Source organism: Molossus molossus, unplaced genomic scaffold (genome assembly GCF_014108415.1).
Source record: "Molossus molossus isolate mMolMol1 unplaced genomic scaffold, mMolMol1.p scaffold_m16_p_11, whole genome shotgun sequence".
NCBI lineage: Eukaryota > Metazoa > Chordata > Mammalia > Chiroptera > Molossidae > Molossus > Molossus molossus.
Window position 1 is genome coordinate 56,635,985 of NW_023425346.1, and position 144,179 is coordinate 56,780,163.

At 39.5% G+C, this 144,179-nt stretch overlaps 2 protein-coding genes across 2 annotated transcripts; both read right to left on the reverse strand.

Moving 5' to 3' along the window:
* Positions 1-17,226: 17,226 nt before the first annotated feature.
* Positions 17,227-41,785, reverse strand: CCDC150 (coiled-coil domain containing 150). Its single transcript, XM_036254292.1, has 11 exons — positions 41,646-41,785; positions 36,857-36,985; positions 35,788-35,957; positions 34,058-34,151; positions 33,073-33,242; positions 31,282-31,408; positions 21,337-21,405; positions 21,093-21,254; positions 20,099-20,185; positions 18,124-18,243; positions 17,227-17,571 (listed from the first exon to the last, which is right to left on the reverse strand). The coding sequence occupies exons 1-11, from the start codon at positions 41,733-41,735 to the stop codon at positions 17,455-17,457; spliced, it is 1,335 nt and encodes a 444-aa protein (XP_036110185.1). The 5' UTR covers positions 41,736-41,785; the 3' UTR covers positions 17,227-17,454.
* Positions 41,786-43,126: 1,341 nt separating this feature from the next.
* On the reverse strand, positions 43,127-94,171 carry LOC118625364 (coiled-coil domain-containing protein 150-like). Its single transcript, XM_036254291.1, has 15 exons — positions 94,144-94,171; positions 89,600-89,763; positions 87,839-88,059; positions 87,550-87,728; positions 84,684-84,752; positions 76,494-76,610; positions 75,272-75,401; positions 71,987-72,030; positions 64,053-64,145; positions 59,068-59,192; positions 58,211-58,388; positions 57,586-57,654; positions 47,253-47,380; positions 45,136-45,219; positions 43,127-43,233 (listed from the first exon to the last, which is right to left on the reverse strand). Exons 1-15 carry the CDS (start codon positions 94,153-94,155, stop codon positions 43,230-43,232), a joined length of 1,617 nt encoding a protein of 538 aa, XP_036110184.1. The 5' UTR covers positions 94,156-94,171; the 3' UTR covers positions 43,127-43,229.
* Positions 94,172-144,179: the final 50,008 nt, after the last annotated feature.

Here is a 144,179-nt window from a genome sequence, read left to right on the forward strand (position 1 = left end):
AAAATTAAGCTAAATTTTGGGAGGGATTAACTTTATTTGGATTCATGTGGATGAGGCATGATATTGTATCCCAGGTGCTCCTCTTATCTGACCAAGGAAGGAAGAGAAAGGTATCGACTCTGACCACTTCTGTTTGTGGTGCTGGTATTGTTTAAAATAAGCAACACAGAAGCCCTGGCCAGGTAGCTCAGTTGGTTAGGGCACTGTCCCAATACTCCAAGGTCTCAGGTTCTTCCTCAGTCAAGGAACATATACGAGTCAACCAATGAATGCATAGATAAATGAAACAAAAAATTGTGTCTCTTTCTCTCTCTCTCCCATCCTCTCTCTAAAATCAATCAAAAATTAAGCAAAACAATAAGAAATGGGGCTCAGAAGAGGGTAGCAAATGCAGACCACATGTGACCTCAGGGCTCTGTGAACACAACGTCAAGCTCAGGGCAGGTGTCACCTATATCCATTTCCATTTGGATAGAAAAACATCTCAGAAACACTCCATGCGTCAGCAATCATAAAAAACTGTCCCTTTGTATTGATCTCCATCAGCATTGAGAGAAGGGCAGCTGGACCCCTAATGTGTGTTTCTTGCCCAGTGTTTGGACCTGGCGAAACAATGTTAGCAGGTATCGAGGTAACCACATCACGCACGAAAGGTTTCCAGTCACACCCTGAAGATTATACCTAAAGTTTACCCCGTTTGCGGACTCAAGGCAAGCAAGCTAAGATTAGGGTAAGAATAAGCAGGACCACTTGGTATTTTAATAAAGACAGTCATGAATTCAGATTTAGAAAAGGGAGCTCAAGCAAGCAAAGAGAGGAAAGAGCCAATAAACAGGTACTTCTGGCTGGGCGGCTACCAGCTGTGTAGAGAGACGGGCCGGTGGATCCTGACAGCCAGTGCTGTGGATGGCAGTTCTCGGCTAAAGCTTAGCAGCACAGGTTCTGATTCAGGTTCTAGTTTCAGAGGGGTTTGAATGCAGCAAAATGGAGATGTCTTATTTAAGCCACCTACATACCTAAAGACAGTCGAAAGAAGTACTTTTCTAGGAACACGCTTTACAGTATTAGTTCTGTCTCATTTGGACACAGATTCTTGGGAAGTCCGTGCTGTGGGTTTGAGGCATGCATGATACTGCATCTCCATTTCAGGTGTTCTCTTCCCTGGCCCAAGGAAGAGAGGTAGCGACTCACCAGAAAGGGAGCATGACATGCCCAGAAGGTCCCAGGCGAAGGCATCCAGCTGGGTGTAGCGATCATCTCTGCACCCTCCCCACCCCCCTCACCCCTACCCTCCGGAGCCAGTGAACCCTAGAGCCGCCTCTGTGCCCTACAAACCGTGGTTTCATCCCTGTGCCTCAGTGCAAAGGGTTGGAGAGCTCTACCTTCCAGTGGTTTTCCAGGCAGAAACCGGCGTTGGGCTGAAAAAAAAACAAGTCACGGTTGGCTCTGTGTTTCCAGGAGAACGTCAAAGCCTAAAAATATCCTGATGACTTCAGCGGTATTAACAGGGTGTGTTTCCCCCTCTCCTTCGTCCTTTTCTTTCCCTTCTCCACTCTTTCCCCAGATGGTCTTCGGTAAGCTTGAGAAAATAGACACGGTTACCATGTTGACACACTGAAGTTCTGTTCTATAGCCAATAGGAACAACGTTAAGGTCTGTTTGTCTTGCATGACTCATGGGGAAAGTTCTAGTTTTCCTCTGAGGATGCATAGGACCTGTCGGAACTGATCTAGCCCAACAGGGAAAAAAGAAAAGAACTGTCTCTGCATATAGTTGCAATTGGTAGAGTGTAGGCTACCTGCGTTTTCCTAGTTGCCCTCCCACGGCTGGGCCCACTGTGAGGACACCTGCTTCCCTGCCCGCGTCAAACCCGATGGGTTTTTTTCCATCTGACAGATGGAAAATGCTTGTTGCCTTCGCATACTAGTAAGGTTGAAATCTATCTCGTTTGTTTACAAACATTTTGGAATTTTTTCTTCTCTGAATTGCTTTTGTCATATCCTTTGCCCTTCATTTTTTAAGTTTGTCCTATTTTTCTTATTTAATTGTACGCATTCTTTTTTTTTTTTTTTTTGTAATCCTCACCTGAAGACATTTTTGCATTCATCTTCAAATAGAGCGAGAGGGAGGAAGAGAGAGAGAAACATCGATGTGAGAGAGACACACTGGCTGCCACCCACACACCCCAACCGGGGCCAGGGACAAACTGCAACCGAGGTATGTGTCCTTAGTGGGAACCGAACCCGGGACTCCCTAGATTGCAGGTCGACGCTCCAACCACTGAGCCAAACCGGCCAGGGTATAATTGTAGGCATTCTTTATTTAATCTGGATTTAGTCTTTGAACACTTTTTTTTTTTTTTTACCTTATGTTGTCTTTTTATAAAACTCAAGAATTTTAATATAATCAAAATTTATATTTTCCCCCCTTTTATGGCCAATGTGGAACCTCAAAAGAATGACAGATTGTGCCCAGCCGCTGTGGCTCAGTGGTTGAGCATCGACCCATGCACCAAGAGGTCGCTGGTTCGATTCCCGGTCAGGACTCCCCAGGTTGTGGGCCTGCTCCCCAGTGGGAGGCATGCAGGAGGCGGCCAACTGATGTTCTCTCTCATCAATATTTCTATTTCTCTCCCTCTCCCTTCCTCTCTAAAAAAAATCAATAAAGAAAAAAAAATTGTTTTTAAAAGAAAGATGGATTGTGTTTAGAAAAGTGAGGAAGATCCTGGGAAATCAAGTGGAGTTCTTAGGAAGATCCCAGTAGAAGGCAGACAAGCCCCATCGCCACCAGGACTGATAGAAAGGGGAGCAAACATCGGCCCTTGAACCGGCCTGGGCGGAGAGCTCGCTCCGGGAAGCAGGACGTGGGTGTAGCGGAGGGGAAGGATGAGCCTTCTCGGAGACCAGAGGCAGAGGTGCGTTCTGGAGGATTTACAAGGCCCTCCTTTGAGGTGTAAGGATTGAAACACAGGGTCCGTGGCCGTGTGCGTGACTGCTGCGGGCTTGCGGTGAGCTCCGCCTTTGCACACGCTCCAGGCCCTGGGCAAGTCAGAGGCCGTGTCCGGACGAGCCCGAGCTCGCGCGTGTACGTCTTGAAGGCGGCGGAGACGAGGGTCGGGTGCTGCTCTGCAGGCCCCACTTCAGGAACTGGAGGCAAAACACCGGATGTTCTCATGACTTCTGGCAGCAGGAGGGGGACGGCTGTACTCAGGGCAGATAACGCAGGGTGGTAGCCCAGCCCCCGGGGCAGGTGAGCGACGGGGCCTGGGAGGCTGGGAAGAGGCGTCGACACCCGACACCCGCGGGGAGTGTCAGGCAGCAGAAGTCACAAACTGCCACCCTCGCCTGTCCGGATCCCCACGCTCCTTTGGCACGACCTGTATCGTTGGTGGAGGCTCTAACTGCCCAACGGCACCCTCCCTGGTACTGGGAAGGGACACGGGTGCTGAGAGCTCAGGAAATGGACCTGGGTCAGGCCAAGCCGGGCCGACTCCACCCAGCCTTCACCTCCACCCTCAGGGGCTCGGCTGTGAGACCCGGGCTTGTTCTAGCTGCAGGGTGGGCGCGGGTGCGAGAGCCGTGCCAGGTCCTGGTCCCTGGTGACCACACCGTGTTAGTGCTTCTGTGAGTTCATCTTTATACGGTCGCTGTGGTTTGAAGACAGACAGTTGCTTACAGTCGGGATCCCGGGAGGAGCCGGTGCACCCGGCTGTGCCGTCGGGTGGCAGTGGTGTCGCCCGCAGCTCCTGGACCGCAGGCAGCCGCTGCAGCAGGCGTCGCGCACGCGCCCAGGTGCCTTTTGCGTGACCAGCCCTCCGCGGCCCCAGGCTCGCGTGGGGCGGGGGCCAGGCCTTGAGCACAGGACAGTGCGCTGCACTCCCAGCGGCCGGCCTGGCGCCGGAAGAACGGTCACCCCGGGCCGGGCCGGGGCGGAAGGTCGCCTCGTCTGCACCCGGGGACAGTGTCCGAGCGCAGACCTGAGCGGCTGCTGCGGGCACCTGGTCGGGCCGCGCCTGAGGCCGTGCTGCTGCCGGTGGGACGGGCCGGCGCGGGTTCTGCGCTGCGATCTCCAGTCCGCTGGGGCCGAGCCGCGGGGGCCACCCAGCCCTTGCAGTGCGGCCCATGTGACGGAGAAACTGAATTTTAAATTATAATTAATTTTAATTAAAATGGAAAGAGCCATGTTAGCTGCCAGATTGGACTATACAAATGTGAGGGACCCTGTTGGGAATTCGTAATTAATAGCTTTCTATATTTGAATTTTAAAGTCCGTGTGCGTTTTCAATAGGCGCCAAGAGGCAGAGGCGTGTGCGCTACAGGTCACAGGAAGCGGCTCGGCCGGTGGGCTCCTGGTGCCGGTTCGGGAGGCGCTGGGGCCCGCGGAACCGTGTGAGAAACAGGTCTTGCGGCCGCTCGTGGTGAGGACCGACGGCAGCTACACCGGCCGCCGAGGCTCGGAGACCGGAGACCGCCGCCCCCGCTGCTGGGCGGTAGCAGACGACGAGCTGCGGTTCTGCGCCGACCACAAGGCAGTGTGCGGGGGGCCGACCACAAGGCAGTGTGCGGGGGGCCGACCACAAGGCAGTGTGCGGGGGGCCGACCACAAGCCAGTGTGCGGGGGACCGACCACAAGGCAGTGTGCGGGGGACCGACCACAAGGCAGTGTGCGGGGGGCCGACCACAAGCCAGTGTGCGGGGGGCCGACCACAAGCCAGTGTGCGGGGGGCCGACCACAAGCCAGTGTGCGGGGGGCCGACCACAAGCCAGTGTGCGGGGGGCCGACCACAAGCCAGTGTGCGGGGGGCCGACCACAAGCCAGTGTGCGGGGGGCCGACACAAGCCAAGTGTGCGGGGGCCGACCACAAGCCAGTGTGCGGGGACGACCACAAGGCAGTGTGCGGGGGGTGGCCGACCACAGCCAGTGCGAGGGGGCCGACCACAGCCAGTGTGCGGGGGGCCGACCACAAGCCAGTGTGCGGGGGGCCGACCACAAGCCAGTGTGCGGGGGGCCGACCACAAGCCAGTGTGCGGGGGGCCGACCACAAGCCAGTGTGCGGGGGGCCGACCACAAGGCAGTGTGCGGGGGGCCGACCACAAGGCAGTGTGCGGGGGGCCGACCACAAGGCAGTGTGCGGGGGGCCGACCACAAGCCAGTGTGCGGGGGGCCGATCCAAAAGGTCAGTGTGTGGGGGACCGACCACAAGCCAGTGTGCGGGGGGCCGACCACAAGCCAGTGTGTGGGGGGGGGGCGACCACAAGTCAGTGTGTGTGTGTGGGGGGGCGTGCGAAGCGGGCCCCGAGGGAAGAAATCTGTCACCTGACTGTCACTTCTGTTGCACTTCAGAGGAGGCTGGGAAACACGTCATTTTAACATAAGCGTTGAGCCCTGGCCAGTTTGCTCAGCGGTGAGAGCCTCAGCCTGAGGACCGAAGAGGTGCAGGTTCGATTCCAGTCAAGGCCAGTACCTTGGTTGTGGTTTGATCCCGGCCCCTGGTTGGGGTGCCGGCCCTGGTTGGGGTGCCGGCCCTGGTTGGGGTGCCATGGGAGGCAGCCAATCGATGTCACTCTCTCACATCGCTGTCTCCCTCCCTCCCTCCCTCCCTCTTTATCTGAAAATCAATGGAAAAATATTCCTGGGTGAGGATTAAAAAATAATAATAAAATAAAACAAACATTGAATTCAAATAGATTTTTTCCCCCAGGTCCATTAAATTCTGAGAACGAAGGCCGTGTTTTGAGTTCAATGGGTATTATAGGTGGTTTGGCGGAGACGGTCCTGAAGTCACCATTTCCCCAATTCCACTCCAGAGCCCACAGTGCGGGGACCTGTCCTGGGACAGAGAGAGGGCAGAAAGCCTGCCTGTGGATGAGCGGCAGGCCCGGTGCTACTGAGGCTTTGAACCCCCACCCCCACCCTCATCCCCCACCCCTACCCCAAGGTCTTGCTTACTGCACATTTTTCCTTCAGGAGGATTTTAGGGACAGAGACCTGTGCTGTTTGCTGATGGCTGCTCATCTGACTGGAAGCCAGACCCTCAGGCAGAAGCTTTTAAAGTTCACAAATATACACATTCTTGTGGGATCACAGTGTGAGCCCTGCAGCCACCAGACCAGCTGATCTGGAGGTTTCTCCTGGGTAACAGTTGCAGAAATAGGAGTTCCAGTCAAGTGTACAAGCTTTTTCTGGAAGACTTGCACTCTAGCGAGTCAGAGGGAGAGCAGAAAGAGGGCACCCCCCACCCTCCTTCCCTGAGGGCACCTCCTTAGGCTTCTGGGTGGATGCCAGACCTAAAGCATGTCCCTGAGGCTGAAGCTCCAGAACAAATAGGTTCTTTCCGAGAGACTGGGGCATTGTCTGTGCAGTGCTCTGAGGGAAGCAGTCTGCCAAACTGTCTCTCAGCTGTTAGTCCCAGGGGATTCAGGAATGAAAGCCCCTCCCCGACCCCCAGAGCATGTCTGAAAGCCCCCTCCATGCATTGATGGCACTGTGTAATGTGGCAGAGGGAGAGTGTGAAGATGGCACCCACCAAGGGGGTAAAAGTTCTAGAGGGAAAAAAAAGGCACCCGCTGGCTTTAGCAAGAGGGAGTGAGCGCCTGCTGGGGGGAAGAACACCTAGAGTTAAAAAAAACCACAAAACCCAAGGTATGCTGGTTTTAGCAAGGTAGAGTGAGGGCACGGAGGTGGCACCCAGCAGTACCATCATTTCTGGAGTGTACCCCGGCAGGCCTGCTCCTCTGCCAACGCTTTAAGATTAGCACATAGTCTGGGCACTTTTCAAATGGCTGCATCAGTGCTGGGCCCTGTGGCAGAATAATGTGTAACAGAAACCAGATATGGCCCTCAAAGCCTGTAATATTTAGTATTTGAGCCTTTACAGAAAACCTTTGCTGACCTCTGCTCTTGTAGATTCCTCAAGAAGGGGTATATGGTGCAGAATTCTCTGACTTCTTATATGTTTATAACCAATTTTCTATAGTCTTGATATATGAGGGACATCTTAGCTGGATATAAAATCCCTGGATTACACATATTCCCTGAGTTGAAAGAAAAATGTTAGTTGTATTAACTTTTTTTTGCCGCTGCCACTACCTTGGTGGCTTAAAATAATACAAACTAATCTCACAGTTTCTGCAGGTCTTGAACCCAGACACAGTGGTGCTGGAGTCTCAGGGTTTCACAGGATAAGATAAAGCTGTCAGCAGGGCTGTGCTCTTTGCTGGGGGTCTGGGAAGAGTCTGCTGCCAAGCCCTTCTGGTTGTTGGCAGACATTTTAGACTGTGGGCTCCGTTTCCTGCTGGCTTTCAGCCAGGGACTGCTGAGTTCCCAGAGGCCCTCTGCACACCCTGCTGCTTGGCCTCCTCCACCTTCAAGCCAGGAAGGGTACACAAAATCTCCGCATGCTTCACATCTCTCCCTTCCCCTTCTGCAGCCAACGGGCGGAAACGGCTTTTAAAGGACTTGTGATTAGGTCAGGTTCACCAGGATAATCCCCCTTTCTTAGATTCAACCATGATATATAATCTAACCATGGGAGTGAAATCCACCATTTCTCCCAGTCCCAGGGACGGACGAGGCAGATGTACACCAGAAGGGGGGAAACCTTGGGGCTCACCTTAGAATTCGCCTACCACATTGTCACCTTGCTTAGCACTGGTTTTTTAATTGAATATTTGACACGTTAAGTGTAAATTTAATGTGTTTTAATTTAATACATTTATATATTGTAATATGATTGCAATTGTAGTGATATTTATCACCATATCATCTTGCATAATTATCCTCTTTTTAGCGGTTGGAATCGTTTTTAGTCTCTAAGCCAGTTTCATGACTGCAGTACAGTATCATTGTCAATATTCATTATACAGTGCCTTGTATTTCTATGGCTTATTTACTAGTCGCGAATTTGTACCCTTAGGTAACATCAATCTCATCCCAGTTCCTGGTGGTGTGTGTGGGCCTTTAAATGGCTTGTGTCAGTCTCTGCTGCCTTAGGAAGTTATTTGATCTTTTTGCCTGTAGACCTTGAGAATACAGGGTGGGGCAAAAGGTGTACAGTTGTTCATATGGAAAATAATACAATAAAAAATAACACAAGAAGAATAAACTGTTTTGCTACTCACAGCTGTAAACCTTTCATTCCATTCTACAGTTTTTTCTTTAAAATCTCATAGTTTTATTAGACTATGTCTCAAAGTTGATCGTTGGCTTTTCCCAGGGACCTGGTGAATCCTTTCCACATGTAGATTCAGGTACCTATTTTTGGAAAGTGTACCTGGAATAGTTTTAAATGTTATCTCTATTTTTTCTTCCTCAGGGGTCCCAGTAACATGATTATTATTCCTTCTTTGCCTACCTTCCCTTACTTTTTCTCTGATCTTTTTTACTTCTTTGTCATTTTTATTGTCTTAGTTGTTTTACTGCCTTTCTCCAGTGACCCTGACATTCCACTGGCATCTGTTCTCCCTGGGGCACCTGTGCATCCCTGTCGCGGAGACTGGTCCACTAGCTTGTCTGTGTCCCCTGCGTCCTGGGGAGTGGGGCCTTTGTCTGCTGCAGCGCCTTTTGGGGGGGGGGGAGCTGAGGGAGAAGTGTGAGGATTGGGACCTGGTGATCGGTCTCCTTACTTATTTCGGAGATTTGACACCGGCTGCCTTCCGGTTGTGCTGAGTATGTGGTTTTGTGTAAAATTTCCTTTCACCTTCTCGATTCATACTGCCTGTGACAGAAAAATTGAAAGACAGCTATGCAGTTACCACTGTCTTTAGCTACTGGAAGTCCCTATATATAGATGATTAAATAATCCACTTTTAAAGCTTTCGGAAGAACTTGACAGCTTGTGGCTGTGTTATGTAAATGCTCCGGAGGAAAGAGGCCATCTAGGAGAGGGGCCCAGCACCCCTCATTCTCTGGCTGCAGGGTTAGTTAATGAGGTCTAGTTAGTGGCCACCCACTGTGGTGTAGTTTCTCTACTGATAATGTTTTGACTGATGTGATGGACAGCAGCGATTTTGATCTGAAACTACCTCGTCTTCCTTTGGGGAACCACCCTCAGTTTCAGAGACGGTCACATCTCACGTCTAGACCTAACTAATTAGTGTAATATCCATCTTTCAAGTTACAGTGGTTCGCCGAGGGTGGTATGTGACCGGTCAATCCAAGGAGACTCAATCCTGGATCTCTTACTAGAACTAGTATCAGAAGAGAAGAGCCCTCTTCTTTTCCCTGGGGTTGGTAAGCAGAAAATATTCAGTCGTCTGCTCTAGACTTGTGTATGTTGTGTTTTGTTTCTGATCATTTATACAGGAGCTAACATTTGCAAATGGCTGAGTCTTTCTGTCCAGGAAGTCCAAGGTAGGAGACACCTGACGATACAGAGGCACGTAAAGCCGTTTTGCTCAATGAAATGAGGTTGATCACTAGATAAGAGCCCATAATCAATGATCTTGAGAAGACAGAAGTCAAATACTAGCAAATAGTCTATTTTTATATTTTTCTTTATTTCCATCACCATTTATTACCTCTACACCCTCTTCCACCCCCCCACCCCCCATCACCACACTGCTGAATTTTGGTCTGAAGGGTCTGCTGTTTCAGACGGTGGGACTGATCGTAGAGAACATGCTTACCAACAAGAATGCTGCACTGTTCCACTTGGGAGTTTAGAGGAGGGACAAGGAATTGCCCTTATTTAACAATTGAAAGCCTGGAGACAGTAAAGAAACCAGGAGACAGTAAAAGCAAGGGTTGTTGAAATAACAGGTGTCCAATACTGGCTGAGAAAGCTGTCTCGTGATGCCACGGTGAGGAAGACGTTATCCCACAGTTCCTGTGTCCCCCCCCCAACCCTCACGGGGGCAGCTCAGCGGTTAGAGCGTTGGCCTGCGGACCAGAGAGACCCAGGTTTGGTCCCCACTAAGAGCACATACCTCGGTTGCAGTTTGTCCCTGGCCCCGGTTGGGGTCATGTGGGTGGTAACTAGTCTCTCTCTTTCTCTCTCTCTCCCTCCCTTTCTCCTTCCTGCTCTATCTGAAGATAAATGCAAAAAAAGAAAATGTATGATAGTTACAGAAGCCTGAGAGTAAATAAACTTTATTTGCTTTGGTTTACTAAAACCACTCTAAAAAAAAAAAGAGAAGTTAGAACAATTCTAGGTCCTTTCCTAAGTCTCAACCCCTACCTGATGCTTGATCACTGTCTGAAAAGTACTTTTTTTTTTTTTTTTTTGACACCAACAGATTTAGTAGGTAGAATCTGCTCCCAGATGAAGTACACTGCAGCCCTGACCAGAGAATAGCTGATGTGACACATCAGAACACCTATGCTAGCGTCAAGAAATGAGTCACAAATAGCAAAGGCACTTATATGTGGAATCTAAACAAAAGGTCAATGCCATAGAAACAGGGTGTAGACATTGGTTGCCAGGGGCTGGGGGGTGTGGGAAATAGGGAGAGGTTGGTAAAAGGTACAAGCATTCAGTTATAAGATGAATACGATCCGAGGACCGAACGTGTAACTGGTTGACTATGGCTGTAACACTGTATAGTACAATTGAAATTTGCTTAGAGAGTAGAAGTGAAATATTCTCACCAAATATATATATATATACAGGGGTGGGCAGAAGTAGGTTTACAGTTGCAATCTAAATGAATAATATAATAAATAATAATACAAGATAAATTGTTTCATGTACTCACAACTGTAAACCTACTTTTGCTAATCCCGTACAGTGACGGACGTGTTCATTAACTAGACAGAAGGAATCCTTTTACAACGTATACAGCAAACCATTACGATGTACTCTGTATATATCTTACAATTTTGTCAATTATACCTCAACAGAGCTGGAAAAAATAAATATCACAGAAATAGCTATGGTCTCAGAATCCCCAAGGGCAAAGGACTCCATAGACAGATTAACTGGAGCCAAGTCAGAATCCAGATTGATTCCACCTGGGTTTTCATAAATCTTTTCGTACTGACATGAAAAGGTTCGGCCATACTCAACAACACAGGGCACACCGGAGAATCACTGCCTATTTATTCCTTCATCCAGTAGCCATGGCTTAGCCTTCTTGCTTCAGAACAGTTATAGTCCTCAAAAAAATTAAAGCATCTTCAGATTTTTAAAAAAATGTTTTATTGATTTTTTTAGAGAGATAGGAAGGATAGAAATATAGATGTGAGAAACATCAATAGGCTGCCTCCTGCACTCCCCCTACTGGGGATCAAGCCCGAAACCCAGGCATGTGCCCTGACCTGGAGTCAACCGGGACCTCTCAGTCCATGGGTCGACGTTCAGTCCACTGAGCCACACTGGTCGAGCGCATCTTCAGATCTTTGATGGTTATACATGTGGTAAATCTCTGTTGCTAAAAGAACCAACCACTCATCATTGTTAATGAAATAATTATGAATTATTGCCACTTTCTCTTTCCCATACTGTCATCCGCTGGTATAATGCTATGAACATATATACTTACAACTGTTTTAACGTCCTTGTCTGTCAATTCTAGTATTTGTTAGTTCTGGGTCAATTTTGATTAATTTCTCCACTATGGATTATATTTTCCTGCTTCTTTTCATGCCTGATAAATTTGGATTGGATGCCAGACATTGCGATTTTACCTTGATGGGGGCCATATATTTTTCTATTCCTCTAAATATTCTTAAGCTGCTTTGGAACATAGTTACTTGGAAACTAATCACCTGGGGTCTTGCCTTGAAGATTTGTTAGGTAGATCCAGAGCCATCTTCACTATAGGGCTGTTTTCTACCAAGACGAGACCTGTTTGTATAAACTACCCACTGCCCTGTAAACCCTGGTTTCCCGCGCTGGCTGGTGAGAGCTAGTACTGTGCACGTGTCCTGGTACAGTTTCCCCTAACCCCTTTGGATGGTTTTTCTCCAGCTATAGGTAGTTTCCTTACAGGTATGTGCTGACCAGTACTCAGCTGACTGCTGAGGATTCTCCATCTCAGGACTTCTCTCCTCCGGCAGCTGCTCCATCTGGCACTTGAGCAGCCTTGTCTCCCTGGACTCTAAGTTCTGGCTCCTTAACTCGGGGAACCTGCCAGCTCCACCCTGATCTCCCCTCTGCATGGCAGCCTGGACTGTCCCCAGGCTGTAAGCTGGGGCAACAGTGGGGCTCTCCTCATCTGTCCCTTCCCGAAGGCAGTGGCTCTCAGCCTTCCTAATGCCGCAACCCTTGAATACAGTTCATGTTGTGGCGACCTCCAACCATAAAATTATTTTCGTTGCTACTTCATAACTGTAATTTTGCTACTGTTATAAATCGTAATGTAAATATCTGATATGCAGGATGTATTTTCATTGTTACAAATTGAACAGAATTAAAGCATAATGATTAATCACGAAAACAATATGTAATTATATGTTGTGAAATATTTATTTCTAATTACAAATAAATGAAATTTTGTCTTGAAGCATGGTGTAGCATGGGTAATAGTCTTAATATAACAGTAAACTACATTTTGCGACATTATGCGTGAAAAAGGCAACGTCAGTGTGAAGGTTGAGACTGCTTCTTTCTCACCAGATCAGGAATTCTCGGGGCAGTCTCTGCAAGAGCACAACGAAGATCATCTTTCACAACAAGTCTACTTCTGTATTTAGACTTGATAACCAACAAGCTGGAAAACCCTGTTTCACAAAAGTATGTTGTTGGAAATGGAAGAAGAAAGAAGGCGCAACACGGTCTCAGACAGAACTGGATTATTGACTGCAAACACTTGATCCAGAATTTTGTAACTGGCATTATAGAGAAATCAGTTCTCACTGCATCACTGTTACTGAGTTCAATGAACTCCTCTTGTGCGTTCTCAGGAACATCTTCAACTTTGACTGTGAATGGGCTTCTGGCAGGTGCAAATGAGGTGTCAGGTAGATTTGAAAAGTACAATGAAATTTCGTCTGCAAGCATGTGCAAGTGTTCTTTCACAGAAATTATCATAATCCTTTTGTCTGGTTCAATGTCATGTTCCTCAAAGAAAGCAGGTAAGGTAGGCAACATGTAAATTTTATTTTCATCCAATTTTTTTTTGCCAAAGCTGAAGTTTCATTTGGAACGATTGGATCTTTTCAGACAAATTGAAGCATGCTGCATTTGGTCCTTGCAGTGATAAATTTAACTCATTCAAGATGGCAAAGATGTCAACCAAGTAAGCTATTTTCTGCAGTTCACTTTTATCGCTGAAAAGTGCTTTGAACCGCATGCGGTCTTGCTTTCTGATTAAAAAATGTTTTGAGTTCATCATGAAGCTCAAAAACATGTTTTATAACTTTTCCTGTTGACAACCATCTCACTTCAGTGTGAAATAGCAGAGCGTTGTTTGGCGCATCCAACTCGTTGCACAGTTGTGAAAAGTCAACTGTTTAAAGTTCTTGCCTTTACAAAATTGACAGAACTTATGACTCTTTTCATTACTTCTTGTAACTCTTATGGCAGTGTCTTTGTTGCTAATATTTGCTGATAAATCATATAGTGAGTTCTGACGACTTTTGGTGACTCATTCAGTACCAAACGTTGAAATCCAGATTGACATCCTAGCATAGCTGAAGCACCATCTGTGCAAACACCACACACCTTTCCCCAAGAGACCTTATGCTCTTTCAGAAATGAACTGTGTCAAATACATCATGTGCAGTGGTTGTCATTTTAAGAGGTTTGCAAAAAAGAAACTCATCTTTAAAGTCACAATCATTAATATACCTCACGTAAACCAGTAATTGTGAACAGTTTGCAACGTCTGTAGATTCATCAAGCTGGATGCTAAATAGTGGAAGTGAAGCAGATTTAATTTCCTAGATTACCTGATCAAGAATATCAGCAGACATATCATCTATTCTTCTGCGGACAGTGTCATTAGATAAGGAAATTGCACTCAATTTCTTAACAAATTTGTCTCCAATTATAACTCGAACAGTGTCTTTGGCCACTGGCAACAGTAAATCCTCAGCAATGGTGTGAGGTTTCATAGCTCTGGTGATTTGGAGTGCCACCAAATATGAAGCTTCAACGGCTGCTACGTTTTGTTTGTGGTACTTGCCACCAGTGTCAAGTCTGGCTTTCTTGAGTCCATCAGCTTTGCTTCTAAAATAGTTGGTATCCTTGCCAGCAAAGCTCGGATGCTTGCTATCAAAATGGCGTTTTAGTTTGTTTGGCTTCATAGATTTGGCTGATAGAACTTCACAACAAATAACACATTGTTGTTTCTCAATTCCTGCTGTAATTATTAAGGTAAAACCATACTGTAAAAAATCCTCACTATATTTTCCTTTTTTAACAGTCTTTTCTACACGATCCATTATCATGAGATGGTTTGCTAATGAAAATAATATATAACAATAGCTTTAATAATACAAAAGATGATACATGGCATAGTTCAGTCAAAACAGTTCATTAAAGTTTCCTATGATTTACTATTCTGTGTTTTTTTTACATACCTGTTACTATTACAAGGGGGCAGTATTCACATCAACCACAGCTGAATATAAAAAGACCGATCAGCATCCAGATTAAGTTCCCATGGTACAGATATTTTTTTTTGCAGTAGTTGATGATTTTACAGTACGATTTTACATTTACCCAGTAATTATAATTCATGAAGTGTAATTTTACCTCCAATACTGCTTTCAACACAGTAGCTGCTTTCTATACAGTAGCTGCTTTCTATACAGTTGCTGCTTTCTATACAGTAGCTGCTTTCTACACATGTGTGACTGGTCTGCATAAGTACATTATGGCACCAACCCTGTCACATACACCTGTATTTGTATGGGGTGTATGTGATGGGGTTGGTACAATGATGTCATCACATCAGGTACTTGTATGTGGGCATATCTGCATGTGGGTAGACCCACCTGGAGATGGATCGAGGAGCGGTGTCTCAGTTCCTAAGACCATGGGAAATATGTGTTTTCCCATGGTCTTAGGCGACTCCTGTGAAAGGGTTGTTCGACTCCCAAAGGGATCGCGGCACACAGGTTGAGAACCGCTGCTCTAAGGTATCCTCGCTCTTTGTGTCATGATGTCCAGTCTCTAAAAACCACTGTTTCATGTTTTGTGTGTTTGTTTCAGGTTAAAATAGAAGCCCACAATAGAAGCTAGTATCCTACACAATAGACAGTATAAAAATACTACAGAAACACCTTTAAAATAGCATAGAAATAAGTTAGCAAATCAGCACACTAATAAATATGCTGTTCTAACTATAAGCTTTACTAGAAATGATCACCAATCTAACTCTATAATTCATTTCTCCCAAGCTAATGTTTAGTACTATAGCCAATCTAAAAAATGATATAAAGGTATGCTACATTAACTGGATCAATAATGATACGCTCTGAGGACAATACGTAGTGAAGAAACATGTCCCTGTTCTGGAGGCCCAGGATATAAATATTCTTGGCATGTAACCGTGACTGTCATGACTGCACTGGGGAACGCTATATTTACAACCCATTAGGGTTGATCATCTCTCTTGTGTTGACTGGGATACTTTTTCCTATTCAGAGTTCAAGACCATGGTTTTCAATGTGAAACCAGGACCAAGGGTTAATTGTTCTGTGGGGCTTGTAGTTAGGCTCCCCCAAACCTTCAATTGACTATACCTCCTTATAAAAAGTCTGAAGGGATAAATCCCATAGGAGTTAGACAACCTCAGATCATCAAAAATGTGTTCCCTCATTCTGGGAGACCCGTCAATGATAGCCCCAGTCTTAGAGATACAACAAGGAAGTTTAAGTTCTTTAGCCAAATTAACAAAATAGCTATAAATTCTTGTTCTAACCTGAGAGGTGTCTACGCCAGTGCTAACACTTAATATTGTACATGGATTAACTAAGTAGTTGTTCAGTGTCTGTTCATTCTTAAATAATGTTTCTTTTTTTTTTTATCCTTACCCGAGGACAATTTTGCATTTATCTTCACGTAGAGTGGGAGGGAAAGAAGGAGGAAGAGAAAGAGAGAAACATCAATGTGAGAGACACATAGAGTGGTTGCCACCCACATGACCCCAACCAGGGCCGGGGACAAACTGCAATCGAGGTACGTGCCCTTAGCGGGAACCGAACCCAGGTCTCTCTGGTCTGCAGGCTGATGCTCTTACCACTGAGCCAAACCGGCCAGGGCAATGTCTGTTCATTCTTAAATGCTTCTCCAGAGCCACTGTCCTAATGGTATGAGGACAAAGGGGCACAGAGAGGACACAGAGAGTAAACTGCTCCCACCTCCCCAACACACAGGACAACAGATCGACTATTCTGAAGGTGTGGAAACTAACAGTCATCGGAGCCCATTTTAAACTTCTCCACTGAGCATTGAGAACTATTTTAGTGTATGTGCTCTTACTATCCTGCCAATCATGGAGTCCCCACTTCTGAAAGTTCAACACCCAGGAATGGATGCACCCCAATAAACCTGCCTCTGACAGTCAATTAATTCTCACCCAAGTACCACACTTCTAAAGATGATGTCAATCCACTTAAACATTTCTCTGAAAGTCTTCTAACCCTTAGATGCATGCTTCCCCCACACCCTGCATGAGACCAGCAGGCTGCTCTAATGACGGCCGACTCTGGCCGACCAGCATAGCTCTCCCTACTGCAATAAATTTGGCTGTTTTATATCAGATATAAAAAGGTGACTGGTGGGCTCATCAAGCTCTGACAGTCTTATATTTAATATTCTCTGTAATTCATAATTGCTCACTTGATTTAGGTCCCAATAGTATCAGCAGCAGCTACCATTAGCTGAACATCAATTAAGCCTGGTATTATACCATCTATTTACATTCATTTAGTCTGGGTTACCTAATCTGCCGTTCAATATCAGAAATAAAAAGATAAAGCTGAATTTATGTCTTACTGTATTAAGGGCAAGCTGTGTTGTTCAGGCAGAGTCTCCTGGAGAAGAACAGACTGCCCTGTTTAATCATCTTTGTATTTATAGCTTCCTTGGACATTCCCAGTCTCTCAGAAGTACAGAGATACTAGTCTCATTAAAGGTGCACTGCTAACTACCCAGCACGGGCATATGTTTACAACACAGTGGAAGAGTTTTTACCATTTTCCACATGATTCTATTTCCAAAGATTAGCTACTGGGGGTTGTACTGGGACAGTTCACTGAAATGAAGTATCATAAAGTATCTCACTACATGCTTTTTGATAAAATGTCTTAGAAAAATAGCCAAGTATCACAGAACAGCATCTATTATCATACAACAAATTAATATAAATTTATTGGGTGGAAAATGGGGAAAGAAAAAGATGGGGTGGTTTTCTAGTGATATCAGAGTCCATAAAAGGATAAACTCAGGTCCAAAATCTTGAGCCCACATGGAAGACTTCAGGTTCTGACGACTGTGGAACAGGCCAGCCCAGCTGCTGGGCTCAGGGAGTCACGTGGTGCAGCAGCCCTCCTCTGCCAAGGACGTCACTTTCTCTCTAGCTCAGAATGGTAGTTCTTGGGCACAAGTCTAAAACTCTGTTTGTTCTCCCACCGATGCAGAACAGATTGGTTGCACATGGCATCGTGCCTTTTATCTTGGTCCTGTGGGAAAGAAATCACACCTAACATTGCTCAAAACTAACTGAAGAGCTGAGACCTATTTTGTCTTTACTGTATATCATTCATTCATCAAGGTAGGTGGTGCTCATCTAGGCAGTTTGGGAGAGGTGGAACTTTTAATTTTTTAAATTTAATTTTACTTTTTATCCTTACCGCAGGACACTTTTGCATTCATCCTCAGATAGAGCAGGAGGGAGAGAGGGAGGAAGAGAGAGAAACATCGATGTGAGAGACACAGATCGACTGGTTGCCACTCACATGACCCCAACCAGGGCCAGGGACAAACTGCAACCAAGGTACATGCCCTTAGCGGGATCTGAACCCAGGACTCTCAGGTCCAAGGGCTGGCGCTCTAACCACTGAGCCAAACTGGCCAGGGCAGAGGTGGAACTTTTAAGAAAAAAATTTAGTTCATTGCTTTCCTTGCAGTAGTTTAAATAAATCTAAGATCAGTTAAGCGAATAGCTGATGAAGAGAGAACTTCTGTAATTAGAAATCTAAGACCTGCATACGACAGTCAGGTCTATGCCCTACCTCTTCCCGCCACCTGTTTTCCCGGGGCAGCCTTTGCAACCGGTTTTTGGTCAGCTCATGTTGTAGGCCGTCGAACCTGCACTTAAACCAGCGATGAGCTTCTTCCAGGTTAGCTGTTATCTGAACATATAAATGTTATCATTAAAAGTTACAACAAACATAAGTTTTCTTGTATTAGTTCAAGAGCCTTTTCACCTAGATATTAAAAGACCCAAATTCTGATGGGAAGGTCCTTGCAACCTATTTGCACAATGCACATCCTATGGATGAGACGCCATGCTGCACGCGGAGTTAAGAAGGCACGCAGGCCTGCGGCTTGCTATGCCTTTCCTAGCATTTCCTGAATGTAAACTAAGAATCCACAGTACAAGACGGCACTGAAGGAGAAAATGGTAGCTCAAACCATACTTCTCCTAGGTCTCTAAGCTGTAAAGGCTGGATTTTTCTGTTTTACTTTATGAAAGTAATAGAATTACTAAATAACTGGACCAGCTTACTGTAAGTTGTATTCATTTTATTCCCTTTATCATAAAAATATACTTTAGCTCATAAGCACACACTTTGAAATTGTCTTTGTGAGACTTAAACAGTCCCTCTGCTAATCTGTCTTTGAAGATGATGAATTGGAATCAGTATTTATTTATTTGATACATATTTACTGCGTGCTTATAGGTGCCTGGCACTTTTACAAGTATTTGGGATACTTTGGTATTTTGAAGGCAGAGCCAACAGATGTTTATTTTATATAAAGGTTGCTTCAAAACAGGTCTAGAATAAAAAGTAAAATGACTGGTTTTCCCCCTTTGATTACTTGTTTCATTGACAGATTTTATTTTACTGATTCTGAGGCCCGGGAGAGGGCGAGCACCACGAAAGCAAGGGCTCTGTCTGGCTGGTGGGTCCTGGCTCTCCCTCCCCTGGCGCCGGCCACAGCAGGTCCTCGATAAATGTACTGCTATGTATCTGCCCTACACTAGCCAGGTCGCAGTGTAGGTATAACATAGTGAGATAGGACAGTAGAGCTCCCCTTGTTATTAGACTTTAGACAGCTACAAAGCAAAGATACTTTCCAGGTCTGTTTGTGCATCCTGATGACAGTGACACTCCCACTCCCCAAACCGAACCGAACCCCACCTTTCTCCAGCACTTTTACCAGGAGTGGAGGAAAAGATGCTTGAAATGGCATTGTACATCATGTCTCCTCCTGCGTGGCGAAGGAGAAGGCAGCTAACATTTATTGAAACTTACTCTGAGCTACCTATCAGAATAACAGTCTCGTAGGTATTCACTTCCTGACATGGCAACTGGCGAGTTAAGGGCACAGTAGGTGTCCCAGTTGGCATTCAAACTCAGGGTTGTTACAGTCCATATTCTTTCTAATATACCATTTTGACAGTCTTATTGTCATGTAATTTAATAGCTATAAAAGGGAAAAATCATGACCAACTGATGGCAACTTCACTGTAATACCTGTAGCTTAAGAATCGGTTTTCTTATCTGGAAAACGAGGGTGGTAGTAGTAAACTAATGATCTCAAAGATCCTTTCCAGCTCTAAAAATATATGATTTTAAATACCTTCCAAAAGTCAATTTAAAATATTAGAACAGAAAGCAAATTCACAAATTAGTAGGGCCCACTTCCCACGTCTAGCTATTGACTGAGCAGAGCTCCCCTTCCACCAGTTCACGTCAATCCGTGCGCTGAAAGCCGCACTTGCCGGGCTTCCTTCCAGTAGGGAGGGGCTTGGACTTCAGGTTTTGTCAATATTTCAGCATTCCAGTATCTCTCATCAGGACACAAAATCTTAATCTAAAAATGATTTCTTCGTTATACAGAGCCTATACTTAGTGAGGTACTGGTCTTGCCTGCTGCACTCTGACAGCTATGTTAATGAAGGTTTTGCACTGACGTGAGCGTCTCAAGGCTGTTGTGCCTGAGGAAGTAACTGTCTAAGTCTCCATGCCCATGGCTTACCTGTTCTGATTCCACACTGGCTTCTTTCAGTTTATTCTCTGTTGCCTCTTTACACTTCCTGAGGTGTCTTATAGTTTCTTCCAATCCCTGAAAACATGATACAAGATTTTTACAAAGTCCCAATGTAGCCCGGCCAGTGTGGCTCAGTGGTTGAGTGTCGGCCCATGCACCAAGAGGTCGCCAGTTTGATTCCCGGTCAGGGCACATGCCAGGTTGTGGGCCCGATCCCCAGTGTGGGGCATGCGGGAGGTGGCCAATCAATGTTCTCTCTCATCAATGTCTCTCTCTCTCTCCCCCTCTCTCTTCCTCTCTAAAAATCAATTAAAAGAAAAAAAAAATTAAAACAAAGTCCCAATGTACCATACCAAACAAAAAGCTTCAATATCTGTAATAAGCAAGTAACCGAATTATGAAACTATGACTGGATAATTCTAACTTTAGGTGCTACCCAAATATAAGATAAAAGCTGTTATTTTGAGTGTAACCTACAGTATACATATGTATATATGATTACATATTTTGATTTATGGATTCTCCTGAGAAGAATGATTAACATCTCTTTCTCGAATTGGAGGGATGTTATTCACAGCACAGAGCCTCTGCTGGAAGACAAGAGCTTGATGGCCTCGTCCAGCCCCTCTTCAGTGACATCATGTTATGCTTTCCATTAGGGTAGGAGGAGCTCCAGGGAAGAACCCAGGGGTGTAAAGTTCCTGATAACCATGAAATTCAGTTCAGAAATCTTACTTACTAACTAGTATTTTGCACATGTAAGTTTTAGCTATTCTTTAAAAAAATGACTCATTTTTATTAGGTTGAAAATGGAGAACTGGGCCGTATTGGAAGCTGCAGTCTTCCTCCTAGACATGATTCCAAGAACTTAGTGCAGAGCAACTGTAACTGTTTCCGTCTACAGAGTCTGGACACAGAGGTGCTCTAATGCTGGGTGGTCGGCACAAGCTCTTCTTGCAGAGGACTCTTCGGAACCTCTCACCTGGCACCGGCTCTCTAGTTCCTGCCGTATTTTCCGCTCTGCCTCCAGCCGCAACTCTTGCTGCTTGTTCCGAGCCGAGGTATCATACTGGCTCCTGGCCAACAGCTGCATCTCCTTCTGTAGGTTAGTCATTTCAGATACAAATTTCTGGATACTCAATGACTGGTAGGGCACAAAGAGGGGGACAGTTGGTGTTCGGGATTGTATGGGAATGGTAAACACAGAGTTTGTAGAAATCATCTACCTGTTCATAGTTTTTTTTCTGATATTGATCCTTAATTAGCTCCATTTGCCTCAGTTCTGTTTCTATTTGCTGAAAGTAAAGGTGAAAATAACAGAAAGATCAGTGAAATAGCTGGTGCGCTCTTTTTGCCGCTAGGATGACAGAACTGTGAAGTTTTCTCCGTTCCTACTGGGTTCTCCTTCCCATCCAGCCCACTGACCCCGAAAGGGCAGAGTCCCATACAGTCCCCATGAAGAGACAAATGGGGAGCTAGAACATGACACTGGCAGCTAATGAGAAAGCAAACATTTATAAGCAGCATCTTAGCTGGAAAAGGGACTGCCTGGGGGACTATCTGCCCACTCCAGGTACAGCTGTAACTCGGAGACTCGGGTCTGCCAGTGTCTGAAACCATCCTCCCAGCACTGCCTGCCCGGGTCTGCCTCAGGTACTAAGGAAGTGAGGGAGACATCGAGTTTCTCATACAACCTTCATCCTCTCTAAATTCTGAGCATTATTCGCCTTAGCCGACAAGTGGAGCTTAATTTGGGCCTTTTGATTCTTTATTTTCTCCTTGCTGCTGTTCAGTAGCTTCTCTAACTCGGTAAGTTTCTGCCGCAGCTCTCGGTTGGTACGGGATACTTCCACTGATCTGAAGTTGGCTTCATCAAGGGCTTTCTTCAGCTGTGGAACACAAGGGAAATTTAGAACATTTTTGCCTTCCATTTAGTAAGAAAAGTGTATGTTTATCTCCGTCTTTTGTTCTCTTTAAACCTTTCTTTTGAAAAGGAGGGTAAGTGAGGCAATTATAATGTCTGATTAAATAGATTAGTGGAGGAACACTCTAAGTGATTTTCATACTTTTTAACACTAGAGAACAATCTTTCTTGGGACAGATAAATAATGTAAATGTTTAAGTTCAACATTTGCTCTTTTAAGAGTGTGGCTTTAGCCCTAGCTGGTTTGGCTCAGTGGTTAGAGCATCGGCCTGCGGTCCAGAGAGACCCAGGTTCAGTTCCCGCTAAGGTTGCAGTTTGTCCCCGGCCCTGGTTGGGTTGTGCGGGTGGCAACCACTCGATGTGTCCCTTTCTCGTCGATGTTTCTTTCTTTCTCTCTCTCTCTCTCTCTCTCTCTCTCTCTCTCTCTCCCTCCCACTCTATCTGAACAAAATATCAAAAAATGTCCTCGGGTGAGGATAAAAAAACACACAAAACAAAACAAACAAACAAAAAAAAGAGTGTGGCTTTAGAGTCAGACCAAAGTTCAAATCTCAGCTCACCGCTTATCAACCACATGATTTTGGATAATTAACGTCCCTAAGACTTGGGTTCATCACTGGAAATGTGTGAACAGCCTACCTCACAGGATTAATGTAACAGTTAAATGAGATGCAGTACAGAAAGAACGCAGAGCCTGCCACATCTTAACTGCTCAGTAATCATTACCATACTTTAAGTTTTTCTCTCACTTGTGACCCCATGTCTGGAAAAGTGAAAATAAATTAAAATGGTAGTTTATATCAATATGTCAGTTATTGACTATCACTGCATGTATTTTTATAATATTGCCTTTTGTTTTTCAATATTTTAATAAATTTGTCTAGTAGAAAAATAGCATAGTGATCACTGTTATAAACAAGACAAAAGGCCCAAAATGGAGTCACTTATGTGATGTCACCAAAGTGAAACTTGGTTTGGCGCTCTCTGAAACGGACTGCTGAAACAATCAATCAGAAGCACCTGATCAACATTAGTTGGGTAATCTTCCTAACAGAGCCCTACTATGCCCTAAGGGATAATAACTGCTGTAACCACCCTGTTTTTTGTCTAGTATAACTTCCTTTTCCTGCTCTTTCCTTCTCATTTTATGCAGCTCTTCTATCTGCTAGATTGGATGCTGCCTGACTCGAATTGAGTTTTGCTCAAGTCAACTCTTAAAAATTTTAATATGCCTTAGTTTATCTTTGAACAGTTCTGGTGTCAGAAGAGGGAACTGAAGACCCCTGCTAGCCCCCAGGAGCAATGAGCAACCAGGGAAAGGTACCCAACTGAGCCCTTTGAGCTCCCTGTCTTCTCAGTGCATCTGGAGGTCACAGGCAAAGGTGAGTCCAGCTCTGCAGCTTTTGCACTGTGAGCTTTCAGACATCATTTGAACATTTCCTATTTCCAGACTGGGTCCAACTAAAAACCAGATTGGATCAGACTTTGTGCAACTTATGCTGGACTTTGACCCAGTGTGAGACCTTGGGTGAATAAAACTTTTGTTTTAAGGCTGAACATGCAGGTTAACCTTACTAAAGATAATCTTGAATTACAGTGGCCACAGCGGAGAACTTTTAACCTAAATAAGTGTATCCATTTACAAGGTGCCCCAAAGAAAAAGGGGTCTCCGCCTAGCGCTCACCATAAAGGGAAGAGGGAAAATTATTTTTTCTCTCCAGTTTCTAGTGACTAGGATGAGACCCACTGGGACACCCACTCACTTCAGAGTCTACAGACAGGATCCTGGGAAAACAGGCAGAAGCCAGAAATGGGTAAGAATTCTTACCAAAGTTAGCTATCTCAGATCTCTATCTGTGGTACCTGGTTGGAGAGAAGGTAAAATTTCATATTGTCCCTTCCTTTCCAAATTCAGATTGGCAGGCAAAAAACATCTGTAAGAATTAGATCTATGAATCTGCCTTCAGGTACCCGCTGGATGTTAACTCTCTCACCCAGAGACATCTATTGCCTCCAGTTGTCTCGTTTTGTGTCCTGAGAACTGACAGTCACGTTAGGTTGGGGGCCTCTAAAACATGGATGCACAGAAATGTGGGTGGTACTCCATCTGCTGCTAGGGTCTTACTGACTTGTCAAATCCCAGAGGAATCCTACTCTTTCTTCCTTTGGTTCGGGTATCTTTGGGAGGGCAGTCTCTTTTGCACCCCCTCTGGGGATACCTCCTGTGTCCATGGGGTTGTTCCGCTGTCAGGAATATTACTGTTCGTCCTGGCTGAAATCTGGCAAAATATTTGGATGGATTTTTTTTAAGTATCTCTATGGTTAGAATTGGAACCTGATATTCAGAACCTGAGAGAACTGTTTTTTTTAGGCCCCTAAGCTAAAAACAAAACTATGTAACCAGAGGGAAAGAAAAACATTCTGAAGACTTTGTGGGAGGATTTACAAAAACATAGGAATCTTTTGATTCCCATTTTAGTTGAAGATATTCTTCCTCATATGAAAAAACAACAACAAACAAACTGAAAATAATGCGGTTGGATGAGTGGTCAGCCTCCATCTCTTTCAGAAGTTAAAACAACTGCACTTGTCTTACAAATGGAATCTTTTAAGAACAGAAGTGCAGCTCTATACACAATTCAAAGCCCACCAATCTCAATACCTCCCTGTTCATCTCGAAAGGCTTGCAGATACTGTAAAAGAAAGATCTGGACTTAGGAAACAAAAGTCCTTCTTAGTGGAATTCGTGTTCTTTCTCTGTGCCCTTGGAGATGTAAATATTCTACCTGGTCTTCTCCAGGAACCAAGGGAATTCTTATCAGAAGGAGAAAAAAGTTAACCAAAAAACCCTGAAGCCTTTTGAAAACCAGGCCCAAGAAAAAATTTAAAAGTCTCTTTTACAGTAACAAGCTCTAGCCATCTGAGCAGGTAACCACAACTTACTCCATCTGCCAGAAACACAGCTTGGATCCAACTGTTCCTTTATAAACTAGTGAGTTTTCTATTATTGTACCTGTCTCATGGTTAAAACTTTAAATATCTCCATTTGTGTCTGCCTGTTGTTTATGTATGTTATAAATGTGTGGGTTTTTTTTTCTTTCTACCTCTGGATGGTATTGCCAAAATCAATTTGCGAGCTTTATTTAATTGGCTTAAATAAATTAAGCACTTATATAAATCAAGTATAATTTGAGAAATATAGAAACTAACATGACCTGGGATAATCTTTGGTAAATAAAAGCTAGTTTCATTATAATAGGCATGTCTTCAGAGTTATCAGAATTAAATATAATAATTTTTATTCTACCTAGGTTTACTAAAACTCAAATAAGCTCATTATCTCTCACAAAATTTGTCAGTAAGAAAGAGAGGATGAGATTAGCTGTTTACTATTTCATGAGTAATCTAAAAATTAAGAACAAGTGAATTAAATGGGTATACCATAAAAGTTTCCAAAATTTTTTCTGGTGCCTTAAAATTACACTGAGGTAGTTTAAATGATGGATATTCATTGAATCTCTAGATTCTTTCCAAATAAGATAAAACACTGAAACATTAGTGAACACAAGTTTATCCATCTTGGCTTATTTTTACAGAGAAACTGAAGATATTTAGGTATATTAGTTAAATATTTTGTACACATTGAAAAATTTACTGTGAGGAAGAAGCCAGAAACTATAAAATGTATTTGCCAATTCACAGAATGACAGTGTTAACGGACCACAATTGCTTACTTCTCACTAGAAATTAAGGACTCTAAGGGTTGGGAATTCTAATCAATATATGTAATGAAAGCTATTTAGAAATAATGAGGGTGAGAGGAAGAAAGTGAAGGAAAAGTGATTGTTCCAGAATGAGAAAGAAGACTAGCACAGGACAAAGTCTGAATGAGTATTTTAAAAAGTTGTGGGTTTGTGGAAAAAGAATCTTGGGAAAGAAATGTTGTGTGTTTCAGGTTGGCTAAGGTTGAAATAGAATTTTTCTTTTCTTTCTGTTATAAGTACAAAGTTTTCTTAAACTATTAATTTGTTCCTAATAAGAGATTGTGACAGATTTTTTTTAAAACCTTTTGGCTAATCTACCTAGAAAGCAAAGATTTGTATCATACCAAAATAATATACTGTGCTTCCCACTGTCTTTATCAGGTCTTTGCATACTTAGGGAAACCCAGTCTTCTCAATATTATGAGTTACATTTTGTTCACAACTATGTAACCTTCTGTATTTGCCTTTAACAATCAATTTTTTGGAGTGACATCAGCATCATGGCAAAGTAGGAAAAACCCTTTTGATCTCCCCTTAAATCTACAACTAGACGAACATCTATGTTTGTCTGCTCAACACACTGGCATACCTGAGAGAGCCATGCATCAGTACATATAAAGGTGGTGTATTAGTTTGCACAGGTGAGGCAGGACGGGGAAAGAACAGGGATGGTGTCCACAGACAGGGTCCCTGGCTGCTATAGCTGAGCCTGTGGCCCCCACACTATGACCCAAAAGAGGGTACAAGGGGCAGAAGCAGCGTTGGCACCTGAGAATCCAGCTTCTTCCCCTGATTGATATGATCATCTCAGTAGATACAGAAAAAGCATTTGACAGGACACAACATACAGGTATGGAAAGAATGTACCTCAATTTAATAAGGGCCAGATATGACAAACCCTTAGCTAATATCATACTCAAGAGTGAAAAAACGGAAAGCTTTCTCAGGAATAGTAAGGCAAGGAGGCCCCCTCTCGCCACTGTTACCCGACACAGTACTGGAAGTCCTAGCCAGAGCAACAGGGCAAGAAGTAAAAGGCATCCAAATGGAAAGGAAGAAGTATAACTGTCAATATTTGTGAGCAACTTCATTTTATATATAGAAAATGCTAATCCTAAACACTCCACCAAAAAACTATTAGGAAAAAATACAGTAAAGTTACAAGATATAAAAATCAATATACAAATACCCATTAAGTTTCTATATACTAATAACAAAATATCACATTTACAGTCACAACAGAAAGAAAAAAATACCTAAGAATAAACATAATATACACTGAAGATCACAAGGTGTTGTTGAAAGAAATTGAAGACACACAAAAAATGGAAAGATATTCCCTGTTCATGGGTTGGAAAAATAATCACTATTAAAGTCCACATTACCTAAAGCAATCTACATATTCAATACAATCCCAATGGCATTTTTCACAGAAATAAAATAAAAATCCTCTAATTTGTATAGAAGCACAAAATACCTCTAATTGCCAAAGCAATCTGAGAGAAAATAACAAATGGGGTACCAAACTCTGATTTCAAACTATACTACAACCTCCAGCAATTAAAACAGTATGGCCCTGGCAGAAAAACAGACCCACAAACCAATGGAACAGAATCGAGCGCCCAGGGAAAAAACCTACACATATTTAGGCAACTAATTTATGACAAAAGGAGCCCAGAATATACAACTGAGAAAGAAAAGTCTCTTCAATAAGTGGTATTGGGAAAACTGGGCAGCCACATGCAAAAGAATGAAACTAGACCACTATCTTACATCAAACACAGAAATGAACTCAAATGGCTTAAAAACTTGAATGTAAGGCCTGAAAAAATAAAATACATAGAAGAAAACATAGACACTAAGTTTCTGGACATTGGTGTTGGTGTTTTGTGATTTTGACTCCAAAGGCAAGAAGAAAATAAATAAATCAAACTAAAAAGCTTCTGGGTATTTATCCAAAGAAAATGAAAACACTAAATCTAAAGATAAATATATTCCTACTTTCACTGCAGCATTATTTACAATAGCCAAGATATGGAAACAACCTATGTATCCACCAATGGATGGATAAAGAAGATGTAGTACACATGGACAATGGAATACTAATCTACCATAAAAAAGGTGAAATACTGCCATTTGTGACAAGATGGATAGATCTTGAGGTTATTATGCTAAGTGAAATAAATCAGACTGGAAAAGAAACAACTATGATAAAACAAAATAACAAACCAAAAAAACTAAACTCATGAATCCAGAAAACAGAATGGTGGTTACCAGAGGGGAAGGGCAAAGGGGGTCAAATATATGGTAATGGAAGGAAACTAGGCTTTTTGTGGTCAGCATGCAATAGAGTATACTGGTATCAAATTATAAGGTGGTATACCTGAAATTTATAATATAATGTTATTACCCAATATTACATCAATAAAATTGTCACTTTAAATAATTATTGTTTCATAATGATTTGTAATACTATTTGGTCAAATGTTCAAACCTTATGAAATTTAGACAACTTCCCAAAAATCAAATTCTAAATAGAGTAGTTTTTTTTACCTCAAAGTGACTTTGAGATTTCCCAGGGTCCCTGAAAAATCTCAATGCAACTGCCTCTTATTTTGTAAAAGAGAGATGTTAAATTAGGTTTATTTGGTATATTAAATTACCTGAGAAGTATTGTCAAATAATTGATGATAAATCTTCTTAGGTTTTATTTGTACAGATACACTTTTTTTACATAAGTGTTCTAGATTGTATGAAATTACTAAAAATCTAATGTCTTAGCATAATGTTATCAGTAATAATTCCAGTTATTATCTTAAAATTTTGTATGTCATAGAAATTACCACTTTCCTTATCAGTTGTATTATAATGAACTCTTTTTTTTTATTTTTTTATTTTTTTTATTATTATTTTTTTAATCCTCACCCGAGGACATTTTTCCATTTTTTGTACAGATAGAGTGGGAGGGAGAGAGAGAGAGAGAAACATCGACGTGAAAGGGACACATCGAGTGGCTGCCACCCGCACGACCAACCAGGGCCGGGGACAAACTGCAACCGAGGTACATGCCCTTAGCGGGAACCGAACTAGGGTCTCTCCAGACCGCAGGCCGACGCTCTAACCGCTGAGCCAAACCGGCTAGGGCATAATGAACTCTTATTAGATCTTCATCCATGGACATTTTTAAGTCTCCTGTCCTTTACAGTTATTCTTTTACTCTGATGCTTTTGCAAAAGTGAGATTCATGGAAAGGTCCCTAAAGTACTCTTATCCACTGACACCCCTGCCAAATTACATGATGTTGAAGAACCTTGGGTGCACATTTCACAAATGAAGAGGACTCCACTTGATGTCTGGTCCTGTGCAAACACCGGAGATTTTAAAATTAAACTGACTAGAAGGTATACCGACATTGAGGTACACTGCTTCCTCCCAAGATCCTTTCTTTCCATTCCTCTCTCTGACCATCCTTTTCCTAATTCTTATGACATGAAGGTCTTTATAACTCTCCTGTCCACTTTTGCCTTGCTCTGGCTGGCCAAGAAGTGCTGCTGTTCACATATCTCAGGCCACTGCAAAGTGGGTTAACTCTACATCCAAACAACTGTTGGATTTGCCACAATGCTGGTGACCCTGCAGTTCTGCTCATCACATACTTCTCCCTGATTTACAAATCCTCTTTCTCCGGAACAAACTCATTCCTCTCTCCATTGTGTCAGACTCCCTAACCATGGGGATCCTTTTCCAAACCCCATGTCAAAAATTCAAACCTGAGAAACTTACATCAGACCCTGTACAAAAAAAAGGACACAAGGCAAAGGTAACCAGAATAATAAAGCCACTTATGTGGTCTATAGACCCTTAAATCTTACTGGTCTCCATGGCTGTCACCTTTCCAGTCCTGAGCCACAGGCTCAAGTGAAAATTATCTGGAACCATTCATAATTCAAAACTGGCAGATCCCTAGGGCCTTGTCTAGGAGTAGATGCAAAGGAGGCTGGGATCTGGAACCATTCCTTAACTCTTTTTTTTATTTTTATTTTTTTTTATCCTAACCTGAGGACATTTTTGCATTTATCTTCAGATAGAGCAGGAGAGAGAGAGGGAGGAAGAGAGAGAGAGAGAGAGAGAGAGAGCGCGCGCGAGAGAAACATCTATGTGAGAGAGACACATTGACTGGCTGCCACCCACACGACCCCAACCAGGGCCAGGGATAAACTGCAACTGAGGTATGTGCTCTTAGCAGGAACCAAACCTGGGACTCTCTGGTCCATAGGCTGATGCTCTAACCGCTGAGCCAAACTGGCCAGGGCCTTGCCTTAACTCTTATAAAGATATTGTAGGATCTGCTGCTAAAGCAATGCTCTCCAACAAAAATTCCTAGACTCTCTGGCCAATGTTGTTCTTGATCACAGGATAGCCCTTGATTACCTTTTAGATGAGCAAGGAGGTGTTTGTGCTATGGCCCACACCACTTGCTGTATTTGGATGGACACTTCTGGGAAAACTGAGGCTTAGCAATATAAGATCACAGAACAAACCCGTTGGCTTTAGAAAGTGACTCCTTCAATGGGGTCTTTCTTTGACTTATCAATTCTGACTGGTTTGGGTTCTGAGGATCATGGCTCAGAAATACACTCCAGACATCAGGAATTATCCTCCTTATAATAATCATAGTAAGTCTCCCCGGTGCACTGAATTCTCTCAAAAGCTTTACATGTATGTTCGCAGTTGCTAACCTCCAAGAAAATGATCTTTCTGAGACTAGAACACATTCTGGTAGTCCAGACCATTGCTGGGCCCATCCAAGCTAGCTGCTCTTTCTGACATTTCCCAGTCTGTGCTCTGATCAAGGCAGACATGTCCTGTTCGTGTTACTAAGCTTTGCTCATCCTCTTACACTGGCTGTCTGTGAGCTCGGCCCGTCTCAAGCCAACTTCCCTTCTTTTATCACCCAACCAGCCTATAAAACAAACGTGCTCTAACTTTAAATTCCTTCAGAACTAGACACAGCCCCTAGTTATCCAAGGAAAGTCCTCTGATGGTTTCCCTATTTGTCTCATGTGGAGTGGACACCACAATTAAACGAGGACACCCCAGAGCACGGACCATGGATCTGCCTCTGCTTTTACACGGGCCTCTCAGGAAGGTCACTGCCTGATGGGTGCCGGTGAGGCAGACTGAGGAGACACGTGACCTGACATGCCTCTCTGGTGAGTCTCCTTACCTCCCTTACCCCCGCCCCACTCAGTTACTGCTCTCCAGTGGAAAAACTCTCATGGAGGCTTCCTTCACTGACAGAGAACTGTGTTGAGAAACAGTTTTTTTTTGGTGTGTCAGTTTACAAACGCACAGAGATGGCTTGATTGCATCTGGCTGGCTGGTCAGGGGGGTTAAAAGAGGCAAAGAATAACTGCATCCAATAGTTAGTTCTCTTAAAAGGCATGCAGCTAGAGAAACATTTTTGTCCCTTGACTCCACACCTCAGCTATTTCCCGCTGGTTCATTTTCTTTGCAGTGTCCCTCTCCGTTTGAAACTGCTTTTTCAGCGCTTCTATGCGCTCAGCATGCACTTCTGCTTCCATTTTAGATTCTTCGGTCATCCGTTCCCTGTTTTGAAAAGACAGATGATAGATCACCTTTAGAAATCGTCTTAGGCCCTGGCCGGTTTGGCTCAGTGGTTAGAGCTTCAGCCTGCGGTCCTGAGAGACCCGGGTTCGGTTCCCGCTAGGGGCGTGTACCTCGGTTGCAGTTTGTCCCTGGTCGGTCGTGCGGGTGGCAGCCACTCGATGTGTTCCTTTCACATCGATGTTTCTCTCTCTCCGTTCCTCTCTCTCCCTCCCACTCTATCTGAACAAAAAATGGAAAAGTGTCCTCCGGTGAGGATTAAAAAAAAACAAAAAACATAGAAATCGTCTTAGGAGGTAAGAAAGATCTGGAGGGAAATGTGCAACCTTCCAAAAGGCGAGTGATTAATAAATGAGAAGCAGATCATTCACTAGGTGAACCTCACTGATCTGGAGCTCATTAAAAGAAGAAAAAAGGCATTACCTGCAGTGTTAAACAAAATAGCCCTTCCATATAGAGACCCAACCAAAAGAATGAAACATACTCTTGTTTCAACCAATGAATAGTCTTTAGCTAGTAACATTACATCAGAATATAAAATTTGCACATATCACCCGACCGGTGTGGCTCAGTGGTTGAGCATCGACCCATGCGCCAAGAGGTCGCAGGTTCAATTCCCGTCAGGGCACACGCCCAGGTTGTGGGCCCAATCCCCAGTGGGGGGGCATGCGGGAGGTGGCCAACTGATGTTCCTTCTCTCCCTCTCCTATCCTCTCTCTCTGAAATCAATAAAGAAGAAAAAGAAAAAATTTTCACAGATCACAGATAAAAAAAATACCTTCTCTGCTTTAGCTTATACCTGTCCCCTATGTCAATATGTTCACTACTAGAAAGGAATGAAGACCTATGTGCACACTGCATTTCCCTTGGGTATACATTTTCATTACTGATATCTATTTTTTTTATTTATTTTTTTATCCTCACCCGAGGATATTTTTCCATTTTTTGTACAGATAGAGTGGGAGGAAGGGAGAGTGAGAGAGAAACATCGATGTGAAGGGACACATCGAGTGGCTGCCACCCGCACGACCAACCAGGGCCGGGGACAAACTGCAACCGAGGTACGTGCCCTTAGCGGGAACCAAACCCGGGTCTCTCCGGACCGCAGGCCGACGCTCTAACCGCTGAGTCAAACTGGCCAGGGCTCATTACTGATATCTAAATCGTATTTACCTAGATACAGTTTAAGACAAAACCAGAGTGGCTTGACCTGAACTTGATGGGTTTGACCTAACTAATCTCAGGCCCAAACTGAAAACAATGGTTTAGCATCTGCCTCGATGGAGTCATCCCACTCCTGGATGGGAATAACCCTTCCAGGCTCTGGTTATTTCTTTTCCAAATCATGCTTTTAAAGGACATAAGCTTTTGAAAGAAAGGTCTGGCAGAAACATTCAACTGTCCCTTCTAACCAGTATTTGCTAAACTTTGGTTTCATCTTTGTGTATAGAAGCAGCTTGACACTAGACTAGGGAAGAGTTGAAAACAGGCCCCCCAGGCAGCAGGTATCTGCTGCTGCTCAGCTGGCCTGCTGGCTGGGAGTGCTAGTTCAAAGTAGGGAAAACACTGAAATAGGTGATGTGTCTGAGCCAACGCACTCTCCCAGAGGCTCTCCCCTAATCTCATTGTGCCTGTACCGCCCTTACTTGAAGGTTTCCAAATTCTGTCGCTCAAGTTCTTTGTTTTCCAGTTTCTCTTGGATATGGTCAAGCTTTGTTTGCAGATGGTTATTCGTCTGGAGAGCTTGCTCCAGGCTCATAGCCAGTTTCCTGTTGTCTTCTCTAGTTACATCTAGAGCTTTCTGCAGAGGCTCAATCTGAAAGAGAGAAGAGGGTTTTTAATTCCATTATAACAGACACACAAAGTCCATAACACTCTGTAGTCACTCCTTACCTACTTTACTTCATCAAGAGCCACTGAAACTATAAGTAGTTGGAATCAGAACCAGAGATTCCACATGCCTGGAATTATATGTGAGAATTTATTATGGATGTTGCTTTGGAGACTCTGAGAAGGCCATAGGAAGGGTATGCTCCATGGGTCATTAGAGAGCTTTGGAAAATAGAGCCAACTTAATTTATCCTAATTTTTGAATGTTTAAAGTAGTTAAATTACCCTTCCTGATCCTATGACCTTTGGTCTCACTGTCTAGAGAGATAAGAACTAGCAACTGTTCCTTGTATATCCTTCCAGAAAAAAACCTTATTTATTTAAAATATCCATGTGTATTTTATATAAATGCATTATGAGTAGATATGCTTTTATGTATACAAACACCTGTGGGCACACATGAATATGTGTGTCCTTCTAATAGTGAAATTTCTCTAGCTACTTCTGACGTAGGATATAGTTTATTCTCCAAGTCCTTTAACTTCTGTAATCACTTATGCATTAATAAATGAAAAGAATGTGAACCATATAAGGCAAAAAGAATATATAATTTTGGTCCTGGTTCCCCAATAAATGACTTACTGTAAGATTGCAGGCCCATATCCTATTAGTAGTCACTGTCCAAAACTCAGACTTGAATGAAAAGGAAATCAACCTGTTTTACTCAATTTCCCCAAAATAGCAATATCCCAATTAAACCAAAAATTTCAGCATTATCATGAATAACAACCTGGCCTCTACCTCACTGTTGTGCTGGGCATCCACGACCAGCATTCTGGCCTGCCACTGGTCCACTTCTGCTTCCAGCTTCTGCACCCTCTGTTGATTTAAAGCCCTAAAAATGAAAGCACAGGAAGAGTGACTATAGAAAAGAACCATCTAGGAATGATACCACTGAGAGTTACAGGGCACTTTTCTTCCAAGAAGTTCAAACAGCATATGTAGCAGGCTATGAATGCTCAGAATATCTGCGAGTTGGCAGGTGACAATTAGTAGCCTCAGCTTCAGGTTAAGAAATGAAGGCTACTATGGATTAAAAACTCATCCCAGCTATGGGACATTTGTTTGGCTTGATATATTAAGCCAGTGATTTTCAACCAGGGCGCGGCAAGAATTTTAAAACATGCAATAGCTGACCAGTCAGGGGCACTGACCTCTTTTCCCTTAGATCGTCAAATTAAAAAAATGACAACAGCCAACACAATAATTGCAGTCTGGTGTAAATGAATCAAAATTATACCTGTTTTTTTGGTGTGCTGCAGAACTTTAGTAATTAGTTTATGTGTGCCACGAGATAAAAAAGGTTGAAAATTGCTGCATTAAGTTATCAATACATGTAAATAACTAACTTTCAGGCTGGTAATTTTATAATCTATATATAATATATAAATTACAAATACAGTTGTCCCTCGTTTATCGCAGTTAATCCGTTCCAGACTCTGTGGTTGCGCCTGGCGTTGAAGGATTCCGGGGGTGCTCAAATACATAGGCCTACAGTCCATACGTGCAGTAATTTTCATTTTAATTTTAATACAGGAGTGTATAATTGACTCAGGCAACCGAGTGTGCACTTTATCATTTTCACTGTCTTGATGAACTTTTTAATGAATATATTTGAAAAAAATGCCACAGAGTGAAGCCGCGAAAGTCGAAGCGTTAAGTGGTGAGGGAATATATTCACTAGTACAAAAATGCATCACCTCTACATGGATTAGCTTGATGTTGAGATTTCTGCTTCTAAATACAACAGCTACCTAGAATTTTTTTGTGAATACTAAACAGTATTTTTAATAGCCTTGGATTTTCTTTTTAAGTGCAGAAGTAATAATACACATTCATAATATGTAAAAAATAAAGATAAGCACAATGAAGAATATTAAACTCACTAGTTCTCCCATATCAGAGGCAATATGCACCACTAATATACACATTATAATCTACTTTAGAGGCTTGTTAAACTCAAACCATTTGTTCACTTATCTAAAAATGAAATTTTTATGTTTTCCTTGAAATATTCAAAAGAGTTTACTTATAAAACATGGCTAGAAGTAGTTCTCAGAATGATTCATCTAAAATAATTATTAATGTTTAAAGAGGACACTAATAAATGGATAATTCAAACTAAAGTAGGCACTTAGCTTCAATTGTCTTGACAATTACAATTCTGTAGATCCAAGGGCAAGTTTAAGGGTATAGAAAACAGCAAGGGTAAATGTAGTATATAATATAAATTTCTAAAATGTAAAAGTCTCCTTTACATCACTACAAAAATATAAGAATTTTGAATTTCTGAAATCATGGTAATTTCTGACTCCAGATTTTCCCTAACTTTAAATTAGTTATTTTAAACATCACTAGTTTTTTGCAAAGGAAGTGATATAAAGTGACTTGGTTTCTTGACTTCACTCTGCTCCTCACTACAGTACAGCAGGAAAATACAAGTGAAAACACAAACAATTCATCTCTGGTACCTTTCCTTCTTGAGGCCGGCGATCTCCGAGTCCCTCCGCCCGAGCTCGATCTGCACTTTCTCCAGAGCACCTTGCATCTTACTGTGAGAAGCCAGCACGTTCTCCAACATGATTGTAACTTTGCAGTTGTCTTCTTTAGCTTCTGCCAGCTGTCGCTGAAAGTTTCCCACCTAAAAGAAAATGAAACCAGACAAAGATACTTGATTCTTTCTGATTATTCTGCTGCTGCTGCTGAGTCCCATTACTTCTAGGAAGACAGTATGGAAACTGGCCAGGCATGGTAGAATGCCAAGAGGAATAATTAAAGTATATTTTACTTTTATTTTGTTTCTTAAGTTATATGACTTTGAGAAAAAGGAAACTAGACCCCAGACCCTATGGAGCCTACAGAGAACTCCGAGGTGAATCCCAACTGTTGGCATGTCACACACAGCACATTTATTATAGAGACATTGGGACCAACAACTTCTTGGATCTAGAGGTGGTTCCAGACTGGCCTGCTCTGGCCCTGGTCAGCTATCTTATGACAGGAACAGAAAACACATCTGAAGTCCAAGAGAATGATCTCAGGATTAAAGACCATCACAGAAAGTGGAAGTTGCTGAAAAATGCTGTCACTCACAGCTCTCTTCGGCGAGGCAAAATCTAGCAACTGCTGTCAAGGAGTCTGGGATGTGACCTCTGTTTTCAATAAGCACACACATCATTTAAGTGGAAAGCATTTAGTCATTTAATTTAACATGAAATAGCAGCAGTTACTATCATGTTAATAAAGTATAAGTAGGCAGGTTATTACCAAGATCAGATATGTTTCAACAAAAAAAATTAAGACTTTTTCTTTTGATTATTTTAAGACAGAAAGATGAAAAAATTGGGAGTTAAATTATACATCTTTAAGGAAAACATTTTAAAACAGTTCTAAAGTTTTATTTAGAAAACAAAATCCTCCTCTGATCAATCCTCATTGTTTCTTCCTAAAGGTAACAGGAAGTGAAGGAATATGGCTTGTGAGAGATTTCACAAGCGCCCCATCCCAGTGGCAGATGCTCAGAAAGGACCGATGCCTGACCTTCTTGTTCTCCCTGTCCTCCAAAGCCTCGAGGTCCCCTTTCAACTTCTGACTCTCCGTCAGTGCGGCATCACGACACTTCACTGCTTGTGTGAGCTCCTCTTCATTCTTCTCAAGAATGGACTTTACCTTAGAATGAAAAGAACAACTGACTTTTCCAAAGCACAATAAATGGGCAGTTAGAGTAAGACATAGCAATTTAGAAACCAAACTTAAACTATTTAATTAAATCTGCTTACTATTATAAATAAAATCAGCTTTATTAGCTGTTTTTCTCTTTAAAGAAAACCCCAAAGCAAAAATAAATTTGTGGGAATAAACATGAGCAAACCTAATACATGACAATCTCCACGAAAGTACAGAATAAGGGATAAGGGAGATAAAACTATGAAGGTAACATGTACAATGGGGGAGAAATTGATTTTCATGGACTTTGAAAATGTAACATAATGCACAAATTAACATAATAAAAGCAAAGATAAATAAGTAGTAAATAGTGTCACAGAAGAATGAATCCTAATCAGAAGTATATTTTATATCCCTGCAACACTTTTAGGATATCTACACAATCACTTCAGATTATCTTCATAGAGTACTCCTCTAAAAAATACTTTATTTTGAAATAATTATAGACTCACAGGATGTTGCAAAAATAGTACAAATAGTCCCATGTACTCTTCACCCTGTTTCTAATGGTGATATATATTGTTGTAGAGGTCAACATCAAAATCAGGAAGTTGACTTTGGTACATTACTGTTAACTAGATTAACTAGACTACAGAACTCACTCAGTTTTCACCATTATTAAAACCTGCATGGCTCCGGCCGGTTTGGTTCAGTGGTTAGAGCATTGGCCCGCGGACCAGAGAGGCCTGGGTTCGGTTCCCACTAAGGACACGTACCTCGGTTGCAGTTTGTCCCTGCCCCGGCTGGGGTCACGTGGGTGGCAACCACTCGGTGTGTCTTTCTCACATCAATGTTTCTCTCCCCCCTCCCCCTCCTGCTCTATCTGAAGATAAAAATGCAAAGATGTCCTTGGGTGAGGATAAAAATAAAAAAACCCTGCATGCATCTGTGTGTGTGCACACACATCTATGCAATTTGATCCCATGCACATTATTTGTGATCACTGCCACTATCAAGATATGGAACTATTCCATCACCACAAAACAATTCTCGTGTTACTTCCTTATATTCACTCCCTTCCCCAAACCCATCCACTGCTCCGACAAGCACTCATTTGTTCTCTGTCTCCATAGTTTTGTCATTTCAAGAATGTTATTTTAAACATTATAATATATAACTTTTGTATAAGTAATATTCACATTATTCTTTTTAATAGCTTTACTGAGGTGTAACTGATATACAATAAACTGTGTATACTTTAAATGTACAAGTTTGACACATATATAAATTCCTGAAACAGTAATCAAGATAATGAATATGTCCATCATCGCAAAACTTCCTGTATGCCTCTTAATAAACTCCCTCCCTTCTGTCTCTCCCCGTTCCTACACCTCCACCCAAAGCAACCACTGATCTGTTTTCTGTCACAATAGTTTTCATTTTCTAGACTTTTATGTAAGTGGAAACATATTGTATATACTTTTTTAAATAGCTTCTTTCAGCATAATTGAGATTCAATATTTTGCATGTATCAACAGTTCATTTGTTTCTGTTGCTGAACAGTATTCTATCATATGGCTATACCACAATTATCCATTCAACTGTGGGACACCTGAGTTATTTCCAGCTCTTAGCTATTACAAACAGAGCTGCTGTGAACTGTGTACAAGTCTGTGTGTATACATGTTTTCATTTATCTTTGGTAGATACTTAGGAATGCAATGGCTGGGTCATATGGTAGTAGTATGTTTCACTTTGAAATAAACTATCAAATTATTTTCCAAAGTGGTTATACCATTTTACCCTCTCTTCAGCAGTGTATGAATTTTCCAGCTGTTCTACATCCTCACTAACACCTGGTAGGATCAGCTTTTCCATTTTAGACATTCTAGTAGGTGTGTGGTAGTAATTCATTGTGGTTTCAATTTGCACTTCCCTAATGACTGATGTTTAACATCTTTTTAAGCGCTTATATACCACCATACATATTTTTTGGTGAACTATCTGTTCAGATACTTTTCCCATTGGTTTTCCTTCTTAATGAGTTTTTAGTTTTTAATACATTCTGCAGACAAGGCCTTTATCAGACATGTGACTTGCAAATATTTTCTGCAGTTCATAGCTTATCTCTTCATTCTCTTAACAATGTCTTTGAAGGACAGAAGCCGTCAAGTTATCATTTTTTCCCTTCATGGATTATGCTTTTGATGTCAAATCTAAGAAATCTTTCTGTAATCCAAGATCACAAAAATTTTCACCTATGTTTTCTTCCAGAAGGTTTTATAGTTTTAAGTTTTACAATTAGGGCTCTGATCTATTGTGAGTTGATTTTTATATATGGTGTCAGGTAGGGCTCAAAAGTGTTTGTTTTTGAATGTGGATATCAGATTGATCCATCACCATTTGTTTAAAAAAAAAACCATCCTTTTTCTTTCACTTTTGTTGAAAATAAAAAATTAATTATTTTGAATTATTTTATTCTTTTTTTAATCTTAAATCCTCACCCAAGAATATTTTTCTATTTATCTTCAGATAGAGTTGGGGCGGGGGGTGGAGAGAAAGAGGGAAACATCGATGTGAGAGAGATACATCAACTGGTTGCCTCCTGCACGACCCCAACCAGGGCCCGGGATGAACCACAACAGAGGTATGTGCCCTTGACCACAATCGAACCCGAGACTCTTTGGTCTGTGAGCCAATGCTCTAACTGATGAGCCAAAATGGCCAGGGTGCACATTTACTTTATTCTTAAGGTACAAAAGGAAAAAGTGAAATCTCCCAGCCACCCAGTCTGCTTCCTCAAAAATAATATTGGCGCCCTGGCCTGTCTGGCTCAGCGGTTAGAGCGTCAGCCTATGGTCCAGAGAGACCCAGGTTCGGTTCCTGCTAAGGGCATGTACCTCAGTTGCAGTTTGTCCTCGGCCTTGGTTGGGTCATGTGTGTGGCAGCCACTCGATGTGTCCCTTTCATGTTGATGTTTCTCTCTCTCTCTCTTTCTTCCTCTCTCTCCGTCCCGCTCTGTCTGAACAAAAAATAAAAAAATGTCCTCGGGTGAGGATAAAAAAAATAAAAAAATAATATTGCCAATTTATTATGATTCATCTTGAGACATTCTATGCATTACAAGTGAGTACATTATATATATACAGTTGCTCCATGAACAACACGGGTTTAAACTGCACAGGTTATATAATTTATATATTTTTCTACAAGCAGTATTCCAAACCTTGGATATACCATGATTTGCTTAGCCAGTCTCTTGCTAATAGAATTTTGGTTGCTTCCAGTCTTTTGCTATTAACAAATAATACTTCAGTAAGTAACAAGTTAGTATATTTACAGAAAAAAATCCTAGAAGTACACACACTGCCAAATTGCCTTCCATATGAGCTATACTATTTTATACTCCCAACAGCAACAAAGAAGAACGTCTGTTTGCCACATCTTCAACATTACACTTTCTTAAAATTTTTCACCTGCAACATTTAAAATACTTCAACTTTTTGTCCAGCTGGTGTGGCTCAGTGGTTGAGCATCGACCCATGCACCAAGAGGTCTCCGGTTCGATCCCGGTCAGTACACATGCCCAGGTTGTGGGTCCAATCCCCAGTGGGGGGCATGCAGGAGTCAGGCAATCGATGTTCTCTCTCATCTATGTTTCTATTTCTCTCTCCCTCTCCCTTCCTGTCTCTCTAAAATCAATAAAGAAAAAATAAAATTTAAAATACTTTAACTTTTTATGTAAGGATACAAAAATAGTACAAAGGATACCAACTTCTAGGTTCTGAAAACCTTTTGTTCTAGAGAAGAAATAATACAATTAACCTTTAAAAAACACATGTTTGAACTGCACAGGTTCACTAATATGTAAATTGTTTTCAGTAAGTGCCTGTACTGTTTTCAATGCAGGAGTCCGAGAATGCAGAGGGCTGACTATATGTGCAGATCTATGCCAATTTTATAGGAGACTTGAGCATCTATGGATTTTTGGTATCTGTGGGGGATCCTGGAACCAATGCCCATGGACAGTATACCAAGGGGCAATTTAAGATTTGGGAAAGCCAAAAGTTATATTCAGACTTTTGATTGTGCAGGGAGTTGACATCCCTAACTCACATGTTGTTCAAGGGTCAACTGTATAGTTTTTATAATTTTAATAGTGTTTATAAGATATATATATGAAAAGGTGACTAGCAAAAATGTTTGCAAAAAGTATCCAAATAGTAGTCAACTCTAAAAGACAAGCTATAGCAAAGATGGATGCTCTAAAATGTTTTCTTTGAAAAATATTTCTGATGTTAAAGTTCCTAGGGCTTCTATTAATGTATTTCTATTTTAAAATTAAGCTTTGCCCAAACATCTTAATTCAAACATTAAGGTTAGGCAGGCATTTTAAATTAAAAAATACATCAAAATTAGATTTTAGAAATCTCAATGGTAACTGTTAAGCCAAGTCTGATATTTTCTATGTCCAAAAACAAAAATTATGTGATAGCCAAAATGGTTTTGATCTGCATCATCTGTTTTCCCTATCTGTAAAGAATGGAATTTCCTGTTGTTACTCATACCTCCAAATATTATCTTTCTGGATTTGTTACTACTATTCTTCATTGGTGTATAAATTTGAAATTTCCTGATGATTTAATTTGTGGTCTTCACTTACCGAATCCCGTTTAAGAAAATTTGATGACTCATAATTTTTATATGGTCTTGAGGCAAGAATGTCTATTTTACCTTCCAGTCTTCCCTCCATGGTTTTAATAGCATTCAAAAGAGTCTTTAGAGAGATTCTAGAGTCTCCAGTCTCCTGAGAAGATCTCGCAGAAGTCAGGGTAGATGCAAAGGTCACATGGCGTGCAGAGTTTGGAATGACGCTGGGTAAACCAACTGATGTTCTTTCCTTTATAATGGGTCTACAGCTTTCAAGGAATTTCGAAGATGGAGGCCTCTCTGGAGATTTCCTTTTTCTTGGAGGCATTACCAATTAAAAACAACTAAATCTAGAGTTATTTTTCAAAGAGTGTCCTCTCTACTAGGAGGTATACGAATGTTCTGGATGAAGCCACGATGGAAAATATAATGTGAAAATGTGTTTTGTTGCTTTCAGAATGAAGAAATCACACTGCAAAGTGTGTCCTAGTGAAGAAGCAGACCGCAAATAAAATTCCCTGTAGGACAGCGTATCCAATGAGGTCCCGTTGACCAGTATGTCAGATAGTTAGAACCCTAACAGAATTCTATTCACACACATTCCAGTTCCTTGGTTACCAAAGGTATACATATACAAATGACACATGCTTATATAGTGTCAATAATTTTTTAAGAACTTTTATACATGGCAAATTTGTAAATCATTGAAATGAACCACTTTTTTTTTTTCAGTAACAAATTACTGGATTATTTTCCTCATAAAATATTTTATATATCTTATTTATCTAACTTTCTCTATTTATTTGTTAAAATGTTATCAATCTTGCCCTGGCCAGGTGGCTCAGCTGGTTGGAGTGTTGTCCCATATACCTAAAGGTTGAGGGTTTGATTCCTGGTCAAGGCACATGCCTAGGTTGTGGGTTCAAACTCCGCTCAGGATGCATATGGGAGGTAACCAATGTTTCTCTCTCTCTCTAAAAACAAATGAATAAATAAATAAATGAAAAGTTATCAATCTCAATAGTTACCATGCTGACAAATAAGCACCTGCTTTACTAATACCTCTTTCAAGTAAGCAGTCTTGTTGCCTATAATTCAAAAACCAAAGATATTTGTTCCTCACGTCTGCTGAAAGTTATAAGGCTCAAATTAAAAAACCGCTTCCTCTATGAAAACTCATAATAAAATCTATTTTGTTTCTAAAACACATACTTACTATTCTATAATAAAGTTTAATGAGCACACTTCTAAGCCTCAAATTACAGCATAAGCAAGTTGAATGTCCCAATCCTGCTTCAGGCATCTTTATGAATTGCTCTGTGGCTTAGCAGAACCTTATACTTAACTGGGTGTTTAAAAAATGCATGTTGAATTGAGTTAAGTGAGAGAATATTCATCTTTCTGAGATTATATGGTTATGTAGGGAAAAAGGCATCAATTTCTTAAAGACTAAAACAATTTAAGAGCAATCTGTTTGTAGCTATTAATCACACCTGAGCATATTTGACCTCTAGCGCTTTATTCAACTTGCGTAGATGGTCATTCTGTGAATGGGTTTCAGTAAAAGCCTGTAGCTGTTCTTCTAGCTGCTTAACTTTTATCTAGGGAAAAAACAAAAGAATAATAAACATAAACTGCATTAATTATATATATATATGTTTATATACTCCAAAAGGAAAAAAGATTTCACGAGTTTTGCAAAAAAAATTAGAGAATCCTTAAAACTTGTAAAAAGCAATCTTTAATTTTTCTAATCATGCTGTATCAACTGAAATACATAGCTATTTCAACAGCTCAAAGTAAGCTATATTCTTTTACATGTACAGAGATCATTCATTTTGTTTCTACTGCTTATGGAAACTCTAAAAGATAACATCAGAATCATTAATAAAATGTAAAATATATTCCATTTGCAGCCAAATTTTAATAAAATTTAAATGTATTCCATTTGTAGCCCAAAACATGAGCTTTTGGGATTTTTCTTACATACATAAAAATATACTTCATTTCTCTTGAGAAAGCTAAAAGAAGGTCAAAATCATGAATTATAGCTTCTATAGGATCATTAGTTTCACAAAGAAAGTTATTCTACACTGTAGTAATCTACTTAACCATTCTGTAATGTTGATTATCTGTCCCAGTGAGAATTAGATAACAGAGGTGTGCTCAATGCCTCGTTTTATAGGTTGGGGTCATGCGGGTGGCAACCAGTGATGTGTCTCTCTCACGTCGATGTGTCTCTCTCTCTCTTCCCCCTCTCTCCCTCCCGCTCTACCTGAAGATAAATTCAAAAATGTCCTTGGGTGAGGATAAAAAAAAAAGCTCACATATAGTGGCCAAATAGCTTTCTCTTTTTGGTGGACAACATACTGTTTCACAAGCCTGGTTTCTCAACTGCCCTTCACATAGGCTGCCATTTCTGGCCCAATCTTGTCTGCTAGCCCTAGAGTAAGCCCCTTGAGCAGATGAAATGAGGTTAACACTGAAGTGTTTGGCAAGCTTCTAGTGAGATTACTGATCAAATCAGCTCCACAGGTGCCAAGCCTATCTGGACTTCACTTCATACCATCTAGTCTAGTAGTCCTCAGCTATGGTACCCTATTGCCATAGCTGTCCCTGTTGGGGAAACTGAAAAAAGTACTGAAGCCTAGGACCTACTCCCTGAGATTCTAATTTAATAGTTCTGGGGTGTAAGCCTTGTCATAGGAATTTCCTTCTTACATTTTATTACACTTAAAAATTTAAAATTTAAATATACAGAAAAACTGGAAGAATTTTACTGTGAACAAGCATACACCCACCAACCAAATTCTACCATTAACAGTTTTTATATTTGCTTATCACATAGCTATCCATCTTTTACTTCCTCTATCCATCCATCAGATTCTTCTTTTTTTAAAGGTTTAGTTCAAAGTAAGAGAAGACATACACTTCCCAGCATGAGTTTTTAAAACTCCTCAGATGAGTCTACTGTGTAGCTAGGGCTAGGAACCAATGATTCTAAGAACCACTACTGGACTTGGTTTAAGGCAGGATTATCTCTATCAGTGGCAAGCTTTCTGCTCTGTGGGTATTCGAGGGACAGAACTCAGAGGCAGAAAAATAAGTAGTACCATCCCACTCACTCGAATCTATTCTATTGCCTCAGTACTAATTTCCAGGGCTCTTTTCAGGAATGTTACAAAAATTCAGCAAAAAAATAGAACATAAGCTCTCTACATTCTTGGTAAATGACCTTGCATTAAACAATTATAATAAAGCTTCAGACAGTCACAGGATGGACTTGGGCCTCAAAATTTTAGGTTCAGCATTATAGTGCAGGTATGTGAAGAGAAGTCACCTAGATTCTAATGTGGTAACAAAGTTAGGGAGGTTCAAAGGCTAGTCCAAAGTTACAGAATTAGTAAATGACAGTCTAGGTCTTCTCAAAATTCAGCAGTATTTAGTTTGACAATCGACATTAAAAAGATAGACAACAAAAATCAGAAAATGAAATCTCATACCTGGAGTTTTCCCTTTTCATAGGCCAGTTTGTTTTTACTCTCAGTGATTTTCCCCAAAACCTTTTCCACCTGCTGTCGGGCAAGCTGATAATGCAAACACAGACATCAATCAGTACCTCTTGGCATAGAAGGGAATAATCATTTTCCTTTTAAACAAGTATTTATACCCTTACTATTTCTCTAAGAATGAAACCCGGATTCTTCGTTATTGGCTACTGCTGCCTCTCATCTTTCCCTAGACAGCCAAGATAGTGCTGATATGCAACACGCAGGGAGACAGCTAAGCAAAGTGGGTGCCTCAAGAGGCCCAGAGTTTATTCTTTGTTTATTAATTCTATTTCTGTTACATTAACTATTTCTTTGTAGTTGCGATTCAACCCCAATGTGGGATGGCTGTATCAGTGGTTACAGATACACAGTTTGAGGATCATATAGTTTTTGAAGAAAACAGGATCTGTAAATGATCACAACCACTTCGGCTGTGATGCTTCGGTTATCATGGTTAAAGGCAGAATCTCAAAACACTGTTTTGATCAAACACTGAACACAGTATTATCTGAGACAAACATTACCAAAAGCTCTATAATTCATGAAATTACATATTTTCAATCATTCAAACAGCTTTTAATAATGACATTCTTTCCATGTCTTTTTCCTCAAACTTTGTCAGAGAAATAAGTATAGAGTTTTCTTCTCATTAAATTTTTGGCCTTGTTGGTAATTCAGGAACATATTAGTGATTAAATATAAAAAATTTCACCCTCCATAATCAATTTTAGTGTTAAATTTTAATAATAGGAAACACTGATATTTGCCAGATGTCAAAAGTATCTTCACAAATCAACTGTGGGGATAATACAGACACAAGCAAATGTGACTGAGAACACAAAGCCTTAGTCACTTAGGCCGACTAGCTGCACTATGGATCATCTGCAGTGAATCTGGAGTTTAAGGTCTTGGTAAATATTGACATAATTCACAATTTCTGGCTTACATTTGCTTCATTTGTGAATAATAAAACAGGGAGCCTTTTAAGCATTTAAAGTCAAAGAATTTAGACTTCTGTGTTATATTCAACTTTGGGCAAGCTGATCAAGATGAACCCGCATATGTAGAAATATTAATTTACAAAGACTTCCACACCATCTCTGACACACTTATAGCTATTCTTTAGCCATCACTTTGTACTGCATTTTATTTCAAGTATCGTGAATCCAACACACTTATTTCCAATTTAAAAAGAAAGACACATTCCAAAATAGATTACTCTATCACATGTAATTCATATTTTCCTCTGTTCAAAATAGTTTCATGATAGTATATGCTTTACAAGGGGGCACACTAGTCTGGATTTTGTTTTCTCCTTGGTAGTTGCCTTGACTAGAAGAATTAGGCCATTTTAGACAGTCTAGATTTGATTAAAAAAAGAAAAAACTAATGGAAAGCCATGAAGAGTCATCAGTCCTTATATACCATCTAGTCTAAAATATATACATTCATATATATTCATACATTCATGTACATTCATACATTCATATAAAGATGTATACTGAATATTAGGTGTCAGTGGGTTAGGTTATTAAACTATTATGACCATCTAAGTATTTGTCTTATCAAAGCAGTATTTACTTCATGTGTAATGTACATATTCATATATTGTTTCTTACAGTTATTATTATTATTATTATTTTTTATCCTCACCTGAGGACATTTTTGCATTTATCTTCAGATAGAGCAGGAGGGAAAGAGGGCGGGAAGAGAGAGAAAGAGAAACATTGATGTGAGAGAGACACATCAAGTGGCTGCCACCCACACGACCCAAACTGGGGCCGGGGACAAACTGCAACCGAGGTACGTGCCCTTAGCAGGAACTGAACCCGGGACTCTCTGGTCTGCGGGCCGATGCTCTAACCACTAAGCTAAACTGGCCAGGGTAAATTCCTGTTTTCTTAAATCCTCTGTTGTTTGAATGCTGTAAGGATTTATGCCACATTTAGCCTGAGTTATTCAGGACTTATGATAATTATTAACACACAAACAAATGAAGAAAACCCATCTCCTGACTTCTGATCTCTTTTTAAAAACTCGTTAGTCATTAATTTCTACGTCAGACTGACCTTTTTATACCCACCCCATGGTAATCAGATGTGTCTTGCTGAAGTTCTAGGCAAGCCAATTGATCTGCCAGGTGCTTATTCTTTTCCTCTAGAGCCTGCAGGTTGTGGGTTAATGCATTTATGTCTTCCTTTGAAAAACAAAAGGAGAAATAGGTAAGTATATCTTATCTTTAGATGTAGATAAATATATCTATTTATGCCAGATCTGAAAATATCAAATTATTTTAAAATGACATTTGCAAACTATAAAATACAAGGCATCTTATGAACATGTCTTCCAACCTTTACATTTGGGGATTTTCAATCTAATAGCTCTATGATGATTTTAAACATGTTTTTTATTCTTTTACATTTTTTCATCTTTTCTAGTTGTCTTCAGCAGAAGGGTTATTACAAATATACATGGTTCATATTTACTAGAAGTGGAAGTCCTTCTGGTATTTGGTATTTATTTAAATATTAATAACTACACAAGCCCATGAAATAATTAGCTACAAATCTTAAAGAATATGTCCAATATTTGATATGCTGAAAATTACAAAATACTGATGAAAGAAAATTAAAAAACCTAAATAAAATAGAGAAATAATTCACATTCACCTATTAGAAGATTCAACATTGCTAATTCTCTCTAATCCCAACCACCACTGTGGGGTAATTTACTGGCACCCTTCCTTTGGCAGGGTCTGAACTGGGGGGAGGGGGGGTGTTAGAAAATGTGCCTTATAAGAAATATTAAAGGGCATTCTTCAGGCTGAAATAAAAGGGCACTATAATAACTGGAATCCACATGATGGAATAAAGAGTATCAGTAAAAGTTACAATAACAGGTACACATAAAAGATATATAAAAATTGTATTTTTATTTGTAACTCATTTGGTTACCCATAAATAAAAATTATGTAGTAAAAGAAAGGACAAGGGAATTAAAATGGTGCACTAGAAGTATCTATTTAACACAAAAGAAGGCAGTAATGGGGAAACAGGGGGACAGAAAGCATATGACACACATAAAAGAAGCAAGTTGTCAAGTGGCAGATGTAAATCCCACCTATTAGTAATTAAACATTCCAACTAAAGCAGAGGTACACAGAATACATTTTTTAAAAAGACCCAACTATATGTGTTTATAAGAGACACATTTCAAATGAGCTTAAAGTAAATGGATAGAAAAAGATGTACTATGCAAATAGCAACCTGAAAAGAGTTGGAGTGGCTACATTAATAATAGACAAAATAGACATTAAGACAAAAATCTGTGAAATAAAGACAGGCATTATATATTGAAAAAGGGGTCAATTCATCAAGAGGATATAACATTTATAAATATACACGCATCTAACAAGAGAGCCCAAAAGTACATGAAGCAAAAACTGGAAGAACTGAAAGGAGAAATAAACAATTCAACAATAATATTTGGAGATTTCAATATCCCATTTTCAATAATGGATAGAACAAGCAGACAGAAGCTCAGTGAGGAAATAATTGGCTTGAATGTCACTATAAAGCAATTACACCTAACAGACATCTATAGAACAGTCCTCCAACCAATAGCAGAATATACATTTCTCTCTAGTGCCTATGCAACATTCTCCAGGATATGTCATATGTTAGGCCATAAGATACTTTTAAATAAAAAAGAACTGAAATGACACTAAGTATGTTCTCCAACTACAATGGAATAAAATTGGAAAGCAATAAAGAAGGAAATTTTGGAAATTCACATATATGGGAAAATTAACACTCTTTTAAATAACCAATGGGTCAAGAAGGCAATTATAAGGAAAATTAAAGAATATGTTGAGATGAATAAGATGAAAACACATGACAAAACTTATAGTATTAAGCTAATACAGTGCTTAAAATAAGTTTTATAGGTGTAGACACCTATATTATAAAAGAATATCTCAAATAAAAACCTAAGCTTCTATCTTAAGAAATCAGAAAAAAAATAAGATCAAATTAGATCCAAAACAAGCAGAAGGAACTACATAATAAATATTAGAACAGCCCTGGCTGGTTTGGTTCAGTGGTTGGACAGAAGGGTTTCGGGTTCAATATCCGGTCAAGGGCATGTATCTGAGTTGCAGATTCCATCCGTGGCCCTGCTACGGGTAGTGTTGGAGGCAACCACTCATTGTCTTTCTCACATTGATGTTTTTTCTTTCTCCCCCTCTCTTCCACCCTTATCTTAAAAAGAAAAATCAATGGAAAAATATTCTCAGGTGAGAATTAACAAAACAAACAAACAAAAAAACGAATTAGAGCAGATATAGACTAGAGAATAGAAAAAAATCAGCAAAACCATGTTGGTTCTTGAAAAGATCAGCAAAATTGACAAACCTTTAGCTGTACTAGCCAAGAAAAATAAAGTGAGAAGACACAAGTTACTAACATTAGGAATGAAAGAAGGGACAATACTACTGAACTTACAGAAATAAAGATAAGGGGCTACAACGAACAAAAGTATCCCAACAAATTAGATAACAGATGAAATGAATAAATTCATAGAAACACCCAAATACTGAAATTTTTTTTAAAAGTAGAAAACCTGAATAGACCTATAATAAGAAAAGAGATTGAATCAATAAGTTAAAAATAAGACAAAATAAAAAATTTCCCACAAAGAAAAACCAGATAGCTTCACTGGTGAATTCTACAAAACACTGAAAGAAAAATGATCACCAATCCATCACAAATTCTTCCCAAAAATATAAGGGGAGGGAAAACTTACAACATCATTTTAGTAGGCCAATATTACCTTGACACCAAAACCAGACAAAGACAGCACAAGAAAACTACAGAATAATACCTATTTATACAGATACAAAAATCCTCTACAAAATACCAGCAAGCTAAATTCAACAACATATAAAAATTATGTACCTGAGCAAGAGAAATTTATGCCCAGAATTAAAGCTTGACTTAATATTTGAAATCAATTAATGCAATATACCATAGTAATAGAATAAAGGACAAAATCCATAATATTATTTAACAGAAACAGAAAAAGCATTTGACAAAATTCAACACACTTGAATAATAAAACTTCTAAACAAACTAGGAATATAAGGTAATTTCCTCATCCTGCTAAAGGGCATTTACATAAAGCCCTCAGCTAACATCATATTAATGCTGACAAACTGAAACCTTCCCCCTATGATAACACAAGGGTGTCTGCTCTCACCACTTCAACACTGTATTGAAGTGTACTGAAGGTTCTAGCCAAGGCAATTACACAAGATAAATAAATAAAAAGCAGTAAAATTGGAATAGTGTTATCTCTATTTGCAAATGACACAATATTATATAGAGGAAATACATCAAAGATTGTATTAAGATTACAATACTCCCCAAATTGACCTACAGATTCAATACCTATGAAAATTCCAACTGCCTTTTTTTTTTTTTTCAGAAATAGAAAAGCTAATTTGAAACAATCTTGAAAAAAAAGTTGGAAGACTTGCACATCTAGATTTCAAACTTACCACAAAGCTATAGTAATCAAAACTGTGTGATACTGGCATAAGAAGGGACATATAGGTCAATGTAATAGAACTCAAAGTCTAGAAATAAGCCCACACAGCTATAGTTCATTTATTTTCTATAGTTAATTGATTTTTGACAATTGATGAATTGACTGGTTTTTTTCTTTCTTTTTTTTTTCTTTTATTTTTTTTATTTATTTATTTTTAAATGAATTTTTTACTTATTTTTTTGTTACAGATATTTTACCTTTTTACCCCATTGGCACCCCCCACCCCACCCTACCTCCGCCCCGTCCCCAGCTTAGTTGTCCATGTCCATTGGTCATGCATACATGCATATAAGTTCTGTGGTTTATCTCTTCCCACCCCCCACCCCCCCCACCCCCTCTTCTGAGGGATGTCAGTCTGTGCCCTACTTCCATGTTTCTGGGTCTACTGTATTCCTCAGACTGTTATGTTCATTATATTCCGTATATAAGTGAGATCATGTGGTATTTGTCTTTTTCTGCTTGACTTCTTTCACTTAGGATAATACTTTCCAGGTCCCTCCATGTCGTCTCAAAGGATAAGAGATCTTTCTTTCTTACCGCTGCATAGTACTCCATTGTGTATATGTACCACTGCTTTTTTATCCATTCGTCTACTGATGGACACTTGGGCTGTTTCCAGATCTTAGCTATTGTAAATAGTGCTGCTATGAACATGGGGGTACATATATTCTTCCTGATTGGTGTTTCAGGCTTCTTAGGGTATATTCCCAGCACTGGGATCACTGGGTCAAATGGAAGTTCAATTTTTAATTTTTTGAGGTAGCACCATATTGTTTTCCATAGCGGCTGCACCAGTCTGCATTCCCACGAGCAGTGTATTAGAATCCCCTTTTCTCCACACCCTCGCCAACACTTGTTGTTTGATGATTTGTTGATGGCGGCCATTCTGACAGGTGTGAGGTGATACCTCATTGTTGTTTTAATTTGCATCTCTCTGATGATTAGTGATGTTGAGCATTTCTTCATATGTCTCTTGGCCATTTGTATGTCCTGTTTGGAGAGGTGTCTATTCTGACTGATTTTTTTCAATGGGAAGAATAGTTTGTTCAAAAACGAGTGCTGGGACACTGGATATCCATAGTCAAAATAATGAAATTAACCTCTATCTCATGCCATACATAAAATTAACTCAAAATGAACCTAAATATAATATGTAAAACTATAAAATTCTTAAAATAAAAAGCAGGTATAAATCTTTGTGACTTGGGTTAGGCAACAGTTCTCAGATGTGATATCTAAAGTATAAGCAACCAAAGAAAAAATAAATTAAACTTTATAAAAATCTAAAACTTTAAAAAGACAACCCATAAAATGAGAGAAAATATCTGCAAATCACTTCTGATAAGGGTCTACCCTACTCAAAATATATAAAAAACTCTTACAACATAACATTTAAAATACAAAACACCCAATTTAAAAACAGGCAAAGGATCTAAATAGACATTTATCCAAAGAAGATATACAAGTGGCCAATAAGCACACACACGTGCGCACACACACAGATCAGTATTAACATTTAAGAAATGCAAATCAAAACCACAATGAGAAATCACTTTTGCACACACTAAGATAGCTATAATAAAAAAAAATAACTAACAGGTGTTGATAAGGATGTGGAGAAACTGGAATCCTTGTACATTGCTGATGAGAATATAAAATGGTTTAGCACCATGGAAAACAGTCTAGAAAGTAAAACCTTACATTAACTTTCCATATGACTCAGTAATTCCACTTCTAGGAATATAACCTAAAAAACTGAAAACAGGTACTCAAACAAATACACGTATACATGTTTATAGCAGCACTAATCACCACAGCTAAAAGGTGGAACACCACAAATGTCCACTAACAGATGAACAAATAAATTGTGGTATACATGTGGGAGGCAGAAGCACAAACCGCCCTTGCCCCTGTGTAGCTGAAAATCCACGTATAATTTTGACTCCCCCCAAACTTAAGTTGTCCCTTGGTATTCACAAGGAATTGGTTCTAGGACCCCTGTGGATACCAAACTCCACAGATGCTCAAGTCCCCTGTGTTAAATGGCTTAGATCAATGCACACAGTCGGCCCTCCACATCTGTGGACTCCCAACCATAGGTCAAAAACAGTACAGGTATTTAATGAAAAAGATCCATGTCTAAGTGGACCCATGCAGTTCAAACCCGTGTTGTTCAAGAGTCAACTATCTGCCCTGGCCGGTTTGGCTCAGCGGTTAGAGCGTTGGCCTGCGGTCCAGAGAGACCCGGGTTCGGTTCCCACTAAGAGCATGTACCTCGGTTGCAGTTTGTCCCCGGCCCTGGTTGGTCGTGCAGGTGGCAGCCACTCGATGTGTCCCTTTCACATCGATGTTTCTCTCTCTCTCTCTCACTTCCTCTCTCTCCCTCCCACTCTATCTGTACAAAAAATGGAAAAATGTCCTCAGGTGAGGATGAAAAAAAAAAAAATCAAGAGTCAACTGTCTGAGGAACGGGGTAGTCCCAGAGACGTGGAAGTGGGGTACAGACTGACAATCCCCAGAAGAAGGGGAACAATGGACATGGACAACAAGCTGGGGACAGGGCGGGGAGGGAGGGGGAATCAGTGGGGGGAAAACGAGAAACATCTGTAACAAAAATTAATTAGTTAAAAAAATTTAAAAATTTAAAAAAAGAGTCAACTCTATATATACACAATAAATATTACTCAGCCATTAAAAGAAAAGAAGTACTGATACCTATAACAATGTGAACGAACCTAAAAGACATTATGCTAAGTGAAAGAAGCCAGACAAAAAATATCACATATTGCATGAATATATTTATATGTAAAACACAGAATAGGTAAATCTAGAGTAAGAATGAAGATTGGTGGTTGTCAGAGGCAGGAGGAAGGAAGGAATAAGATATGATTGCTTAAAAGGAGTGGTTTCGTTTCCAGGTGATGAAAACATTTTGGAACTAGACAGAATGTTGTGGTGGTTGCACAATACTGTGGATGTACTAAATGCCATGAACAGTTCCCTTTAAAATGATTGATTTTATATTATGTGAATTTCACCTCAATTTAAGAAACAAAAAATGAGATACTTCACATCCTCTAAGATGGATAGAATAAAGTTTTATTTTTTTAATATTCAAGTAAAAATTTATTGACCTTAGTGAGAAAGAATTCTTAAGTATTTAATATTGCTTCTAATTTATCATAGGAGTTACTTCCCAAAACTGTTAATCAAAGCTGGACTGAAACATATTTGGGAAATATGGCAATGTTATTTATATAAGTAGACCACACTATAAGTCTACTGGAGATCTAAAGGAATTTGTTTTGTGGAATTTGAAACAAAAGAACAAGTATCAAAAGCTTTTGAGGTGGGTCCAAAATATTTTTAGTTTCAAAGCAAGTACATCCACATTTAAGCATCAGGGAGCCCAGTCTTGAAAAATCTTGGAATCATGGCCATCCTTTAACGCTTTGCTGAAACAAAACTGAGTTATGAGGATGGTGACTGCTGTTTGGGTGATATATTTTTTTTAAAGCAGACAATAACAAGTATAAGTGAGGATGTGGAGCTATTGGAATCCTCATACACTGCAGGTGGGTTTATAAAATAGTACTCACTTTACGAAGGTTTGGTAGTTTCTCAAAATGATAAACAGACTTACCACACAACCCAGTAGTTTCACTCCTAGGTATATACCAAAGAAAATTAAAAACATATGCTCACCAAAAAACTGTGCACATTCATTGCATTATTCTTAGTAGCTAAAAAGTGGAAACAGCCTGAATGTCTTTCAGTTGAGGAATGGATAAACAAAATGTGGTATATTCATACACCAAATATTATTCAACTAAAAATAGAATGAAGTACTGACATATGCTACAATATGGATAAACCTTGAAAGCATGATGCTTAGTGAAAGAAGCCACACCCAAAAGGCTATATACTGTTTGATTCTGTTGATATGAAATGCCCAGAACAGATAAATCCAGATACAAAAGAATACAGTAGATACCAGGGGCTGGGTGCAGGGGCAAAGAGAGTGACTGCTAATGGGTACTGGACTTCGTTCTGGAGTGATAGAAAGATTCTAGAATTAGATAGTGGTGACATTTGCACAGTCTTGTGAATACGCTAAAAAACACTGAATTGTATTATTTTAAGAAGGTGAATTTTACAGTATAATTATATCTCAATAATAAAAGGTACTAGAATAACCAGACATCCACCTGACAATAACATGAACCTTGAACTGTACCTTGAATAATATACAAAAATTAACTTGAATAGGATCATAGACCTCACGTAAAACCGAAGACTATAAAGCTTCTAGAGAAGAACAAAGGAGAAAATCTTTGTGAACTTACGTAAATGCGTCTTTGTTATGACACAAAAAAGTATGATCCATAGAATTTTAAAACCTGATAATCTAAACATCAAAATATAAAACTTCTGCTCTTTGAGAGAGCACGAAAAGACAAGGCATAAAATGAAAGAAAGTATATGTAACACATATACCTGACAAAAGATTTGTATATCCATATATAAAATTTTTCTTAAGAATTAATGAGACCATATTTTAAAATCTCTGAAAAATCAATAGTAAGAAAGTAAATAATTGAATTAAAAATGGTTAAAAGATTTGAAGAGACAATTGTGGATGGCAAATAAGTAGATGAAAAGATACTCAATATTATTAGTCATTGAAGAAATGCAATTACAGCCACAATGATATACCACTACACAACAGTTACAATGGCTAAACTGAAAAGCACTGACAATACCAAAGGTTGGTGAGAATGCAGAAACTACAACTCATATATTACTGGCAGGAATGCAAGATGATACACATCCTTTGCAAAACAGTTGAGTAGTTTCTTATTCAAACAAATCTTCACCATAGGATCCAGAAATCAAACTCATGATATTTACTCAAGGGAAATAAAAATATATGTTCATATGTGAATATTCATACAGGAAACAACCCAAATGTCCTCATTTGGCAAATGGGAAAAGAAACTGTGACACGTTGTATGTTGGAACACAAACGATGACACAACAACGTGGATGGACATCAAATGCTTTATGCTAAATAAAAGAAGCCAGACTTAAAATGTACCAATTATATTATTCCATTTACATGATATTCTGTCTGGAAAAGATAACTACAGGGAGAGAAAAACAGATTAGTGGCTACAAGGGGATGTTGCCAGTATGGAGAAAGAGGTTGATTACAAAGGGACAGAAGGGAATTTTCCGGGATGAGAGAAATGTTCTATATTTTGATTGTGGTGGTAACTGTATGCTTGCATGTGTTTACCAAAACTCATACAGCCAAACACACAAAAAAGGGTGAATTTCACTATGTAAATTATAACGCAATAAATCAGATTTCAAAAATAACAAAAACAAAAAAGAACCCTCTAAGAAGCTCATATCTTTCAGTCCCATCACCTTACACTTACCCTGCATTAAGACAACTGAAATCAGACAAATAATGTTGTGTTTAAACCACAGACATACAACATTTGCCTTAGCCTAACATTCACTAACATTTAAAAAAATTTATTTATCTTTGTTACAGATGTTTCTCCTTTTTCCCCACTGACATCCTCCATATTCACTAACACTTGTAAGAAAAAGCATTAATGAGCCCAGCTGGTTGGCTCAGTGGTTGAGCCTCGACCCATGCACCAAGAGGCCACAGATTCAATTCCCAGTCAGGGCACATGCCCAGGTTGTGGCCCGATCCCCAGTGGGGGGCATGCAGGAGGCAGCTGATCGATGTGCTCTCTTATGGATGTTTCTATCTCTCTCTCCCTCTCCCTTCCTCTCTCTAAAAAAATCAATAGAGAAAAAAAAACAACAACAACAGGATTCTGTGGTCTGAACAGAATATTTAAAAACAAAACCCAAAAATTATTTTAAAAAAGCATTAATGAATTTAATAGTAGCTATCAATTTTCTAAAATTTAAAAAGCAGATTTGAGGCCAAATTGACACCAACAAAGTCCTTACCATTAGAAGTTAGTTTCATTTAACGATTTTTGACAGTGGACTATTTTCAATTTACTCAATATGAGTGACTAACCCACAGGTGGCACCTGCCAGCTTGGTGAATGGTATTTGAGCTTGGGCTAAGAATTTAGCTTTTCTCTTGTTCCCAATTTTTAAATTAAAAGTTAATATATGGTGATACAAGTGCTATTTAGTTCAGCCAGAAGCCAAGGAACAGTCAAGGCCTGATGTCTATATTGACACCTGTTGCTGGACTGTTTGGGATAGGCTAATTTTTGATGCTCTAGATATATTTTCTAGCTAACGGTGATACATAATCCTAACTCTCTTCAAATTTTGAAATGTAAGCGGTAATGTTTAAATATTATTTTTTGTTTTACTTTAATAAGAATTGTATTTGTTTCTCTGGCCATGCTAAGGGTACCCAGCAGATAAAGTGGCAGGTGCTAAAGGTACTTAGGAAGCCTAAGTCAGGTTTAAAAAAACAAACAAAAAAACAGCATTGTCAGCAATGGTCCCTTTGCTGCCCACATGCCCATTAGCTCACTCTCAGGGGACTTCCTGGCTAAACAGAAGGGCCAGAGGCATGATGATTCACTGGCAAACACCAGATCCTTCCCCATAAGCAGGCTTATGCTGCAGACTGGAGTGCTCTGAGTTGCATCCAGCTTCTTGGCTTCTCTATTCCCCCACACCTTGGTATGCAACAAAATAACCCATCTCGTCACTAAGATAGGCTGATACAGAAGACAATGACACAGAAGAAAATGAAATATAGTGCAGTAAAATGTGGAATACCTTGTTTTTAGCTAATTCTTTTTCCAAATTGCACTTTTCTTGTGCTATTTCTTTCTCTGCTTTATTAACCTGCCCAAAGGGGAAAAGAAAGAAATGGGTCAATGTTAAAGCAGCTGACAAGCTCTACTATAGCAGACATACCCTGCATGTCAATTAATACCTACACTGCAGAGATAGCACATCCTCTCAGAAAAGGGGCCACTCAGGGAGTCTCTGAAGCAAAGCAGACTTCACAAATAGCCCTGAAATTAGAAAGACACGTCTGCATGTCAGACTCTGCTAAGTTCCTTCCTAACTAGGAAGACTGGGCCATTCTCCCTTAACCTACATTATTTCACTCTTTCAGGGGAAATCAATTTTGTAAATCAAGCCCCTATATTAACACGAGGATGTGTGTGAACTATTAGCTAACATTCACTAATGCTGTATAAATATGGGTGTACACTATTTGGCACAGACTATTTCACGTGCTAAAAGACATAGATTAGCTACCTAAAGTTTTCTTTAATGGGCAACTCTGACATACTGTATCTGAATTTATTTCTTGGCTTTTGCACTTAAAATACAATTTTAAAACAAGACGACCACCATAATCAGGAGCAAACATAAAACTGCCTGTACCTACCTCTTTCTGAAGTCTTTCTTTCTCTTCTAGCAGTGATGTCTTCTCTTGCAATGATGCTTCCAGTTCACCTCGCAATCTTGCAATGGTTGATTCTAGCAGCTCTTTTTGCACTGCTGTCCTCTTCTCGGCATCCTGTGCCTTCTGGACACACTGATTATGCTCAAGGATTAAATGATCCCTACAGGAAATGACCAAGGAGATACAAAAGCTACGTGGGAGTTCTTTAACAGAAAGATGAAATGATCTTATAGAACATATCTCTTGCCTGAGAGCAGTTATCACAATGTTCTACCAAAACAAGTTCCTTGAGGACAGTCTTTTTATTTTTTCAAATTAATTAATTTATTTATTTTTGTTATAGATGTTTCTCCTTTTCCCCCCACTGATTCACCCCTCTCCCTCCCTTCCCACCCTGTCCCCAGCTTTGTTGTCCATGTCCATTGTTCATGCATACATGCATATAAGTTCTGTGGTTTATCCCCCCCTACCCCCACCCCTTCTGACGAATGTCAGTCTGTACACCACTTCCATGTCTCTGGGACTACCCCATTACTCAGACTGTTACACTCATTATATTCCACAAATAAGTGAGATCATATGATATTTGTCTTTCTCTGTTTGGCTTGTTTCGCTTAGGGTAATAGTTTCCAGGTCCCTCCATGTCATCTCAAAGAATAAGAGATCTTTCTTTCTTACAGCTGCATAGTACTCCATTGTGTATATGTACCACAGCTTTTTTAGTTGAGGGCAGTTTTTTTGTGGCTGGCCCAGAAAATGCAGAATTAATTTTCACTAAAGATAAGAAATACAAATGCAAGAACACAAGATGCATAAGAAGTTGCCCATAATTTACTTACAGATGTGTTTGGAGTTGAATTTTCTCATTTTGAACATTCTGCAGCTCACTTGTGATACTGGCATGGGCTGCATCCAGTAGTAAGTTTTGTTCTTGAAATGTCTGTGTCATCCTTTTCTGCTCTACCTGAGTGTTAGACGTAATATTAAAAGCTGAGATTCCAGCCTGGCTGATGTGGTTCAGTGGTTGAGCATCGACCCATGCACCAAGAGGTCACTGGTTCGATTCCCAATTAGGGCACATGCCCAGATTGTGGGCCAAACCCCTGGTGGGGGGCATGCAGGAGGCAGCCAATCAATGTTCTCTCTCATCAATGTTTCTCTCTCTCCTCCCTTCCTCTCTCTCTAAAATCAATAAGGAAAAATTTCAAATTATATTAAAAAATAAAAGCTGAGATTCCAGCCCTGGCCAGTATGGCTCAGCAGTTAGAGCATTGGTCCTCAGACTGAAGGTCTTGGGTTCGATTCCATCAAGGGTTTCATTCATAACTGATCAAAGATACTGAATTAGCTTAGAAAGAAATTATACACACACACACACATATATATGCATATATATAAATCCTCTTTAAAAGTTTTTTTAATGCCCTTCTTTGTTCCCACCCTAACTTGATCCAATTCTATCATTTTATAGCTCTACTAACCAAAAATAAAGACTCATTATTTACCAGCTGGTTGCAAAATTCATAAAACTTCTAAAAGGAACATATTTTTAGATGTAACATTTATATTAAGAATAATTTTGGTACTTTAAAATTTCAATATAAGCCCTGCCGGTTTGGCTCAGTGGTTAGAGTGTTGGCCCGCAGACCAGAGTCCCAGGTTCGAATCTGGCCAAGGGCACATACCTTGGCTGCAGTTTGTCCCCGGCCCCAGTTAGGGTCATGCAGGTGGCAACCAATTGATGTGTCTCTCTCACATCGATGTTTCTCTGTCTCCCCCTCCCCCTCCCACTCTGTCTAAAGATAAATGTAAAAATATTCTTGGGTGAGGATCAAAAAAAAAATTTCAAATAATACATACTTTATTTTTTAAAGTAAAACTGTATCAATTACATAAAGTGAAAAGCCACTCCATGGCTATCACATCCCCTAACTCTCTAGGAACAATCACGTTTAATAGTTTGATGTGAATTATTTTGAGAATATCTAACATTGCACTCAGACACTGTTACTATAATTGTTTTTGCACAGTTTATCTTCTCCGGCTCACCACTTTGGAATGATCAAAACATAACATTTTTACATATACCCTCTCTACATATAATTTATAAAGCTTTTGCAAATACAGTACATATTAACAATTACTTTTATAACAATTACTTTTGAAAACACATTTTAAAACACCTATTTGATTGCAAAGCAAAACTTCATACCTTCACACTTGGTAAAATAGAATCCCACTTGTGTAATGTTCCAGAGTTTTAAAATGTTTGTGACAGTGTTACGTACATATGTGACATTATTCAGTCTTCTAAATTTTAAGTTCCATGAAAGTAGGGATTTTGTCTTGTTCACCACTATAATCCTATCTAGACCCAGCACGGTAACTATACAGAGTAAACACCAGATGTTTGTTGAATTAATGAAAATAATTTGAGTACCTATTGTGTACAAAATATGCTTAGCACTGTGGGAAATAATAAAGACATGTAAGACAATGTCCTTTCTTCTATAAAACAATGTTATACAGAAAATGAGCTATGCATGTAAATCACTACTATGAAATGCAGAAACAGAGGAAGCATAGTATTAAAGGAGGTAATATATGTGAAATCTTTAGCACAATGCTTGGTATGTGGTTAGTATACTCCAAAAAGATTAGAGCTATTATTACTAGTCTATTTGGTGTCCCAGGAGTACAAGTTGTAAGAGAAAACTGATCCCTGCTGATTGATCAAGGTTCCTGATGAAAGTGAATCTTAAAGAATGAATATTATTCAGAGTCGAAGATGATATCAAGTCCATTTTCAGCTGAAGGAACAGCATAAGCACAGTGGAAAAGCACAGGTGTTTGAGGAAAGGTAAGTAATTTAGGGTCATTCACAAGTGTTCTCCATGATTCTATAAATAATGGGGCAAGTAATTACTTTTCATGAGGTAATGATATTTGAAAGAAATAATTATGAAAGCACTGAGTATAAGGCCAAGTGACCCCCTCTGGTGAAAACTGAAAACCACTAAAAAAAAAAAAAAAAAAAAAAATTCAGTAAATTTCTTGGAATTATTGTTAAAATATTTTATTCATCCAGTTGGCCATGTACATTTCCTGATCTCTTAGCAAGGAGGTTTCCTACTGACTCTATCAGAAATTGCTTGGTGTTAATAAAAACAAAACAAAACAAAACACTGCAGAATGGCTTAATGGTCAGCAATAATTTTGGCATTTTCCCTACTACTAGTCTGAAACATGCTGTTCAGCTCTGACCACATTCTAGTCAGTTGGCCACTCAAACCCTAAGATAACATACACAGCAAGTCATAGACCTCTCCAACAAATAATTCTTTTTACTATGTATCATTATTTTTTATGATTGCAAGTATTTCACTAAATATATAAACTGAAGTTATTTAACCTATTCCCAATTGATATTTCATTAGATTATAAAATACTTTCAAATATTAGGCATCAACATCTTAAATAATTCTAAATTAAAGGAGAAATTTGTTGATCTGGTGGAGCAACTGAAGCATTTGATAGTTTACTGATCTATTTTTTACAATTTTGAACACAGGTCAAATAGAGCAAGGCATGTAAAAAATGGAATTTATAAGGTAGAAGCCTGGCCAATGTTACAGAAATTCATTCACAAAACTGGATGAGCATTCAGAATTGTTTAGCTAATAACATATAATATTTAAGCTCCTTCATCACCAGTTATGTATTCAGAAAAATACAGATGACTGTGTCATTCCACAAGATTAATCCTCCAAAATAAAACAAAAATCTTCTGTGCAAAAGATCTACCAGACATGTAGTTAGTTTATACTTCTCTTGTGCTTTTGCCATTTTGAAATTTGTACTCCTGTGGAAAATATTTATCTTAATTATGAGTTATTTTTGCAAAGTATATTTGGCAAATAATTGTTTTAATGAACAAGTTCTTCAAGGATGGGGCAAATAACTGAAGGATCAATAGGAAAAAACACACAAAAATGGTAACAAAAAAGGAAAGATAAATGAAAGACTACCTGAAAAGTATTATAAGCGGTATGTTAGGAACACATTCAGGGGCATTTTATTTTATTATTTATTTATTTATCCTCACCTGAGGACATTTTTGTATTTATCTTCAGATAGACCGGGAGGGAGAGAGGGGGGAAGAGAGAGAGAGAGAGAAAAAATATCGGTGTGAGAGAGACACATCAACTGGTTGCCACCCACACAACCCAACCAGGGCCGGGGACAAACTGCAACCGAAGTACGTGCCCTTAGCAGGAACTGAACCCGGGTCTCTCTGGTCCGTGGGCTGACGCTCTAAACTCTGAGCCAAACTGATCAGGGCTATTTATTTATTTTTAATAATTTTTCTTTACTGATTTTGAGAGAGGAAGGCAGAGGGAGAGAGACAGAGACATTGATGAGAGAGAACACTGATTGGTTGCCTCCTGCATGCCCCTACACTGGAAATCAGGCCCATAAACTGGGCATGTGCCCTCACTAGGAATTGAACCAGCGACCTCTTGGTGCATGGGTTGATGCTCAACCACTGAGCCACTCCAGCCGGGCATATTCAGGGGCATTTTTAAGTTATAATCAGATGTACAGACTATTCACCATGGAACACTGGGGGGTGAGACATAAGAGAACTCTTGCTCCTTGACAAAGAAGAGCTAATTTTCTTTGGAGCCAGACTGCCTGAGCTCAAATTCCAACTCTGTCTGTCATTTATTAGCTGTTATTAAACCTCCCTCTGTATCAACTTTCTTATCTTTAAAATGAGAATAATATTAGTTTCTATAATAGTGCTATCGTGAGGATTACAATTTGTTAGTATCATAAGGTACTAAGAATTGTGGCTGGAATATAGAATGGGTTCAGTAAATGTTACTATTAGTAATAGCAATAGTATTAGTTATTGTTATTATTTTATAAAAGAACACATTTTTGTATTTTTCATAAATAGAGCACATGAGCCCTGGCCAGTTTGGCTCAGCGGTTAGATCATCGGCCTGTGGTCCGGAGAGACCCAGGTTCAGTTCCAGCTAAGGGCATGTACCTCGGTTGCAGTTTGTCCCCGGCCCTGGTTGGGTCATGTGGGTGGCAGCCACTCGATGTGTCCCTTTCACATCGATGTTTCTCTCTCTCTCTCTTCCTCCCACTCTATCTCAACAAAATGTTGAAAAATGTCCTCGGGTGAGGATTAAAAAAAAGAGAGCACATGACCCTAACGCTATGATCCTAACATTAAAGTAACCAAATTGTCCTAATAAAAAGTTCTTTTAAGTGACTCGCTCACAGAGCCCTACGAGAAATAACTTGTTTGCCTGTATATTTGGTGACTCTTCTCCATATACATGTATATATATAAAGCACCAGTTAAATCTGGGAACTACTATCCCACAGAAAATGGTTATATACAACTCTAAAATCCAGCAGGTATTTATTAGGTGCCTACTGTGCTATTTGCTATAGAACATACAAATAAAGTATAAAAAAATGAAGCCCTTGATACTGAACTGTTCGTAAGTTTATGAGGAAAGAAAGGTATATACTATTTAAGGAGTAAATTAGAAAGCAAACATAGACAAAGTGCAAAATAGTGCACGATTTAGCCATATATCTCATATACTTATGTGACAAAGGAATTCAAAAAGTGAAATGAGAAATGTAGCCAGTTTGATAATATTTCATAGATGAAGTAGATCTTATGAAAATTAAAATTTGGATGATGCAAATGGTATTAGTTTATATAATCAGGATTAATCTTGGTTCCTTAAACAAAATTAAATAACATCTAAAAAACTAGAGAAATGAGAAGACTTACCTGTACTTTTTCTGATGCTTCATGAAGAGATATTATTTCAGACCTCAAATATGCATTTTTTTCATGTTCCTTGTTGAAAGACATCTGCGCATTCTATAGAAAAAAAATTGTTCTCTCTCTTTTTTTACATATAATATTACATGCTTCTCTATTTAAATATCTGTTCTGCCCCAGACAAGAAAAACTAAGCGACTTTACCAGCATTAAGCCAGCTTCACAAGGGTCTTTCTTGAGAAGAAAAGGAAAGGCCATAACCAGAAATAAAAATACCTGAGAAAGAAAAACCTCAAAGGTAAAGCTAAATATTTAATAAACACAGCAAATCAAACATTTGAAAAGCTACTAAGAAGGTTACAAGAAAAAGTTTCAAACTCAACTCAAACTATAATAAGTACTTAGGAGATACACAATACAAAAAGATTTAAATATGATGTCAAAAAAATAAATCACGGAGGGGGGAGTAAAAACGTAGTCCTTATAGAATACATTTGAACTTAAAATACCTATCCGATTAAAATAGACTGCTATAGGTAACAAATGATATACATAAATCTCACAGTAACCACAAACCAAAAACCTTCAAAAAATATACAAAGAACAAAGACGAAGGAACCTAAACAAAACACTAAACAAAGGCAGCAAATTACATGGAAGAGATCAAGAGAAGAAAGGAACAGAGGAAAACTATTAAAAAAATCTTAAAACAGTTAACAAAATGGCAATAGATACATACTTATCAATAATTACTCTAGCCCTGGCCAGTGTTGCTCAATGGTTAGAGACTCGGTCCACTGACCAAAAGGCTGTGGGTTCGATTCCCGGTCAAGAGCAAATACTTGGGTTGCAGGTTCGATCTCTTAGCCCCAGTTAGATCAAGTGTGGGAGGCAACCAATCAAGGTGTCTCTCTCACATTGATGTTTCTCTCTCTCTTCCCCTCACTTCCTTTCCACTCTCTCTAAAAATCAATGAAAAATATATCCTCAGCTGAGGATTAACAACAATAATAATAATTACTCTAAATGTAAACTGACAAACCTCAGAGGAGGTGGACGTGGGGGTAAGAGATAAACCAAAAAACTTAAATGCATAACCAATGGACATCAACAACAATGCTGGGGGTGGGGGTGGGGAGGCGGGATCAGGAAGAGGGTGTCAATGGCGGAAAAAGGAGAAACATCTGTAACAAAAATTAATTAATTAAAAATGTAAATGAATTATTTGCTATAACAAAAAGACATAGGATAGCTGAATGGATTAAAAAACATGATCCACCTATATGCTGCTTACAAGAGATTCACTTCAAATGGAAAGACATATACAGACTGAAAGTGAAGAGATGGAAAAAGACATTCCATGTTGACAGAAATGAAAAGAAAGCTGAAATAGCATTAATTACAACAGAAAATATAGACTTTAAAACAAAAATGTAAAACAAGTCAAAGAAGGACATTATATGACTATAAAGGGGTCAATCCAAGAAGAAGTTATAATAATTGTAAATATCTATGCACCCAACATAGTAAAACCTAAATATATAAAGCAATTAGTGGATGTAAAGGGAGAAATCCATAGTAATAGGATAATGGTAGGGGATTTTAATACCCCACTCACATCAATGGATAGATCATTCAGACAAAAAAATTAGTAAGAAAATAATGGCCTTAAATATTACATTAGATGAGATAAACTTAACAGACAATTACAGAACATTTCATCTAAAAACGGCAGATACACATTTTTTTCAAGTGCACATAGAACATCTCCAGGATAGATCACATATTATTAGGCCTCAGTAAATAAAAAAAAACAAAACAGAAGTCATATCAAGCATGTTTTCTGACCCTAGTAGCATAAACCACAGAAAGAAAACTTAAAACACACACACACACACACACACACACACACACACACACACGTAGAAACTAAACAACTAATGAATCAAAGAGAAAATTAAACAAGAGATAAATGAAACAAATGAAAATGAAAACACAACTTTCCAAAATTTATGGGATGCAGCAAAAGCAGTTCAAAGAGGGAAGTTCATAACTGAACAGGCCTACCTCAAGAAACAAGAAAAACCTCAATTAGAAAAATATAATGCTACAGCTAAAGTTACTAGAAAAAGAACAAACAAACCCACAGTGAACAGAAGAAAGGAAATAGTTAAGATCAGAGCAGAGATAAATGAAATAGAAATTTTAAAAACTAGAAAAGACCAATAAAACTAAGAACAGTTTATTTGAAAGAATAAAATGGACAAACCTTCAGCCAAACTGACCAAGAAAAAGACAAAGCCCAAATAAACAAAATCATAAATAAAAGTTACAATTGACATCACAGAAATACAAAGAATCATTAAAGAATATGAACAATTAAGTGCCAAACAAATTTGACAATCTAAAATAAATGGATAAATGTCTAGAAGTATATAACCTTCCAAGACTGAACCAAGAAGAAATACAAAGTCTACAGCTCGATTACTAGCAATGAAATTGAAGCAGTAATAAAAATAAAAAAAAAATCCCAACAGGTCCAGGACCAGATGGCTTCACAGGTGAAGTCTACTAAACATTCAAAGAAGAATTAATACCTATCCTTCTCAAACTAGTTCCAAAAATGAAGAGGAAGAAACTCTTCCAAACTCAATTTATGAAGCCAGCATTACTCTGATACAAAAAACAGACTGACAACAAAAGAAAACTACAGGCCAATAGCCTTGAGGAACAAAGATGCAAAAAATCTCAACAAAATATTAGCCAACCAGACTCAGCAATACATGATAAGGATTATATACCATGACCAAGTGGAATTAACACCAGGGGTACAAAGATGGTCCAACATCCAAAAATCAATTAATGCAATACATCACATTAACAAAATAAAGGATAAAAATAGTGAGATTACCTGAATAGATGCAGGAAAAGCATATGACAGAATTCAACATCCTATTATGATAAAAATAAAAACACCAAAACTCTCAACAAATTGAGTATAGAAGGAATATACCTCAACATAATAAAGGCCATATATGATAAACTCACAGCTAATATCATACTCAGTGATGAAAAGCTTAAAGCCTTTCCTCTAAGATCAGGAACAAGGCAAGGATGCCCACTATCACTACTCCTACTCAACAAAGTACTGGAAGTATAGCCACAGTAGTCAGACAAGAAAAAGAAATAAAAGGCATCCAAATTGGAAAGGAAGAAGTAAAAGTTTCATTATTTGCAGATGGCATGATACTATACACAGAAAACCCTAAAGATTCCACCAAAACACTACTAGAAATAATAAAAGACTCCAGTATACAGAATCAATATACAGAAATCTGTTGCTTTTCTATACACCAAAAACAAATGATCAAAAGAAATTAAGAAAACAATCCTATTTAATATTGCATCAAAAGTATAAAATACCAAGAATAAACTTAACCAAAGAGGTGAAACACCTGTATTCTGAAAAGTATAAGACATTGAAGAAAGAAACTGAAGATACAACTATATGCTAGGATATACCTTACTCATAAATTAGAAGAATTAATATTGTTAAAAGTCCTTACTACCTAAAATAATATACAGATTTAATGCAACCCTATTAAAGTACCAATGGTATTCTTCTCAAAATTAGAACTAATTCTAAAATTCATATGGAACCACAAAAGACCCTGAATAGCCACAAAAATCTTGAGGAAAAACAAAGTGGGCAGTATCATGTTCCCTGGTATCAAACTATATTACAAAGCTACAATAATCAAAATGGTATGGTACTAGCTAAGAACAGATATATAAATCAATGAAATAGAGAGCCCAGAAATAAATCCTCACTTATATGGTCAATTAATCTATGACAGAAGGTAAGGATATAAGATGGGTAAGGACAGTCTCTTCAATAGGTGGTGTTGGTAAAACTGAACAGATACATGCAAAATAAGTGAAATTGGACCACTTTCTCACACCAAATACAAACATAAACTCAAAATAGGTTAAAGACTTAAATGTTAGATCTGAAACCATAAAACTCCTAGAGAAAAATATAGGCAGTAAACTCTTTGAGATTGCTACTAGTAATATCTTTTTGTAAAAATCTCAAAGAAGGGAAACAAAGAAAAGAAAATATCAAATTAAAAAGTTTTTGCACAGCATAGAAAACCAATGTCCTGAATGGAGAAGATATTGGCAAATGACAACCAATAACGGGTTAATATCCAAAATATAATATTTAGAGAGCTCCTACAGTCCGGCCGATGTGGCTCAGTGGTGAGCATCAACCCATGCACCAAGAGGTTGCCGGTTCAATTCCCGGTCAAGACACATGCCCAGGTTGTGGGCTTGATCCCCAGTTGGGGGCATGCAGGAGGTGGCTGGTCAATGTTCTCTCTCATCGATGTTTCTATTTCTCTCTCCCTCTCACTTCCTCTCTAAAATCAATAAAGGAAACAAAACAAAACAAAACTCCTACAATACCCCAAAAAAACCCCAATCCTATTTTATTTTATTTTATTTTTTATCCTTACCCGAGGACATTTTTCCATTTTTATTTTTTTGTTCAGATAGAGTGGGAAGGAGAGAGAGAGAGAGAGAAACAGTGATGTGAAAGGGACACATCGAGTGGTTGCCACCCACACGACCCAACCAGGGCCGGGGACAAACTGCAACCGAGGTACGTGCTTAGCGGTAACCGAACCCAGGTCTCTCTGGACTGCAGGCCGACGCTCCAACCGCTAAGCCAAACCAGCCAGGGCAAACAATCCAATTTTAAAAATGGGCAGAGAACATGAATAGACATTTCTTTCAAATAGGACATACAGATGGCTGACAGACATATGGAAATATGTTCAACATCACTAATCAGAGAAATGCAAATTAAGATCACAATAAAATATCACCTCACTCCTGTCAGAATGGCTATCATCAACAAATCAACAAATAACCAGTGTTGTCAAGGATGTGCAGAAAAGGGAAGCCTCGTGTACTGTTGGTGGGAATGCAAATTGTTGCAGCCACTATGGAAAACAGTATGGAGGCTCCTTAAAAAAATAAAAAAAATGAGCCCTGGCTGGTTTGGCTCAGCAGTTGGAGCATGGGCCTGCAGTCCAGAGAGACCCGGATTTGGTTCCCTCTAAGGGCGTGTATCTCGGGTGCAGTTTGTCCCCAGCCCTGGTTGGACGTGTGGGTGGCAGCCACTCGATGTATCCCTTTCACGTCAATGTTTCTCTCTCTCTCTTTTCCTCTCTCTCCCTCCCTCCCACTCTATCTGAACAAAAAATGGAAAAAAAAGTCCTCAGGTGAGGATTAAAACAAAAAAAAAAATGAACTGCCGTATGATCCAGCAATTCCACTTCTGGGAATTTATCTGAAGTAAACAAAAATACTAATTAGAAAACATATATGCACTACTCTGTTCATTGCAGCATTATCAGTAATAATCAAGATAGAGAAGCAAACTAGATGTCCATCAATAGATGGACAATGATATGGTACACACACACACTGAAATATTATTCAGCTATTTTTAAAAAAAAGAATGAAATCTTCTTTGCAACAATGTGGATGGACCTAGAGCGTATTATGCTAAGTGATAAAGGTCAGAAAGAGAATGACAAATACCATATGATCTCACTTACATGTGGAATAAAAAAACAAAACAAACATGCAAACAAAAAAACCCCACACAAAATAAATGAATAAACAAAACAGAATCATACCCATAGATATAGAAAACAAGCTGCTGGGTGCCAAAGGGTAGGGGTTTGGCGGCAGATAATTATTTAAATATATTTTAAAAAAAAAAAACATAGCCAACGGAATTATGCTTCCTAATTTCAGACTTTACTACAAAACTATAGTATTCAAAAGAGTACAGAACTGGCATTAAAATTAGGCATACATACCAACAGAACAGAAAAAAAAAGTTCTGTATTTTGGCAAGTACCAGTTCATGTTCTAATGATATACATAGATAAATATCTTATAATTTAAAAAAATCTTCATATCTTCAATTCTCAAACTTCTCTTGTATCAAAACTGTTTATTAAAAATATTTTCATGCTTTGGACATTTTGGCTCATGGATCAAAGAGTTGCAGGTTTGATTCCGGTCAAGGGCACGTAACTCAGTTGCAATTTGGTTTTTGGTCCCTGGCTCTGGTTGGGGTTGTGTGGGAGGCAACCAAACAGTGTGTCTCTCTCACATCAATGTTTCTCTCTCTCCGTTCTCTCCTCGTCCCTTCCTCCCTCCCACTCTATCTGAAAATCAATGGAAAATTATCCTCAGGCGAGGATTAATAAAATAACAACAAATATATTTTCAGATTGGAATTCTACCTAGAAAGAATTTGCTTAAAACTATATTTACCTAGTTTCTGTATATCAAGAAAATTCTACTCTCTAAGATATTTGCTAATTTATATTACATATACATTTTCCCATTTTTTGTTTGTTTGTTTAGATAGAGTGGGAGGGAGAGAGAGGGAGAGAGAGAGAGAGAGAGAGAGAGAAAGAGAGAGAGAGAGAGAGAGAGAGACATCGACGTGAAAGGGACACATCGAGTGGTTGCCACCCACACAACCCAACCAGTGCCAGGGACAAACTGCAACCTATTAGCAGTAAGATCTTGTGATTTCAAAGAAATTTCAAGGACCTTTTAAAGTTGTAAGTATGTGAAGTATTTTCATCAAAGAGCACCTCAGGGTGGAGAAGAAAGCACCTCTGCTCTGTGGAAAAAACAGCTAGTTCTCTTTGAGATGAGAGAAAAGTGATAGGGATGAGAGTTATGGGTTTGGTTTCCCTAACAGGTACTAAGTCAAACCGGGAAGGACATTTGAAGCCCTCCCTCTACAGAGAGAGAACCACTGTTCTTTTTTTCCAGGAAAAGCACCTCAAAAGAAGTAAACATTACATAACACAGGATGAGATAAGAATCCAAAAAAAACTGCAAACAGTATCTACACATTAAGATCGATTTAGAAATGTATTGCCCTGGCCTGGTAGCTTAGTTGGTTAGAGTGTTGTCCCTGTACACCAAGGTTGTGGGTTCAAGCCCCAGTTGGGACACATACACCAACCAACCAATGAATGCATAAATAAGTGAAACAACAAATCAAAGTTTCTTTCTCTCTCTCTCCCTCTCTCTCGAATATCAATAAATAAATCTAAAAACTATTTTTTAAAAAAGAAATATATTAAGATATAAAAGTAGTGATATTTCATTTTTCCATTTTTTAAATTGTGGTAAATATATTTAACATAAAATTGACCATCTTAACCATGTTTAAGTGTACAGGTCATTTAAAATATTTAAGTTTACATTTAAGTGTTAAGTTCAGTGGTATTAAGTCCATTCACATTGCTGTGCAACCATCACCACCAAAATCAGTAGTTACTATTTCTAACATTTCATGAAAAAGTTTCTTTATAATAACTAGTTTGCAATAGGCATAAAATGCAAACAAGTCTCATTATTTTTGCCAGTTCACCTTTTTCAAACAAAAACTGCATGAATTAATTTCTTTCCTAATACCTGGTTGACAACAGTTCTGAATACACAACTCACTTACACAAACTTTTTTTAAATCCTCACCTGAGGATATTTTTTTCCATTTATCTTCAGACAGAGTGGGGGGAGGAGAGGGTGAGAAAGAGAGAGAAACATTGATGTGAGAGAGACACATCGATTGGTTCCCTCCCGCACGACCCAACCAGGGCTGGGGACCGAATTGCAACCAAGGCACGTGTCCTTGACCAGAATCGAACCCGTGACTCTCTGGTCCTTAGGCCAACACTCTAACCACTGAGCCAAACCAGCCAGGGCCACAAACTTTTTTTTAATGAAGATTTTAGAAGAATCAGAAGGACTATAAACCAATATGAGTGAGAAAATATCACTTGGTGAAGATAGGAAAGACCACCTCTGTATTCTTGAACCTCAAAACTTACCTTATTTTCTTCAGCCAACTTGGAAATGAGGTCATCTCTAGAAACTAAAAACAAAAAGTCCTCATAACTATGGTAACAGTAACTTAGTACAACTACAATGAAATCACATGGTATGTTTTCCCTGAGAAGCTTTGATTTTCTTTTTTTCTTTTTTCTTCCGTCTGCATTTTGTAGAAATAAGTAGAACCCAAGTATCTCTATCACATTTTTATTGAAACTAAGTCAGGGAATTATCAAGAAACTAGTCCAAGGCCATATGTTACGGTAAATGAGGTCACACCTTACACATGATGAGAAATCTCTGAGAGGTTTTAAGCCAGAGGAGCACACAATCAGAAGTTTTTGTCAGAGAGATCGCTGTACCAGGCTCAGTAAAGACAGGGAGATCAGTTTAGTGGCTGTGGCAGTAACCGAAGTATAAAACAATGAGACCTGGCTCTAAGGTGATGACAATGGGGGTGCAGAGGAAAAGTCATGAAATAAGCAGGGGAACTGTCAGAACCTGGTGGATGACTGGTGGGACAAAAGCAACAGATGAATCAATGAAAACATCTAGTGTTCAGACTTGGGCAGCAGGGTAGACTCTTTGACTACATAGGGAATACAGGGCAAGGGACAGTTTGAGGAGATAGAATGAGCAAGAATAATTGTAATACTTGAAGTTTTCACCGTGTTTTGAGGTACTTACAAGGCATCCATACATAGATGTTTAGTTGGCAGTAACAGTCCATTTTGAGCTCAGAAGGATGATTTTGTGTGGAGAAAAAAGACTTGAAACTACACAGAGTATGTACAGTGAAAATTAAACCAAGGACAGAAATGGGGGAATAGTTTGGCATTGTGCATTAGTAACCAAAAAATGTAAACTTTTTTGAGTAATGTTTTGGCTTCATATAAAATTCATAGGAATCTATTAGTTTTGTTCAACTTAAATATTCTAAAACCAGATAATTATAAAATACATAAAAACTAACATTTTATGTAGGATACACACAGAAAACTTCTACTTCTTGAACATGAATCCAAACTCATTTCAAATGAGTAAAGTCTAATTTAAAATATGTGAGGGATCAAAAAGATGAACTATAAGATCTACTTTGGAAATTTTATAAATCAAAATAAGAATGAAAGGAAAGTGTTTATTTTACTTGTGAGAACAAGTTAATCACTTTAATTAGTGTGTGTGTTGGGGGAGGATATATGTTTATTGTTAATAAACAATTATATTTTTAAATTAATTGAAGCAAATATCTAAAGGCATTCATTTTATTAATCTAGCATAACTATTTATACCTTAAAGTAATAAAATTACACGCATGTAAAGAATATGAAGCATATAGTTGGTATTTGGACAGGCTTCCTTTTCCTTATGTTTAAATTACTGTTGTTTTAATCTTCATTTTTTTAATGGTCTTCCATATATTCTTTACAAAACTCAAAAATAAAGTATTAATCTAATGAGAACGTAACATTTTCAAAAATCACTTAATCAGAAGGACAACTAATATCATAGAAAGATCTGTGTTTTAGTCCCAGATATCCTTCTTTACTGTGGGCCCTCAGATGCAGATCTTTTTATTCTTCTTTAGAATGGCTTATATTTTATCTTTCTCACAAGGTTGCTGTAAGGCTCAAATGAGATGATATGGTAGCACCATAAAATGTAACATAGTAAGACAAAATTATCTTGGGGCATTATCAGTGAGAACAACAATAAGGAAAAAGAGTCCTTTCTGATAAAAACAGTAAGTCCGAATACTGAATGGATAGCTCTTTTTTCTATGTGGTTTTTTGTTTTGTTTGTTTTTTGGTATGCGCCCCTAGCGGAAACCGAACCCAGGACTCTCTTTTCCACAGGCCGATGCTCTAACCGCTGAGCCAAACCGGCCAGGGCTCTCTATGTTTTTTATAATTTTCATTTCCCTTTTGGTATTCCCTGTCCCTACACAGCCAGAGAGCAGAGAAGGCACACTTAAGCACAGAGTAAAAAGATCCAGGTTCAGGCCTCATTTCAACATTTATTCCTTCTATAACTTTGGGAAGCATAAATAATTTTGCATATCACACAAGATTGTCACTGTAAAAGCTGTGTGTAAACCATGAAGTGTATTCATATGTGAGGCACTGTACTGTAACTCTTTGTGATCTCTATAACTGGGACTACTTAAAACTGCTTTAAACTACTACATATTAAGAATAGTGCCCTGGCCGGTTTGGCTCAGCGGTTGGAGCATCGGCCTGCGGTCTGGAGAGACCCGGGTTCGGTTCCCGCTAAGGGCACGTACCTCGGTTGCAGTTTGTCCCCGGCCCTGGTTGGTCGTGCGGGTGGCAGCCACTCCATGTGTCCCTTCACATCGATGTTTCTCTCTCTCTCTCTCTTCCTCTCTCTCCCTCCCGCTCTAGCTGAACAAAAAATGGAAAAATGTTCTCGGGTGAGGATAAAAAAAAAAAGAATAGTAATATAAGGGCTGATGGGTTGAAAGAAGCCTGACTCTAAGCAACCAGGGATCAAGTCTAGACTTCCATTTCCTAGCTCTGTCACCTCTAAGGACTCTGTTTATGCATCTGTAAGATAAGAAGATTAATCTAAGCTCTAAGGTACCTTACATTCATTTTTATACTTATAGGTTAATCAAAATAACTTGAAGAATGGTGACTATGACATAGTAAACAGGAGAATCAGTAGGTTAGCAAGGACTAGTGGCCTTATTTCCTTATTAACATTCTAATATTCAATATTCAATCTAGATTTTTAGAAACCAAATGTTTCCAGGTCCACAAACACTTAAGTAAACCTGAAAAATATGTATATAAAGAATAGTTTACGCCCTGGCCAGTTTGGCTCAGCGGTTAGAGCGTCGGCCTGCGGTCCGGAGAGACCCGGGTTCGGTTCCCGCTGAGGGCACGTACTTCGGTTGCAGTTTGTCCCCGGCCCTGGTTGGTCGTGTGGGTGGCAGCCACTCGATGTGTCCCTTCACGTCGATGTTTCTCTCTCTCTCTCCCTCCCACTCTATCTGTACAAAAAATGGAAAAATGTCCTCAGGTGAGGATTAAAACAAACAAACAAACAAACAAAAAAAAGAATAGTTTACAATTAAGAGGGTCACCAACATTCTCATTTCTCAGTGCCACAGACAGAGAGGAAGGAAATCAGCAATTTTTTACATTCAGGCCCACGGAAATACTGGTAACACTGGCCACTTCAAGAATTTGGGATCCTAAGAGTTTTTGCGCAAAATCTCAAAACACTAACAAAAGTGAAGTTTCTAGCATCTATTGTCATACTTAGATCAGACTTGAGCTGTGAGATAGCAGTCGCCAACTCTCCTTTTTGTCGTTGCTCCTGTGCCAGTAGTTCTTGGGTGTTCTGTATAGAACTGCGTAGGGACAGGCAGTTTTGCTGCAAAATTTGCACCTGAAATTGTATAAGAAAAACTCCTTTTCTGTAAGGTCAAGATTTCTAATAAACTACCTTATAGCACATGTGTGAGGCAGATTTTCCGACTTAACATCCCCAGAGGAAGACGGGAGTTTGTCTTTGACGTGGCAGTTAAAGACCCCAACAGAGGGCAGCGTCTTACAGCAGTGCGTCCAACAGAGCTTGCTGTGCTCTCTCCCACACGGCAGTCACTAGTCACAGTGCCTGCTGAGCTCTTGAAAGGTGGCCAGAGTGAGTGAGAAATGGAATTTTAAATTTTATTTAATTTTAACTAATTTAAATAGCCATATGTGAGCAGTGGCTACTATATTGGCAGTGTAAGTTATAGCAATAAAGGATCACTTACAAACTCCTTAAGAATCCTTTGTATAATTCTATTGTAAAGGACAGCCATTAAAATAATGGGTTAAATAATTAAGTTATTAATTAAATAAGTTAAAATAAAATTAGGTTAAAATAAAGATTATGAATTCCAATGATAAGTATTAGGATTTGAAATTACTAATCACCTTGGGTACTTAGAATCGAATATATTCTAAATTACAGGTAGGTACTCCAAATAACAACTATGATAAAGTAAAAAATATTATATTAAAAGAAATAATGAGAATTGAAAACGGCCATGTAAACATACGCCTGATTATTTTACTTATTGGTCTTCTTTGCTTTAAGTATTAGCTCAGTTTAATCCTTACTTTCTACCCACATCCCATACATATAGTATGAGACCAGGGTAATGCCTTCTAAGATCAATCTCTGTAACAGAGATTATATAGTGTGGGAAGGCATGGTTCCAGGAGCTAAGCATTCACCTCCCCAAAGCCTGAGGCAAATGAACCTCTCTGGTCCTGAGCTCCCTCATTCATAAATTGAGTGTCAGACTGAATGACATCGGATCCTTTCTTACTTTGCACTAAAATATTTTAAATTGTGGTAATATAAAGAAAGTTAATAATTTAATAAATCTAGAGGAACTTATCAAAACTATAGGTTTATAGGAAAAATTATCAGCTTTCCTCTTTTGGTTTCACTTCCCTAACATAAATTACAACAGAAAAATCTCTCTACCTGTTTTCGTTCCGCCTCCACTGTTGACCCCATTTCTTGTATTTTGAGTAGCATGGCTGATCCAGATTCCTCAAGAGACTCCCTTAGGTACTTTTCCTGAGACAGCTGTTTCCTTAGCTACAGAGCAACACTGCAGTTAGGCAAGACCAAGGGAACATCATAGCAGTTTAACAAAGATCAAAGTCACTGTGGAGAGTTTGCCAGACATACCATCTCACCCCTAAACATTCTTCATTAGTTTATGACTACTCAGAAACATGCTTTTGTTCTTCCCTAATGGGTAACCTTGTAAGAAATACAGTCAAATTTGTTGCCCTTGTCCTATAGTGTAAGTCTGTTTCCCAAATTGCAGGTAAGACTCATTAGTAAGTTGCAAGTAGCACTTGCAAAAGGAAAAACAAAGAACAGAAAGCAAATATCAGGGCACACAGTAAGAAACAGTGCTGCTTCATAAATGTCTGTATATATACACATGTATACAGGGTTGCAGTATAAATATATGTCTTACAATGGATTGTTGTGAAAAAAAAGTTTGAAAAATACGAATATTATACCTTAATATATGTATTTTCTATATTTCTTTCTGGATTTGTTTTTGAAACCTTATTTTCCTATATTTTGATTTCCTCATCTCTCTCTCTCTCTCTCTCTCTCCCCCCTCCCCCAGGGACATTTTTCCATTTTTTGTTCGGATAGAGTAGGAGAGAGAGAGAGGGAGAGAAACATCGACGTGAAAGGGACACACAGTGTGGCTGCCTCCTGCACAACCCAACCAGGGCCAGGGACAAACTGCAACTGAGGTACGTGTCCTTAGTGGGAACTGAACCTGGGTCTCTCTGGACCACAGGCTGACGCTCTAACCGCTGAGCCAAACTGGCCAGGGCTCATCTATATATTTTTATCCTGTAGCTTTATAAACATACTTCTGAAAGCTTAGTTCAATTCTGTTTTAAAATTTAAAGGTCGAAACAAATATGAAGTAACTTAAATAGCAGACAAACTAACATTCAAGAATTGGGGTCCGCTATCTTATTTCTCTCAATAAATGACGATAAAATGAGTCAGAGATAAAAGGAAGAGTCTCTTTTATCATGAGGTAAGATCCTTTCCAGCTTAAAATGGGAAATGCAAAATGCTATTCATTTTATGAAGTCATGTTCAATGAAAAGAAATTGTTTTCCAGTACCAGTGAAGATGATGTAGCAATACTTTATAACTTAATATGTGTGTTCCACATGGGTGATATACAGGAGTGGGCAAAAGTAGGTTTACAGTTGTTAATACAATAAGTAATAACACAAGAATAAACTTTTGCGTACTCATAATCATAAACCTACTTTTGCCAACCCCTGTGTTTCATGTTTTAAAAGTTTTTAAGAAGTTGAAAGAGATGAAAAATGTGCTGTCTTGGAGCTGTTATAAGATAGACATTTTTGGAAATACTCTATGATATTCTTAACCATACTCATAATATTGAACATTAAAGTATTTCCCGTTTTCCATTATTCTAAATACTATTCTGCAGAACATGATTGTGAATAAATCTTTCATTGCAATTATGATTATTTCCTTAGAATAAATTACTACAAGAGGACTCACTAGGTTAAAGGTATAAACATTTTTTAAACTTTTGATACATATTCTAATTTGCCTTCCAATTTTAGACTATCAGTTAGATTTTAATAAAACCCATCAATACTCTATATTATCATGTTCTTAAATTTTTGTAAATCTAATAAAAAATAACATCCTAACACCTTTTCATTCCTTTGGTTTCTAGTGAGATTAAACATTTTCCAATATGGTCATTAGCTCTTTATATATCTTCTGAAATTTTAGTTCTTATTCTTTGGCCACTGGTTTTATGGTTCTGTTTTGTTTTTAAATCCTCACCCAAGGATATTTCTCCATTTATCTTAAGATAGAGTGGGAGGAAGGGAGAGGGAGGGTGTGAGGGGGGCGGGGAGAAAAACATCAATGTGAAAGAGACACATCAACTGGTTGCCTCCCCCACAACCCCAACCAGGGCCACAGACCAAGCGGCAACTGAGGTACACGCCCCTTGACCAGAATTGAACCTGCGACTCTTGGGCCAACGCTCTAACTGCTGAGCCAAACCGGTGAGGGCTTGTTTTTTTGTCAAGTCAATTTAAAGTTCTTTAAAATGAAAGATATTTAATGCTTTGTCTAGTTTTGTTATGTTTTATTAGTTTTGTTTTTATGCCGTTTTTTACATGTAGAAAATTTTAATTCTTACATGGTCAAATCTATTAAGGTTTTTATAATTCTGTTCCTTCTTTTCAAGTTTAAAAATTCCTTCCTCACCCAATGATCACTTAAACATTACAGTCTTATTTAAGAATGAGCCATAATTTTTGTTTTTGGCTAGATTTTATAATAATCTGATAATAAAACTATCAAATTGTTTTTACTGTATAATATAGAATAGCTTAACATACTTTTCTAAGTTTTGGATCAAGTTATATAGTATAATTTGCTCAAGGTGTAATTTAGGTACTTTGTAAAGGAAATCTTTATTTGATAATGATGTTACCTAGGTATTCATTTCTGAACCACTATTAAAGGTAGTCAATTAACCTGTTTTAAGTTCATCACCCCCAGATATTATATATATATTTCTTATCTCAGGAAAATATATGCTACATTTATTCTTTGTGTAGCCTTCTATTATGGGCTAAATTGTGTTCCCTCAAATTAATATTTTGAAGTCCTAACCCCTAGTAATTAAAAATGTGACTGTATTTGTAAGGTAGGGCCTTTAAGGAGGTGATTAAGTTATAATGAGGCTCGGCCCTGATCCAATCTTACTGGTGTCCTCATAAGGGAAGGGAATGGGACACACAAGGAGACACCAGGGCTGGGCCTGCACAAAGAAAGACCACATGAGGACACAGAGAAGGCAGGCATCTGCAAGCCAAGAGGCCCCAGGAGAAACCAAACCTATTAACACCTTGATCTTGGACTTCAAACCTCCAGAAATATGAGAAATATGTTTATTGTTTAAGACATCCAGTCTGTGGTATTATGTTATGGCAGCCCTAGAAAACTAATACATCCTTCCTATTCCAATACTTTCAAAATGCCTTTTGACTAGGACAGTCCTTCTGCAGGTCCTTGACAGAGTGCAATGAAAATTTAAGAATTTATCACAGCACTCAGAATTAGGACTTTCCCAATTAAAAAATAATGATAGCCCTGGCCGGTTTGGCTCAGCGGTTAGAGCATCGGCCTGTGGTCCAGAGAGACCCGGGTTTGGTTCCCGCTAAGGGCATGTACCCCAGTTGCAGTTTGTCCCCGGCCCTGGTTGGGTCACACGGGAGGCAGCCACTCGATGTGTCCCTTTCACGTAGATGTTACTCTCTCTCTCTCTTCCTCTCTCTCCCTTTCACTCTATCTGAACAAAAAATGGAAAAATGTCCTCGGGTGAGGATAAAAAAATAAAAAATAAAATAATGATAAATGGCAATCAACAATAGTCTTTTAAACAAATGGTATTGGAACACAAAGAATCTAGATAGAGATCTCACATTTTTCACAAAATTAATTCAAAATGTATCATAGACCTAAATGTAAAATGCAAAGCTATAAAACCTCTAAAAGATAACAAAGGAGAAAAATTTTGGTGACCTTGGGTTTAGTGATGACTTTTTAGATATAACACGAAAAGTACAATCCCTGAAAGAAAAAATTGCTAAGTTGAACTTCATTAAAATCAAAAGCTTCAGACACTGTTAAAAGAATGCAAAGACTGGCAGAAAAATATCTGCAAAACACTGTATTTAATAAAGAACTATTATCCAAAATATACAAAAAACTCTTAAAACTCAACATAAGAAAACAAACCACCCAGTTACAAAATGAGCAAAAGACTTAAGACACCTCACCAAATAAGATATAGAGACAGCAAATAGCATATAAAAAGATGTTCAATATCATATGTCATAAGGAATTAAAAGTTAAAATAAGATGCCACTACACATCTATTAGAATGGCAACAATTCAAACACTGACAGCACCAAATGCTGGTGAAGATGTGGAGCAACAGGAACTTATTCACTGCTACTGTGAATGCAAAATAATACAGCCATTGTAAGACACGTTGGCAGCTCCTTGCAAAGCTAAACATAAGTTTACCATATGATCCAGCAATTGTGCTTCCAGGTATTTATTCAAATGAGTTGAAAACATGTCCACAAAAAACCCTAGATATGCATGTTTATTCATAATTACCAAAACTTAGAAGCAACCAAGATATTCAATAGGTGAGGATAAACAAACTATGGTATATCCATCAAAGGGAATAATGTTTAGCAATAAAATGAGTTCTCAAACCATGAAAAGACATGGAGAAACTTTAAATACATATGCTAAGCCAGTCCAAAAAGGCTACACACCGTATAATTCCAACCGTAGCAAAACTACAGAGACAATGAAAAGATCAGTGGTTGCCAGGGGCTCAGGAGGAGATGGGCAGAGGGATGAATATATAGAGCATTTTTAGGGCAGTGAAACTATTCTGTATGATACTGCAATGAACAAAGAGTGAATCTTAATATAAACTATAGACTTTAGTTAATTATGATGTAGTAATACTGATTCATCAGATGTAACAAACGTGCCACATTAATGCGATACATTAATACTTGTAGGGAGACATCAAAGTTACAACTAAACTACAGAACCACCATCATTCAGAACCGCCTGAAATCAAGCTGAATGGAAGTCCTACAACTACGGAATTAAAGCAGCAGCCACATCGAGACTGGTAGGAGGGGCGGAGGCGGACAGGCTGGTCCCACACCCACGTTTGGCAGATAAAAATCAGGACGACACCTCGGCTGGGAAGGTCCTTCCTGAGGACTGTGGGGTCCCCGTCCCACACCAGGCACCCAGCTCAGGGATCCAGTGCCAGGAGAGAAGTCCCCATAACTTCTGGCTGTAAACACCAATGGGAACTGAGGCTGAGGGAGGTTGAGGCTGCTGGAGCCTGAGGCAGCTCCTCTTAGAGGGCCCGTGCACGACCTTAATCAGACCTTACTCAGACTCGCACCCTCCAGGCTCAATCATGGGGGAGGCAGCCTGAAAGGCACCAGAGACATATGGGGAAGAACTGAGTTGTTTGGCATTGGAGCAAGGGCCGGAGAGGCAGCTTTCTCCTGGACAAAAGTGCTGTCAGAGGCCTTTGATCCTTTGGTGAGCCCTTCCCTGGGATGGCAGATAGCTGCCATATTTGGGACTGCAGCAGCTTGGCTCACACTGTTTGCCCCACGCCCTGGTGATTCCCTGAGGCCCTGCCCCACCCAAATTTCAGGCCCACCCAAGCTGTTGCCAGTTGCTTTACCATAGGATTGGCCTGTCTTGGATCCTGCATCAGGATCCAAATTCTTTCAAACAAGCAGCATCCGGTCTCAGCTAGCCCCATACCTCTCGTTAAGTGACCCCAGGGCTGGCACTAGAAGCAACCAGTCTTGGTTCACAACTTGGCTTTTCCTGGGCACCTCCAAGCCCAGCATAAGCAGTAGCCATCTGCAGATCATTTTGTAGCTTATGCCTGGTGGCCGGGGTAGAACACAGGCAGTGGCTGACCTTGCCCCAGAGCCAGCACAACCAGTGGACAGCTTCAGAACACTGTGAAGCACCACCACCCTACCAACTCCACAAGTGACACACTCAATGAATGGACTCAGTGGGTACCAAAGCCCTGCTGAAGTAAGTCTTGCTCTGTGTGGTGGGCCCCTGCACAGCTGATCCTCCAAGAGAGTCAGAGGTGAGTGGATAGTGGGCATAGCCAGTCCTTGCAGCTTATCAGCCTGACTAAAACCTTCCCAATATGTGCCAACAGCAATCAAGACTCAATTACAACACGAGGGGTGCACTTCGAGGGCCCAGCTGGGAGATCAGGAAGGCTGTGCCACTGGCCCCTACAGGACACCTACTACAATAGGCCACCCTAGGAAGCACAGGAGACTCTATAGCAACTCTACCTAATACATAGAAACAAACACAGGGAGGCAGCCAAAACGAGGAGACAAAGAAACAGGCTTCAAATGAAAGAACAGAACAAAACTCCAGAAAAAGAACTAAGCGAAATGGAGATAAGCAACCTAACAGATGCAGAGTTCAAAACACTACTTATAAGGATGCTCAATGAACTTAGGGAGAACTTCAATGAACTTACGGAGGGCCTCAAGAGCATAAAAAAGGACCAGTCAGAAATGAAGGAGGCACTAACTAAAATAAAGAATAATTTACACAGATTCAATAGTGGAGTAGATAAAGCCAAGAAGCAAAACATTGATTTGGAATATAAGGAAGTAAAAAACACCCAATCAGAACGGCAAAAAGAAAAAAAAATCCAAAAAAAAAAAAAAGAGGATAGTGTAAGGAGCCTCTGGGACAACTTCAAGCGTGCCAACATTCGCATCTTGGGGGTGCCAGAAGGAGAAGAGAAGAGAACAAGAAATTGGAAACCTATATGAAACAATAATGACAGAAAACTTCCCTAACTTGGTGAAGAAAACAGACATACAAGTCCAGGAAGCACAGAGAGTCCCAAACAAGATGAACCCAAGAGGCCCACACCAAGACACATCATCATCAAAATGCAAAAGGTTCAAGACAAAGAGAGAATCTTAAAAGCAGCATGAAAAAAGCAGTTAGTTACCTACAAGGGAGCTCCCATAAGACTGTCAGCTGATTTCTCAAAAGAAACTTTGCAGGCCAGAAGGGAGTGGCAAGAAATATTCAGAGTGATGAAAGGCAAGAACCTACAACCAATATTACTCTATCCTACAAAGCTGTCATTTAGAATTGATGGTCATATAAAGAGTTTCCCAGACAAGAAAAAGCTAAAGGAGTTCACTACCACCAAACCATTATTATATGAAATGTTGAAGAGTCTTCTTGAAGAAAAAGATAAAAAATATGAACAAACAAAATAGCAATAAATACATATCTATCGACAACTGAATCTACAAACAAAATAAACAAGCAGAACAGAAACATTTTCATAGATACAGAGAACATTCTGTTGGTTGCCAGATGGGAGGGGGCTTGGGGGAATGGGTAAAAAAACTGAAGGGATTAAGAAGTACAAATTGCTTGTTAGACTGACAAACCTCAAAGGGAAGGGGGGTGGGGAATGGGAAGAAATAAACCAAAGAATTTATATGCATATATACATAACCAATAGACACAGACAACAGTGTGGGTAAAGGCAGGAGGGGGTCAATAGGGGAAAAAGGAGGAACATTTGTAATACATTCAACAATAAAGTTAAAAAAAATAAAGTTTCTGCTCCAAAATAATAAATAAATAATTGTAGGGATAGGGAGAGAGGATTTATGGGAACTCTGTTTTCTGTGTAATTCTTCTATAAACTTAAAACTTCTCTAAGACAGTCTATGAAAATATCTAAAAAAATTTTAAATGTACTAAGATTATTAATACATTCCAACTATGAAGAAGCATGGTTTAATCAGTAATTACTGGCAAAGTACATAAGAGAATTTTCCAGATAGCCACACTTACCACCTTAAACACTAAAATTCATAATTTGAAAAATAATTTGTCATGAGTATTTTCTTAAAGAGTTATCTACTTCTCTGTGTTATATAACAGAATAGTTTTACTACAATGTGACCCTTTAGATTTGGACTAACATCAGTTATTATTCTGTCAGGGAATATTGAGGTTTTTAGGCCATTATGTATACTGAATTAGTAATTCTTCTGACTCACTATTTTCAGCTGCAAATTTTAGTCTAACGACTTATAGCGGCTACCTACTTCACAATTCCCAATCTGTTATCTCCTAAAACTTAGGCTGAAATGAAGGTTTCGCAGTAGAATTAGATGAGCAGGCGTATTAAAAGCTTTTCATTTTAAACACTACTGTAGTTTAAAAGTCTTTATATGAAGGTGCTCACTTACTCTAGTATATGGGCAACCACATGGATTTTGTGGTAACTGTTTCCCTCCTGGCTCTGGTTTTATAGCCGTATTGCGGTAATAAAGGCAGGCACTTTCAAAATTTCAGGTGGCATAAATTTCAACTCTTCCTACTACACTGTAACATATCTCCTTCAAAGGTTTCTGTTCATTCTACTTTCTTGACTTCTCTTCTGCAATTCCAATGCCCCCTGCACCCTCCAGCATCTTTTCATCTTACCTCCTGAATTTTAAGGTTCATTTTACGTTTTGTGGTCTTCAGTTCCTCTTCAATAATGGCTGCGTTCTTCTAAAAGTAGAAAGAGAAAAGGTTCTAAATAATCTGAAATGATAGTGAGCAACCATCTATTTAGACTTTTTTCTGGCAACCTGTAAATACTGTCCTGAATATGGTTATAAATACTTACTGTGAATCTAAAGTCATTATTCTAAGGAGATAAAAATTTTAAGTTATTTTATTACTTTGATTCATGACTTCTATCATTTTCCTTTTTAGATCATGAAGAGAGATTAGTCACATTCATTTCCTATGTAAAATTTAATAATCAGAGGAGAACCTGGTAATTGATAGACATTTTTCTTATAGGGTATATTTCTACTTTTTATTTTAATTTTATTTTTTTCTGTTTGTTTTTTATCCTTATTCGAGGACATTTTTTCATTTTTTGTTCAGATATAGTGGGAAGGAGAGGAAGAGAGAGAGAAACATCGACGTGAAAGGGACACATCGAGTGGCTGCCACCTGCACGACCAACCAGGGCCGGGGACAAACTGCAACCGAGGTACGTGCCCTTAGTGGGAACTGAACCCGGGTCTCTCTGGACCACAGGCCAACGCTCTAACCGCTGAGCTAAACCGGTTAGGGTCTACTTTTTAAATACTATATCTCTTCTAGGATCAAAGATGATCCATGCTTAGGAGTTAAGGATTTAAAACACAGTTTTCACTATTTATTATCTTTTATATTATTGTTAATGGCACCACATAGGTAACCTCAGAAGTCGTCTTGATCATCTTTCCTACCTTCAGCCCCAACCCAGTACCATATTCTAGCATATCTATCTTCACAGAACATCCTTTTCTTTTTTAAAATGCCACAACCTTAAATCAGAATAAAACTCATGCCTCAAATAACACAATGGATTCCGAATTCTTTTCCCTGCCTCCTATCTCTTCTCCTACTGACTTCCCCTATAATCAGTACTCTACACTTCTGCCAGATTAGTTTTCCTGTTTTCATCATGTCACTGTCTTATCAAAAACTGTAATCACACTCCTCCCCCTATGCCCTGGCCGTTTGGCTTGGCTCAACGGTTAGAGTGTTGGCCCATTGACCAGTAAGTCTCGGGTTTGATTCCGGGCACGTACCTTGGTTGCGGTTTGTCCCTGGCCCTGGTGGGGGTCGTGCAGGAGGCAACCTGTGGATGTGTCTCTCTCACATCGATGTTTCTCTCTCTCTCCCCTCATTCTCTCCTACTCTATCTGAAGATAAACAGAAAAATATCCTCCAGTGAGGATTAAAACAAACAAACAAACAAAAAAAACAACTTTAGTCACCACCCCATAGAATCAAACCCAACTATTCATTCTTGATTTTGAGATCCTCTATAATGTGATCCTTAGCTAATTTCCAATTTATTTTCCACAAACAAATGCTCACTCCTGTCAGGCTAGTTTATGCATTCCCCCCAATTGCACCCAGTAGAAAGATCTGGGTTCCAACCTGTGTTATGGGAAGAAGACAGGGAAGTGTGATCTTGGAGAAGTGACTTCTCTCTGGGCCCCAGGACTCTTATCATTAAAATGGGGACAATAATATCCTACATCAAGAGCTTCTGCAAAGATTAAACAAAATTAACATGTTGAACAACTATTATACTGCCTGGCCCATGGAGGGAAAACAAAATAGTTAATTTTCCTTGTCTTTATTCTTTGTTGTCTGTGTGTGTGCAACTTGAAACGTCTTTACCTCACTAGTGTCCTTCCAAAGGTTTAGCTCCTATCTTTCTTGAAGCCTACTCTAATCTATTCTAGATGGGGGATATGCACCCTCTCTCAAACCCATCCAAACACTAAATCCTCTTCGGTATTCACTTAGTGTCCTATACTTGTCTGTTAACATTTTCTATGCTTTTATTTTTTTCTGTTTCATTTTCTTTCTTTTTGTTTTTTAAAAATTATTTTAATTAAAATATTTTTGTTACAGATGTTTCTCCCTTTTCCCCCAATGACACCCTCCTCCCATCCCATCCCCTACCCTGTCCTCAGCTTTGTTGTCTATGTTCATTGGTTATGCGTACATGCATATAAGTTCTGTGGTTTATCTCTCCTCCCCCCACCCCCTCTTCTGAGGTTTGTCAGTCTGTACCCTACTTCTATGTCTCTGGGTCTATTTTGTTCATCAGTTTGTTTAGTTCATTATATTCCACAAATAAGTGAGATCATGTGATACTTGTCTTTCTCTGCTTGGCTTGTTTTGCTTAGCATAATACTCTCCAGGTCCCTCCATGTCATCTACTGTTTCATTTTCCATGCTGCCTTGTTCTCCCAGGTAGCATATAAGCTCAAGACCACAGACAACCTCCTATGTCTGGACCCTCAGCCATGTGTACAGGGTAAGGGCTCTATAACTATTCAATTACTAATAGCACACATTGTTTAAGTTATCAATGTAGACAACTTTCAAATGTCAAGAAGCCCCACATCAACATCACCCATTTTTTTTTCTTTTTTTATCCTCACCCAAGGACATTTTTGGCAAGGACAATTTTGCATTTATCTTCAAAATTGCAAGTGGGAGGGAGAGAGGGGGAAGAGAGAGAGAGAGAAACATTGACGTGAGAGAGATACATCGACTGGTTGCTACCCACAGGACCCCAACCGGGGCTGGAGACAAACTGCAACCGAGGTACGTGCCCTTAGCGGGAACTGAACCCGGGTCTCTCTGGACCGCAGGCCAACGCTCTAACTGCTGAGCCAAACCGGCCAGGGCATCACCTATTTTTAAAAGTCAGTTTTATGCGTCTATTGCCTCCTCCAGCTAACACGTAACAGTGAATCTGAATTTCAGAACTCTGGACTCAAACCTTTGTCTCTGAGGCGATCTCCAGAGTGGCAGTCAACCTTTGCACTTCATCTTGTGCCTTGTCTTCTTCCTCTTTTACGTCTCTTAGTTGCTGGCGCAAATTCATCACTTCATGATGCAACAGCTTCAGGTCCTTGGAATGTTCCTCCTGTATGGTATTCAGTCGATCCTTCAGAAAAGCTACCAGACAGCACAGGAGGGTCAGACAGCAGTTGAAAGGTCAGGAAAGAATCATAAACTTATCAAGCATCCATACAGGGCCAAATTTCTGATGATTCTCTTCTCTCTACCTGTTTTCTGTGGATTGAAATCCTTTTCAGTTTGCAAACAAAAGATGTTCATCTTCAAGGACTGGATGAGGCTTTCCAGATGGCACATTCGATTTACCAGAAACTCACAGTTCTTCCATAAAACATCTGTTTTTCCTGAACAAATTACTTCATTCTGGATAGGACTAGTGATGCTGTAGTTCACAGGCGCTTCTGAACATTTTGGAGTTTCAGATTGGCCTCTGGACAAAGATCCCAATATAACAATATTAAGCAATACAAAGGGTACTATGGTAATCCCACCCATTGAGTCAATGTAATATTTCTACTAAGAAAAAAAATTAGCCCTCTTAGTTATTAAGCAACTATTATTCTCTCCAAGTTTAAATAGAGAGAGCATTATTAGGTAAAAAGGATGAGACTAATGTGGATGGGCAAAAGTCACCAACTTTTTAATGGTTGTTTTATTTTAATCAAAATTTTTCATAAACTTTTTTATGTAAAAACAAGTGATACATAAAACATGTTAAATTCTAATTCTAAAATGGTGAACTAAGAATTAAAGTTAGCACAGAAGAATATATTCACGTTTTTAAAAAATATTTAAACAAGGTCAGACTAAATGTTCCTATTTGTTCCAACATTTGTAAACATTTAATCTTTAACTGCTGAAGAGTTCTTTATTCTATGGGTGCTATAATAGCAACTGCACTAATTTTAGGTCTTTGTGAGAGACACTCAGGAAACATACAGGCACATCTCAGAGATATTGCAGGCTTGGTTCCAGACCACAACAATAAAGCGAGTATTGCAATAAAGTGAGCTGTAATCTTTTTGCTGGTGGAGGGTCTTGCCTTCAGTTTGTAAAAAGTGCACTATCTATGAAGTACAATAAAACAAGGTATGCCTGTATGTAATTTTAAAGAAAATCACACCAGTAAATTTCATATTGCCTGTTTATGCACCCAAATTTCTCAGGCCATTGATAATCCAACTTTTTTTTTTTTTATCCTCACCCAAGGACATTTTCCATTTTTTGTTCAGATAGAGTGGGAGGGAGAGAGAGAGAGAGAGAAACATCAACGTGAAAGGGACACATTGAATGGCTGCTTCCTGCACGACCCAACCAGGGCCAGGGATGACCTGCAATCAAGGTACGTGCCCTTAGCGGGAACCGAACCTGGGTCTCTCTGGACCACAGGTCAACGCTCTAACCACTGAGCCAAACCGGCCAGGGCGATAATCCAACTTTTAATGGTAATAATTTCTTTAGTAGCACAGGGGATAAAACAATTCTTTTTTTTTTGAGTACCTCATCCCAAGTTATGAATTTTTAACACTTAAGGCCTCTTTTAATTTACAATACATCTGGGAAAAGAAAATGAAGACCATATTAATGGCATGAATCAAGTTTAGATGTTCACCTTAACTAATAAAGTCTATTTTTTATTTAAAAAATAAGAAGCAATTTTTTTTCTAATTACACAAAAAATTACACATTTGTTTTAAATCAAGTGTTGAAGGTAAACAGGACATCAAAGTTTGTGCACCTAATTAACACACTTCAAGCATCCGTCTAGGGGAATAGTGGCAGTAGCTCTATCACAGGATGACCACTCTACCTTGCAAACATTTTCTATTAATGTTCAAATGGAAACTTATTTCTCAATTTTTTGTAATTTCCTGTTTCATCTGCTCAACAATCTACCCTGTGACTTATTAATAACCAGAGAAGCAAAGTTCTTCAACCTACAGAGATCTAGTTCATTTTTCACTTGTTACCTTTTTCCACCAAAGTCCAACATTATCAGGTCATCCCTCAGAGAACTGGTCTGTTCCTCAACTATTCTCATCCTTTGCTTAAGTACTGTGAATGTTTCAGAAGCTGTAGCACTGACGTGGGTTGGAGAGACAACCGGTCTGGATATTACAGTTTCCATACACACCTGAGATGAAAATCACAATATTAGTGTAATAGGTTCTATTATTTTTTTTCAAAATAGCCACCGTCCCTTCCTGTGGTAGCACTATCCATCCCTGTCCTGTTGAGCTCAGAGGTAGGCCTGTGTCTTGCTTTGGCCAATTAACTGTGGATGGAAGCTTTAAGAGCCAACTTGTCATTCACCATCTCTTTTCCCCCCCTCTACATGAGATGAACAGCATCCCATATAGGGCCTGCTTCATCTACCAAGATCCTAGAGTGGAGATGACATGAAGCAGAACCATGACCCGTCCATGACACCCAGTATGACAGCAATAAACTAATGTTGTTATAAGCCACTGAGATTGTACAGTAGTTTGTTATTGCATCATAATCTAGTCTGTCCTATCTGCCACTTTTAGACATACATTAGGACCTATGATTTGGCTGTCAGAGTTATTACCTCTTTCATTACCAGACATTTTCATTTTAACATATTCCCAATTCAATCTGTCTGGAAAAAATTCTACGTTTGGACCTCTGAGCAGCTGTCATAAAATAGATTTACCAATTACAGTGAAAAAATGATTTTAAAAAATAATTTGTAAACTTAACTTCACAGCAAAGACTCTTCAGAGCTATTGACATCAAATTTCCAGACTCCTCTCCCAAAACCACATGAAAGTAGTGAGACTACTTTTTCAGGTATTAATGACAAAAACAGAACTAGCTTATAAGCAAGCAGTCTCATCATTTAAATGAATCCTGTACCCAAAGTTCAATGACTAGGTCGTTAGTAGAAGCTTAAGGATATTTTCCTGCAACTGCATCCTGTACAGACATTTCTATACTAACCAGACAGTAAACCTTCGCCATCACTAGCATTAGGGTTCCTACGGGGATGTGCACACCAAGTTCCCACTTAGGATATCAGTAGCACACCTTTCTCCTCCACTCACTGTGTAATGTTGTCTCTCCCTTCCCCTTACCTCCCAGGCAGTGGAAGCAAGATCCACCTCTGGCCTGTCACTGAAGGTGTCCCAGGAACCATAGCAGGAATTAAAGAAGTTTTAAAACTGAATTTAAGGAGTCAAGAAGCATGGTGAGGGGCTATGAAAAGGCTGAGCTTCTTGCCAAATTAACACTGCTACAACCATTGAGAACATTTCTTCATTCTGACATAGCCCTCAATCACCTTCTATCTTCCCTCCACAGATCTCAAAGGATGGCCTTCCTATTTCTCTCTTTTTACTTTTTAAAAACTTTACTGAGGAATAATTGACAAATATAATCATAGATATTTAAAGAATACAACATGATAATTTGATAAACATATACATACATTGTAGAATGGTTAACAAGATCAAATTAATTAACACATCCATCTATTCCAATAGTTAACAGTTAACTTTTTTTGCGTGGGTGGTGAGACTGCTTAAGATCTATTTTCAGCAACTTTCAAGCATACAATACTATATTATTAATTACAGTCACCATGCTGTACCTTACATCCTCAGAATTTATTTGAAAAGGCAACCTACTGAATGGGAGAAAATATTCACAAACCATATATCTGATAAAGGGTTAAAATCCAAAATATATAAAAATTACATAAAACTCAACAACAAAATCCAATTTAAAAATGGTCAACAGTCCTGGCTGGTGTTGCTCAATGGTTAGAGTGTTGGCCTGTGGACTGAAAGGTCACAGGTTCGATTCTCAGTCAAGGGCATGTACCGAAGTTTTAGGTTCGATCCCTGGCCCTGGTCAGTGCACATGTGGTAGGCAACCAATCAATGTGCCTCTCTCACACTGGTGTTTCTCTCTCTTTCTCTCCCTCCCTTCCACTCTCAAAAAAATAAAGATGGGCAACAAAACTTAACAGATATTTTTTGAAAAAAGACATATAAATGGCCAATAGGTATATGAAAAGGTGTTCAACAACAAATCAGGGAAATGCAAATCAAAACCACAATGATAAAAAATATGATGAGATATCATCTCATACCTATTAAAATGACTATTATAAAAAAAAGAGAGATAACAAATACTGCTGAAGATGTGGAGAAAAAGGGAACACTTATACACTGCTAGTGGAAAAGTAAATTGGTACAGCCACCATGGAACAGTATGGAGGTTCCTCAATAAGTTAAAAATTAAACTATCATATGATCCAGCAATTCTACTTCTGGGTAGATATCCAAAGGAACTGAAATCAGTATCATGAAGAGATATATGTATACCTATGTGCATTGCAGCCAAGATATGGGGACACCTAAATGTCTTTCAAGGGATAAATGAATGGATAAAGATGTAGTACATACATACAATGGAATATTACTTGGCCAGAAAAAAGAAAGAAATCCTGCTATTTGCAATAACATAGATGAATCTGGAGGGTATTATGCTAAATGAAATAAGCTAGAGGAAGAAAAATACTTTACGTGGTATCACATATGTGGGATTAAAGAAACAAACAAATTCGATTTCATAGAAACAGAGAATAGAATTGTGGTTGACAAGGACTGGGGGGAGGGGGGAATAGAGTAATGTAGACCAAAGGGCACCATTTTCTTTTAACTCTTATTCTATTGCTTCTGACCAGGATTTCTTTCTGTGCTTCTGTATAAAAAAGAATGCATTTCTGACAAATAATCTTCTTGAATTAGTTAAGAGATTCTGTTAACAATCAGCTTAAGGACATAGAGTAAAGAAGCTCCTATTAATTCCCAACTGTTCTGAAGGGAAAGACAAAGGCATATGTAGTCAGTGAGTCTCTGGATACACAAGATTTGTATTCTCATCTACATTTCTGCAGAAAGGCAGGTTTGGAGACTCCTGCTCATGTTAGTACCTGGGGCAGGACAGTGTTCCTCAGGTTAACAGAAGGAAGATTCTCTAAGACAGTCCCTCAGGCTAATTCTGCTGCCATGAAACTAGGACTAGGGTTAGGGAACTACCAATAGCATGGCGTGGGGAGAAAATGGAGGGATAACAATGGAGAAACACCATGTAGGTTTACCCTCCATTCCATTTTCTGTCACCTGCTGTCTGGCTACTACTAATCTAGAAATAAGCCAGTTGGGGTGGGAATACAAAGTATGGGAAGTGTATTTAATGGTGTTTGTGGCAGACATACTTGGCTCCTTTGCCTTCTCTCTAGAAGCTGAAAAGTTCATGTCTCCTGCCTCCCTTGCAGCCAATACACCCACGTGACAGATTCTGGCAAATGAGAGTTTAGGCAGAAGTTTGCAAGGAGCTTCTGGGCAGACTTGTTTTTCTGATAGGTCAGAAATTATAACACCTGTCCTTCCCTTCTATTCCCCCAGAATACTGAGAGCTCTGAGGGCTCTTTTTTAGTTATCCACGTAGTGCCTCCCTCTTAAATGTAAACAGAGCTGGGGATCACCGGTGTCTGAGAACCACAATGAAAAGGCCAGAGAAGCTCAGATTAATCTTATTATTTTCCTCCAAACTTTGATTAATCTTATTATTTTCCTCCAAACTTTGCTTATTTGAGAAAAAGAAACTTTTGTTTTTTGTTTTAGTCGTTTTTTTCCTGCTGTTTGCAACAACAGCATTCCAAACACACACAGTATTTGCAGGCAACAGGTGGTGGACAAGTAATACGTAGAGTTGTTTTGGAAATACTGAATTTAAAACAGGAAAGATGCCCACTAAGATTGTACTTGTAGATCTGGATTTCCGGGAAGAAGTGCGGTCTGTAGATACAAATTCTGAAGTCGTCACTATATACAAGGCTTGTAAAACCATGAGGGATAACAGAGAACAGAAAGGATTCCAGGACCTATTCTTGGGTGCTCCGAGATTAATAAACCAGGGACATAAGCTGCATGTGGGTGTTCAAGCCAAACTAATGTAAGTTTCTCGAAAACAGGGTCGGATTCTTAAACCTCTTCTACCGTCAGGGCCTAGCCACGGAGCATGGGACACTGTGGGCGGTCAACAAACGGGTACCAGGTACTGGGGAAACAGCTATGAACGAATGTAAATTCCTAACATCTGCATTCTTATAAGCAGGCCAGGGAGCGGCACAGGTGACCCAAATCAGAATTCATTGCCATGAAACGGCTTTCCCAGGAACCTATAACCTCCCACCTAACGTATAAAGAAAAGGTGGCATGGGGGCTTATCTGGAGGCCCTCCTCAGTGCTATCCTCCCTCCTTCGGCTAGAGTCAGGCCAATGCAAAAACTCCGCTCCTAAACGGTTTCACCGGCTTCCAGTGCAAACGCGCCGTAAATCAGGGTCTGAGGTCCAGAGAGCGAGACTGCACTCCGCCGGGGAGGGCACAGGACAGCAGGGCGAGGCGACGGCGGCCCTACCGAACCGCCGGCCCCGCACCTCGGTTCCCGGCTAACCCGCCCAGGGCCCAGCAGCCTCACCCCACTGTCCATCTGTCCGCCTGTGCTCTGTCCGGCAGCAGGAGGGCCGGTTTCCATAGAACTAACACAGCGTTTTAAACCAACCCGCTCCCCGGCGCGATATCTCCCGTGGGCAGGCGCACTCGCGGCAGGGCATGCCGGGAATTGCAGTTTTCCCGGCCCAGGAGGGCCCTCCGCCCGGGGCGGGATCCAGACCGGAATCCAGCGGCGCGCACGGAACGCGCGGCCCCGTGACCCGGGTGACGACACGGCTCCATTGTGCTCGCAAGCGGGGCACGCCGGGATATGTAGTTTCCTCTCGCTCACTCCCGGAGGTCCGGGCTGGCCCCTTCTGATGAAGTTGCTGATCTTGTCCCTGTGAACGTCCCGCGTTTGGGTAATTTGGCAAACACATACCATGCAGTGGGTGAGAGTCCAAGATTAGAAAATGCTTTCGTTTTCGGACTAAAGAATCAAATAACCGCTGAACGGGAAAATAACAAATTTAGTTAATGAGCATTAAAAGGGATAGAGCCCTGGTGGGTTTGGCTCAGCGGTAGGGGCGACGGCCTGCAGACCAAAGAGTGGTGGGTTCCTTTCCGGTCAAGGGCATGTGCCTCGGTTGCGGTGGCCCTGGACGGGTGGTGCTGGAGGCAGCCAGTTGATGTGACACATCGATGTTTCTCTCTCCCTCACATTCTCTCTGAAGATAAATGGAAAAATATCCTCTGGTGAGGGTTAAAAAAAAATTGGTCGAAATACAGAGTTCACATATTCTTCTCGTGAAAGAAAAACCAAGCCCCGACCTGGCCGGTTAGAGCGTTGGCCTGCGGTCCAGAGAGACCGGGGTTGGTTCCCGCTGGGGGCGCAGTTTGTCCCCAGTCCTTGTTGGGTCATGCAGGTGGCAACCACTCGATGTGTCCCTTTCACATCTATGTTTCTCTCTCTCCCTCCCACTCTATCTGAACAAAAAAGGGGAAAATGTCCTCGGGTGCGGAAAAACAACAACAACCACAACCCAAGCCCCTCTTCATCCTGGAGGTGATGGCCAGAGGGAGGGTAAAACGTGGAATCTGCACTCTCGTGTTGTCTCTTCCGTATAATTCATTTCTTGTCTTGTAAGCGAATAGGTATTTCTGAATTTGACTGTAAGTAGCTGAGAAACGAGAAAGAGTATTGAAAACCAAGCTGCAGTCGTTTCTTAGTTCTGCTGTAAGACAGACTTCACACTTAACAAGAAGGCTTCTACAGTGAAAAGACAACGTCGTTGGGTTTAATTCGCTGAACAGAACACCTGTTACCACCGCCAGGACAACCCCTACGCAGAGCTGAGGATAGCTTCAGCCCTCAGATGAATGCAGTCAGCTCCGCGAGTCCTCATTTGCTTAGCAAGTGGCTGACAGAACTGACCTGATTATTCTTTTTCTTCTGATAGCTGAGCCTCAACGTAAGATGGAATGTCCATCAAACTACAGCTCTAAGGCATATTCATCAAACTGGGAGCCCATCTGGTGAAAGAGAACCCAACACCATATACATTATTCAGAGGAAGGGACCAAATAAAGCCTTTAATATGAAAAGTGGGAGAATTTTTTTAGAGTGCCATTGCAGAGTTATTCTCTCAGTATGTACATTTTCTCTTGCAATGACCTCTACTTTATCTGCAGAGATGAGGAATATGTATGTGTGTGCACTCCACAGATAATCCAAACACTTTAAGGTAATTGGAGTTTTCACCTTCTCCTTGAATCTCCATATTAAGCAGCAGTCAGAGAGCCAAACTGATTATGTTTAAGTGTCTTTCATTTCTTTTTCTCTGCCGTTCAGCAAACCATATAAGAACTTAAGCAATTACAGTGTTAGCGAAAACAATCATAAGTCTTCAATAAACTAATTAATCTGCTAGAGAACCAGTCTGGATACCCCAAAAATTTTTATATTAAAGGTCTGTTTTATTGTTTTAAGTGCCCGCTTTTTTCCTGATTTCCCTCTTGATTTTCAATTGATAAATACTTTTTGTACTTGTTGACTCCATTCAAAAAATAAGATCTTTTCAGCCATGGATTCCATGAGGACCACATTCTTTCTCCCTACAATACCATATAGCCATCTAGTTGGTTTTCCAATCACCCTTCCCAATACATACTTCATATAACTACTAAAATGATCTTTTTAAAAATTAAATCTGATTATCAGTCCCTTGCTTAAAACACATTGAAACGTCCCCCCTCCACCTTTGAACTAGTAGTTTTCCATTGAACAGGTTGAAGCCAAAACTGCTAATGGCTTCAACCTAATTCACCAGCCTCAACTGCACCTGGTCCCACAAAGGAACCTTGAATTCAAGCCTCCTGGCATGTCTTTGTGCTTACGGGCTCTGTGTCCTCTGCCAGACGTGCCCTTCCTCTTGTCAGTCTGGTGAACTCAACAGAAATCGGACCTCTGTAAAGCCATCCTATTCCCTCCCAGAGTACTTATTGCACTGCCTTAAAAATGTCAGTATGTCTGATCTCCTCTTAATTAGACTGTAGGCTATTTGAGGACAGAAGTTTTTTTTTATTTTATTTTGATCTTTTTATTGTCAACACCAAACACAATGTCTGGCACACAGTAGAAGCTTAGTAAATCCTTGTTAAGTGAATGAACTAATAATTAATACATTTCGAACACTTCTACCAACAGAAGCTGTGTCTCATTCCCTTAACTATTTATATATTCTGTTTGGAGGCCAGGAAAAGACATCTGCTTTCTTTCAGAGCTGGCAATGATTTGACATTGCAAATACACAAATGACAGCAAAGTTATCTACAACCATTTCCCCTTGGAGTTGAAAAAGTATTCTGTGGATAAAGAAATGCAAATACAAAAAATTTAGTTGTCAAATCTTATAGAGACAATGAGAAATGAGAATGGCAAATTCACTAACCGGTTTCTCGCCATATGTGGATAGTCCAGACATTTTGGTAAGTATTAGTTCTGGGTGTAGAGGTTAGAATTCATAGGAGTCTCTGACTTTCTAATAAACTGGTGAATCTGCCCAGGGCTGTGACGATATATCTATTAGTTGAATCAGCCTCCAGTAATAATGCTTCTTGTAATATCTCTGGCACTTAGGTACACCAACTACATTTTGTGCAAGATTCACATTGTTCTACTGACCAAACAAGAATAAGGTCAAAGTTATGATGATGTTGCTGTAGCTCTATTTTATATTTCCTAAGATTATTCTTTTGGTCTTAATAGGATAATACATACTTAGGAAGAAACATGAGTGTTCTCTAAATTGTCTCACTCAGTTCAACTGTCTGATATTTCTGAAATTTTTGATTGGATAATAACAATAACAGTGTATATCATCTATTGAATCTGTATGATCTATTGCCTCACTTGATTCTAGCTGTAACCTTAAGATGGAATAGTTATATTCCCATTTTACTGTTGAGACAACTGAGGTTTGGGGAAGTTAAGTAATTTGCCTAGAGCCATACAGCCAGTAAGTGACAGAACTGTTCTTTGGACTTGGCTGTATCTATCTTCAAAGTCCGTGCCTTTCAACTTGATTCCATCTCCTACCCATTCGCCACTCAATTCTGACGACGGTGGGTCAAGACAGAAAATTCAGGTTATAACTATGAGAAATACATGAGTGGACACACAATGTAACACCATCCATTTATAAAAGCAAATAAGGTGATACAGGTGGTGTTATGTGGGCATTTAAGCAAATATCCTGTTTCTCCTTAAACTTTCACCCACTGATTTATCTTGCCAGCAACAGTGATCATGGTGTGCTAATTTTATTGCTTCCTATTTTCTTTATTTATTCATTGAACTTCTTTTGTAAAAAGAAGTTATGTTTTCTCCCATTTATTTATTTATGTATTATTTGAATTTTGTTATAAACACATGTGTTTGGTGAGTGAGGGGGTTGACAGAAGGCAGATATGATGCTGTACATCTCCCATTTATTTAAGTATTCAATTATTCATTTATATTGGTATGGGCTATGGATGTTTATTTTGTTCTTTGGGTTATAATTTAATACAATCATTAGTTTATTGCTCAAATTGTTCCAGCTTTGGCCATTCAGAGACCATCAAGAAGCTGTTGTATCCCATGTTTTTTTGTTTGTTTTTTTTAAGCACTTCCTTACTTTCTGTCACTGCAAGATTTTTAGGCTTATCTTGCATTTTCCCTGCTCAACCCCAGATTTAACCACTTGTCCAAGGAACCCTGTTCCTTTTTATTAACAAATCATGTCTAAAATCTGAATTCTAGGGTATCACTGCTGCTAGTTCCTCTCAGAAATTGAGATAGGAAATATACTTATATGTATAAGTACCAACCCATGCATATCATTCATATCTATATTTCTGTATATATATCTTAAATATATATATACAAATAAACAAGACATGAGTTCATATGAATACTCCCACTCAAATCCAGCACCACAGTGTGTTCTAGCCTTTGCCCTTTGCATGCTTTTAACTTCTTTCTGTGACTGTAGGAAACCTGGCTCTCATTATCTTCAGTGTATCTGCATGTTTGTTCAACCCTGGTGCACACATAAAGCAGTTTTATGGTATATTGCTTAGGTACAGTTCTTTCTGTCTTTAGCCTTATGGTGCCCAGTCAAAACACTGTTTCCCAAAGTTACTTACAATACTCCTTTCTTCATCTGCTTCAGTGTGGTTATTTGATTTATTTGTAATACAGTTGGATTCATGCATCACAGTCTGCACTCCATCTTGTATTCTGCCTACATCCTGGTTGATATTATTTAATTTACATACAGTACAATTCACTTTCTGTGGTGTACGGTTCTGTGGGTTTTGACAAATTATTAGTCTTATATCTCCCATCACAGTCGTATATAGAACAGTCTCCTCACCCTCAAAATCCCATCATGCTTTTCCTTTATAGTCAACCCTTTACCCCACGTTTCAGCTTGCCAGCCACTGATGTTTTCCATATCTATAATTTTTATTTTCCAAAATGTCATATTAATGGATTTATATCCTTTTGGGTCTGACCTCTTTCATTTAGTAGATGCATTTAAGATTCATCCATGTTGCTGCATGAATCAATAATTTATTTTTGTGGCTAACTGTCATGCCACTGTATGGATATATGACAGTTTACTTATTCACACACTGGTTGAAGGACACCTGGGTTGTTTCCAGTTTTTGACGACTATTAATAAAGCTGCTATAAAAATTTGCATAGAGGTTTCTGTGAAAAAATAAAATTTTCATTTCTCTGGGATAAATACCTAGGAGTGGGATTACTGGATTGCACAGTAAGTATATGTTTAAATTTGTAAGTAACTGCCGAATTGCTTTCCAAAGTGGCTCTATCATTTTGGATATCCATCAACAATGTATGACATTTCCAGTTGCTTCTTGTCCACAATTGCTATTATCAGTATTGGTTTTTAGCCATTCTAGTGAGTGCATAGTGGTATCTTGTGGTTTAATTTACATCTCCTCAATGACTAATGATGTTGAATGTATTTCATATACTTATTTGACATGTACATATCTTTTCTAAATAGAGGTTTGCTCATAACTTTTGCCCATTTTTTGTTGTTGTTGTTGTTGTTTATTTTTTTTATTCTCACCTGAGGACACTTTTGCATTTATCTTCAGATAGAGCGGGAAGGAGAGAGGGAGGAAGAGAGAGAGAAACATTGAAGTGAGAGAAACACATCAAAGTGAGAGAGACACATCGACTGGTTGCCACCCACACGACCCCAACTGGGGCCAGGGACAGACTGCAACCGAGGTATGTGCCCCAAGAGAAAACTGAACCCGGGACTTTCTAGTCCGTGGGCCGATGCTCTAACCGCTGAGCCACACCAGCCATTTTTTGGCCCTTTTGAGCCAACTTTTGCCCATTTTTAATTTTTTAAATTTTTTATTTTTTTCAGATTTCAATGTACATTGATAGAGACATTTTAATGCCATTAATCTAAATAGATTTCTATTCCAAATTTTCCAAGAGATCCATATCGTCTCTTACAAATGTACTAACGATGATATTAATATTTATCAAGTTCACATCTAGGAACTAACTAATATCCCTTTTTTATTGATTTTATTTTATTTTTTTAAATTTTATATTTTATTTTTTAATTATATTTTTGTTACAGATGTTTCTCCTTTTTTACCCCATTGACACCCTCCTCTCCATCTCCACCCCCACCCCATCCCCGGTTTTGTTGTCCATGTCCATTGGTTATACATACATGCATATAAGTTCTGTGGTTTATCTCTTCCCACCCACCACCACCCCTTCTTCTGAGGGTTGTCAGTCTGTACCCTGCTTCCCTGTTTCTGGGTCTACCCTATTCCTCAGATTGATATATTCATTATATTCCATATATAAGTGAGATCACGTGGTATTTGTCTTTTTCTGCTTGGCTTGTTTCACTTAGGATAATATTTTCCAGGTCCCTCCATGTCATCTCAAAGAATAAGAGACCTTTTTTTCTTACAGCTGCATAAGTACTCCATTGTGTATATGTATCACATCTTTTTTATCCACTCGTCTACTGATGGACACTTGACTTTTGCCCATTTTTTAAACTAGGTGGTTTGTTTTTATCCTAATGAATTGTTTTTGAGATACAAGACTTTTCAAAATGTGATTTGACCACATTTTCTCTCAGTCTGTGGCTTGTCTTTTCATTCTTTGAATGGTGTCTTTTGAAGAGCAAAAGTGTTTACTTTTGATAGAGTCCAGCTTATAATTGTTTTTCTTTCATGGATTGTGCTTTTGGTATCATACCTAAAAACTCTGTGCATAACATCCTGCATATATATTTTTTTATGCTTTCTTCTAGAAGTTGTATCATTTTATGTTTACCTTTAACTTTATAATCCATTTGGAGTTAATTTTTCAAAATAAGGTATGAGGTATAGGTTTTGGGGTTTGTTTTTGTTTTTGCTTATGGACATTCAATTATTCTAGCACTGTTGTTAGAAAGATTGATTATCTATCCTTTCTCCATCAAATGCCTTTGACTTTTGTCAAAAATCAGTTGAACATATTTGTATGAGTCTATTTCTGGGCTCTTGATCCTGGCCTGTTGACCTCTGTGTGTCTCCCTCCACCAGTGCTACACTGTCTGGTTAGTGTAGTTTTCAGTAGTTCTTGAAATCAGGGAGTCCTTCAATTTTGTTCTTCTTATTCAAGTTTATTTAGACTATTCTAGTTCCTTTGTCTTTCCCTAGAAAATTTTAAATCAACTTGTTGAGACCTACAAAAAAATTCTGCTAGGGTTTTAATTGGGAATATGTGGAATCTACATATCACATTGGGGAGAATTTAGTATCAACATTGTGGAGTCTATCAATCCATGAACATGATATGTCTGTCCACTTACTTAGGTCTTCCTGATTTATTTAATCAGTATTTTATAGTTTTCAGCATATAGATCTCATATATAGTTTGTCAGGTTTATATCTGTATTTACTTTTTGGTGTTATTATAAATAGTATTTTTAAAATTTATTTCAAGTCCAAGTGTTTATTGTGAGTATATAGAAACATAATTGACTTTTGTATTTTTATCTCATGCTGTGATTTTGCTAAACTCACTTAATAGTTTTGAAAACTTTGGGGAGTATATTCTTTGGGATTTTCAATGTAAACATTCCTGTCATCTGCAACTAGAGTATTTCCCCCCCTTACAATCAAAATGACTTTATTTTTCTCACCTTGTTGCATTGGCTAGGACTTTCACTGTGCATTGAATGGGAATGGTAGAAGGAGGATATCTTTGCCTTGTTCCCTTTAAGTTTGAGATTAGTTGTAGGTTTTTTATAGTTATCCTTTTTCAGGTTAAGGAAGTTTCCTTCTATTTCCAGTTTGCTGAGAGTTTTTATAGTGAAGAGATGTTAAATTTTGTCAGATACTATTGAGATAATCATACTTATTTTCTTCTTTAGTCTGGTGATCTGGTGAATTACACTGATTTGTTTCAAACGTTGAACCAACCTTTCATTTCCAGGATAAACCCTCACTTAGTCATTCTGTATTATCCTTTTTATATACTATTAGATTAGATTTTCTAATAGTTTGTTTAGGACTTTTACACCTATGCTTGTTGGGATATATTGGTCTTTCTTTTTCTTTTATTACAGTGTCTTTGGTTGTGATATTAAGATTAACCTCATACAATTTATGGGAAGTATTTCCTTTTTTTCTATTTTTTGAAAGAGATATAGAATTGGTTTTATTTCTCCCTTAAATGTTTTCTTAGAATTTGCAAGTAAAACATTCAGGCCAGGAGTTTTCTTTGTGGGAAAGAGTTTAACTACAAATTTAATTTCTTTAATACTTACAGGACTATTATAGGGTTGTTGTTTTTTATTTTTTTTTACTATTTTTTTTTTGTTGTTGTTGTTCAGATAGAGTGTGGGAGGGAGAGAGAGAGAGAGAGAGAGAGAGCGAAACATCGACATGAAAGGGACACGTTGAGTGGTTGCCACCCACACGACCCAACCAGGGCTGGGGACAAACTGCAACCGAGGTACGTGCCCTTAGCGGGAACAGAACCCGGGTCTCTCAGGACCGCACGCTGACGCTCTAACTGCTGAGCCAAACCGGCCAGGGCGGGTTGTTGTTTTTTAAGTGAGTTTAGGTAGTTTGTGTTTCAATGATTTATGTAAGTTGTCAATTTCTGGATATAGAGTTGTTTGTAGTCTTACATCATTATTTTTGTCTTCTCTCTTTTTTTCTTGGTCAGTCTGGTTAAAGTTTATCAGTTTTATTGATTTTTATTCAAATAACTAGCTTTTGGTTTCATTGATTTTCTCTATTGTTTTTCTGTTTTCAAATTTATAGATTTTTCTCCCCTTTTATATTTATTTTTTAAACCAGAACACTTTTGAGAGTAAAAGGGTAACAAGACAAAAAGCACGAACTGAAAATGTTCCAGGAACACAGGATTTAAGGTCACCCTACCTATAGGATATATGGAATGGGAAAAGTGGTACATGGGAACCCCTGTGGGACTAAAACTTTGCAGTGTGTATTTTTTGGTTTGTTTTCATTTAAAATCATTTGAATGTATAATCTATTCAAAAAATAAAATAAATGTTCTTCTTTAAATATCTGGCAGAGTGCCCAGCATATAGTAAGTTCACAATGTATGCTGATGAGTAAATGAATCCGTCAATCAGTTAGCATTGATAATTACCTGAGTTTCATTGAAGAAAGTAAGGCAGCCATTATACATTTAATTCTAAAAGTCTTCAACTTATATATCAGAACTGAATGATTATTTTCAGGTTTGGTAACAAATATTATCATCACCAACTTGGTTATATTGCTTTATATTATTTACATCTTTCTTTGCCTATTTTCCAGTTCATACGAGGCCTCTTATGTATGAAGAAAGAATAAACTGTAACTTGCTGGAGTAAATCAGGAGGAAAGAAAAGGACATCACTGAGAACATCACTGAGGGTCTCCCAGCTTCGTTCCTTTTTTTCAAAACCTATGCCCCATCTCCACGGTTACTGTGGGGATTTCCATTTTTATACGTTGTTCTATGTGTACACTCACAGCACAGCGGAGTCTCTTCCACATGATTCTTGGCCAAGAGAATCTAAACAATAATGAGAAAACTGGAGAAATAAGATTTATAAGGTGTTGTTTAGAATTCAGTGCCTTGGTGAAATGTTATAACTGCAGTCAGGACCTTGTTTCAGTTGTTTCAGAGGCTGAGCTAAACAGTATTGGATATTTAGGATATTCTTGAATTCTGTGAGTCAGTAAGTCAGAAAAATATAATTTTTATTTATGGAATGAAAAAGCATAACATTCCTTGTTCTGTTAATTTGGGAAAAATCATGTCTTTCTCTTAAAAACACATAGGAAAACATGAACATAATACATATCTTAAAGAATGTTAAGTTAGCCCTGGCCAGTTTGGCTCAGCGGTTAAAGCGTTGGCCTGCGGTCCGGAGAGACCCGGGTTCGGTTCCCGCTAAGGGCACGTACTTCGGTTGCAGTTTGTCCCCGGCCCTGTTTGGTTGTGCGGGTGGCAGCCACTCGATGTGTCCCTTCACATCGATGTTTCTCTCTCTCTCTCCCTTCCTCTCTCTCCCTTCCACTCTATCTGTACAAAAAATGGAAAAATATCCTCGGGTGAGGATAAAAAAAAAAAAAAAAAGAATGTTAAGTTAAATGTAAGTAATGTATTTGGATAAGTATTCCTGAGAATAATAAGAATTCTCCTGTTATAATAATCAAAGATCAACTCAGCCCTTCAAAGCACAAGGCTCTGAGATCAGCTGCAGGGCAACATTACAACAGGAATGTATCTCCAAAATGTAGGAAATTTCAGGTACACGAATAAAGTGGAAATTAAAATAACACATTTCACCCAGATATTGAATGTTAAACAACCAATTTATAAATTTTATTTCTCAGGTTGCTATAGTTCTATGATTTCTTTATAGATATTTCTTAATTATATTTGGACACAGATGGTACCTTGTTACAATTGTGGTAACTCCCTACAGGATATAAATAAATATATCCCACTGAAAACATTCAAATTGAGATTAAGTTATCACTTGGCTATCTTAGTGAAACCATTATTAGATGGAAAAAGGCTAAATCTTCATAAAACAATATTTAATAAGATTGTATTACCAAGAATTGTTTCTCTTCTGTCCCTTAGCAAATAGAAAAATCCATATTCACGTTGCTTTCTTTACTGTTTCCCCGGAAAAATCAGTACAGAAGACACACAAAGGTAATAAATTCAATCAAACATATTGACAATATAATCAAGCTTCTACGTTAGCTCTGAAGTACGTATCATCTCTTGAAAGCTTTGACAGCTTGGCTAGTTTCACTCTTTACCCTCCTACACTCTTTTCCTGGAAAGCATCCTGGCTTCTTAAAATAACTGTTCAAAGAAAACATTTCTCTAGATACAGTGTACCAACAAAAAAGTTCTTTACTTGTATAAACTAAATAGCTTAGGAAAGTCAAAAGGACTGCTATTTCATATGATAATTAAAAAGTTGGGTTCATATACTACAATTGCAGCATTAAAGACTTTTCTTAAACAGAAATCTATCTTTGTCATAGAAATATTAACCAATATGCATGACTCTTTATCTATATGAATTTGGAAAACTTACTAAACTCTCTGTGTTTTAATTTTTATATTTGTAAATTAGAAAAGATTAAGTATGTCAATACCACTAGGAGACAATTGTCCATAGGTCCCTCACATTTCTCTGATTGCCCTTTGCTCTGGATTATCTTTACAAGAATATTTGTTCAAGGGACAGCCTTATGATATACAGTGTCTGCCTCTGGAGCAAAGGGCAGGCTTGCTTACCATCATTATAACAGATAAACTACAGGTTCTCCTCCTATAACACAATCCACTGCATATACAATTACCCACTGGGCCAGTTGGTGAGGCCCCTCTGCTATTTGGGGGCAAGGGGAACTAATGCTGTGTCATGAGTAACAAAATCCTGTCTCTGACCCAGGAATCTTATGTCTCTGTCAGCATCTATGAAACTGTGGCCAAATAACTAGTTAGCTTACAAGTAAGGTAAAATCTCAGCCCCTTGACAGTTTCTGACATACAAAAGACTTAGAGTTGGGAATGTAGAAAATGTTCAACAAACATTAATATTTATCAACATCATCATTTTCTATATAGCTTCAAAAATACTGAGATTTAACCTAGCAATTATGCCTCTAGGAATTTACCTGGCTAAAAGTCAAGAGATACATGTAAAGAGATATGTGTTCATTGTAAAATTTTGTGTAATAACAAAAAAATTGGAATACATCTACGTGACCATTCTATCAGTCTACTATCAGCACAGTGATACGACCTAACAACGCTGCTTTACTCAGTGCCATAAAAGCAAGCATTAATTCCTACACGTGACGTCTGCAAGTTGGCTGGGAAAGCTCTGTTCCATGTGTCCCCTCCTGGGGCTGAGGGAAGGGGGTTAGTGACTACCTGGAGCACGGTCTTCTGGGAATGCTAGAGGAACAAGATGGCAGGTCCAGCTGCGTCAAGCACATTTCAAGCTTCTGCTTGTGTCACATCTAATGACATCCCAATGACCAAAGTAAGTAACGTGGGCAAATCCAAACTGAAGACACAGGAAATTACAGCAAGACCACCATGAAGTCATGGTAAGGGTGTTGGCGGTACTATAAGGGAGAGAAGAATTGGAATCCACAATTTAATCTACCACAATTATCAATAGGAAAGTGGTTAAATTATTACAATACATTCACACTTAGCAGTCATCAAAAAAATGAGTCTATTGAATGTTCAAAAATAAAAAATGTACACAATAAATACATCACTGAAAAGAACTAATTGTAAGATACCTATATGATCCTATTTTATTTAAAAGAAAAACTTTTGCATACATGTATTTATTTTATATGCATAATAAAGAGCTTGGATAGATATGAAACTGTTAACAGTATTTATTTTCAGGATTGGAGTTGGGCGATGAAGGATACCCCCTTCCATTTTTTACTTTATGTACTTTTGTATTGTGGGGGGAAAATTTATAGATACGTGTTACTTTTGTAATAAAAGAAAAGGATAAAGATTTAAAAAACTAAAAGAGCCCTAGATGGTATTGCTCAGTGTTTAGAGTGTCAGAACTGCAGGATTGCAGGTTCAATTCCCTGTCAAGGGCACATACCTGGGTTGCAGGTTCGATCCCTGGCCCCGGTTGGGGTCTTGCAGAAAGTGAAAATCGTTGTGTGTCTCTTACATCGATGTATCTTTCTCTCTCTCTCCCCCACCCTCCCTCCCTGGCCCTCTATCATCTAAAAATAAATGGAGAAGTATCTTCTGGTGAAGATTAAAAAAAAATCTAGAAGAAAATGACAAACAAAATGTGATTTATCTTCCAGGTATTTTCTTTTTTATCCTCACTCGAGGATATTTTCCATTGATTTTTAGATAGAGTGCAGGGGGAAGAAAGAGAGAGAGAGAGAGAGAGAGAGAGAAAGAGAAATATCAATTGGTTGCCTCCTGCTCCTGGGGCAGGGGATTGAACCTGCAACCACGGTACGTGCCCTTGACTAAGAATTGAACCCACAACTCTTTGGTCTGTGGGTCGACGCTCTAACCATTGAAAAAATGGCCAGGGGTATCTTCTAGGTATTTTCTAGTTGATGACTTATTTCCCATTCCCTTTTCTTGGAACACATAAGAATAAAATAAATCTACTATCTAGAAGTTTTAGGGCCTTGACCCTGCTCTTGCAAAACTTCTTTCGGCTTCAGGAAAGATCTGTTTCATTCCACATCATCACCCTGAGAATTTCGTTACATTTTAATCCTATTGGGTAACTTGATGGAGCAGGGCATTCCTAAGAATATTTGAGGATTTTCTGAGTTTCTTGACATTTGTTTCAGAAATGGTATTTTTCTGTTTTAAAATTCCCGTTTGGTTCTTTTTAAAATTGGTATTATCATTTCTCGGCCTTTTGGCTAAGATCAAGTGTAAAATTAGTATAATAGTTGTTATTTCTCAGTTGAGAAGGTCTGTCTTTCCATTTATTTCAAGAGATGTCCAGTGGGATATGTGAGCAGAGAAGTTTAGGGCCAGAGCTGCAACTCCAGCATCTGCACGTGGAAAAGAAATGGCAGCTGAAATGGAAATACGTGATACCAACCAGGGAGAGTATAAAGCAGGCGTCTGCAGAGGTGGAGATGAGTTAATGTCCTCTGTTGGAATCAGAGGACAGCCAAGTTGTTGGCCTTCTCCTTTTCACAGTGACACGATGCCCAACACCCACTTCTATTTCTCCATACGTACTCCGTTTTATCATTCTTTGTTTTGTTCCCTGAACGTTCACTTGTTTCTGTACATTACACTTAAGTGAAAGAATTCAAATTAGAGGCAATACATGAATAAAAGTTCTGATTAATCAATAAAGAGAACTGCCTCCGGTGTACTTCATGATCTCCTTTGTTTGTCCTCATTAATATACTTTTAAACCTGTAAACAATTTTTGTATCTTACATGGTATTTCACTTAAGACAATATTGAAACAAGCCCCAAATAATTGAAATCTCACCAAAGTAATTAAAAACCTCAGAGCATATCTAATAGTAATTTAAAAGAGTAAGAAGGGAACATGTAGTTGTTGACATGCTTGATAAATTAGTTTGGGCGTCTGTGTTGAAGGGTTATAAATAAGGGAAGGACGTTAATGTTACCAATACATTTAACAGGTTACCATAATATATCTGGTTTAGTTCTTTAGATTTTGTGGGCAGAATTTAGAGGAAAACTGTAAATTTTGTAAGTTAGGGAATTTCAGAAATTAGATAGCAATGTTAGTTTTTGCATTGTTATAGCAATTGACCAAAAATTTGAGCAAAGATTTGAAAAATAATATTGGGGTGATTTCTAAGAAGTGTGAAATTTTTGGGGGGATAATGAAATTGTTCTAAAATTGGTTGAGTGATGGATGCACATATACTTAATATAATTGGATCATACACATTTAATGCGTGAATTGTATGGTATTTGTATTATATCTCAGTATGTATATATATCTATATACATATATACATATATCTATTTTAGAGAGATGGAAGGGAGGAAGGGGGGAGAGAGAGAGAGAGAGAGAGAGAGAGAGAGAGAGAGAGATCAACTGGTCACCTTCTGCACAACCCCAATCAGGGTCAGGGATTGAACCTGCAACCCAGCTATGTGACCTTGACTATAATAGAACACATGACCCTTTGGTCCACAGGCCTATGCTCTGACTGCTGAGCCAAACCTGCCAAGGCATAGCTGTGTTTTTTTGTTGTTGTTGTTGTTTTTTAACAAAACAAAACAAGCCCTGGCTGGTTTGATCCCCGGCCATACCATTCAATGTGTCTCTCTCACATTGATGTTTCTCTCTCTCTCTCCCTCCCTCCCTTCTACTACTCTATTTAAAAAAATCAATGGAAAAATATCCTCAGGTGAAGATTAGAAAAAACAAAACAAAAACTGGGCAATGGTGTTTATTTGCTAAGAGCATTTGTTTCAGGTGCTGTATCTCTGTTTTCCACTAGGGCAAGATGAAGGGTGGAGTACCTGCAATTCTGAAGGTGCTTAATGTCTTCCACACCCCACACACTCATTTCCCACTCCCTTTGGTTGCCAAATGCATATTGGTGAACAATTTTGGTGTGCAGAAATAAAACTTCCAATTTAGTATCTTGAACTTTTAGCTTATAGTTGGATGGAAAGAAGCAGTATACACATCACTTTTAAATTAAATTTATGTACTTTATGATAATATTCATGTTAAATTTTTTTTTTATCCTCACCCGAGGACATTTTTCCATTTTTTATTCAGACAGAGCAGGAGGGAGAGAGGGGAAGAGAGAGAGAGAAACATCGACATGAAAGGGACACATCGAGTGGCTGCTACCTGCACGACCCAACCAGGGCCGGGGACAAACTGCAACCGAGGTACGTGCCCCTAGCAGAAACCGAACCCGGGTCTCTCTGGACCGCAGGCCGTCGCGCTAACCGCTGAGCAACACCGGCCAGGGCTTCATGTTAATTTTTCAAACACAAAACAATTGTATTATTATCTGTTTGGCTTTCCAGACCTATCTTCTACCCTTCTCTTTCCTATTTTATGCCACAAGAAACTTAGTTTCGCGGATAGCTTCAGGCAGGCTCTCCTGGCTGCCAGGTGGCCAAGGGAACGCACAGGCAGGAGATGAGAGAAGGGAGGAAAGAGGGCCGCATGTTGAGTTTCCCTACTAGGCCTTGGTTTAGGCAACAACTGGGGTCCTCTGCTTCCTCTACGGAAGGTCAAATCTCCTATCAGACCCCTGTCCCACCCTGCAGTTCACCCCTGGTTCTAGAAACATTATTCTCTTTCTTGGCCCTTTCAAGTTCAGAGGTGGTAAGGACTTCCTACTGTTACTATTCCCCGGATGTCTTACCATGTCTTGTTCTTTAAAACTGCCCAAACCTCTGTAAACATTCCTCATTGCCCTTCCCCTCCCTTTGCTCTTCTTAACCCTTTGAGTGCGTCTTCAGTTTCTTGCTGGGATCCTGACCATGTTAGGTTTGAGCCATAGTATATCTTGCATCTGGATATAGACACATGGTGAACATTGTTACCAACCCCCCAAAAATAATAATAATAAAAAAAGGATGGGAATGATATACACCAACCTCAAGGTGGTGATTATTTTTTACAGAAGAAAGTGGGAATTAGGGTTTATTTTGGTATATCTAAACTGCCATAGTTCTGAAAATAGTATTGATTGAACAAACAAGAACTAAAGCAAATATGGTAAATAATTATTGTTTTTATTTATTTATTTATTTTTATCCTCACCCGAGGACACTTTTTCATTCTTTGTTCAGATAGAGCAGGAGGGAGAGAGAGAGAGAGAAACATCGATGTGAAAGGGACACATCGAGTGGCTGCCACCCGCACGACCAACCAGGGCCGCGGACAAACCGCAACTGAGGTACATGCCCTTAGCGGGAACCAAACCCGGGTCTCTCCGGACCGCAGGCCGACGCTTTAACCGCTGAGCCAAACCGGCCAGGGCAATAATTACTGTTTTTAAAAAAGCAGTCATGGACACATGGATGTTTCTTTTCTGTCCTTTGGAAAAATGAAGAAATGCAATAAAATTTACCTTATTTCAGATTAAACCTGTTTGTAAAAGAACCTATTCTGAATGATAGGTTAGGTGTATATATGAATATAGATTGTGTATCTATAGCCTAAGGATAGGGGGAAAAAAGCCTGAACATTTAGGGTGCTAGACTAGCTGAGCTGCACACACACAAAATTAGATGAATTTATACACATAACAACACAGATGAGCTCCTTTGGTTCCTGGCTGATAATGTGAAGACATAACTCCTTTTACTTAGGGTTCTCATAGGAACAGTGTTTCAGGGCTGTGTAATCTCTTGAAAAATGCATATGCAAATAAAGTTGGAGCAGATTAAACCTTGAAGCTCCCACAATGAGACTGTTTAACTTCTGGTTTGGAGAGGAAAAGGGTCCATGAACAATAATGTAAACAGCATGAGAAACTGTGAGGATGGCCATGATGAACAATTAAAGGTGATTGCTTTAAACGCTCACTTCCTGAGCTAGAAATAGTTTTGCTAATTATTCTATGGCTCAAATTCTCTTTCTACATTCCTGGAGAAGTCTCTTATGAAAGTGGTTGGCTGATCCACTAAGTTTTCTAGACTGCCTCTGAATTTTCATTGTCTCTATTACATAATTGGCCCTTTACTACGCCCTCCCTGGCGTTCAGCCACGGTGATTGTGTGGGATGGACGGACACCACTTTCATCTGCAGGGGTAGGTCCTGATCGATGTAGGCATAAACCGAACGAATCTATCCCAACCCCCAGCCCTCACAGTGATTGACTCAGAAATATGCACATAATCTGATTAAAATCAATGAGACCAAAGGAATCTTGCAGGGGCTTTAGGAGAAGAGAGGTGTTCACTCTGCCTATGGGCTTAGGGTAATCAGAACACAGGGAGATGGCATTGCTGCAGCCATCTTACTGCCATGGGAGGAACCAGCCTGATGATGAAGACCCAAGGAAGCCAAGGCAACCTGGGTCCTAGTATCCCAGTTAAATCTGAAGTCAGGCTGTGCCTGGTTCCAGACCTAACTGAAGGCTTCAGTTGTGGGAACTGAGACCTCCCTTTGTTCCTTGGTCTCTCCTCTCCTTCGTCCCTCCCTCCCTCCCTCCCTCCCTCCCTCCCTCCCTCCCTCCCTCCCTTCCTTCCTTCCTTCCTTCCTCCCTCCTTCCTTCCCCTTTCTTTCTTCCTTCCTTCCTTCCTTCCTTCCTTCCTTCCTTCCTTCCTTCCTTCCTTCCTTCCTTCCCTCCCTCCCTCCCTTCTTTCTTTCTTTCCTTCCCTTTTTTCTTTCTCTCTCTCTCTTCTTTTCTTTCTTTTGGCTGAATTTAGTTAAAAAGCCCAACTAAATACAGAGGCACATGGTGCAGTATGACTCCCAACAAATATCCTCTAATCAGCTGCCAAGGCAGATTAGCTAAACTAGACAGGTTACCAATCAGTTAGATAAGAATTGTGTTCAGATGATACTAACATGGGCACAAAGTGATGTAAGCACACAAGAGTTTATTCTTTTATGTAAAATAAGCCCAGAGTTTGGCATTTCAGGATGGTACAGTGACCCTGAAAGGTCAGGCATATTCTATCTTTTTTTGTTTCACTATCCTCATCATGTGCAGTGTTATCCTCAGGGTCCAATGCAGCTGCTAAACCGCAGCCATTATGTCTGTCTTTTTTTTTTTTTATCCTCACTCGAGGACATTTTCCCATTTTTTGTTCAGGTAGAGTGGGAGGGAGAGAGAGGAAGAGAGAGAGAGAGAGAGAGAGAGAGAGAGAGAGAGAGAGAAACATCGATGTGAAAGGGACACATTGAGTGGCTGCCACCCGCACAACCAACCAGGGCCGGGGACAAACTGCAACCAAGTTATGCGCCCTTAATGGGAACTGAACCCAGGTCTCTCTGGACCGCAGGCTGACGCTCTAATCGCTGAGCCAAACCAGCCAGGGCCATCATGTCTGTCTTGAGGCTGAAGGGGAAGAAGAGGAAGAACAAAACATGTACACTTTCCAGTTCAATCAACTTCCTTTAACTGTTCTTTCCAGAAAGTCACCTATTACATCTCATTGGCAAAAATGTAATCTTATAATTGTACCTGGAAGAGAAGTTTGTAAATGTAATATTTTAGCTAGAGATATAGCTACTTCTGATAGACTAATTGATGGTAGCCTTAATCCTGCAAATCTGTGATATGTTACCTTACATGGCAAACCGGACTTTATTGATGTGATTACATTAAGAATCTTGAGATAGGGAGATTATCCTGAATTATGCAGGTGGTGCCAATGTATTTGCAAGGATCCTTTAAGAGGTAAGCAAAAGGGTTGAAGACAGAACAAGTAGATGGAATGATGGAAGTAGAGGTTGCTCTGATGAACTTTCAAGATGGAAGAACGAATCACTAGAATATAGGTGGACTCTAGAAGCTGGAAAGACAAGGAAAAGATTCTCCCTTAGAGTTTCCGGAAGGCAGGCCTGATGACTTTTTTTTTTTAAATCCTCACCCGAGGACCTTTTTGCATTTATCTTCAGATAGAACGGGAAGGAGAGAGGAAGGAAGAGAGAGAGAAACATCAATGTGAGAGAAACACATTGAGTGGTTGCCACCCACACAACACTAACTGGGGCTAGGGACATGCTGCAACCGAGGTCCGTGCCCCTATCGGGAACCGAACTCGGGTCTCTCGGGTCCGCAGGCTGACACTCTAACCGCTGAGCCAAATTGGCCAGGGCCTGATGACTTTTTAGTCTAGAGAAAGTGATTGCAGTTTCTAACCTTCAAAACTGCAATATAATACATTTGAGTTTTTTTAAGCCATTGAATTTGTGGTAATTTGTTACAGCAGAAATAGGAAACTAATACATGACTCCCGGTAAAGTCAATGTTCTGTTGCCATGGAAATAGGCTTTATTACTTTCTACTGGAGTGGGAGGTAATAAAAGTGTGGAATGTTATGCGTTCCCAAACCCACTGCTGCTTTGGTACAGCCAGCTTACAAAGTGATTACTTTTACATTCGTGTAATCAAAAGCATGCCTCTTCTAAAAAGAGAATGGCCTTCATCAATGCATTTAATTTGGAACCATAGCTGGCTGAAAAGTCCCCACATTGTCATTTCATCCATCCTTTAGCTCACAATTGTATTTTGTTTTGGTGGTAATAATGGGGGCACAGGGGACTAATGACACCTATATGTGCCACAACTTTAATTAACAAAAAGAAAAATGATGCAATTGTAACTGGATTTCAGAAAGAGGACTAGAGAGTTTATAATTGTGTTAGAAAAGCCAGAAATCTGCCCTGGCCTGTTTGGCTCAGTGGTAGAGCGTCGGCCCATGGATCTATGAGTCCCGGGTTTGATTCCAGTCAAGAGCACATACCTTGGTTGTGGGAGGCAACCAGTTGATGTGTCCCTCTCACATTGATGTTTCTCTCTCTCCCTTTCTCTCCCTCTCTCTCTACCTGAAGATAAATGGAAAAATATCCTCAAGTGAAAATAAAAAGAAAAACTGGAAGTCTGATTGTCATGAACACAATGGTTTAAAAAGAAACATTTCACAATTTTAATCACAGAGTCATTTTCTAATGTTGATACATACTAAACATTCTGGGAAATTTTGTACATTGAATATCTTCATTGATGTTATAATAAACCAGAATTATTCCCCCAAAAGGTGCTTCTTACGAAGGCCATGAGTATTTTCATTACTTTTTAAAATAGGTGAGACAAATCTTATGTAAACCAACTAAACCAAAACAATCGAATGCCTAAAATAATAAACTACTATCATTATTAGAAACAGAGAAATGTAGTACTCAGAGAAAAATGACTCTCCTTTACAAGAGTCAAAGCAAAAAGTAATGAGAGTCTTTATTGCAGGGTTACTCATTAGTGACGTTTCTGAAGGTTGTTTTAACAAAGTTCCTCTGGCATAGCAACTGTTACTAGGTAGGGCTTAGCTTCCTAAGGAGTTCTGTGAGATAGGAGGCTGCTTTTAACCTACAAACCACAGAATCCATATGTAGGCTGTAGGCTGAGCGCTCAATGCTTGTTTCCACTAGTCAACACAGAGACAAAACAAACCACCAAAATGGCCATGATACAAATCTGTCTACATGCAAGGCTATGGGAAACTCGGGCCTTCAAGAAGGGGCTGCTGGTAGCATTAGATGGCCCCTGGGTTTGGTTCTATGATCTTCCTCCAACATTGTGAAACCTTAGCTTATTTTGGCATAAAATAAGCTAAATAAGACTCCAGGAGAGTGTTTTGTGTGTGTGTGGTAAAATATATGCAAAATTTACTATATTAACTATTTTTTAGTGTACAATTTAATGCTATTAAGTGCATTCACAATGTTGTGAAATCATGCCGTTCATCTCTAGAACATTTTCATCTTTCCAGACTGAAACTCTGCCCATTAAACACTAGCTCTCCATTCCTCCTCCTCTTACTACTGGTAACCATCATTGTTTTTTCTATTTCTATGAGTTTGACTGCTCTAAGTACTTCATATAAGTGGAATCATACAAGATTTGTCCTTTTGTGTCTGACTTCTTATAATGTCTTCACAGTTCATCAATGTAGAATGTGTCAGAATTTCATTTTTTTGTAAGGCTGAATAATATCCTATGCATATATATACACACCAATTTTTGTTTATCCATTCATCCATGAACAGACATCTAGGATGTTTCCACCTTTGGCTATTGTGAAGAATGCTACTATGAATATTGGTGCACCAATATCTGTTGCAACAGAAGAGTGGTTTATATTTATTATTATTTGTTATTATTTTTTAAATCCTCACCTAAGGATATTTTTCCATTTATCTTCAGATAGAGTGGGAGGGAGGGAGACAGAAGGAGAGAGAGCAACGTGGATGTGAGAGGGATGCATCGACTGGTTGCCTCCCACACAATCCCGTCCAGGGCTGGGGCAAACCACAATGGGGGTACATGCTCTTGACCAGAATCGAACCCACGACCCATTGGTCTGCAGGCCCGACGCTCTAACCGCTGAACCAAACCAGCCAGGGTAGAAGAGTGGTTTTTAAATAGGTATCAACTGATCATCGTAGAGGCCAATTCAACAGGAATCCCCAATTTGGGGTGCGGTGAAGAAGGAAACTTTAGTGCAAAACAGCTCAGTTGTGATACAGCATGGTTGTGAAAACAGCAGGCTGTGAGGCTGACTTAGGGCCAGGAAGCCCTGGGGCCAGGTCCCTCTCTGCCTAGACAGCTCTGATCTGCTCCTTGCCAGTCTGTTTGGCACTGCACTAGTCTGCGCTGCACTAGTCTGCTCTGTTCTGTGCCAGTCTGCTCTGGCCTGCACTGGTCTGCTCTGCTCTGGTGAGACATCTGTAATTCAGCTCAGTCAGGGAAACATTTTGCTCAGTCTTTGGTGGAAAGGGAAAGTGAGTTATCAGAGGGGAACTGGCTTATATGGACAGAAGTCTCCACCTCTGGTTCCTGATTGGCCTTTCCTCATGCAAATGAGGATTCTAAATCTTCTTAGTTTGATTGGTCTAAAGGGACTGTCCTGATTGGTCAGACTAAAGCTGCTCTGGTTGGTTGGAGCTCCACAGCTCCAATCGGATGGGGAAAGCCTTAACTCTATTGGTTGAAATAGGATATCAGAAACTCCTGTTTAAGGGCTGGTTCAGACGGCAGAAACTCAGTGCAGGCAGGCAGTTCAGTGTAGAGGCAGGTAGTTCAGTGCAGGCTTCTTCCTGAAGTGCAGTTTGCATGAGAGCTGCTGTGTAGAAATTGCTGCTGGGCTCTGGTTTTTTTTTTTTTTTTTTTTTTTTTTTTTTTTATTATTTTAGTCCAGTTAGCCACCAGGAGCCCTTCTTAATAGGTGTCATCTTTCTCAGAGTTCACATGGGGAAGTGAATTTGATTAACCCAGAACACATTCTCAAAATATATACGACATAAAAGTAGGAGACTCTACTCATACAGACTTTGACTCAATAGGTGTGGGAAGAGACTCTAAAGCATACAACCTATTATAAATAATGTATTAAGCAGGCACATAAAAATGAGATAAAATTAATTTTAGTTATTTTTTAACTTTTTTTTTTATTGTTGAGACTATTCCCCATTTTCTCCCTCTTTGCCCACCTCCACCCGGCCCCCCTCTGGCCATCATCTTACTGGTGTCTGTGCCTGTGGGTTATGCATATATGTTCTTTGGCTCATCTTTTCACCTTCTTTCACCCAGTTCCTCTTTGCCCCCCTACCCTCTGACACCTGTCAGTTTGTTCCACGTATCCAAGTCTCTGATGAGATAAAAAATTTTTTAAAGAAAGTCAATAGAAAAGTCAATAGAAAGTCTCCAGAAATAGTCCAGTCTAGAAATTGTTTCTAAGAACTTTTGTGAATGTTGCCAGAGTGTTATCATTATGCCTCATCTGGAAGACATCCAAAGAGTATGAAATGCTAATGTAAAATAGTTGTGATTATTTCAGATAATGTTGCGATAGAAGCTTCAGTACTGATAATGAATACCCCACTGGAGAAGCATGTTGGTTAGTAGATCTACAGTTCTGTTCAAAAGAAGGCAAGCTTTAGTTCTAGTAGTGGTACTGATAATTTAAAAAATGTTAATTAGAGTATAATACAAAAACAAAAAAGTACACCCTTATTATAAATTTATAGCTTGATAAATTTTCACAAACTAATCCACTTGTGTAACATGTCCCGCTAAGGACATGTGCCTCGGTTGCAGTTTATCCCCAGTCCCAACTGGGGTCGTGTGGGTGGCAGCCAGTTGTTGTGTCGCTCACATCCATGCTTCTCTTTCTCTCGTCCTCCTTCTCTCCCTTCTGTTCTATCTGAAGATAAATGCAAAAATGTCCTTGGGTGAGGATAAAAAAACAAAAAAAAACAAGAAGGTGTTGTTTTCTATTTTGCATAACAAATTATCACAACAACACATTCTCTCACAGTTTCTATGGATCAAAATGTGGGTACAACTTAACTGGGACTTTGTTCAGGGTCTCACAAGGTGGCATTCATGGTGTCTACTGACTGCTATTTTATTTTATTTTTTGTATGTACCCCTAGCGGGAACTGAACCCCGGGACTCTCTGGTTCGCAGGCTGGTGCTCTAACCGCTGAGCCAAACCGACCAGGGCCTGACTGTTATTTTTATCTAGGGGCCTGACTGGGGAAAAATCCCCTCTCTCAGCTGTTGGCAGAATTCATTTCCTTATGACTCTAGAACTAAGGCATCTTGTTTCTTTAAAGTCAGCAGAAGAATCTATGCTTCCAGTCTTCTAAGACGAGCTTCACAACATTAGATTTGACAATAATTTCTTAGATATGACACAAAAGGCACAGGTAACAAAAGAAAAAAATAGACAAAATTGGACTTCATGAAATTAAAAAATTTTGTCCTTAAAAACCCTATAAGAAAGTAAAAAAGGCAACCCACAGTATAGGATAAAATATTTGCAAATCATATGTATAATACGTGATCCATATCCAGAATATAGAGAGAACTCCTAGAAGTCAATTTAAAAAACTCAATTCAAAAATGGGCAAAGGACTTGAATAAACATTTCTCCAAGAAATATTTGAATAGTCAATAAGCACATCACTATTCATTTGGATAATGCAAATCAAAACTATAATGGGGGGGGGGGGCAGAACAAAATAAAAAAAAAAGATAAAGAAAACTATAATGAGATAGTACATCACACCCATTAGGATGGCTACAATTAAAAGTAGAAAAATTTGCCCTGCTGGTGTGGCTCAGTGGTTGAGCATCGACCCATACACCAAGAGGTCACTGGTTTGATTCCTGGTCAGGGCTCATGCCCAGGTTGTGAGCCCGATCCCCAGTGGGGACATGCAGGAGGCAGCCAATCGATGTTCTCTCTCACTGATGTTTCTATCTTTCTCCCCTCTCCCTTATTCTCTCTCTAAACATCAATAAAGAAAAAAAAAATTAAAATAAAAAGTAGAAAACAATTGTTGGTAAGAATGTGGATAAATTGGAACACTTGTGCACTGTTGGAAGGAATGTACAGCTACTGTAGAAAACAGTGTGGCAGTTCAAAAAATAAATAAAAATAGGATTACTATATGATCCAGCAATTCCACTTCTGTATATATAACAAAAAGAACTGAAAGTAGGGTCTCAAAGAAATATCTGTACACCCAACTTCATAGTAGCATTGTTCACAATGACAAAAATGTGGAAGCAACCCACATATCCATTGACAGATGAATAAATTGTTTTTAAAATGTGGTATATACATACAGTGGAATATTATTCAGACTTGAAAGGGAAGGAAATTTTGCAATATGCAACATGGGTGAAACTTGAGGACATCACGTTAAGTGAAATAAACCAGTCACAAAGAAACAAATACTGTATGATTCCACTTACATGAAATACTGAGAGTAGTCTAAATCATAAAGACAGAAAGTATAATGGTGGTTGCCAGGGCATGAGTGGAGGGGAAAAGGGGGAGTTGCTGTTTGAATTTTACAAGATAAAGGAGTTATAGGCACGGATGGTGGTGATGGTTGTACAACAATGTAAATATATTTAATACCACATAACTGTGCACTTAAAATGGTTCAGAAAGTAAATTTTATGTGTATTTTACCACAATAAAAATAAATGAATAAGTAAAATAAATTGAAACAAGAGTCCCTGCCCTAACATATCACCGCCCTTGGGGCCAAAGCCTAGAGAGGGCATTTATTTTGAGATACACTCTATCCCACCTTGAGCCTCTCCTATCTCTGTCAGCCTTCTCCCAGGACCTGCAGAAACTGCAACAGATGTCTTTCTTTTACTTCCCCTTCCTGTTTCCCTGGGGCTTCCTTTGGCTAGAGGCAAAGCCTTTGAGGCACCCAATGCCTTATAATCTGTGCTTCTTCCCAAACCTACCCTCATTGCTAAGCCTTAGTGAGGCCAGGATGGAGGAAAGAAGTTGGCTTACTGAAGAGGGAAACTAAATCAGGAGGCAACTTTAAAATACTGCAATTGTATTATTAGCAAAGGATATTAAACTTCTAAAATAATTTCAACGTATACCATTGCATTTAAAAAACTAATTCCATTATTATCCCAACTTAATGGGTAGGAAACTGAATCACAGAAAGACTAACTCATTTGCCAGGAATAACATCAGGCCTCTGACTCCTCATTTAGTATTTTTTAATATACCATGGTATATTGTCTCTTTGGTTGAACTAAGATAGATTTTAAATAACATATTAAAGTTTTCTTTCAGATGCCTAAAATTAATCTCATTCTCACTCAAATCACTCACTGGCTTTAGATCGCTTTTGCATTTGTTTCAATAGTTTCCTTATGTTTCTTACTTTCTCATTGTTTTCATCTTTTTAGCATCTTTCATAAAACTCCTTATAGCTTTTCAATAATATTTATATAGGAAGAGTCTCAAATTGCTTATTGAATGAATATATATCTTCACACTATTTTGAGAGGAGAAGCCAAAATAAACTTAAAGATATGAAAAATAGGATCCCCCAAGAGAATAATATTTTGGTTATATAATTAAGAAATACAATGCTTTAAAAACCCAAACTATATTCTATAGTTGGCGTATTTTTTCTTGTTGATGAACAAATATGTGAGATAAACCCAGCATTTTTGCTTGGCTCAAAATTCCAACCAAAACATGATTGTTTGGGGGAGAGGACTATAGGTGATGCCATAGTTTTTGGCCAAAGAAAAGACATCTTTCCCAGAAGCTGTATCATTATTGAAATCTGTGCCAAGGAGTTTATATTGTGATTTACTTCACTGTCACACAGAGGTAACAGGTGGTTCAGCAATTAACCTAGGAAGACTTAAAATGACACCGACGAATAGAAAATACATTGTGAAATTAAAAGCAAGGGTGAAGTCCTAAAAAAGTAATACAAAATATATAAAAAGTTTAATATGGTGCCATTTTAAGTGCTATTCTTGCCCCTTTTCTTGGGGCCAATGTTAAACCACACACAGTTTGTTATTTTATACCAGTTTTCTCTGTATGCCAACCCACCTCCTCTGGAGGACCACACTCCACGCTTCTCTGCCTTGTTTTGTTTCCTGGGAGACAAATCTATGTGGACTGTACACAGATTTTCCTGCCCCCCGCCCCCCGACATTGGAGAAGGTTGGCAGGTAGGAGGAGAAAGGGGTTGGAGCGTTTTCTCTCAACTCCCTCCTTGACTTGGGGATGCAGGTACAATATCCCCTCTTTCAGGTCGTCCCTCTTCCACTACTCCAGGCCTTACTAGAGTCCAGGAAATCAGTGCCTTCCCTTGTCCCTTTGTGCCTATGGACAGTAGTGACTTTAGACTGCGGCTGGTCCTTGGATGCCTCAACATTCCTTGCTAGTTTTCTTAACTCTGCCCATGCCTCCGTGAATAGAATGTTTGTGACATTCGATACAACATCCCACCTCAGCATGCCTTCTATTTACTTCTGAGCTCCTTACTGGCATTCTTTTCCAGGATATTTACACTTTGAGAAATGATAGATTTAGACAGAAGTACATTTAAAGAGAAAGTCTTTATAGTTCACATCTATAGAGTTCGGGTCAATAGAACCCAGATCAATTTCCATCAGGTAATTTCAAATCTAGATTCTTTGAGAGTTTTCAATCTCAGTTTTAAAGGTTTAAAATTTTAAATTTGCCCTGGCCGGTTTGGCTCAGCGGTTAGAGCGTTGGCCTGCGGTCCAGAGAGACCCAGGTTCGGTTCCTGCTAAGGGCGTGTACCTCGGTTGAAGTTTTTCCCCCAGGTTCGGTTCCTGCTAAGGGCGTGTACCTCGGTTGAAGTTTTTCCCCCGGCCCTGGATGGGTCGTGCGGGTGGCAGCCACTTGATGTGTCCCTTTCACATCGATGTTTCTCTCTCTGTTTCCTCCTCTCTCTCTCCTTCCCACTCTATCTGGACAAAAAATGGAAACATGTCCTCGGGCAAGGATAAAAAAATGAATAAATAAAATTTTAAATTTTACTAATTCACCTGGAGATGACAAAGTCATAGGGAATCCATTCATGCCAAACAAACTCATAGGACACTGAGTTATATTTCCAGGCTTCCATTTATTAACTTGCAGAAAGAAATCTCTGGCACCAGAAACTGTTGGATCATCAGCTCAGAGTTCTTCCTCGTGGATATCATAAATTACAGATCAGATGTTTACAACATTGTAAGCAGAGTTAGAACTAGAGGATTGGATATTTTTAAGGGCTTCCACAGCAATTTATTTGGACATAATGAATTGCTTTTAAACACTTTAAATATATGCCTACACGAACAACAAAAACCAAACAGTACTCACATGGAAAACTATAAAATAATAGGAATGAATGAGTTAAAACTAAATAACAATATGAATGAATATCACAAGTGTAATCTTGAGTGAAAGAAGACAGATACAAAAGAGCATATATTGTCTGTTTCTAGTTATATAAGTGCAAAACAAGGAAAGCTAATCAATTCCATTTAGAAATCACAATAGTGATTACTTTGGGGTGGAGGGGAGTTATGACCAGAAGAGAATCACAAGTGGTGATTCTGAAAAACTGATGTTCTCTTTATGAATCCAGAAAAATACCATGATTTTAAAACATTTAATTAACTGTCCAATACACCTTTATAATGCTGTTTGGCTTCTTCTTCACCTGCAAAACGTTTTGCCACATGTTGTTCTATAGAGTTAATCGATATTTTAGTCTCCCTACTAGCATAATTGATTGAAATTTATTTTTATTATTGATAGTTCAGAAGAGTTTCTTTCTAGTCCACAATTCAATATTGGGAGAGTCAAATTTGAGAAAGATTTCTGCCAAATTTCTTTCACATGTAAAGAATAACTTGTGAGAGGATTGTCCACATTCCAGTTCTAGAATCTTACATTTCAAAGATTGTCTACCTCATTACCTATATACATCTGAGCTGGGTCCTGAATATATGTATTCATTTGCTGATATGGTCTCTGGCCCTTCACCTTCATGTCACAACACCGAGTGGCCCGGTTGACAGTAGGCCTTCGAGCAGCTACCATAGATGTCACTGTTACAATGGACTCTAATGTCTGTGAATCACATACATTTATTCCACTCTACTAACTCAATTTTCCCTGAGCCAGATCCCTAAGATGCCTACAACCATTGTAATGCTTCCAGATGCACAAAAACTTATGACAGAAGGAACGTTAAAAGAGACAGCAGTTTCTTGAGATGAAAATATTTGACTTTTGAAACCTTTACAGAAACATAAGACCATGTGAACATAATTCTAGGACCTCTCCTGTGGTGTTCTAAGGGGCTTGGAATTTGAGTGTTTTGGAATCTGTGATTTGGACACTATTCTTCAGGAGCAGTGTTCACAAACTTGAGCACATTTATGGAGGGGAGGTAACCCAGGGTGGTATAGGCTCAGGACACTCTGTCATATTATAAGCAGTTAATGGAAAGATCTTGGAAGAGAATTCAAATGGTTCTCAAGTCTGTCTTTAGTAGCTGGAGTCCTAAGAGGTGAAAGAAGTGTTTTGACTCAATATAAGCAATCAATTTCTTTTTTCTTTTCATTTTTTTATTCTCACCCGAGGACATTTTTGCATTCATCTTCAGATAGAGCAGGGAGGAGGAGAGAGAGGGAGAGAGGAGGAAGAGAGAGAGACACATTGACTGGTTGCACTCACATAACCCCACCTGGGGCCGGGGAACAAACTGCAACCAAGGTACATACCCTTAGCAGGAACTGAACCTGGGTCTCTCTGATCTGCTGGCCGATGCTCTAACCACTGAGCAACTGGTCAGGGCAGGAACCACTTTCTATTTTTTATTTTTTGTTACAGATGTTTCTCTTTTTTTTTTTTTTTTACCCCATTGGCACCCCCCTCCCCAATCCCCCACCCCATCCCCAGCTTAGTTGTCCATGTCCATTGGTTATGCATACATGCATATAAGTTCTGTGGTTTATTTCTTCCTACCCCCCACCCCCTCTTCTGAGGGATGTCAGTCTGTGCCCTACTTCCATGTTTCTGGGTCTACCCTATTCCTCAGACTGTTATGTTCATTACAAGGAATTACTTTCTTTCTTTCTTTTTTTTTTATCCTCACCGGAGGACACTTTTCCATTTTTTGTTCAGATAGAGTGGGAGGGAGAGAGAGGAACAGAGAGAGAGAGAGAAATATCGATGTGAAAGGAACACATCGAGTGGCTGCCACCCGCACGACCAACCAGGGCCGGGGACAAACTGCAACCGAGGTATGCGCCCCTAGCGGGAACCGAACCCCGGGTCTCCCAGGACCGCAGGCCGACGCTCTAACTGCTGAGCCAAACCGGCCAGGGCAGGAATCACTTTCTAATGTTTGGTCAGTTTCAATGTAGAATTGACCTGCTTGTGAAATACTGAGTTTTCTTTATGGGAGTGGTTCAGGAAGAGGCTAGGTGAGAACCAGTCATGGATCCTATGAAGGGGAGATCCACATGAGGTAGTGGTGTTGATGGGGGATGGGGAGGATAGTATAAGAGAACCTAAGTTTTATACACATTTGCAAGTTTTAGATTTTTAGAATGACTTTACTATTAACCTTATTTGACATCTTTGTCAGAGTTTAATGCTTGATGTATAAAAATTTTAAAGATAGATGAAGATACTTTTTTTTTTTATTAATTTGTTTTTGTTACAGATGTTTCTCCTTTTCCCCCCATTGACACCCTCCTTCCCATCCCTCCCACCCCATTGCTAGCTTTGTTGTCTATGTCCCTTGGTCATGTGTACATGCATATAAGTTCTATGTTTTATCTCTCCTCCCTCCAACTTCCCCTCTTCTGAGGCTTGTCAGTCTGTACCCCATCTCTATGTCTCTGGGTCAATTTTGTTCATCAGTTTGTTTAGTTCATTATATTCCACAAATAAATGAGATCATGTGATATTTGTCTTTCTCTGCTTGGCTTGTTCGCTTAGCATAATACTCTCCAGGTCCTTCCATGCCATTTCAAAGGATAAGAGATCTTTCTTTCTTACAGCTGCATAGTATTCCATTGTGTATATGTACCACAGTTTTTTAATCCACTCATCTACTGATGGACACTTGAGTTGTTTCCAGATCTTAGCTATTGTAAATAGTGCTGCTATGAACATAGGGGTATATATATTCTTTCTGATTGGTGTTTTAGGCTTCTTAGGGTATATTCCTAGAAGTGGGATCACTGGGTCAAATGGCAGTTCAATTTTTAACTTTTTGAGGTAACATCATAGTGTTTTCCACAATGGTTGCACCAGTCTGCATTCCCACCAGCAGTGTACTAGAGTCCCCTTTTCTCTACACCCTAGCCAACACTTGTTGTTTGATGATTTGTTGATGGTGGCCATTCTGACAGGTGTGAGGTGATACCTCATAGTTGTTTTAATTTGCATCTCTCTGATGATTAGTGATGTTGATCATTTCTTCATATGTCTCTTGGTCATTTGTATATCCTTTTTGGAGAGGTGTCTATTTAGGTCCTCTGCTCATTTTTTAATTGTGTTCTTTGTCTTCCTTTTGTTGAGTTGTATGAGCACTCTATATATTTTGGAAATTAACCCCTTACCTGATGCATCATTGGCGATTATGGTCTCCCATATAGTGGGTTCCCTTTCCATTTTGATGGTTGTTTCTTTTGCTGTGCAGAAGCTTTTTAGTTTGATGTAGTCACATGTGTTCATTTTTACCTTTGTATCTCTTGCCTTAGGCATTGCATCAGTGAAAATTCTGCTGCGTATGATGTCTGAAATTTTGTTGCCTGCATTTTCTTCTAGAATTTTTACGGATTCATGAGTTACATTTAAGTCTTTTATCCATTTTGAGTTTATTCTCGTGTTCGGTGTAAGTTGGTGGTCTAGTTTCATTTTTTTGCAAGTAGTTGTCCAATTTTCCCAACACCATTTATTGAAGAGACTGTTTTGACTCCACTGTATGCTCTTGCCTCCTTTGTCAAATATTAATTGAGCATATTGTCTTGGGTCAATTTCTGGGTTCTCTATTTTGTTCCATTGATATATATGCCTGTTCTTGCGCCGGTACCAGGCTGTTTTGATTACAGTGGCTTTGTAGTATAACCTGAAGTCTGGTAATGTGATCCCTCCTACTTTGTTCTTCTTTTTCAAGATTGCTGTGGCTATTCAGGGTCTTTTTTGGTTCCATATAAACTTTTGGAGTGTTTGTTCTAGTTCTGTGAAATACGTCGTTGGTATTTTTTTTGTTGTTGTTGTTCAGGTAGAGTGGGAGGGAGAGAGGGATCAGAGAGAGAGAGAGAAACATCGATGTGAAAAGAACACATTGAGTGGCTGCCACCACACGACCGACCAGGGCCAGGGACAAACTGCAACCGAGGTACGCGCCCTTAGCGGGAACCGAACCCGGGTCTCTCAGGACCGCAGGCCGAAGCTCTAACCGCTGAGCCAAACCGGCCAGGGCCATCGTTGGTATTTTGATGGGGATTACAGTGAATCTGTAAATTGCTTTGGGTAGTATGGACATTTTAATGATGTTAATTCTTTCAATCCATAAACAAGGTATATGCTTTCACTTTTTTTATATCTTCCTTTATTTCTTTTTTCAATGACCTATAGTTTTCTGTGAAGAGGTCCTTTACTTCTTTGGTTAAGTTTATTCCTAGGTGTCTTAATTTTTTGCTGTGATGGTAAATAGGATTGTGTTTTTAGTTTCTCTTTCTGTGATTTCATCATTGGTGTATAAGAATGCCTTCGATTTCTTTTTTTTTTTTTTTTATCCTCACCCGAGGACATTTTTCCATTTTTTGTTCAGGTAGAGTGGAGGGGAGAGAGAGGAACAGAGAGAGAGAGAGAGAGAAACATCGATGTGAAAGGGACACATCGAGTGGCTGCCACCCGCACAACCGACCAGGGCCAGGGACAAACTGCAACCGAGGTACATGCCCTTAGGGGGAACCGAACCCGGGTCTCTCAGGACCGCAGGCCGACACTCTAACCGCTGAGCCAAACCGGCCAGGGCTGCCTTCGATTTCTTGACATTAATTTTGTATCCTGCTACTTTGCCAAATTCATTTATTAAGTCTAGTAGATTTTTGATGGAATCTTTAGGGTTTTCTATGTACAATATCATGTCATCCGCAAATAATGACAGTTTCACTTCCTTCTTTCCAATTTGGATCTCCTTTTTTTTTTTTCTTCATGTCTAATTGCTATGTTCATATGTCCAGTACTATGTTAAATAAGAGTGGCTAAAGTGGACATCCCTATCTTGTTCCAGTTCTTAAGGGAGATGCTTTTAGTTTCTGCCCATTGAGTATGCTGTTGGCTATAGGTTTTTCATATATAGCTTTTATTATGTTGAGATATAGATGGAGATACTTTTAAGGTGAAAAACGTTTTGTGTTTTTTTTTTTTTTTTAACTTAATGGCAGCAATAGTGATCCATTTTAGCTTTATTTTTATGTTTTTGTTTTTTGTTTAAAGCTTGATTGTAACATAGCGGTTCATTAATACAAAGGGTTAAGGGTTGCAGATGTGGAGTTGTTGTGTCTAGAGCAAGTTGTGGAAAGAGAACTTCATGTTTAGATAGGACAGTGTGTGTGTGTGTGTGTGTGTTTGGTGGTGGTGGTTGTGTGGGGTTCATCAGTTCCGTGGAGTAGACCACCACTGATGCCTGGGATGGATAGATCCAAGGGAATAAGTGAGTCAGGGCTTTTTCTTACATGTGATATTTGAACTGACCTGAGGAAATACAGAGGAGGGGATTGATTGGCTTCCCGGGTAGAGTTCACTTCAGTGGTATTTGCCTCCTATGGCTCATCCTCTCTCCCTCAGCTTTCCTTCCCTTGAAGTTGGCTTCATTCACATGCATTGGTGGTAGTTGTCACTGGCTTATATCTTTCCAAATTAGTTATCCCAGTTTAAATGGCTTCTTTTTTTGAACTGATTTAGCAAAGCCCCAGCTTGACCTGGAACAATATTCCCATTCCAGAACCAATCACTTTGGTCTGGAATATGATGACCCGCCAGTTCTGAGGTGTGAGGGTGGGAAGTATGAGTATCGTGGTAGCATGAAGACTCATGGACGAAGGGGAAGGGTAGGTCTCTTGCCTTTTACCAGAGAAGCCGGAGAGATGAATACCGAGAGCACATAATAAAAAATCCTCAAATTATGGACATCTATTTTTTGGGGAAAATGTTTTGGGACTTCCTCCATATGGCTATAATTGTTAAACTGTAAAATCTACTAAATGGTTCCCATATCTGGACAGATACCATGCATAGGGAGCAATATCATTGCATTTGGCATTTTTACTCTTTCCCCCAAGTGGGACTGAGTCACTGAAGATGCTACAGAAGCAAATAGAAAGCTTGAAGTATTAATAGGGTAAAATTTTAAATTTTAGTGCCCTCTTTAGGTAAAGTAGCTCAGAGCGCTTTCAATAATCCATTTTTATCGTGACCACACCCCGTGTAGGTGACATGAGTGTTACTGTCACGCCCTTGTATTTGGGGAAATCGAGGCATGACACCCCCCCATTCAGCTTCTCGGTGGGATTTAGGAAGGGTTCTGTGTGCATGATCTCCGAGGCTCTCCTCCCTTCTCCGCGGCGCCTTTCAGAATCCTTCTGTCCTTTGGCGTCGCAGGAGAGCAGCTCCGGAGCCTCCGCAGCCTCGGGATTCGTCCTCCGCCTCTCTGCACCCGCCCCGCTCTCCTTCACCTTCCCAGGAAGGTCCAGCTGGCCAAGGTCTGGCTGTCCCTCCCGTCCTCTCCCAGCCTCCCTTCCCCGGTCTCCGACGTGCAGGAGGCCCCCGGCCAAGCGCCCCGCAGGGAGTGCGGGCAGATGCCGCCCAGGCGTCTAGCAGGAGAGGCGCCGGCGACGCGGGAGGTGAGCGGGCCGGGCCCTTCGCTCTCCGCGGGCCGGGGCGCAGGGGTCGGGGCGGGCGTCGGGCCCGCCGGGTCGTGGGAAGGTGGTGGCGGGAGGGAGGCCGGGCGAGGCGGCGGGGAGCGGCGAGGGGGGGGCTAGGTGGGCCCGCGCGCTGCTCGCGGGCGACGCCTGGAGAGCGGGCGGCGGCGATCCGGGCGCTGCGGGCCGCTCGGGGACGCGCCGCGTGGGGGCCGCTGAGCTCCGCTGTCAACCTCGCGGCGCCCGGACCCCGGCGCTCTCCTGGCGCGGGCCGGAGACTTGGCTTCGCGAGTCCCGCCGCCGCCGCTGACTCGACACAATCGGCGGGTTGCGCCGGGGGCGCGGCGTAACCGGGGGTGGGCGGCGGCGGAGCTGCTCGAGCGCCGAGTGTCGTGGGAGCGAAGGAAGATGCCAGCACAAAGACGAGCGCAGACCCAGTCCTCTGCGGAGGGCGGCGGGAAGAGCCGCTGAGGGGCGCGCTGGGCGCGCTCTGCTCTGGAGCCGCGTCTCTCTGGTCGCTGCTTCGGGTCCCTCGGTGGGAGACGGCATCGCACGGTCCCTTGGCCCCGTGGCAGCGGCCGCCGCAGCCGGGAGCTGCATGCGACGCGCAGCGGCGCCCCCAGCCGCCAGCTTTCCCCGCGGCGCGCGCGGACGGGCCGGAGGGCACCGGGGCCGCGGGTCCGGTCGACTGCGGGGGCGCCCTCCCGTCCTGCGGCCCCGTCCCTGTCTGCAGAGCCCTGGGTGAGTGCGCGGCCGGCGCCCGGCCTTCGCGCCGCAGGTACCGGACGGCAGGAGGCGGCTTTGTTTTCCTCCCTCCAGCTCCAACGCGGTCATTCATTTGACATTTCGACTTCCGCTGCCCTAAAACGCGGGTGAGAGACACTGGGATGTATCTTGTGGTTCGGTTATCCCCGGGAGCTGAGACTTTTGGGTGCTTTGGGCATCACTTGACGGAGCGGAGGCTTCATTTCCTTTTGATTTGGAATGTGTTGTGAACCTCCCCTGCTGGGGCTTGGGGCCTGGAGGAAACCGGGGCTGCAGATTTAGACGTAGACGCCTGGAGGACGTGCAACTGCAGAGGGCTGGCTCTTCCCGTGCCCTGGCTTTCCCTCTGTTGGCAGTGCTCAAGTGTTTTTCCTTGAGAATGATTATTACTTTTATGAACACCTTTACAGGCACGTTTATTTCCTTTAGAGTTGGAAGTCTTTGGAGACAATATAGATCTTACTTAAACTTGGAGAAGGAAAGCGTTGGTGATCGCCCTAGATAGAAGTAGACGGTAGGCAAACTTCCCGGGAGGCTTGAGCCTTTCTGGTATGTTTCTGCTTTCACTGTCCTAGAATGCTCATAGTACCTATACCTTTGTCACAGTGTGAATCTGGGCTTTTCTTGAGTAGTTTTTATACTTAGTCATTTAGAAAAAGATTTTAACGTAGACCTGGTGAAATTTCATGTATTCGTTAGTCTTACAAGTATGATTTTCTTTTCACTAGTTCTATTCCCTCAAGGGCTCATTTCTTCTTAGAGCCCCCCCCCCCCAACCCCCAGGTGGCTGTGTGTTCTGAGAGGTTATCTTTAAACTGACACATTACCTATAAACAAAGAAGGATCAGTTATTAGGTTTATCTTTGGTGTTGTTGAAGCAAGAGGCCTAATTTGGATGGGGATATTATTAATGGTGTGAAAATCTGGAGGTTGCTAATCTGTTTGGTCATCAGAAGATTCCTGCCGGGATTGTTTATATAGTGTGGGAGACAGATGGCATCCCTAGCAGACAAGAGAAGCCCAGAATAAAGGGTTATTGTATTCCTCAGAAATTATCCACTTCACTGTGGGGAGGTGGAGTAGGGTGGGATAGAGGGAGGGGAAAACATAATTTTGATCTCTCAAGGGAGACATTATAACCTTACCATCCAGCAGCCTAACCAGTTAATTTCTTCTTTCTTTGTACATTTAAAAAGTCATAATTAAATTATTTGTTTTGATTATTTCCTTGGCACATTTTTGCCTCTTTTGTGGTTACGTGAAGTAGTTTAAACAGTTATATTAACAAAAATGTCTTTGAGTTTAATATTATGGTACCACTTAAGAGAAGAAAACAGTCATAACTTTCTTAGCTCTTGTTCATTTCAACAAATGGCTCCTTGGACTCACAGTGTCTCCTAGTGCTTTAATGCAACTGCATGAATTCCAAAGGAATTCCGTCCATCATCTCCACGCAGGTGGTTCCCTAACTCCCAGCATTTACACCCCCCCCCCCCAAAAGCTATGGATAGCTTTACCATTGCCTTTATCACAGCACTGAGCAGCCCTTGGCAATGAATCTTTGTGAATGACTGTGGAGTCTGTGAAGAAATCAAAGTCATTCTGAACATTTGAGATAAGCCAGCTGGAGCTTTTCTGCTCCTACCACCATTGTAGATTGTTTCTGTGCTGCAGATTGCAACTAGATTACAAAATTGGTCTTCCTTCTCTGTGAATGTGAAGGAAAATATTCCAGTAAATTAGTATTCACCAGCCACAGGACTAAATTTAATGAAGACATGAGCAATGTTTGACCCCTCTGAACAGGAAGTATGGAATAAAAGTAAGCATTGCCTCTGTTTAACATGGGCAATGCAATCTTGGGAGAAAAACATATGTTGTTACTCTTTTAAAGCCTTTTCCACCACAGATCTCAGCAAAAGGCAAAGAAACTAAGGTTGTTACCTGTAGTTGTGGACAGATGCTATAGCCTTTCTTCTGGATAAATGTATTTTGCAGGAGAGGTGGCTTTTGGGCTCTGTCCAGCTTCAGTGTGTGCTCTGGCATCAATGAAAGGATCTGTCATTCAAAATACTTGTTAATACTGGCCACTTTGGCCCAGTGGTTAGAGCGTTTGCCTGCATACCAAAGGGTCATGGGTTTGATTCTTGGTCAAGGGCACGCACCTGGGTTGCAGGTTTGATCCCCGGGCCGGGCTCATGCGAGAGGCAACCAGTTGATGTGTATCTCTCACATTGATGTTTCTCTCCTCTCTCCATCTCCTTCCCTTCCTTCTACTCTCCTAAAAATCAATGGAAAAAATATCCTCTGGTGAGGATTAACAACAACAACAACAACAACAAAAGCACTTGCTAAATCTGTGGCTGGTACCTGCGTACCATCTTACCAGGTTGCTGTCTCTTGTGTGAAGTGTTCCAGAGAAATCAGAGGCTCCAGGCCTGGGGCTTGCTGTGGACCTGGACTGGATCCACATTACAGCATGTTACTGCCTGCTTTCTTGGGTAAAAATGGAACCAGTTTTGCATGGTATGTTGAATAGGGAGTTTCCAGCTCCATTGTGGAAAGACAGATCTGGTATGAAAGAGAAGGCTGTATTTGAATTTTGGTTGACCTGACAAAGGCAGAGGTTGCTTCTTTGCACACAGGGTGCCTTTTGTATGGATATATGAATGAGGGATTAGAAGGGTGACCAGACCTTCTGGTTTGCCTGTGACAGTCTCAGTTTATTTCTGTTGACCTATCTTATCAAATTATTAAATGCATCCCCTTTCACATTTAAAAGTGCCCTGGTTTAGCTGATAAATTATATGGTCATCCTTCACGTAAAGGAATCTTGACTATTTACTTTACCGCCCTCCCCTGACCTCACATTTTGAGTCTTGCTTTATTTCAGTCTTTTATTGTTAAATGCAGAGATAAGAAAGGTAAAAAACAAACAAACAAATTATGTGTATGGAACAAAATAGCAAGGAAGATAGAAGAATAAGGTAATTGATTGCTTGTCATCCATTTACACATATAGGAAGTGAAATAGTTATAGCCTTACATTGTTAAGTGTCTAGCATGAATCTGAGCCTATGCTATTATTGTCATCAAGAACAATAAGAATTAACACTTGCCCATTTACCTGAGGATGACCTGAATTGGGACAACTCCTGTGACTTGGGAGAGCGGCTTCAGCAAAACCTGTCTGTAGACCAGATGGGTGTATGGCTCTAGCAGATAGGAATGCAAGTTTCAAGATCTAGTGTTTGGTCCAATTCTTGGATATTTACTGAGAGTTCAGAACACAAGTGTGGTTGTGAAGACTTGACTCCACATTCTCCTAGTTTCCAAGCTCTCTGGGCCACAAGGGTAATAGAAGAGCCTTTATTTCTGTCCTCTCTTCTGACTCCAGTCTTGGGTTTGAGTCTCAGCTTTTCATGCCGAGGGCTTACAGAGGAGAGCTTATTGAGCCTGCTCACCATGTGAACATTTTCATAGGGGTTTTAGATTGGGCGGGTGACCTGGTAGAGGTTTGGGTTCCCAAGCTAGATATAGGTTTTGGCACCTATTTCTGCAACAATTGCTGTGCTCCTTTGCTAAAGAATTACCTGTTTCTAGTAGTTTAATCGCAGTGGTGGCCAGTTGGTGTTACAATTAATGATGGCTGTCACCTTTGCCATACTCACTCCATTAATTCTTAGAAGTTTGGTCAGCGTGCCTGAATAAGAAGAAATATATGCATTTCCTTTATAAGTAGGAAGACTATGTAATTTTTTTGTCCATACAAGGACTTCTTTTTAGAGTAAAGGGGATACTAACTGGAAGGAGCACCAGATCAAAAGCTATAACCTGGGTCTGTCCCAGAAAAACTAGTAAGTATGGTTGTCTTAACTATGACCCAAGTCATTAGTTTTTTTTACTTTTTAAAAGATATTTTAATTGATTTTTTAGAGAGAGAGCAAGGAAGAGGGAGAGAGAGAAAGAGAGAGAGAGAGAGAGAGAGAAACATTGATGTGAAAGAGAAATATCCATGGCTGCCTCCTGCACACCTACTGGGAATTGAGCCTGCAATATGGGCATGTGCTCTGACTGGCAACTTTTCAGTGTATGGGATGATGATTCCCAACCAACTGAGCCATATCGACCAGGGAGTCATCAGCTTTTATATGAAGAATACCCATATGATAGAAAAGTGTCCTTAGCTTTTAGATTTGTTCATCATATATATTTATGTTTGCATTCATATATATTTATATGTATATGTTTACACAAATATTGTTCATATATCTATAGATATCTACATTGTGGGGTTGAAATTAACCAGTTAAGAAGGCCTAGTCATTTGGAAAATTGTGCCCTGCATCATGTCTTTCATGGATTGACTTTTTTTTTTTTTTAATCCTCACCCAAGGACATTTTTCCATTTTTTGTTCAGATAGAGTGGGAGGGAGAGAGAGGGAGAGAGAGAGAGAGAGAGAGAGAGAGAGAGAGAGAGAGAGAGAAACATCGACGTGAAAGGGACACATCGAATGGCTGCCACCCACACAACGAACCAGGGCTGGGGACTAACTGCAACCGAGGTACGCGCCCTTAGCGGGAACCAAACCCTGGTCTCTCTGGACCACAGGCCGACGCTCTAACCACTGAGTCAACTCAGCCAGGGCTGGATTGACGTTTTAATGAAAGTCTCTGTATCCAGCTTTTCCAAACTTTAATTTATCTTCTCACCTGTGTAGTTATAATACTAATCTGTTGGTATAATTTTCTTGCTTAAAAACCTTTGCTAGCTCTTCATTTTCTGTTTAAGTTTCAAACTAAGATCCATAGACAATTTAGTAGGGAAAAAAGAGCAGTAAAAATGTCGTTAATTAATTCATTCATTCTACTGCTATTTATTGAGCGCCTTCTGTGAGTCAGTCTCTGATGTAGGGGCTGGGGAAATACCAATGAATAAAACAAAGATCCCTGACCTTGTGAAGTTTTCATTCTGTTGGGAATAGAGAGGCGGGAGTGGGAGAGAGATAATAAACTAAATAAATAAGTAAATTGTATAACATGCTAGAAGGAGGTTAGTGCTTTGGAAGAAAGAGAAACTAGTACAAGATAAATACGGTTGAGTAGGCTTCATGGTGAAAGAGACCTTAACAAAGACTTGAAAGGAGGTGAGAGGGGTCACTCTTAGAGATACCTGAGGGGGAGTGTTCCAGGCAGAGGGAACAGCCAGTGCGAAGGCCCAAAGGTGAGAACGTGTTTGATGTGGTCAAAGATTAGCAAGGAGACTGACCAGCATGATGGGGGGAGCTGGAAATGAGATGAGAAAGGTGGTGTAGGAGTGACAGAGTGCGTAGGATCTTGAAATATGAGAGCAATTATGATTTTAGTGGGAATTCCACTGTTTTCTTAAAACTCATATTAAAAATTGTGTTCGTGCTATGAAAACTGCACTGGTCAATATAGCTTTCGTTACATATGGTGCACTTTATCTTGGTGAATATACTTTTCATGTCATTTGCTTATTGTTTATTTGTTAAAATACCATTTTTTGTTGTTATGGGTCTTAATTTGTATCCCTATTTCACAAAAATAGATCAGTGGCTCAAAAGTGGTTCATTGAAGAGTGAAAGCAGTGATGAAAATAGTAATGTAAATGCTACAGTTCAGTATAACATAACATAAACATACATAGGGAACTGAATCTCACAGCAAACATAAAATGTGAATCTCTATGTGTAAAAACAAGGGAATCTGTGGGATTGATGATTTCACAACAGTACCTGAAATTGAAAAAGTGCAAATAGAAGTATGATGATGACTATCTCAAAACTGTTTATTATAGGGTTTACCAACCATTGGTTCCTAATCTCTAGTCATTGCCTGTTATGAAACTTTGTCTAATAGTGGCATGAAGCCAAGGATGTTTTGGTGTCATTTCCAAACAAAGCACAGTGGCTTCTCTGTTACACGGTTAAAGTTTTCCAGGACAAGCACACAATAAAGCTTCGCATTGCAATATTAATGTATTATATTGCTAAATGTAGGTAAGAGGCTAAAACTCTAGTAGCATCATTAAAGGATCTTTGTAACAAAAATAAGAATGCGTCATATTATTAAGAGACACTTGGAAAATCAACTGGAAAGTTAAAGACAAACATTATCCTTCGAGAGAAACCAGAAGTGATGGACAGAATCCCTTTGTCAAATGACACGGTTGGCTGTTGCATAACATCAGAGGAGTAAGAGTGGGAAAGAGCTGTTACTATCAAGTACATGCAAGTAGATATTTCACTTTATGGTTGGATGAAACCACCGATGTCATGCAGAGAATGAATCAGCTCTTGGTATTTGTTCAGGGAGGAGTGCTTGGTGATGCTTTGTTCTTTTATCGCTGAAAACTCGAGCTATTAGGGGAGAGATTTTTCTTTTCGTTAACCATTATTTATGAAACTACAGAAGTTACTCAGGGGGCAAGACTGGCAATGTAATAGTCTGATGCTCAGATAAGAAGGTGATGGCTTTGTGAAGAAAAGAAGTTGTACCTAGAAGCCAGTCCCCATGCTGCTCCATTCACAGAGAAGATACAGTGCCTTCTGATCTTGAGGAAATACTAAAAGAATGAAAATTGAATACAGTCAAATTGTGATCCTTGAGTATATGAGTGTTTAAAGTGACAGGCAGGGAGTATAACACTTCTTTTCTATTCAGATGTACGCTGACTGTTTGGGGAATTGCGCTCATTTAATATTTTATCTGTGGAGTAAGAAAAATGTTTCTTCACGACAGTGATTGGAAATGATTTCTCTTATATCAAGTGGCATGTCTCAGTAATATACTCTGCCCGTAGTGAACCATGTCAAGGACAGGGAGGGAAGGAAGAATTGTTAACAAAATATTCTGCCACAATCTTAGCACTAGAAACTTTTCTTGTTAAAAGAGTTGGAGGTCTATATTGACCATAATGGGTTAAGGTGGTAATATTTTCAGTAATGGACAGTCCTTTATTTTTTATTTATTTTTTTATCTTCACCTGAGGACATTTTTTTTTTTTTTTTGCATTTATCTTCAGATAGAGCAGGAGGGAGAGAGGGAGGAAGAGAGAGAGAGAGAGAAACATCAGTGTGAGCGAGACACATCGACTGGTTGCCACCTGCATGACCCCAACCAGGGCCGGGGACAAACTGCAACTGAGGTACGTGCCCTTAACGGGAACCGAACCCAGAACTCTCTGGTCTGCGGGCTGATGCTCTAACCACTGAGCCAAACCAGCCAGGGCATGGACAGACCTTTAAATAAGCATATTACTTCTCAGTGACCCATTGGAAGAACAGGAGCACAAATAAATAGGACTTAGACCCAGTAATTTTGATGGGGAGAGGGTACAAATGTATACTTGGTATTTGAGAGCATACAGAGAACCAATGGTGGGAGGAACTAGGCTTTTTGGGTTTTGCTTTAAGATAGTGTATGGCAGCGGGTACAGGTAAAAAGAGGTGAGGGAGTCTGACAATTGGACATGACCTTTCTTACACTTTTGCCTTAGGCTTGGCATTATTACAGACAAATGGACTTGATACTCAGAGGTTTTCAGGACATGATCTGTATTGCCCCTGACCTAACCTAGAAAACATAAATGATCTCTAATGTTCTTGGATTCTCTTTGCACAGGCCTTCCTCCCCGTCTTCTTCCCTCCCTTACTCCTTCTCTTCTTTTGTTCTTTCTTTCCTTAAGCCACTAAGTTTGCATCTTTAAACTAGAAGGGACTTTGAGAGCTCATCTCCTCTATCTCCATGTCTTTAGGCAGCTATATGTGCCACTCAGGGAGGCCTCTAGGGGAGGGAAGTTCTGTTTCTTCCTCAGCTAATGCACTACTATGTGTTATATCCAGAGATAACACATATTTAAATGTAAACCCTCATTCTTCAAAAAAGATCAATTTCCTTTTATTTTGAACTTAAATACTGATGGAGTCATTGTCTTTGGTCTAATAACTTTTCTATAGTGATGCCCATTATTTAATTCTAGGACAGAAGCTGTTCATGCATTATTCATTGAACAAACATCAAGAGCCTTATACACACCAGGCTCTATGCTAAGTGATAGGAATAAAAGAAATTAATAATTAGACATGGACCTGCCCAGATTAAACAGAGACTCTAGTAGGAAACAGGCAACAAGGACATGATAAATAAATATATAATTGCAAAGTAAATGTGGCAAAAATGTTTACATTGGTTAAATCTGGGTGATGGTATATTGGCTCCTATTATGTTAACTTTTGAACTGTATGAACTTATGAATATATTTTTGAAATATTTGGTAATTGAAAAAAACATAGTTGGAGTGTGATAAGTGCTCTGTAGAAGGGGACTATGGTAGAGAATGGAATGTAACCGATACTTCCTTTGGATGGAGTGGTTAGGGAAGACCTGAAGTGTAATTCATCAATGGCCTATATGAGGATAATTTGGACAGGGTTCAGAGAAGACTCACAAAGATGATTGACGACAGAACTGGAAATAAGACCGATGAGAACAGTCTCAAAGAACTGGGGATACTGAACAGCAGTAGAAATGAACTAGATCTAGCGATTTAGGCTTTCTTTTTCTTAAATTTATTGGGACTTTCAGACGCCCATGTTTTTCCACTTATTTCCCATAGTACACAGCAGGCAAGGCAAGTGATTCAGGTTAGAATTCCATGTTAGAGGAAAATTCAAATTTTGTTCTGCAGTTCAGAAAAACTTGGAAAGTATCTGAGAGACAAACTAGTTCAGCCTTCCTGTGAAGAAGCATGTCTTTAATGTTCTTTACAGGTGGTCATCAAGTTCTTAGCAGATTGTTTCTGTGTTTCCTCCATTCATAATGGGGTGGTGGTGAGTGGGGCGCTCTGATTTACTTTAATTAGACAGGTCTTCTTTCTACCCCATAAATACCCTGGACTCATTTCTGCCTCAGGACTTTCACCACAGGAAGCGTTGCCCATCTGGAATGCCTGCCAATCCTACTGACTTCTCCAGGCTCCATATCTCCATTGTCTTCCTGTACACAATTAAAGAATAGTTTTCATCATCTTTTCCCCAACCTACCCTTCTGAAGAATAAGGCATTCCTAAAAGTAAATGCAGCTTCCTTTGCCAGCGATTGACCATAATGGTGGGGGTAGAGTGAATATCGTAATTTGGGGGGGAGGGGTAGAGGTGTGTTTGATTTGATATCTTCCCCCACACGTACCCCAATGCTGATGTGGCACCTCACTGGGAATCACTGTTTTATAGCAATTAAGACCTGCTGCTTTAGGTGGTACACTGCTTGTTTCTTGTTAGTCTTTTTACCAACTAGATTTTAAACACTCTGAATATATGGAAAGTTGGGCAACCCCTCTGTATAATACCCAGTGTTGATCACAGAGCGAATATGCAATCATCAATGCCTAGTGGTTGAAGGAACTATCTGTGTCTTTCTCATGCACCATTATGAAAGGCTATTATTCATATGTCAGATATTAAGTTGACACAGATGCTAAAAGATGAACATTTTTGTAGTTTTAAAATGGCAGAAAGTCAACTGACAAGGTGGCTTAATGGTTAAGATGATGGACTGCCAAAATGGCAGAAAGTCAAGTCTTGGAGGTCTCATTCATTCAGATAATACTCATCTCAGAAACCACCTTCTTATTTTGTAAGTTTTCTAACTTCCTGTTATTCAGAGTGTAGTCCACACACCAGCAGCATCTGCGTCACCTGGGAGCTTGTTAGAAATGCCGACTTTCAGGCCCCATACCAGACCCACTGAATCATTTTAACAAGGTCCCCAGATATATACACAGTAAGTTTGAGAAACATTGTTTTAACTCAGAATTCAAGAATTTAGAAGGAACATTTATCTTTAAAGAGAAGTAACCTGGAAGTGAAGATTTCATTGGTCTATGGATGAGGTCCTCAGTGCTTTCTGTGGAAATAATGCCACTCCTTGGAGGAGGTTGCCAGGCCAGAAGATGCTTCTATAGGAGTGCCCTAGAGTAACTTAGCAAGTGGGTTATACTAGATGTTAGACAAGATGGTGATTACAAGAAGGTGAAACAGTTGTTGGAGGAGAAACTAGGAGAGTTTGGCAAAGGTAAAAGACATGGCCACTCAGCCTAAAACCAAAGATAAGGGAGGAGATCATTCCTTTATGACTAGAAACAACTTCTAACACTTGGAACTTGGACTTATCATAAATCCAACCCCTCTAGAGGCAGCAGGTCAGAAAGGAAACCAACTGCACACCAACTGTTGCCCGTGGAAAGCTTGTGAAGTGGTGAGGACCTTAGAGAGACATGCGTTATGAGAGGGCAAAGACGTGTCACCATTCAGCTCACCCAGTTGTTGCCACATGGGAATTTTGCATGGCCAAATCTTTAGATTTTTCAAATGAAGTTAAACATGTAAGTTTGGATGTAAAACAGCTCTGAAGTGTAATCTGTTAGTAATGAAAATGTTTTTAGAACAGCTCAGGTCAAACAAAATTCATTTGTTGCCTGCATCTGTTTTGCAACCCCTGTTCTGGAGCAATGCAATATATGAGGTGGTATGACTACCTGGCTTTCTCACTGCAGGACACCAAACACAGGTAGAAGTGTTTTGGTCCTGGTAGCGACCGTTTTGGATTTTTACTAAGTAAAAGAAATAAAAAGACATAAAAGAAGGGAGCTGCATTTGCTTTGATGACCTGACTTAAAATATATACCTGAAGAACCTCAGTAACTAACAGCATTTGAAGGAAAACTTAAGTGTTGTAAATTTTGACAGGGAAGTTGGGTTGGGATGATGGTAGGAAATGGAGACATGGAAACTACTTGGCCCCCTCAAGCTGGGAAAACTCACTGCAAAAGATGGGCTGGGAGGCTAGACCCTGCTTGGACCTTCTTGTGCTGAGAGAGAAGTGTGACTAGAGACAGATTTTGAGTTAATTTATTATTAGCATCTGGTTATTGATTTGGATGGCTGCTAATATTCAAAGTTTGTTGGAACTGGGTTTTCATTTGTAGTTTGTTATGTTAAAATTAGCATGATATATATTTTGAGAGTGAAAACTAGGGGAAGGAATAACAATTCTTTCTGAAGACTTATTATTGATCCTATTTCTTGTTAAAAATAAAATTCTTCATGGGTCAGGACTGTTGATTATTTGTCTTTGTATCCCCAGCATGTAGTACAGTCTGGGTCAGTGAATGTTGGTTGACCTGAGGTGATTATAAGACAAAATATAACTTATTTTTTCTCTCGGCAAGTCATTCTGTAGTTATGCATTTTTCTTACTCATTAAAAAATAACAGCTTTATTAAGATATTCAATACCATGAAATTCACCATTTTAAGGTATGTGATTCAGTGGGTTTTAATATATTTACAAAGTTGTACAACCATCACCACTTTGTAATTCCAGAACCTTTTTTTATCACCCCCAAAAGAAACTCAGTACCCATTAACAGTCACTCCTTCAGACCATGGTGACCACTTCTGTGCTTTCTGTTCCTATAGATTTGCCAATTCTAGACTTTTCATATTAGTAGAATTATATAATATGGAGTCTTTTGTGATGAGCATCTTTCACTTTATAATGTTTTCAAGGTTGACACATGTTATAGCATTATCAGTACTTCACTCATTTTTTTTTCTAACCGAATACAATTATGTTGTATGGATCTACCATATTTTGTTTACCTGTTCACTAGCTGATGAACAATTGAGATATTCTCGCCTTTTGGCTCTTATGAATAATTCTGCTACGAGCATTTGTGTAAAAGTTTTTGTGTGGATATATGTTTTAATTTCTCTTATGTACACCTTGGTTTATGATTTTGGGCTTCTGCCAAACAGTTTTCCAAAGTGATTGCAACCATTTTACATTCCAATCAGCAATGTTTAAAGGTTCCAATTTCTTTATATCCTTGCCAACACTTGTTACTTGTTTTCCTGTTTGATTCCAGCGTAGTGGTATTTCATTGTGGTTTTGATTTGCTTTTCCCTAATAACTAATAATATTGAGCATCTTTTTGTGTGCTAATTGACATTCGTATGTATTCTTCGGTGAAATATCTATTTAAATCCTGTGCTAATTTAAAAATAGAGTTATTTATCTAATTATTTTTATATCATACACATTCTTTTTATATTCTGGATACTGGAGCCTTATGACATACATGACGAGAAAAAAATTTCCTATTCTATGGATTGCCTTTTCACTTTCTTGGTAGTATCATTTGAAGCATAAAAGTTTGTAATTTTGATGAAGTTCAATTATCAAACATTGTTGTGTATTCGGTATCATACCTATCTTTGCTCATCTTCTAATTGCTCTATCCATTATGGAAAGTGGAATAATGACATCTCCAACTATAGTTTTCTATTTCTCCCTTCAACTCTGTTGATGTTACTCTTGTATTTTACAGCCTTGTTGTTAGGTACACATATGTTTATAATCATTATGTCTTTTTTAAAAATTTACTCTTTTTTGCTACAAAATATCCTTCTTTCTCTCTAGGAACAATTTTTGTCTTAAAGTCTATTTTGTCTGATATTAGTAGTCCCCCCCCCTTAATTCTTTTTGATTACTGTTTGCATGTTATATCTTTATATCCTTTTACATCTCTGAATCTCAAGTGTCTCTTTTATATAGCAAATAGTTGTATCATTTAAGATATGTATTCTGACAATCTCTGCCTTTTTTTGGAGGGTTATTTATATTTAATTTACGGATAATCTTGTAAGATATATGTTTGCCTTCTTGCTATTGGTTTTCTGTAGGTCTTACATTCTTTCTATTTTTCAATTCCTCCATTACTTCCTTGTCTTGTGTTAAACATAATTAGTATATCATTTAAATTCAGTTGTTGTTGCTTTTCTGGAGAAGAGAATTTTCATAGGCCTTTACTTCATCATTCCTGATGATATTATGATTTTTTTTTTTTAGTTCTTTTCTTAATGGTTGCCCTGGGGATTACAATGAAATCTTAACATAAAACAATCTCATTCAGATTAATTTGAACTTAATTTCAAAAGTATACAAAAACTGCCCTGGCTAGTTTGGCTCAGTGGTTGAGCATTGGGCCTGCGGACCAGAGAGCCCCAGGTTCAGTTCCCGCTAGGGGCACGTACCACACACAAAAAAAGTATACAAAAACTTTACTCCAATATGGCTTCATTCTTTGTTTTATACATTATAAGGCCATCACTACACTTTTATAAGTATTACCTTATGCAATTGTCTTTTTTAAAAAAATATGTTTTTATTGATTTTTGTAGAGAGAGAAGGGAGAGAGAGAGAGAAACATCAATGTGAGAGAGAAACATCTGTTGGCTGCCTCTTTCATGCCCCCGACTGGGCATCAAGCCCGCAAACCAGTCATGTGCCCTGATGGGGAATTGAACCAGGACTTCTCAATCCATGGGACAATGCTCAATCCACTGAGCCACGCCAGTCAGGTTGCAGTTGTCTTTTAAATTATAGAACAGAAAAGGATTATAAATAAAAATACATTTATATGTCTTTTACATTTAACTATGTAGTTAGCTTTACTGATGCTTTTTATTTCTTTGTGTGGATTTGAGTTAATGTTTGGTGTTTTTTTTATTTTAGCCTCAAGGACTCCCTTTGGTATATCTTGTAAGACAGATTTGATAGTGACAGATTCTCTAAGGTGTTGCTTACATTACAATGTCTTAATTTCTTCTTCATTTTTGATGGGTAATTTTCTGGATATAGAAGTCATGGTGGCCTTTTTTGTTTCAGTGCTTTCACTATGTTATTCTACTGTCCTCTGGCCTTCATAGTGTCTGATGAGAAATAAACTGTTAATCTTACTGAGAATTTCTTGTATGTGATGAGACCTGTTTTTTCTGGCTGCATTCAAGTTTTTCTCCATGTCCTTTGACTTTTTGGTGTGATTATTTTTAGCATATCCTATTTTGAGTTTGTTGAGCTTCTTGAATGTATAGATTAATGTTTTCATCAAATTTGGGAAGCTTTTGGCCATCATTTCCTTAAATATTTTTTTTCTGTCCCTTTTCTCTCCTGGGATGCCCAGTATGCAAGTATTGTACAGTGGCTGGTGTCCCACAGTTCTCTGAGGCTCTGTTAAAATTTCTTCACTGTTATTATTATTTTTGTTTCTAAAATTGGGTAATCTCTATTGACACAGATTTAAGTTCACTGATTCTTCCGCCTATTTATATTCAATATTGACCCTCTTTAGTACATTTTCCATTTCAGGTATTATAATTTCCAACTCAGAATTTTTATCTGGTTCTTTTTATTTTATTAAAATTTTTTTTTCCTTTATTGATTTTAGAGAGAAAGGAAGGGAGAGGGAGAGAGAGATAGAAACATTGATGAGAGAGAATATCAATCACCTACTTCCTGCATGCCCCCCACTGGGTATTTGGCCCACAACCCAGGCATGTGCCTGACCAGGAATTGAACTGGGGACCTCCTGGTGCATGGGTTGATGCTCAACCACTGAACCACACTGGCTGGGCTATCTAGTTCTTTTTAAAAATAATTAACTCTGTATTGATATTCTATTTGGTAAAACATAGTTTTATATTTTTCTTTAATTCTTTAGACATGGTGTCCATTAGTTATTTGAACATATTTATAATAGCTTACTTAAGTCTTTGCCTAGTATGCTCCAAATCTGGACTTCTCAGGGACAATTTAAAAAATTAAAACAAAAAGATTAATTTTTTAATTTTTTCAATTATACTTTACA

Bases quoted from the DNA above. Each gene is read 5' to 3' on its own strand.
- CCDC150 (XM_036254292.1), bottom strand. From the start codon at position 41,735: ATGGAGGGAAGACTGGAAGGTAAAATAGACATTCTTGCCTCAAGACCA. The intron at 34,152-35,787 runs GTACCAGAGATG...TTTCATTTTTAG, and splicing joins GCCGGCCTCAAGAAGGAAAG to GGCTTTAAATCAACAGAGGG. The intron at 20,186-21,092 runs GTGAGAGGTTCC...TCATGTTTTCAG, and splicing joins AACTAGAGAGCCGGTGCCAG to GGATTGGAAGAAACTATAAG.
- LOC118625364 (XM_036254291.1), bottom strand. The intron at 84,753-87,549 runs GTTTGAGTCCAG...TTCTACTTTTAG, and splicing joins AGATCGCCTCAGAGACAAAG to AAGAACGCAGCCATTATTGA. The intron at 64,146-71,986 runs GTAAGTTTTGAG...TTTTTTCTATAG, and splicing joins AGTTGGCTGAAGAAAATAAG to AATGCGCAGATGTCTTTCAA.